Source organism: Palaemon carinicauda, chromosome 18 (genome assembly GCF_036898095.1).
Source record: "Palaemon carinicauda isolate YSFRI2023 chromosome 18, ASM3689809v2, whole genome shotgun sequence".
In the NCBI taxonomy this organism is placed as follows: domain Eukaryota; kingdom Metazoa; phylum Arthropoda; class Malacostraca; order Decapoda; family Palaemonidae; genus Palaemon; species Palaemon carinicauda.
Window position 1 is genome coordinate 109,524,804 of NC_090742.1, and position 144,151 is coordinate 109,668,954.

The window sequence follows — 144,151 nt, forward strand, 5'->3', positions numbered from 1 at the left end:
ACACGCGGGGCACCAAGGCCTGGATTCGATGCAACGACGAGCGCGCCAGACGGTGTACTGGCCTGGACTCGAGGGGGACCTGCAGTATCACCGATCCTCGTGTGAAGAATGCGACGTACACGCACCATCCCAGGCCGCGGAGGAACTCATCATCACGCCGCCCCCAGAGTACCCCTTCCAGATGACGGTAGCAGATATGTTCCAGCACGACGGACACTCGTATATGGCCTACGCAGACAGGCTCACAGGGTGGCTGGAGCTGGCCCACTTCCCCCACGGAACCTCATCCTCCCACATCAAGACTCAGCTACGTCGCTACTTCGCCAGATGGGGGGCCCCGGAGCAAATCTCCACGGACGGTGGCACCAATCTGGCAAGCGAGGAAATGGGGGAATTTTTCAGGTTATGGGGCGTGTCTGTGCGTCTATCATCCGCCCAGTACCCGCAGTCCAATGGCAGGGCAGAGGCCGCAGTCAAGATCGGGAAGCGGATAATAATGGCGAACACGGGCAGCAGCGGCACCCTCGACACGGACAAGTCCTCTATGGCTATCCTGCAGTACCTCAACACCCCCCTCCGCGGAATAAACAAGTCACCCGCCCAGATGGCAGCGGGCAGGCAGCTCTGAGATGGCGTACCTACGGCCCGCTGGCACCTCACGGTAGACAAACACTGGGGGGCAACCTTACGGCAAAGAGAACGTCAGATGGCTGACAGTGGTGCCGCCCTCACCGGGACCGGACCATCCAGAAAGCTCCCAGCCATCAAACCGGGATCCCAAGTGCGAGTGCAAAATCAGGCCACCAAGCTGTGGGACCGCACCGGTACCGTGACGGAAACGCTCCCATACCGACAATACCTAGTCAAACTAGATGGCAGCGGGCGCCTCTCCCTTCGTAACAGGAAGCACCTGCGTCTCACATCATCGGGGCCCCAGCCTGGACGGGCCACACCTGCTACGCATCCAGCCACGCCCACGCCCGAGCAGCTACCAGGCAGTCACCCTACGCCCAGCCCACATGCAGTACGGGAGCCACGCCCATCACGGTGCACTAGAAGGCCTGCGTGGATGGATGACTACATGTGATCATCGTACATTACAGCGGCACCTGCATATTCTTCCTTTTTTGTTATTGCCTTTGCTTTTCATATTATTCTATGAACATGTATTACTTGCACATTGTGGTTGCATTACTGACAGCTATGTACCAGTCTTTCTATTCTCGCACCTGCATATTTTTTTTTTATTGCCTTTGCTTTTCATATTATCCTATGAACATGTATTACCTGCACATTGTGTTTGCATTACTGACAGCTATGTACCTGTCTTTCTATTCTCACACATGCACCCAATTTAATCCATGTTTATCCATGCATTATTTTTTATCATTGCCTCTCCATGTATACCCATGTATTAATCTCCGGGGGGGGGGGGGGGGGGATGATGGAGTACCTGCAAGTAAGATATGTTTTCCCATGGCGGGCAGGCGCCAAGTGAGTGTGCCGGTTGCAGAGAGCAACCGAGTCAGTCTGTATCTGAGGGCTCATTAAACCACATGTCCCAACCATCGTGTGTCTCTTGTCCTGCCTTGACATCCAATAGTTTTTGTGTTGCAAAGGAATGTCAACTATTACTAGAGGTCAAGATATTTTTGATGTGATAACTGACTACCTTAGAGAAATGAATTTAACATGGAAATCTTGCGTAGGCATTTGCACTGATGGAGCCCCATGTATGACAGGCTGTATTAAAGGATTTGTATCTCTTGCAGAAAAAGAAAACCCAGATCTTATTCGTACTCATTGCTTTTTACACAGAGAAGTTCTTATTTCAAAAATATCACAAGAAGATTTAAAACTGGTGTTACACCAGCTAGTTGAAATGGTAAATTATATTAAAAGTAGGCCTTTGAAGTCAAGATTATTTGAACAACTATGCAAAGGAATGGACTCCCAGCATGTTAGATTACTAATGCATACCGAAGTTCGATGGCTATCGAAAGTTAAGGTATTAACTCGTGTTCATGAATTACACAAGGAATTAATCGTATTTTTCGACCAAGAGAAGCAGGGAAAATTCTGTGAGCATCTTCGTTGTGAACTTTGGATGTCTAAACTGGAATACCTAACAGAAATATTCAGTCAATTAAACAACACAAACAGTAGCATGCAAGGGAGAAATGAAAATATTCTGACCTCAACAGATAAGTTAGTTAATCTAAAAAAGAAAATTATTATTTGGAAAAATAGAGCAAGCTCAGGTAATTTTGATGTTTCCTTCAATGCGTACCACTTGCATTAAAGAAATGATCCCTATTGTTGTTTCTCATCTGACAGCGCTTGATGAAAACATCGACCACCATTTTCCATCACTGAGCACAGAGAAGTATGATTGGATTCGAAATCCTTTCATGAATATTCCCTCTAATATTGGATTACAGTTGTGTGAAGAAGAGGAACTGGCCACCATTTCTAGTGACAGAGATCTAAAAACAAAACATTCTACTGTACCTATTGACTCATTTTGGATATCTGTTCAAGAGGAATATCCCACATTATCTAAAAAAGCTTTATCACTTTTGTTGCAATTTTCTACATCTTATTTATGTGAACTTGGCTTCTCAACCCTAAATAACATCAAAACTAAGAAGCGAGAGAGACTACGCTCAACTGAAGAAGAAATGAGGGTCTGCTTATCACACATTCGACCAAATATTGAGGAAGTCGCCAAAAAACACCAGGCACAAGTTTCACACTAATCATCTTCACAATTTACTCTAAGAAAAACACTGAAATAAAGTAAGTTCATATTGAAAAGTGTTTTATTTCTTAAGTCTGTAGTTCCATCTCATATTTACAAGTATATATTCTCTTAATTTTTTCTCTTAAATTTTCCAAGTGTGCCGTGATATTATTATAAGATCCTAAGTGTGCCATTGGTAAAAAAAAAGGTTGAGAAACACTGATTTAGCCTAACCTTGTGTATTATAATTTTTTATTGTCAAAATGTATGTAAAAGTTTTGCATTATAATGTCAAATCTTTATCAGTTCATGCCTAACCATTGTGTTTGTGTTTGGTTACAAATGCTATAATTTCTTATATACATATAAACATATGATGGACAAACTCTATTGTAATGCTCTTGGATGATCGTTTTGCCTCCTTGTAATTAAATGCGCAAGTTTAATTATTTTTTCGATGTTTCATATATAAGCTGAAGACCCCTTCGGGTTAACCCAGCTTTCAGATATTATTATTATTTATAATCAATGTTTATTCATCACATAGGCCTGTATGTCTGCACAATTTAATACACAAATTAAAATAAATATAAATATACACTTAATTATATATAGGTATGAGCACCTTGACGAAATAGAGACCTAGGTAAATAGACTTTGTTAATATAGCCAATATGGGCGCTTTTAATTTTTGTTTTGAAAATCTGAGATGCCCCTTTGATGTTTAAAAATTGAGATGCCCCCTCCCCCACACACAACACACACTGAACTGACGATGATACTTGTGAAGTCACCCATGCGATCGGATATAGCATGTTTACACAGGAATAATGATACCTTTAGGGCCTAGCCGAGACTGACTTGATATGAAATGATCAGAACAAATACGTGCGTAGGGTAGTGAGGATTCACGTAGATCAGCCCGTGATATTCTGGTCAACCACAAGTCATGTCTGCACTTGGATAATTCTTCTGTATCTTTGTCCTGATTCTGAATAACTGCCGGTATGCGGTAGAAACTCTTGTCATCTCTTTGTCCCCGATTCCCACAGCCAGCAATAGGGCAAAAACTGGGCATTGTGTCAATGTGAATGTGATGAGATGGCTAAATATTCAACAGTTCAACCATAGCTATTCACTGAACGCATCTTTGTTTGTCCTCCAAGATGGCGAACCGGAAGTTTGATGACGTATAATGAAAGGACTCTATTCAAAGCATTTTCCTGAAAATATCCAACTATACAATAAACGGATTTTGAGCGAAGCGAAAAATCTATTTTTGGGTAAGATAGCCATGTCGTCCTGATGGAAGTTCCTTAAAGGCAGCTTCCTAGGGTATATTACAACTACAGCGATATTCCCAGAGAATTTACCTTCAGGTACCCAGAATTCTAACTCCTGGAGCGAGTATCCCTAAAAAAGACCTTAGGGATATCGTAAATATCAGTGGACGTATTCTTGACACGCCTCATAGCAATCTATACCCCGAATAGAGTTAACACTTCGTAGGGGTAAAATGGCAAGAAAACGAAAACGATAAGAAAGGGGGGAGCCGTTCATAAGGCATCCCTCCTCCCCGTTTCGAAAGCGTGCCCTGCGCCGCTCACGGCGCCATCTGTATTCCTTGTAGCGATACACGAGGTGCTACAGATACTGTATGTAGGGAGGGGTCCTACTATCCTTTTCACTCATATTTATTTTGAAAAGGAGCAGGGCGGGTCCATCAGGACGACATGGCTATCTTACCCAAAAATAGATTTTTCGCTTCGCTCAAAATCCGTTTTTTGGGCTCAAGCCATGTCGTCCTGATGGAAGTATACCAGAGCATTACTGTATCTGTGGATTCTCAATACGTGCCGTACTCCTCAAGAATGTTTCTTAGTCAACTCGACTGACAGACCTAAGATGTTACCGTTATACATCTTTTCACTAATCATAAGCCATGAGAGTGCTTCCTGCCCCCTACAGGGAGGAGTCCTACTAGACTCTAGAAACGAACGAAGAGTACATATACCTATGTATGAATCACTCGCTAGCCAGTACCATATAGTGGTCTCACTCTATATGAAGCGAAGTCTTACGGGACTACCGTATCAAAAGAAAAAGTCCCGACCAGCACCCTGGTCGAAGTAAAAATAGACAAAAGGTTATATCTGCGTAGGATTAAACTTGCTACTACCACCGTCCTCAGAAAGGGGTGGAGTCCTTATTGCTAAGGAAAGTATAAACCAGTATAATCCAGGCTTTGCATTAAGGAATAGGCTATTATAGATATCCCCGATTAATATACATAGGCTAAATGCTCAAAAAACAATATGAAATCAAAAATATAGGTGAAGGAGACGCAAGGTTCCCGAGAACAAGTTTATTGAGAAACAATAAATAGATATGGTCACCATAAATATGTACATATGCTAGGAGGATGACCAACAATTTTCACAAGTACTGTAGTGCATGGATGAATGATTATCTGAAAGAAAACATATGTGTCACTTACACATACCCCGGTATCAAACTTAACGTCCATGTTACTACTTTGCTGACAATAGCGTTGGCAAACGCTTGGCACCCTGTCTGTACTTATGTTACCATCACCATCACGTTGGAACAGTCACTGTGGGCTCTGAGAGCCTACACTACCAGTTATATCAACATATATAACTAACTATTCACCCAAGAATCCAAGTCCCAAATGATTCCGCTGTTCCTCGCAGAGTTAAACAGCAGGGTTAACGACGCAACCAACTGCTACCACAGACCTCTTTAGCTGCTCCACTTGCTTAGCATAGTGGCGAAAGAATACCCTGGAAGACTTCCAGCCAGTGTATGAACGAAGGTGTTCAAAATCCATAAAATTAAAGAAGTTTAAGGATGAAGCAACTTTCCTCGGATCATGACCTGCGGGTGAACTGTCAGGATCCGCTCTGCGAATAAAATATGTAATTTTCGCCCTAAGTTGATTTAAAGATAAATTCGAGCCCGATGTTTCTCCTCTGAATAGTTGGCCCCCATGGAAGTCTGAAGTTCTACGAAGATAGACCTTAAGGCATTCTACGGGACATAGAGATGCATCTTCTGTCAGAGGGCAGATTCTCCAGGGGCCCCACCTGTTGGTGGGCAACTCGTTCTTAGCGAGAAACGTAGGGTCCGGAAACAGGTTCAGTTCTCCCCCATCCAGGAACTGAACTCGGCCCTCCTCTCTCGAGAGGGCCACAATCTCACTAACTCTGGCCCCAGAAGCAAGGGCAAAAAGGAAGATCACTTTTTGAGTCAGGTCCTTCAACGCACATTCCTCATTATCTAGTAATGAGGCAAAATGAAGGACTTTGTCTAATGACCATGAAATAGGCTTTGGAGGAGCTGATGGTCTAAGCCTAGCACAGGCCTTTGGGATCTTATTAAACATTTCGTTAGCGAGGTCTACCTGGAAGGCATATAGAATGGGTCTTGTTAGAGCTGACTTACATGTAGAAATTGTGTTCGCCGCCAGCCCCTGTCCGTGGAGGTGAATGAAGAAGGATAGGCAGAACTCCGTAGAGATCTCGTGCGGGTTCTTATCTTTGACAAAGGCTACCCATTTCTTCCATGCAGATTCGTACTGCCTCCTAGTAGACTTACACTTGTATTCTTCCAGGAAGTCGATACTATCTTTCGAGATTCCGAACCGTTTCTTCACCGCTAGGGAGAGAAAATCATGAGCTGCAGGGTTCGGGTCTTCTGTAATGAAGCGAAGACAGTCGACTTCTGGACTTGCTGGGACAGAACTGGGTCCGGGAGCGGTAGGAACTTCAGTCGTAGTTCCAGAGCCAGAGGGAACCATACACTGTTCGGCCACTTGTGGGCCACTATTGCTGCTACTCCCTTGAAGGATCTCAGTTTGTTGAGGACCCTCAACATCAGATTGTGAGGGGGAAACAGGTAGATCCTGGACCATCTGTTCCAATCGAGGGACATCGCATCTATTGCTTCTGCCGCGGGGTCCACATATGGGGACACATATTTCGGCAGCTTCTTGTTGTCCTTCGTCGCGAAGAGGTCTATCTGCAGTTCTGGGACTTGACTCAAGATGAAAGAGAATGATCCTGCGTCTAGGGACCATTCTGTCTCTATCGGTGTTACCCTCTATCGGTCACATTCCGGACTCCTTGAAGGTGAACTGCTGACAGGTGCCACTTCTTCTTCTCCGCCAGTCGGAATATGGCTAACATCACCTGGTTGAGAGGTGGGGATCTCGATCCCCGCCGATTCAGACATTTCACAACCACCTCGCTGTCCAGTACCAACCTTACGTGGATCGAGTGACGTGGGGATACTTTCTTCAGGGTCAGAAGTACTGCCATAGCTTCTAGAAAGTTTATGTGAAAGGTCCCAAATAGCTTGGACCAGATTCCTTGCACTTTTTTCCGATGGGAGTGACCCCCCCACCCTACCTTTGAGGCGTCTGTGTGGATTGTCACTGACGGGGGGGGTGGCTGAAGAGGTAGAGACCTCTTTAGACGACTGGCTTGAGACCACGGTCTGAGAAGAGAACGTAGCCGAAGTGGGACCGGTCTCTTTACGTCCCTTCGCTCTTTCGATGCAAAGGTTCTCCATACTCCCGCTGCATCTTTTAGCTGTGCTCTTAGCACAGGGTCTGTTACTGATGCAAACTGAAGAGAGCCCAAAACCCTCTCTTGTTCGCGTCTTGATATCCTCTCGGAACCTAGAAGTCTCCTGACAGACCCTGCTATTTCCTTCCTCTTTGACATCGGGATGGAAAGACGGTGTGACACTAAATCCCAGTGAATTCCCAACCACTGGAACCTCTGAGCTGGAGAAAGACGAGACTTCTTTCTGTTGATCATGAAGCCTAGATATTCCAGGAACTGAATCACTTGTAGGGAAGCTTGCAAGCATTCTGCTCTGGATGCTGCCCACACCAACCAATCGTCCAGGTAGGCTACTACCTGGAACCCTTTTAGGCGTAACTGTTTGAGAGCTGCGCTCGCAAGCTTCGTAAAGATCCTTGGGGCTATGTTTAGTCCGAAGGGCATCGCCCTGAAAGCGTAAAGTTTTTGTTGTAGCTTGAATCCTAGGTAGGGGGAGAGACGACGACTTATTGGAACGTGCCAATATGCGTCTGACAAGTCGATGGAGACGGTATATGCCCTCTTGGGCAGTAAGGCCCTTATGTGTTGTAACGTTAGCATTTTGAACTTGTGGTTCACTATGAACTTGTTGAGTGGTGACAAGTCCAGAATGACTCTGAGTTTCCCCGAGTCTTTCTTGGGAACACAAAACAGCCTCCCTTGGAACTTGATGGACTTTACCCTCCTGATCACCTTTTTCTCCAACAGATCTTGGATGTACTCCTCCAAAACGGGGGTGGAGTGTTGGAAAAATTGAGGGCACAGGGGCGGAGTACTGTACCAACTCCAACCCAGTCCATTTTTGAGAAGGCTGTGGGCCCAGGGATCGAAGGTCCAGCGATCCCGGAAATACTGAAGTCTCCCACCTACCGGCGACACTTCACTTTGACTGTCCTGCAGTCTTGCCTCCCTGGCCGCGACCACCTCTGAATCCTCGTCCCCTAGAGGGGCGTCTTGATGACCCTCTAGCTGCTCCTCTGGGTCTTGCACGAAACGTGGTCGACTGTCCCTCGAACACGGGATTGAATGCAGGGGAAGCTGATGACATTGCTTGGGGAACCCATTGGAAGGTGGTCGGGGTCTGGGCTACCAGTTGTGGAACCGGAGGCAAAGCTGGCTGTTGCTGCTGTGGTCTTTGCTGTTTGAAGGACTTGGCTGGACGGGAGGAAAACCTTGACTTCTTCGCCTTTCCTTTCGGCTGAGGGCCCTCATCCGGAGAAGACTTCCTCTTAAGGGACAGGCCCCACTTCAGGAGAAGATTGCGGTTCTCAGTGGCAGCCTTGTCCACGATCTCTTTGACCACGTCCTTGGGAAAGAGATCCTTACCCCAGATGTTAGATGAAATTAGCCTCTTGGGTTCGTGCCTCACTGTGGCCGAGGCAAACACAAACTCCCTACAGGCTCTCCTTGCTTTCACAAAGCAATAGAGGTCCTTGGTTACTGTGGCCAGATGGATTTTGGCCATAACCATGAACATCTCTGGCATCTTGGGGTCGCTAGCCATCGTCTCCATGTTGGTCTGGAGAGACATCGAGGCTGCCAGGCGCTCCTTTGTGTCCAATTCCCTCCGAAGAAGGAATTCCGACAACTTGGGAAGGTTTTCGCCGAACTGCTGTCCTGCAATGTCGGCGTCTAACTTCCCAACCGAGAAAGTAAGGTGCACCTCCTTCCAGTCCTTGCTATCCATTGGCAATGCCAGCGATAGAGGTTTACATTCCTCCAAAGACGGGCACGGCTTGCCAGCTTCAACTGCCTTGATGACGGCCGCAAACCCCTTTTGCATAAAGGGGAAGGCCCTAGCTGGGGAGGATACAAAGGAGGGGTGTTTCTTGCTCAAGGCGGCAACCTTCGAGTTTGAGAACCCCCTCTCCTTTAAAGCAGCTGTCAAGGTGGCTTGAGCCTTGGAGTGATCTAGGATAATCACTTCCTTTGGTTCCGTCTCCTCCTTCGAAGCCGGCTCCTTCTTCAAACGGACATAGCAGTCCGGGTAGGCCCCTCTACTGGGCCAGAATTCCACCTCCTCAAGGGGAACTGAACCCAGTTTCTCCGACATGACGATCTTCCCAATCGTCATCGGCATGTGCTCGGCATATCTCCACGGGTTGGCATCCGAGCACAGAGGAAGGTCCTTAACGTTGAGCTTCTTTGGAGGTCCACGTGATGCTGTGATCTTCTGCATCTGGAGCTCCAAAGTAGCGGCCTTCTGATTATTCTCCCTCTGCATCTGTTGGATCATACCAACGATGGAAGAGAGAGCCTGTCCAAGCTCTGCTGGAAGAGCGGACGAGGTAGAGGGGATAGGTTCAGGGACCTGAACCGGCACGTCTGATGAAACGGGAACCTCTTCCTCCACAGCAATAGGATCTCGATCTTGCTCCTCGCCCTCTGCGAGGAGATCCTGCTCCGCACGATCAGACAAGTCGGACATCTTGTCGTCCAACTGGATGTCCTGCAAGGCGTCAGCGACATCCTCCTCCACTGGGATCTGGATCAGAGGGATCTCCGGCCGAGGCTGGGGAACAACAGCATCAGGGGAAGCCTTGGGGAAAAGGTATGCCCTCATCTTCTCGTTAGGAAGATAAGGTCCAGTGGTGTTTTTCTGAAAACCCCTTACCCATACACGAAGCCTCTCCCTCGCTGCATCTCTTGACTCCGCCGACCTAGGGGATTCAAAAGCCTCTGATAGCAGGTTAGTACATACAGCACATACCTGCGGATCCCAGTAACGATGTTCATCATTGGAGGCTGCACAAGCTGCGTGCCTCCTACACGAGGTATGTCCGCAAAAGTTCTTACTGCGGACATTGCAGAAGACACTATCACACTTCGGATGCTCCTCCTGTAAAAGAAGAAAAATTTCCATGAATATCAAGTGAATTTTAATTCACATGTAACAAATGAGTATTCAACAAAAGAATAAGGGAAAGACACCTACTTGTGAAACCCACACAAACACCTGTGGAAGCCCACCGGCCAAGTCACATAGTTAGTCTTTACTAGAATAACCAGAGAACGTATTTCCAAGGGAAATTAGGTGTAGCTCACACCTAAGGTAAAATAATACCATTCTGGCCAAGAATAAAAGAATTATCTTTTATCCTTGTAAGGCGACACCAGGTGATTATACCAGTAACACAAGTAAGATAGAAAAGACAGTGTTGTAACCTACTACATCATGAACTCCCTTGGTTGAATATACCACCAAGAGAGGACTGATACAGTACCTGAGGGTGGTGTGCCAGCCGGCTATTGCCGCTCAGCACCCCCCCCCCCTTGTTTTCGAAAGGTAGATCTCAAGTACACAACATCAGATCACCTTTATTGGGGAGAACTCCAGAACCCATGCCTGAACCGGCCGGCAGTGGTTGCCAGACCGTAGCCACCCGGTTTGCACTGAGTTGCCGGCCATCATATTTAGTGGCCGGCTGACTGGGCAGTGTCGCGGGCCGGCCGGCAGCAGTAAACAAACCCTGCCGGCTAGCCCCCACACACTAGGCAGCACTCGGCTGCCGGCCCCACTGTAGTGGCCGGCAGATGAGCAATAGACCGGCCGGCAAAGGTATACACCCAACGCCGACCGACAGCAAGAGAACTGGAGAACACCCCTCCCCACCGACGGCCGGCCTGTAGGCCGGCAGACGGCAAGGACAACACATACTAAGACAAAAGAATGAGTGCCGGGTTAAGAGACTATAAGTCTCTGAGCCCGGCACCCGAAAGAGTGCCGAAAGGAAGGGGAAGACACTAAGTCAAGCTTCCTAACCGCTGCCTACTGAATTTTCAGACGGCAGCGATAGAGGGACCAAGAAAGGACCGGGCAGCACTCACAGTAATGGTCTCTGCCGGTCGGCACACTATGCCGGCCGACAGGAGACCACGTCAGTTCCTCATCCCAACCTAGGCTAGGCAAGGATGCAGACGACTGACACAATGAACGGAAAAAGAGAAGGGAAGGACAGAGGGTCCTATCCAACCTTACCTTGGTTAAGGGTCATTCCAAACTAAGACAGTTCATCTCAGTTAGAGAAAGACCCGAGAGGGAGGCCGGCACCACTGGCTGCCTCCCACGAACCACGGCAAGGAAGGAATTGCCTTTCCAGAAAAGGGAACATATCCCGAGACCGGAACGGCAAGGACAGTCTGATGAGTCACCGAGTAAAGGGATCACTACTGGAACCCAACAAGGTGGACTAAGGGGGGAACCCTTAGTGCCCGAGTCAATCGGCAAGGGAGACTCTGCCCCATGCCAGACAAACCGGGCTCAGACTAAACACTGTTGTACTGTCACCCTCTGAACCAATACTGTTGGAACGGGAAGGTACAGTACTACCCCAGCATAGATATATTTGAAGATTAATTCAAATAAACCACTAGAGTTAAGCCTAAGGCTTAAACAGAGGGAAAGGGTTTGCCCCTTCCCCTAAGAGAAGGGAGCAAACGGGGAACAGATAATATTATAATGACCTAAGACAACCTAGCCTAGGCACTAAGAGAATCGATTACCTAATTCACCGAAACTCACATCAATACTATCTTGGAAGGTACTCGAAAAGGACTAATATGTATAACGTTGCCTAACGCTTAAAGCAATAATTTCACATTTGGAAGACTAATTATCATGCAGGAAGTACATAGGCCAACAACTAGCCTACGAAGACTAGTGTTGGTAGCCTGGTAATTTCACCAGGCACATTACTATCGCATCATAACAGAATTCCTAAATAAGCTAAGTAGCTAATATTTAAGCGCAAAGGGGGCTGGGAACGTCGCTCTTGCTAACAAATAAATCCTATTCTAGCGAGCGACAGCATCCATGATGCCTCCAGCAGGCAACGGCTCTTGTATCAAAGATAACTCTTTTAATAACTTTAATTTTAACCAAGAGCCTACATTTATACATAAAAGAAATAATACTCAACTTATCCGAGGCAGAAGAAGTTGGAGAAAGCATTATTAACGAGAAAATTCCAAGATTGGGTAGTAAACAGGGAAAATACACCGAGTCGTAGAGCTACGCAAAAAGGAATGCAGATGGCGCCGTGAGCGGCGCAGGGCACGCTTTCGAAACGGGGAGGAGGGATGCCTTATGAACGGCTCCCCCCTTTCTTATCGTTTTCGTTTTCTTGCCATTTTACCCCTACGAAGTGTTAACTCTATTCGGGGTATAGATTGCTATGAGGCGTGTCAAGAATACGTCCACTGATATTTACGATATCCCTAAGGTCTTTTTTAGGGATACTCGCTCCAGGAGTTAGAATTCTGGGTACCTGAAGGTAAATTCTCTGGGAATATCGCTGTAGTTGTAATATACCCTAGGAAGCTGCCTTTAAGGAACTTCCATCAGGACGACATGGCTTGAGCCCAAAAATGCTTTCCAGATAACTTCAATAGGAGCAAAATTTGTGAATGAGGGCTATTTATGCCCACACTCAAAATCCAGGAGCAAATATACCCTGTTAGTAAATATATATATATATATATATATATATATATATATATATATATATATATATATATATATATATATATATATACATATATATATACATATATATATATATATATATATATATATATATATATATATATACTGTATATATGTATGTATGTATATATATATGAAGCTGGTCTTCATGAGAGTAGAATATTTTATTCACGTATTTTATTTGTGTATTTAAGAGATGTATAGCCAGCTCATAAGGTGAGTTCCACTCACGTAGGATTAAATTACATAAGACTTTCGTCATCCTTAATGTTATGTATTATTGTAATAATGTACTGTATTACCTCAAGTGGTACGTGTATTGAGCGCAACATTGCATCATATTGCATTGATAAAACATGTTATACATCGTACATGACTGAAATAATGTATTTTGATATTAGGGTTCAAGGATTTATTGATTACCTCAAAGATAGGAGGTGATTCTTTCTACTTTTGTATTGCAGTAGGATTTAAGTCTTTTAAGAGCGATGCTCTTATGTTTGTTCTGATGTTTTGGTTTGTGAGATTGTTTACGAGACGCTCGACGCTCAGTTGGGAGTTGGTTGTCAGAAGCCCAGAGCCAAGAGTAATGTAGCCTCTTATTATACATTAAAGGGTTACGTATACACCTGCGTTTGATTCAACATATCAACAATGAAAAATTGACGACGCAGATGGGATATCCCTGGATAATTACTAATAATTATTCACTCATTTACAGGTGACTAATATGCTGAAATCACCAGACAATAGTCAACCAACCTAAAATTGGGGACGACCTGATGACGAATACACGCAGAGATCATAGAGAAGCAGAAGAAAAATTTATTGCAAGAGAAGCAGAAGAAAAAGCTCAATGAGGATTTCATATGCAGCCGACCAGAAGAATTTCATCAAACACAAGCAAACAAAACAAGAAAACAAAGTGAATTTTAAAGTTGGGTAGGATACAAAAAAGGTAGGAAGTTACAAAGTGACTTTAGAACAGTAGCCTAACCTAATCCAGGTTGTAAGGACAGTGAGACAAGCGTCACCAAGATCAACTGATACTTTATTCAAATGTGCGTGGGAGTATATTACAAGGTGCGGACGGAAAGGTAGGATGGCGCTGGCGCCAAATCAGATTGAATTGCCCGCCAAAATATATGTGTTTTCTTACACTTACAAATATACGAATTAGGAGTTAACAGAAACATGTAATGAAATACCTGTAATACATATGTCAAAATGTAGCTCTGATAGAGCAGAATACATATACATGGGAAATCTGATAGAGCAGAATACATATACATGGGAAACCATGGTGTGGCGAAAGGAGAATTCAAATAAATAAACAGTTTGTTGATTTTCTGGACGACGAAGGGAGCGGTGTCCTTACAAGTACTCCCCCCCCCCCAAGACATCGGGCGGCATAGAGGGCTGATGATCAATCTTCGTAACTTTTCGGGCGTCGGAGGGTTCCTCTCGTTTTTGAACGGAGGGGCGCGCCGGCGGTCGGCGTAAGGATCTCTTCCTCTTGTCGTCGTTTGATGATTTTTCTTTCGTTGGGCGCCTTGTTTTGAGGTGGAACTCTGGATCTGCCAGGTCCGGCAGAGGCGGTGTCTCTTCCTTCGAGAAACGCTGGTTTCACGCGGTCTATTGAGACCCAGTCCTCTTGGCCATGGACGTCGAGAAGGAAGGCTTTCGTTGTCTTCTTAATTACCCGGTATGGGCCTCGATAAGGTCTAGTTAGTGGTTGTCGATGAGCATCGACACGGACGAAAACGTACCCGCAGTCATCCAGGTTTTTTGGCTTGAAGTACTTGGTTCTGTCTAGGTAAGTTTTGAGACATGGCCTGAACTTCCTGGCGATGTCCCTTAGGTGATCCAGCTGCGTGTCGTCGGTTGATGAGGGAAAGAATTGGCCAGGAACTGCGAGCGCCTCCCCGTAAACCTTTTCGGCGGGCGAAAGTTCGCCGTCTGCGCGAGGGGCGGTTCCGAAGGCCGAGGAGTACCCAAGGAAGTCGTGATTTCCAGTCCTCGTCGGTCCAGCTCGCCATCAGGGATGGCTTGAGTGTGCGGTGAGTTCTTTCGACCATGCCGTTCGCCGCGGGGTTGTATGCCGTGGTGCTGTGGAGCGTCGTCCCCATCAGGTTTGCCAAAGCGAGCCATATTTCTGAGAGGAAAGCGGGGCCTCTGTCTGTCGTGATGTCGTCAGGAACGCCAAACCTGCTCACCCAGCTTGACAGGAGGGCTTCGGCGCATGCTTGAGTCGTAGCTTTGGTCATCGGCGATGCCTCCAACCACCTCGTGGAGCGATCGATGATCGTAAGCAGGTAGCGAGCAGATCCAGAAGGGGGCAATGGTCCCACGACGTCGATGTGTATGTGACCGAAACGTCTTTTTGGTTGGGGAAAATCGCCAACCCCCGATTCGGTGTGATGGCTGACTTTGCTTGACTGGCAGTGGATGCATGACTTCGCCCATTCCCGGGCGTCCTTTTTTATCCCTGGCCAGACGAACTTTTCAGACAGAAGGCGAGCGGTGGTGCGTCCTGATGGATGTGAAAGTCCATGGATGATATCGAATATTTTCCTTCTGCAGGAGGCTGGTATCCAGGGACGTGGTGTCGCAAAGAATAGTTACTCCTGCTGGTCCGAGGGGAATCGCACTTATCTTGAGCGCGGATGGCCCCGTCAGGTGATCCTGTGCTTCTCGGTCTGTGCGTTATTCGGTTGCGAGATTGGCGTAGTCGATTCCCAGGTGGATTGCGTCAATTTCAATCCTTGAAAGGGCGTCCGCGACTGGGTTTTTCTTTCCTGGGATGTAACGTATGGTGCACCCGAATTCGGCGATTGTTGCGAGATGACGTTGTTGTCGGGAGGACCATGCGTCTGTCGATTTCGTGAAAGCGTGTACGTGGGGTTGATGGTCCGTCGCGATTGTGAAGGGAGTGCCCTCTAAGATGTGCCTGAAGTGGCGGACGGCGAGGTAGACGGCGAGGAGTTCCCTATCGAAGGTGCTGTATCTTGTTTCGGCGGGTTTCAATTTCTTGCTGAAGAATGCCAGCGGTCGAGGAAAACCATCGACGAGTTGCTCCAGCACAGCCCCACAGGCGACGTTGCTGGCGTCGGTCGTTAGTCGCAGGGGTGCGTTGTCGTCGAAAGGAGCCAGGGTGGTGGCATTCGCGAGATTATCCTTCGTCTGGGCGAATGCCTGTTGCTGGGGCAAACTCCACTCGAGTTTTTTTGCTTTTCCTTTCAGGACGTTGTCGAGGGGTGACAGGGTTTGTGCGATGTTGGGGATGAAGGGCCTGTAGTAATTGACCATCCCCAGGAACTCCTGAAGTTGGTGGATGGTCGTAGGTATCGGGAACTTTCTGATGGCGTCGACCTTGGTTGTCATGGGTTTTGTCCCGCACGAGGATACGCGGTGACCAAGGAAATCCACTCCTTCCGCACCGAACGTGCATTTGTCGAAACGTAAGACCAGGCCGTTCTCCTGTAGGCGTTTGAGGATGGTGCAGACGTGCGTCCGGTGTTCCTCCTTGGTTTTCGAGAATATCAGGATGTCGTCGACGTAGCAGACGCAGAAAGGTAGGTCACCCAGAATGCTATCCATTAGTCGTTGGAAGGTCGCCCCGGCGTTGCGTAGACCGAAGGTTGAGTTTGCGAAGGTGTAGGATCCAAACGGCGTTACCATGGCAGTTTTTGGGATGTCTTCCAGAAATACGGGGACCTGGAAATAAGACTTGAGGAGGTCCATCTTGGTAAAATACTTCGCGCCGTGCAACGCGTTCGTTAGGTCCTGCATGTTGGGCAGCGGGTAGTGATAGGGCGTTGTGATGAGGTTGAGGCGCCTGTAGTTGCCGCAAGGTCTCCAGGACCCGTCCGGCTTTTTTACCATGTGTAGGGGCGATGCCTAGGGGCTCGATGCTTTCTTACAGATACCCATGCGTTCCATGTCCTCGTAGGCGCGTTTGGCATCCTTCAGTTTCTGGGGCGGGAGGCGGCGGAATTTGGCGTGAGTGGGAGGTCCTGTCGTTGTGATGTGGTGGTAGATCCCGTGCTTGGACGGGGAACCTGGCGAGTGTCGGAGCTCGGGCTAGAAAACCTCGGGAAATTTTCGTAGGAGGTCGGCGTAGTGGTGCGTCGTTACGGCGGATACGGACATTGTTGCATGGCCGTATTGTAGGGCGCGGGACTGGCAGGTTCCCGTGTCAATGAGACGTTTGTTAGCGACATCGACGAGGAGTCCGTGGTGGGCGAGGAAATCTGCACCGAGGAGGGGCGATTGACGTCAGCAATAGCGAAGGGCCAAGAATACGAACGGCCCATGATAGATATCTTGAGGGTCTTGATCCCATAGCACCGTATGGGAGATCCGTTGGCGGCCATGAGTGAGGGAGCGTTTTTGTTGGGACGACGGTCTAGGTCGGACTTGGAAGGTGGGAACGTTGACTGCATTGCGCCGGTGTCTACCATGAGTCTACGGTTGGAAATGGTATCGAGGATATAGAAACCATTCTTGTTTTGGTTAACTGCGGCTGCGATGCTGGCAGGTGGATGCTTCTGGCGCCATCTTCTAGGGAAACTGCATGGTGCTCTGCATTTCTTGGCGTCGCTGCCGAACTGTTGGAGGTAGAAGCACCATGCTGGGTTATTCCTAGGGTTCGGTCGTGTTGGTTGCGGCGGTTTCTTTCTTGATAGAACTTTGATCTCGTCGTCTTCAGGGGCCGTTGCCGAGGAGTCTATGGAAGAGAAGCTGCTGAAGGAGGAGAACGAAGGCAGTGTTGACGATGATGCTCCGAGGCGAGATGCTTTGGAGGCCTCTTGGAGCTTCTGAGCCTCCGACAGGAGTTCGTTCATCGGGAGCGTGTCGGCGTCTGTCAATTGGGCCCTTACGTCCTGTGGTAGGCGTCGAAGAAAGATCTCGCGAGATAAGCTAATCTCACGTCGTCGGCCGTTGCTGTCTGTTTCGGGGAGCATAAGCAGGCCGGATAACTCGTCCCACACCTTGACAGGAGGGGTGTCACCCATGGGCTTGCCGGCGAGGTCCAGGACTTTCTTTGCCCTTGCTGAGACGGAGAGGGAGTAGATACCGATGAGTTTCGTTCTCAGGTCGTCGTATGAAACTTGGCCGGCCTGGGCGTCGAGCCATGGGGAAATCTTGTCGAATACCTCTTCAGGTATGGAGGTGAGAACGATGTCAGCCTTGGCGCAGGAGTCGCTGAGTCTAGCGACGCGGAAGAGTACGTCTGCTCTCAGGAACCAGGAAGCGGTGTTGTGTTGAGAAAAGGGCGGCAGTTTGACTTTGGGCGTGGAGGTGAGGCCGTTGGGTGCGATGGGCGTGTTGCTTCCTGCATCGTGGCCAGACGACGAGGCGGCGAAGAGGTGGGAAGTTGATATGTCGGTTAAGCTCATCCTACTGCCTTACATGCACCGAAGTGTGGGAGAACCAAAGGCAGGCTCACGCCTAAGGTAACGGAGTATAGAGAAGGTAGCACGGCCGTAATAAGTCTGTTAATGGCAAAGCCAAAACCGCTGATGCTACTTTCAACTCCGGGGTCACCAGTTGTAAGGACAGTGAGACAAGCGTCACCAAGATCACTGATACTTTATTCAAATGTGCGTGGGAGTATATTACAAGGTGCGGACGGAAAGGTAGGATGGCGCTGGCGCCAAATCAGATTGAATTGCCCGCCAAAATATATGTGTTTTCTTACATTTACAAATATACGAATTATGAGTTAACAGAAACATGTAATGAAATAATACATATGTCAAAATGTAGCTCTGATAGAGCGGGATACATATACATGGGAAACCACGGTGTGGCGAAAGGAGAATTCAAATAAATAAACAGTTTGTTGATTTTCTGGACGACGAAGGGAGCGGTGTCCTTACAAGGTAAGAAGTCAAAACGGATTTTGAGCAAAGCGAAAAATCTATTTTTGGGTGATATGGCCATGTCGTTCTGATGGAAGGTTCCTTAGGCAGCTTTCTAAGGGATATTTGGCTACAGTGATACTCCCTGAGAATTGACCACAGGTCTTCAGAATTCTCACTCCTGGCGCGAGTATCCTTAAAATAACTCTTAAGGATATCGCATAATATCAGGGGACGTATTTTTTAATACGACACATGGCAATCTTCACCCTGAATAGAGTTTTCGCTCTGAGGGGGAAGAGTGGTTTTGTATCTTCATTGCAACTGATACACAGCGGAAGGAAATACAGATAGCCTTTGACGTGGACAATGACATCACTTATGTGGGCGGCGCTTAGGCGCTGCAAGCAGCCTCATCTTACATCTTACGTCTTCCTCCCAAAATATTACGAAGGTAATATTTTCTAAACTTATAAATGACAATATCAAAAGCAGATATGACAAACGAAATGCTATACTCTCTTGATGAAAATCATCAGACATGTATGGTAAATCATAATCGTAATAATTAATGGTAACATGAAGATGAGAGAGAGAGAGAGAGAGAGAGAGAGAGAGAGAGAGAGAGAGAGAGAGAGAGAGAGAGCATTAACATAACCTCAAGTGAAACAATAAGTACATCAGCATTGCAAGATGTGCACTTAAATTGAGTCGTGAATCTAACGCCAACCTAACTTAAAATCTCATACAAAATATAATTTTGTAAATATGAAATCAATGCACGTCTAAGTGCAGTAAAATAAAACAGAAGTTGCTTTCATATTATAAATGCAGAATCAAAGTAGAGATAATTATACATAATCGTTCATCCAGACCGGGGCCTCTCTCTTCCTTGGAGGTCGTACCTCTAGCGCTGATGTGTAAGATGTAAGATGAGGCTGCTTGCAGCGCCTAGGCGCCGCCCACATAAGAGCAGATGGTCTCTCGAAACTGCCCAACTAGAAACGCAACACAACGATTGATCTTGATCTCAAAGTACATCTCGTCCAATTTTCAGGGAGCAAGCAACTCCAGCTGCACAGTGAGACTAATGCGGACCCGGTACTATCGCAACTGAGGGGCCAGATCCTGAGAGGATGGCCCAAGACACAAAGAGAAGTCACGAGTCAGCTCCGGCCCTATTGGTCCTACCAAGATGAACTGAGTATCGAGAACGGCATCATTCTCAAAGGAGAGCGAGTGTTAATCCAAAGAAGCATGAGGGGTGAGATCTTACAGAAGATCCACAGTGGGCACCAAGGAAGCGAAAAATGCAAGCTTCATGCAAAAAGCTGTGTTTTTTTGGCCTGGCATCAATAATGATATTGGTGAACTCGTACTAGGATGTTCGACATGCCAGGAGAACCAGAAAAGTCAAGGATCAGAGACACTACAACCTCATGAGATCCCAACTCGTCCCTGGCAAGTCGTCGCTACGGACCTCTTCCACTTCAACAGTCAGGAATATATGCTCGTGGTTGACTATTATTCCAAGTTCCCCTTCGCGCGACGAATCCCCCTTGGGGAGTATTCCAGCTAGTCGATCGTGAATATCACCAAACAACTATTTGGCGAGCAAGGAGTACCAGAACGTGTTGTGAGTGATAATGGACTGCATTATAATTCTTACGCATATAAGTCGTTTGCTGCAGAGTGGGGATTCGAGCACGTAACGTCATCACCCCGCTACGCACAATCCAATGGTTTGCAGAACGTGTAGTTCAGTCCATGAAGTCGGCCAAGAAGAAGGTGCTAGCGAGTAAACGCGACATGGATAGGGCTCAGGCCTGTCTACGCTCAACACCAATCGACCAACGTCACTCCCAGTCCAAGTGCGCTGCTGTTTAACCGGAAGCTGGTAAGTAATCTCCCAGTCCATTGTCGTAACAAATACGAGCACACAGATAAGGTACAGGAGAGACTCCAGCAACAGCAGAACACACAAAAAGCATATTACGACTGATGCGCCAATGATCTCCCGCCACTCGGGCCTGGGCAAGAAGTTTGAGTACAGAACTAGGAGTCTGGAAAGTGGTCACCAGCGACTGTGAAACAAGTGTGCTCCAACCACGCTCATATATAGTGGAAACTGCGGAAGGCAAAACACTGCGACGCAACAGGAGACAACTCCGGGACACAGTCGGGACACAATTCTACACGGTGAGGAAACCCAGCACACAACCCACAGACGACGGCGCAACAAGACCACTTGTGCACGAAATAGGCTCCGGTCAGTCACAACCTTCATCCAACCCCATCGTCCCGCCGCCGGCAGAAGTCAGCAACAACACGCCGTCCAAGAACACAAGCAGAATGTCAATCCAAGCCCCGCCAGTCCAGCATAACCCAAGGACAGCACCTGCGCCGGTCGCCACACGATCCGGCAGGGCAGTAAGAAAACCACAGCGTTATAACCAGTAACATTTTAATCTTGATCATATTTAAATTCTATTTTAGAATTAACAGGTTAATGTGTTGATGTGAAATTGTGTAAAGCCATAGTAGAAGTAAAAAGAAAAAAAAAATATGTAGCCTATACATTGTGTATCTTTTGTCCGTGTGTGTGGAAATTCTTTCCACGCTTTATTTTAGACACCCCCGTTATTCCATTTTTTATTTTTTGTTTGTTATTTTCTGGGTTTTACGCATCTCTTTTTTTCTTTTGTTTCTTTTGTAACCTTCATTATTATACCCTTAAATATTCATTGCTGCTAACATGTCCATCATTCCCCTGTAATGCTTTATCTTTCATCACCTCATTCCTCTGTAGATGATTTTCTCTCATTTCGTGAGCTCACAGTACATTGCTCTGACAATGCAACCGACCGTTGACAATTTTTAAAGACAGCGCTTGGTTGCGTTCTGTTCCAAATGCTCTTGAAACTTTGGATGTTTAACCACAATTGGTTTGTATTTAAGTAACTCTTTAATTTACGTAACTCATTGATCTTAGCTTATTGCTATTTACATCTCAGTACCTATTTATGAGTCTGTTTAGCTAGGATTGTTTCCTGTGTTATTGAACATCACTAAACGCCACTTAATTTTTTTGTATGTATATTAATTTTTATAAACCAGACAGTAAGATCTCTTTATAATTACTTTCCCCTGGAGTTTCAAGAATGATCCTTGTGTTTATTAAAAGCACCCTTCAGCAAACCACGTACTCATGGAAATTTGAAGAAGATGCACCCTTCAGCAAACCACGTAATCATGGAAATTTGAAGAAGAAGACTCGACCGGCTCGAACCAGCTCAGCAGCGGGAGGCAGAAGTGTGTGAGCGCCCCACTTAAAAACCAGGAAGCGTGGAAGGCGGACGTAGGCATAGCCTCTTCATCTGAGACGTCGTTTTAACATAGGCGTTGGTTCAACTACCTGTTGGTCAACCATTTACTAACCAACAGTATGCCTTACATTGTGCCATTATTTAGAAGATAAACTTATGAAGACAAAACACGTCAGTGCAGAACTGAAGATGCACCGTGTTCTTAACAGTTTACAAGATGCCTCCACTACGTCTACAATCAACCCTCAAGAGCGTGAGTACTAATTAACGGTGCTCAACCTTGGCCAAGGAACTGTCCCCCCTTTTTTTTCTAGCCTTTATTTGATGATGTGCACATTTAGCTAGGAAGTCATGTTCACACTGTCTGGTTTAATCATTTGTGGCGTGTCCATTAACATAAGTTGTGTTCCCGTTCCCCTCTATCAAGTTTGAAATTTTATTGCCCGAGAGGAATGTGTTCAAAGTAGTGAGTAGAACTTTTGGTATTATTTCAGTCACCATTTTTACTTTCATTGGTTGATTAGTCATTTGATTATTGATTTACGATTTAATTGATTTGACTGTAAGGACAGTGAGACAAGCGTCACCAAGATCAACTGATACTTTATTCAAATGTGCACGGGAGTATATTACAAGGTGCGGACGGAAAGGTAGGATGGCGGTGGCGCCAAATCAGATTGAAGTGCCCGCCAAAATATATGTGCTTTCTTACACTTACAAATATACGAATTAGGAGTTAACAGAAACATGTAATGAAATGATACATATGTCAAAATGTAGCTCTGATGGAGCGGAATACATATACATGGGAAACCACGGTGTGGCAAAAGGAGAATTCAAATAAATAAATAGTTTGTTGATTTTCTGGACAACGAAGGGAGCGGTGTCCTTACAAGTACTCCCCCCCCCAAGACATTGGGCGGCGTAGAGGGCTGATGATCAATCTTCGTATCTTTTCGGGCGTCGGAGGGTTCCTCTTGTGTTTGATGATTTTTCTTTCGTTGGGCGCCTTGTTTTGAGGTGGAACTCTGGATCTGCCAGGTCCGACGGAGGCGGTGTCGCTTCCTTCGAGAAACGCTGGTTTCACGCGGTCTATTGAGACCCAGTCCTCTTGGCCATGGACGTCGAGAAGGAAGGCTTTCGTTGTCTTCTTAATTACCCGGTAGGGGCCTCGATAAGGTCTAGTTAGTGGTTGTCGATGAGCGTCGACACGGACGAAAACGTACCCGCAGTCATCCAGGTTTTTTGGCTTGAAGTGCTTGGTTCTGTCCTGGTAAGTTTTGAGACATGGCCTGAACTTCCTGGCGATGTCCCTTAGGTGATCCAGCTGCGTGTCGTCGGTTGATGAGGGAAAGAATTGGCCAGGAACTGTGAGCGCCTCCCCGTAAACCTTTTCGGCGGGCGAAGGTTCGCCGTCTGCGCGAGGGGCGGTGTGAAGGCCGAGGAGTACCCAAGGAAGTCGTGATTTCCAGTCCCCTTCGGTCCAGCTCGCCATCAGGGACGCCTTGAGGCCGTTTGCCGCAGGGGTTGTATGCCGTGGTGCTGTGGAGTGTCGTCCCCATCAGGTTCGCCAAAGCGAGCCATATTTCTGAGAGGAAAGCGGGGCCTCTGTCTGTCGTGATGTCGTCAGGAACGCCAAACCTGCTCACCCAGCTTGACAGGAGGGCTTCGGCGCATGCTTGAGTCGTAGCTTCGGTCATCGGCGATGCCTCCAACCACCTCGTGGAGCGATCGATGATCGTAAGCAGGTAGCGAGCAGATCCAGAAGGGGGCAATGGTCCCACGACGTCAATGTGTATGTGACCGAAACGTCTTTTTGGCTGGGGAAAATCTCCTACCCCCGATTCGGTGTGACGGCTGACTTTGCTTGACTGGCAGTTGATGCATGACTTCGTCCTTTTTTATCCCTGGCCAGACGAACTTTTCAGACAGAAGGCGAGCGGTGGTGCGTCCTGAGGGGTGTGAAAGTCCATGGATGATATCAAATATTTTCCTTCTGCAGGAGGCTGGTATCCAGGGACGTGGGCGGCCTGTGCTGGTGTCGCAAAGAATAGTTACTCCTGCTGGTCCGAGGGGAATCGCACTTATCTTGAGCACGGATGGCCCCGTCAGGTGATCCTGTGCTTCTCGGTCGGTGCGTTGTTCGGTTGCGAGATTGGCGTAGTCGATTCCCAGGTGGATTGCGTCAATTTCAATCCTTGAAAGGGCATCCGCAACTGGGTTTTTCTTTCCTGGGACGTAACGTATGGTGCACCCGAATTCGGCGATTGATGCGAGATGACGTTGTTGTCGGGAGGACCATGCGTCTGTCTATTTCGTGAAAGCGTGTACGAGGGGTTGATGGTCCGTCGCGATTGTGAAGGGAGTGCCCTCCAAGATGTGCCTGAAGTGGCGGACGGCGAGGTAGACGGCGAGGAGCTCCCTATCGAAGGTGCTGTATCTTGTTTCGGCGGGTTTCAATTTCTTGCTGAAGAATGCCAGCGGTCGAGGAGAACCATCGACGAGTTGCTCCAGCACAGCCCCACAGGTGACGCTGCTGGCGTCGGTCGTTAGTCGCAGGGGCGCGTTGTCGTCGAAATGAGCCAGGGTGGTGGCATTCACGAGAGCATCCTTTGTCCGGGCGAATGGCTGTTGCTGGGGCAAACCCCACTCGAGTTTTTTTTGCTTTTCCTTTCAGGACGTTGTCGAGGGGTGACAGGGTTTGTGCGATGTTGGGGATGAAGCGCCTGTAGTAATTGACCATCCCCAGGAACTCCTGAAGTTGGCGGATGGTCGTAGGTATTGGGAACTTTCTGATGGCGTCGACCTTGGTTGTCATGGGTTTTACCCCGCACGAGGATACGCGGTGACCAAGGAAATCCACTCCTTCCGCACCGAACGTGCATTTGTCGAAACTTACGACCAGGCCGTTCTCCTGTAGGCGTTTGAGGACGGTGCAGACGTGCCTCCGGTGTTCCTCCTTGGTTTTCGAGTATACAGTGGAACCTCTACATCCGAACGTATCTACATCCGAATTTTCCAACATCCGAAGTAAAATTCGAGCAAATTTTTGACTCTACACCCGAATTTTATTTCGACACACGAAGTAAGCAAATTTCGTCGTACCGGTTGTATCCGAATTTTTCGACACGCGAAGTACAATTTGAACACTTTTCTACTCTACACCCGAATTTTTTTTCGACACCCGAAGTAAACAATACTCGTACGCGTAGTCGGTGCTCATAGCGCCTGATGTGTTGTTATTTCCGCCGATAGAAGGCAGCACTTCGACCTCGGAGGGACCCTCAATTAGCGTGGCTTGGGACATTCCTCTGTTCTCTCGGCTTCGTGTGGTTGTGCCCTGTGCGTTCTGCTATTAACTGTGTTTTAATCGTGATTTTTTACGTTCATCCTTTTACGGTATTTTACGTAAATCATGGGTCCTAAAAGGCTTAGTTTCGCAAGTGGTAGTGGTAGTGGTAAGAAAAGGAATAAGGGAATGCTTTCTTTAGAAGTAAAGAAAGGAATTATTGAAAAACATGAGCGTGGCGTCTGTATGAGTGAACTTGCAATAGGTTCGGCGCAAATAAAAGAGGTGTTAGGAAAATATCAAGACGTGGTTGACTTCATCGACAAATACCATCCAAAGAAATTGCAGGTTTGTCGTGTAGTTGCGCAGTTTGATGATGTTTCCCTAACTTATTTTCGAAACATTCTGAAAAGCTGTACCAAGCAACTTTCTATCGATAGCTTCTTTAAAAAAACTACGAAGCGAACTCGTGATGAAGAGGAAGGAAGTGGTTCAAACAAAAGAGCAAAGAGTGAAGAGAAAAAAATTCAATCAATTTCAAGTGTAGAGAGTGAAAGTGATTAAAATTAATCATCAAAAAGAAAAAAAGAAAATGTAAAAAGAAATATAAAATATAAAAATAAAAAAAAATAAGCTAAGTTATGTAAAAGTTCACTTAGTGTAAGTTAGAATAAGTTACGGTAATGTACGCTTATCGTAGTTAACCTCTCTACCTCCTCGCCGCCCATCCGTCTCCTCTCTGCGTAGCAAGATCAACAACACCTGCGCTGGAGTTTCTAAGGTAAAGTGACGCTAAAAACCCGTTTCTTATTTATCATTTTTTGATAATTCTTCTTTTTTACATGTCTATTATCTAATTTAGTGTGCATTATTCTCATGGGAAATTATGTGTAGTAGTTTATTAAGAAGTTATCATAGGTTTTTGGGCTCAACCACGGATTAATCCTATTTCAGTGTATTCTTATGGGAAAATTCGTTTCGACATCCGAACATTTTCTACATCCGAAGTTGGTTGTGGAACGGATTAAATTCGTATGTAGAGGTACCACTGTATCAGGATGTCGTCGACGTAGCAGACGCAGAAAGGTAGGTCACCCAGAATGCTATCCATTAGTCGTTGGAAGGTCGCCCCGGCGTTGCGTAGACCAAAGGTTGAGTATGCGAAGGTGTAGGATCCAAACGGCAGTTTTCGGGATGTCTTCCGGAAATACGGGGACCTGGAAATAAGACTTGAGGAGGTCCATCTTGGTAAAATACTTCGCGCTGTGCAACGTGTTCGTTAGGTCCTGCATGTTGGGCAGCGGGTAGTGATCGGGCGTTGTGTTGAGGTTGAGGCGCCTGTAGTCGCCGCAAGGTCTCCAGGACCCGTCCGGCTTTTTTACCATGTGTAGGGGTGATGCCTAGGGGCTCGATGCTTTCTTACAGATACCCATGCGTTCCATGTCCTCGAAGGCGCGTTTGGCATCCTTCAGTTTCTGGGGCGGGAGGCGGCGGAATTTGGCGTGAGTGGAAGGTCTTGTCGTTGTGATGTGGTGGTAGATCCCGTGCTTGGACGGGGAACCTGGCGAGTGTCGGAGCTCGGGCTTGAAAACCTTGGGAAATTCTTGTAGGAGGTCGGCGTAGGGGTGCGTCGTTACGGCGGATACGGCGGATACGGACATTGTTGCAGGGCCGTGTTCTAGGGCGTGGGACTGGCAGGTTCCCGTGTCGATGAGACGTCTGTTAGCGACATCGACGAGGAGTCCGTGGTGGGCGAGGAAATCCGCACCGAGGAGGGGGCGATTGACGTCAGCGATAGCGAAGGGCCAAGAATACGAACGGCCCATGATAGATATCTTGAGGGTCTTGATCCCATAGCACCGTATGGGAGATCCGTTGGCGGCGATGAGTGAGGGAGCGTTTTTGTCGGGACGACGGTCTAGGTCGGACTTGGAAGGTGGGAACGTTGACTGCATTGCGCCGGTGTCTACCATGAGTCTACGGTTGGAAATGGTATCGAGGATATAGAAACCATTCTTGTTTTGGTTAACTGCGGCTGCGATGGTGGCAGGCGGATGCTTCTGGCATCATCTTCTAGGGAAACTGCATGGTGCTCTACATTTCTTGGCGTCGCTGCCGAACTGTTGGTGGTAGAAGCACCATGCTGGGTTAGTCCTAGGGTTCGGTCGCGTTGGTTGCGGTGGTTTCTTTCTTGATAGAATGTTGATCTCGTCGTCCTCAGGGGCCGTTGCCAAGGAGTGTATGGTAGAGCAGCTGCTGAAGGAGGAGAACGAAGGCGGTGTTGACGATGATGCTCCGAGGCGAGATGCTTTGGAGGCCTCGTGGAGCTTCTGAGCCTTCGACAGGAGTTCGTTCATCGGGAGCGTGTTGGCGTCTGTCAATTGGGCCCTTACGTCCTGTGGTAGGCGTCGAAGAAAGATCTCGCGAGATAAGCTAATCTCACGTCGTCGGCCGTTGCTGTCTGTTTCGGGGAGCATAAGCAGGCCGGTTAACTCGTCCCACGCCTCGCCAGGAGAGGTGTCACCCATGGGCTTGCCGGCGAGGTCCAGGACTTTCTGTGCCCTTGCTGAGACGGAGAGGGAGTAGATACCGATGAGTTTCGTTCTCAGGTCGTCGTATGAAACTTGGCCGGCCTGGGCGTCGAGCCATGGGGAAATCTTGTTTAATACCTCTTCAGGTATGGAGGTGAGAACGATGTCAGCCTTGGCGCAGGAGTCGCTGAGTCTAGCGACGCGGAAGAGTACGTCTGCTCTCAGGAACCAGGAAGCGGTGTTGTGTTGAGAAAAGGGCGGCAGTTTGACTTTGGGCGTGGAGGCGAGGCCATTGGGTGCGATGGGCGTGTTGCTTCCTGCATCGTGGCCAGACGAAGAGTCGGCGAAGAGGTGAGAAGTTGATATGTCGGTTAAGCTCATCCTACTGCCTTACATTCACCGAAGTGTGGGAGAACCAAAGGCAGGCTCATGCCTAAGGTAACGGAGTAGAGAGAAGGTAGCACGGCCGTAATAAGTCCGTTAATGGCAAAGCCAAAACCGCTGATGCTACTTTCAACTCCGGGGTCACCAGTTGTAAGGACAGTGAGACAAGCGTCACCAAGATCAACTGATACTTTATTCAAATGTGCGTGGGAGTATATTACAAGGTGCGGACGGAAAGGTAGGATGGCGCTGGCGCCAAATCAGATTGAAGTGCCCGCCAAAATATGTGTTTTCTTACACTTACAAATATACGAATTATGAGTTAACAGAAACATGTAATGAAATAATACATACGTCAAAATGTAGCTCTGATGGAGCGGAATACATATACATGGGAAACCACGGTGTGGCGAAAGGAGAATTCAAATAAATAAATAGTTTGTTGATTTTCTGGACGACGAAGGGAGCGGTGTCCTTACATGACCATTTTCTTGGCATTTTTCATTTTTCATATGCCATGCGGTCTTTATTTAAATTTCAATTAGGCAGTTTTGCTGTTTTTTCCTGTGTCAGTTAGGTGAAAATTCCTGTTGTACTTTATGGAAATAAATGCCATTTTTAGGTTAAAATTATTAACTGTTTTTAACTTGACCTTTACATTTTGAAATGACTAAATGAGTTATCACATTAGGTGAGATATGACTTAAGGGTAAGTTTATATTTACGTCAATCTAAAGCTATCGGTGTCAATCCTTTATTGTAATGTTCTACGGTATTACCTCCCGGTGGTCCTTATGACGTTTTGACTTTAACAGTACTGCTCCCCCTAACTCTTTGTGAAACTGTCGTTAACGTAACTGATTCAGTTCAACCACACTTGATTGGGATTTACTATTCTGCGCCCTGGAGTAGCGTCTGAACATCAAGGTGATATCGGAGCCGACAGTCCCGGTATAGAATAATCTTTGGACTTAAATGTGTGTAGGGAAAACAAACCGTCTTCGTTGCGGTTCTCTAGTTTGTCAAGTGTGAGAGTGTTGGCGCTCTATCCTTCAGGCTCGGGTCCGGAAATCAGAAACGGGGAGGCCTTTCCCGGAATTATTTCCCACAGTGTGTATATTATGATGATTCTATGTGTCATATGTTCAATGCTTAATATTTTGGGTAACAAGTGATGCACATGATGTGAAAAGTTTTATATATCTCATGTACTCGTGAGTAATGTCAGATTATGGTTTTGCAAATTCCCCTCAATTGTAGATGTATTGTCATAAACGTTAAAATTATTCTTTTCTATGCCTAATTTCAAACCATTCCAGGCAACTTAAACAATTTGTTATGTAAAATTAACTAAACTTATATTGGATTAAAGTCTATTTTTATTGAAAGGGGGATGTAACATGATGTAAGTAATCCTGTAAGAAAGTAGTTTGTGCTTGTTTTCCGCGAATACATGCACGTACACAAATCAAGCCAGTCTGAATAAAGTTCACAACTATAGTTTATTTTTTATAGCGGTGCATATTTGCACTGACTCACAGGGGGTGCCCTTTTAGCTCGAAAAGGTTCCTGATACCTGATTGGTCGGAAGTATTTTTGTCCGAACACCTTCATTGTTCTCAAATAATTACCAAGTAATGTGAATCAAAACTTATTTACTAACCTATATTTCTTCATCACATATATGTTTTGTCAATAAACAATATGAAAGAATAAATATATTATAAAGTATCGTCATGGTAAGTCTAAATTTAATAACCCAATCTGCCGAAGTCAACAACAGCAGCTTATGTTCGGATGCACGCTTTGTAATTTTGTAATTTTTCACATATTTTAACACAAATTGGGATAAATTACACTCAGCATAAGGTAAACATGTTATTATAAACTTTCTTTGAATACCAGAATTTACCAAAAACCTGGAACTAATAAAACCCCATATTTGTAAAAAACTTATGGGGAGGTAAAAGAACAGCCTGCAGCGGCCTGGCGGGAAAACAATCACTTCTGATTATCATAGACGCAGTTTTTTTTTTCCCGTAATATAGTTCGGCCTATCCCTTTCAGTTAAAATAGTCTTGCATTGTCTCTCTAATTAATATTTTGCTTAGTATTTTCCCACATTCCTGTTTCTCACCTAATATCTATCTATTTTCCCGGATATCCCTTCTTTCATATAGGCCTATGTGATATCCGCACTACGATTCCTTATGTTTTGTACCTTACGTCAGTAAGCATGTAAATAATAATAACAGCATAAATTTTATGTTGTGTAGCAAGTATAGCCTATTTTGTAAACCTGTTCAGTAGCTCACATTATATCAAATGAAATTAAGCATAGTATTTTTTTTTTCTATTCCCACCTCTACACTATTTTAATGAGACTAGCACGCACTTCCCTTCAGGGCAACACTCTCCACAGAGACTAAAAAATAAGGAATCGTAGTTCGGATATCACATAGGTCTATATGAAAGAAGGGATATCCGGGAAAATAGATAGATATTAAGTGAGAAACAGGAATGTAGGAAAATACTAAGTAAAATATTACGAAGGGAGACAATGCAAGACTATTTAAACTAAAAGGAATAGGCCGAACTATATTACGGAAAAAAAAAAACTGCGTCTATGACAGTCAGAAGGGACTGTTTTCCCGCTAGGCCGCTGCAGGCTGTTCTTTTACCTCCCCATAAGTTTTCACAAATATAGGGTTTTATTAATTCCTATGTTTTTGGTAAATTCTGGTATCAAAAAATGTTTATAATAACATGTTAAACTTATGCTGAGTGTAATTTATCCCAATTTGTGTTAAAATATGTGAAAAATTACAAAATTACAAAGCGTGCATCCGAACATAAGCTGCTGTCGTTGACTTCGGCGGATTGGGTTATTAAATGTAGACTTACCATGATGATACTTTATAATATATTTATTCTTTCACATTGTTTATTGACAAAACATATATGTGATGGAGAAATATAGGTTAGTAAATGAGTTTTGATTCACATTACTTGGTAATTATTTGAGAACAATGAAGGTGTTTGGACAAAAACACTTCCGACCAATCAGGTATCAGGAACCTTTCCGAGCTAAAAGGGCACCCCATGTGAGTCAGTGCAAATATGCACCGCTATAAAAAATAGACTATAGATAACTTCGTCATTCTTAGACTCCCGACAACAAAAACCATTACAAAGGAGTGAATACCAGGATAATTTGAAAAGAGAAAACGACATTATAATAGTATTGGATGTCAAGGCAGGATAAGAGACACACGATGGTTGGGACATGTGGTTTAATGAGCCCTCAGATACAGACTGACTCAGTTGCTCTCTGCAACCGGCACACTCACTTGGCGCCTGCCCGCCATGGGAAAACATATCTTACTTGCAGGTACTCCATCATCCCCCCCCCGAGATTAATACATGGGTATACATGGAGAGGCAATGATAAAAAATAATGCATGGATAAACATGGATTAAATTGGGTGCATGTGCGAGAATAGAAAGACAGGTACATAGCTGTCAGTAATGCAAACACAATGTGCAGGTAATACATGTTCATAGGATAATATGAAAAGCAAAGGCAATAAAAAAAAATATGCAGGTGCGAGAATAGAAAGACAGGTACACAGCTGTCAGTAATGCAACCACAATGTGCAGGTAATACATGTTCATAGAATAATATGAAAAGCAAAGGCAATAACAAAAAAGGAAGAATATGCAGGTGCCGCTGTAATGTACGATGATCACATGTAGTCATCCATCCACGCAGGCCTTCTAGTGCGCCGTGATGGGCGTGGCTCCCGTACTGCATGTGAGCTGGGCGTAGGGTGACTGCCTGGTAGCTGCTCGGGCGTGGGCGTGGCTGGATGCGTAGCAGGTGTGGCCCGTCCAGGCTGGGGCCCCGATGATGTGAGACGCAGGTGCTTCCTGTTACGAAGGGAGAGGCGCCCGCTGCCATCTAGTTTGACTAGGTATTGTCGGTATGGGAGCGTTTCCGTCACGGTACCGGTGCGGTCCCACAGCTTGGTGGCCTGATTTTGCACTCGCACTTGGTATCCCGGGTTGATGGCTGGGAGCTTTCTGGATGGTCCGGTCCCGGTGAGGGCGGCACCACTGTCAGCCATCTGACGTTCTCTTTGCCGTAAGGTTGCCCCCCAGTGTTTGTCTACCGTGAGGTGCCAGCGGGCCGTAGGTACGCCATCTCGGAGCTGCCTGCCCGCTGCCATCTGGGCGGGTGACTTGTTTATTCCGCGGAGGGGGGTGTTGAGGTACTGCAGGATAGCCATAGAGGACTTGTCCGTGTCGAGGGTGCCGCTGCTGCCCGTGTTCGCCATTATTATCCGCTTCCCGATCTTGACTGCGGCCTCTGCCCTGCCATTGGACTGCGGGTACTGGGCGGATGATAGACGCACAGACACGCCCCATAACCTGAAAAATTCCCCCATTTCCTCGCTTGCCAGATTGGTGCCACCGTCCGTGGAGATTTGCTCCGGGGCCCCCCATCTGGCGAAGTAGCGACGTAGCTGAGTCTTGATGTGGGAGGATGAGGTTCCGTGGGGGAAGTGGGCCAGCTCCAGCCACCCTGTGAGCCTGTCTGCGTAGGCCATATACGAGTGTCCGTCATGCTGGAACATATCTGCTACCGTCATCTGGAAGGGGTACTCTGGGGGCGGCGTGATGATGAGTTCCTCCGCGGCCTGGGATGGTGCGTGTACGTCGCATTCTTCACACGAGGATCGGTGATACTGAAGGTCCCCCTCGAGTCCAGGCCAGTACACCGTCTGGCGCGCTCGTCGTTGCATCGAATCCAGGCCTTGGTGCACCGCGTGTAGGTTGGATGCCACCTGCTGACGGAGAGGCTCCGGGATAACTAGGCGAACGTTGCCCTGTTGGAACGTGTATGTCACCAAGTCTTGGATAACGGCTAGCCTCTCCCTGACACTGTAGAAGGGCCGAAGGCACGCAACTTCCTGGGACTTCCTATCGGCCCAGTCCCCGGCCAGGACCCTGGCCATGAGCAGCTGGTACACGGGGTCGCTGACAGCGGCGTGCCTGACTCTCACCTCGTCCACGACACAGCTGTCGTGCTCTACTGCTGCCAAGACGGCGGCCGCCATGGTGTCGGTGAGGTCTTCGTCGAGGTCCATGTCGTAGGTGCTGGGATCGGCTTTCAGAGCGGGGTATCGGGACAAGAAGTCCGCCGCGCTGTTACGCTTCCCCGGCAGGTACTTGACCCTGAATCGGTACTGCAGAGTTCTCTCCTTCAGCCTGAAGAGGCGGGGGTTCGAGATTTCCGTGAGGGCCCGATCCCCCAGTAACTTGGTTAACGGGCGGTGGTCCGTAACAACGGTGAGATTGGGGCACCCCAGCAAGAACAGCCTCGCCTTCTGGAGACACCAGGCTACCGCGAGGGCCTCCCCCTCCACGGCAGCGTAGCCAGCTTTGGCGACAGTGAGATGGCGGCTGCCGCATAGTGCCAGGCGACAGTGAGATGGCGGCTGCCGCATAGTGCCAGGCGCCACCCACCCGTGCAGCAAAAGGGCGTATTGGCGGAGCTGCATGAGCAATACTGTTGAAGGATTACAAACCCTATGCCTTCTTTGCTCCAGTCGGTGATCGCTGCTGTGGGGCGGCTCCTGTCGTAGTAGGCCAGTCCGTCTTTTGCTAATTGGCAGATCGTGTCTTGGGCGTGATGAAATTTGGTGCGGAGTGCCTCGTCCCAGTACACTGCCTTCCCAGCTGGTTTTTTAAGGAGCTCCCTCAATGGATTCATGATGGGGGCTGTTGCGAGGAATGGCGCCACCTGGTTGAAAAATCCGTACCAAGCCCTTATGTCGGTGATAGAGGGCTGACGTGGCATCGGGAAGTTCTTGATGGCCGCCAAACGTTCCTCTGTTGGCTTGTAGGCCTCCCAGCCCAGGTTGAAGCCCACGAAGTCTACTTCCCTTCTTGCGAATTGGAATTTCTCCGGCTTGAGCGTGATACCCTTGGCTGCGCACGTTTCGAGGAAGTTGTAGGCATGCCAGAAGGCCCCTTCGATGCTGTCGTCGTAGAGTAAGGTGTCGTCTACGCACTTATATTTCCTCTGGATGTCCTGGATGGCGTCGAATGTCGTCGTAGCGAAATGTTGCAGGAGCCAGGCTTCCAACCTGGCCGCATGTTCCTCCTGGGGCGGCATGGGCACATGGCAGGTCGGGGTGGTACCTGGGCGGTCCGTCTGGCTGTGCCATCGAACAGGCTCACGTGTGCCACCGCGTGGGAGGGATGGGGGAACTCCTTGGGTACCAGCGTTAAATCCCTGCAAGCATCCAACGACAGGAAGAGGTGCTTTGCCGACTGCACGAAGTACACGTCCTGCTCCGTGGTGCGACCTTGCAGGGTGACGTGGCACACGGCAGATCCAAGGCACTTCAGGGGAAGGTTTGCCACATCCCGCAAGCCAGCCCGGGGTGTAAGAGAAGCTGGGCGGACTTGGATGTGCGATAGCAAGGAGGGCCCAGCCACACATACCTGTGCCCCAGTGTCCGCCACGGCAGTGACTGGCACTCGTACTCCTGTGTCGTTGTGGACGACTGTCACCTCCACTACTGGGTGGCGGGCGAGGTTGGCGCCCGCAACAAGCACAGCGCTAGACGTAGCACTAGACACATCTGTCGGGGATCCTGCCAATTTTGTCTGTGACTTTCTGCAGCATCTGTGGTAGTGGCCTTGCTTGTGGCACCCGTTGCATACGACGGATTTAGCGGGGCATGAAGCTCTACCAGAGGCATGGCGCCCACCGCAGTTCCCGCAGGGAGGGGGTGGGGGACCCCTACCTGTGCCAGCGACGGTTGCACTCGGATGATCTGCCTCGGGTGTCTCGCTGCCAGCTGCACAAGCAGATTCCCTCCAGTTGCACTGGCGCGCAGCGGCGTCGACGCGGGCCGCCTCGTAGGCACAGCACCTGGCCCTAAGGGCACTAACACTATTGATGTCATTGCTACACTGGTATACATGGCGACGCATAGCCTCGTCGCTTAGGCCCACCATTAACTTAGGTAATAACATGTATTCAGCCAGATTACACTGACACTGAGGGCACTGGAAATTACAATCGGTGGCCTTTTGAGAACACTTTAAAAAGTAATCACTGACACTTTCTCCTGGGCCTTGTACCGCATTAAAAAACTCCGACCATAACACAGCACGGTTTGTAGAACGCAACACAATATCGCGAATAAAATCCATGGCTTCCGTGGCGGTGAGGTTGCTCCATTCCTGTGAGGTGAATCTGGCATCCAGCGCCCGTTGTAGAGGGGGTGTGCAGTATAGCCTGATGTGGTGGACGACCTCGTGGGGCGGTAGTCTGCACAGTTCGATCCAGCATTCCATCGACCTCCTCCAGGACCTGAATGCGGCGGGCTTCAGCTCAATTTCGCACTTCTCCGGGGCTGCAGACGCGGGGACACGAGGTGCAGGGGTAGCATGTGTCGAAAGCCGGTCACGGAGAACGTTGATCATTTGCTGCTGTGCCGCCATGGCCTGCCTGGCTTCTTGCAGGGCAGGGACGAGTCCACGGGGGACGACGGGGCGTGCGGCCCTTGGGGTGGACTGCACTGAGCGGCGCTGGAAGGGCATGGTGAGGGTCACGTTGGTCCTTGAGAATCACTGCGCCATATTGGATGTCAAGGCAGGACAAGAGACACACGATGGTTGGGACATGTGGTTTAATGAGCCCTCAGATACAGACTGACTCGGTTGCTCTCTGCAACCGGCACACTCACTTGGCGCCTGCCCGCCATGGGAAAACATATCTTACTTGCAGGTACTCCATCAAATAGTAAATGAATGTAGTATACCCAAACACCTAAGGGAGTATTATGATGCTGTACTAAATGTCAAAAGAGTAATTAAACCCATGCCTGCGTCTGAAATGAATAAAGGTAAATTAGAAAAATGCCTAAAGTGCCCAAAGAAAGGTAAAGCAGCTAGGCCAGATGGACTAAAGCCAGACTATTACAAAGCTATGATGATAAGTGATATATGTAAGAATACACTAGTGAACTGCTTCAAAGAGAGATTAGCCTGTAAAGAAAAGCCCAAAAGCTGGAAAGAATCCAGAACAAAAATGTTGAAAAAGAAAAACAAGCCAACAGCAAAGGAATTGAGACCAATAGCACTCACAAATGTATCATATAAAATATACATGGCTTTTATCAAGGATGAAATAGAGGGACACCTAAAAAGTAATAATGCCATAAAGATAGTCAAGCGGAATTTACAGAGGGAGGAAGGATTGAGGATAATATATTCATCTTACAGAACATGGTCGAAGAAACTTTAAAAAATAAGAAAAATCTCATAGTTGCCTCTTTAGATTTCAAAAAGGCTTTCGATCCATAAAAGGGAAGCACTGATAGAAACATTGAAGCAATATAAAGTACATACTAGTATAATAAACTCTATAGCTGAAGTAAATGTGGGAAACTACTACGTTAGACATAGGGGAAAGAGTAGAACAAAAAATTGAGTGTAAGTAGTGGAATAAAGCAAGGCTGTACTGGCTCTACAACATTGTTCAAATTGATTACTTATCAGATTATAAAACAAGTAGAAAAGGAAGGTAATGATTTTAAAAATGATATTATTAAGCTATTAGTATTATTCTTATATATAATATGAAGGGGAAACCAGATAACATAGAGGGAATAAGAGTAGTAAGCAATATTAAATACCTAGGTATGAAGGTAGATGACAGTAGGAATATGTTCAAAACACAGAAAAGTGAAATTATAGTTAAGGCCCAAAAGCTAGCTAATCTTACATATTCAATCATAGAAAAAAGTTGCAATAAAATACTGATAGGGAAAACATACTGGAAAAGTGTAGCGCTACCTTCTATATTATATGGAACAAATGCAGAGAATTGAGAATGGAGGGTATAGAAGGATATTAGGGGGTGTAAAGAATACAGAAATTGTAGCCTTGGGAGGGGATGTAGGAGCATCTGGTATGAAAACAAGGGTAATGGATGGAAAGCTGAGGTACCTTAATATCATTTATAAGGGAGAGAAGGACTTACTAACAGTAATAGTCAATGATATGGAAGAAAAAGAGAGGAAGTGGTGGATGCATGTGAAGAAATATGCTGAAGAATGTGGGATGGTGATAAGAGAAGTTAAGCGATGTACGAAAGATGGCATAGAGAAGAGAACAAGAGAATGAGACACAAGCAAATGGAAGAGTGAAGTGGAATGCATGGAAAGTCTAATTCTGTATAAAAACTGGAAAAGTGAAATCAAGGAGGAGGAAGTATATGACAACACATTTTCGTCAATTTTATTATTCGGAGCAAGGAAAAACACATTGGGCTTGAATATAAAAAAAACAGATACCAAGATGGAAATATAAACTGTGTATTCTGTGATGTAGAAGAAAATGCTAACCACTTTATGCTATTTTGTCCACAGTATAGTGACATAAGAATAAAAGCAATTGAGCTCCAACAACCATACGAAGAAGATAGTGCACAAACAGTTGGAAAATTCATTTTTTGTGAAGAAAATGTTGAAAATAAGAAAAGTGTACTACAACAAATGTGGATGAAGAGAGAAAAACTAATGAAAATAAGGAACACACAAATTTCACAAAATTAAAAGAGATAGAGGCGCCGTTACAAAGGCGAAGCCTCAACGTGAATCTGATCTGACTTGAGAGCAACGAGGAATCCTGCCTTGATCCCTTTTCTCCTTATGTAATTAGAATTCGTGTTTGTATTTTCAATTGGGATTTGGGATAAAAATATCGTTCTGTGCAATCGTTTGAAAGCTACTAATATACCTAGTATACTCTCCAATACTATGTTTAATCCGGGCTGCTTAAGGCGTTCAATTTGTGTTGGCAGTAATGTGATAACACTCAGACTATTTGGATCGAGGCCCATAACCTTAGAAGATAGAATGTTCAAGTTGCTACCATGTTATAAACGTAGTTATAATCACCAGATAAGAACAGTGAAGTGGTTTTCAACAACTCATGTCTTACCCACCGATAAATCCAAAGCAAGAGGGGACCGGAACCCTTTTGGCACTCCAAAGTCCACCAAGTCCACTCTGTATTATATAGCAGCTCTAGGCGTAGCCACATTAGGCTTAAGCTATGCAGCAGTACCGCTCTACAGGATATTTTGCCAGGTATGATTAATGTCTTTAAAAATTATGAGAGAATTGGGTAAATATATTATACCTTAATTTCTAGCCAAATACATGAACCATATATTTTTCGGTAAAGTTTTACTGTATTACAGATTCTGATTTCGACCAGAAAATATATGTTTTCCTGTATTAAATAACGTGACTTGACCGAATTTGACCTTCATTTCAACCGCAAACCAACAGTTCAAACAATTTGACTAACTTTAGGTAGCCAACCTGGTTGCTGTTATTACAGATAAAATGAAGGTGAAAACCTGTTAAATCATGTTATTTTCTACAGGAAAACATATATTTTCTGTTAAAATCTTTAAATATAATGTCTTTTATTATACATATTTTGTTAAAATGCTTAAATATAATGACTTGTTCAAATTCCGTGTCATTTCACTCACGCATGTACTGAAAACGGTAACATTAGCAACGTTACCAATGATACACAGCATTACCAACGTTACGGTGGCACTGCTAATGTTAGCAATGCTACGGTAATATTATCATGTGTATTTTAAAGAATTTTTCTATATACCCTTTACACAATATATAAAAAAGTACATAAAGGGTACAGAACCTAACAAACCCACCTAACCTAACCTAGAAGTTCCCAGGTCACAAACCCAATATAATGCCCTTTGTTATATATATCATGTTAATTCATATCACTTCACTCACGTTACGATAACGTTAGTACTGTTACGATAACATATCTAATGGTTCTTATTCTACCATTAGCTCGCTTCGCTCGCATGAAAATAAAACATTAAGCTCGTATGTTCTGGCAAGCGGTAATGTTGAGCTGCGCACGCTAACATTAGCAATGTTAAATATAATGGTTCTTGTTCCTCGCTTACGTTCACAGGAAAATAAAACATCAACCTCGTATGCACTGGCAAGCGGTAATGCTGAGTTCTGCACTCTAACAAAATATAGTAAAACTAACACATTAAAGTTAAAGAAATTAATGACTTACTTTTATGACCGTGACAACCTAACTTGTGGGTCACGGGGGTGAAGTCTGTGGCATCTTAACTGCTTTGCCTTAGTTTAGTAATGCACTTGGAACACTGTAAAAGTTGGTATATTACATTATGAGATTTAAGAAAATTACCAACCTTGGAATTCATCAAAATACTTTCAAGTATGGATTACTGAAGTCGTTACAATTTTTTAAAACTTTGATCGTAAAATAGGCAAAACGACGTCACTTGAATTAACAAAGACCTGACTTGGGCAAAGGTTTCCACAGAAAAGGGTTTGTTGGAAGGTGGGGCTAGGGAAATATTAACCCCCCTGTGCAAACTTCAGATACGTATGGGTTCGTGATTGGATAACGGAAAAGCAACGGAGTGTAGAGAGTAAACATGAATGAACCAGAATGGGAAACTTGTCCAGAGCAAGTATTTATGTGAAATCTGGGAGTGACAAGGTAAAAACAAAATGTATAAAAGTGAAATAGAAAGATAAAATGGAGTGTATGATAAATAATATTTGATGGGTACATAAAATGAGGTGATTTTATAAGGTATCAGATAATAAAACGAGTAATACTGGGGTCAAACGTAATATGTATACGAGGGTATTACATAACTGATCAAGTAATAGACTTGACAGAGTTGTTAGAGAAGAGGAATAGTTACATTTCATGACTAGAGAAGAAGAAATCCTATTGGTGGAGTCTCTGTGCAGGGAGGCGGGGTTTTTGCGCAGAAGGTCGAAACCTGCTATGTACAAACGAACGAACGGGAGCGACTACAACTGGCAAGTAGAATGAGAAAAATTAAATGAAAAACACTGTCAATGTTAGCATGTTATGCTAACATTTGATCTACATCACACGTTGGCAGTACTGGTTACCGTATTTTTTCATGAAATATAGCCTTTGCAATAGCGCTTCCAAAGTTTATCCAGTTATACTGTTTTGTCTTTTCCTCCGTATATTATACATCCAAGAAGGTAATTTTTAGAGAAGAAGAGGCTTTTTTTACGTTTATATATCGTTTCCCCAGTATGTTTGCCCCACCCAAAAACCCCGAGTTCCCACTGGGGCTCCCCCATTATCGTAGGATATACTGTAGATATATATATATATTTCTAAAACTATTCATTTGCGACGGGAATGAGTGTCATTTTCGAAGAGAGCTTAATTTTTTCCTAGGTTACATTGCCCTGTAATACAGTAAAATAATACTTATTTTTCCTACTCGCTATCTTGTGTTTTATGCATTTCTGACAGTGATTATTGGGGCCAAACACACGCTCACAAGTTTTTGGGGTGTATGTATGATAGCGGCCACCTGTATGCATTATTATGGCTAACAGAATACGACAATGTAACGGGGGTTGCAGGAAAGCATCATCCCCCCCCATAGGTAAGTAGGTAAGGAAATGGCTTGTAGGTTAGGTTAGGCGGGAAAGTATAATTGTTCCGTAACCGAAATACAAACCACGCTATTTAATATGGGTATTACTTTCGGCGTAGCTGAAATGACGAGCCATTAGAATTTTAATGAGGGTTTACTACCCCCTCGCTAGTTAGCGAGGGGGTAGGGAGGGGTAGCTAGCTACCCCTCCCCCCCTCACACACCTGTGACCAGCTCACTTTGCTTTTGGCTCGGGTGATTAACAGACGTGTCTGCTCCCACCCCCGCTTATTGACAGCCTTTGATCTTGTTTTGCTTTTTCTTTTCAGTGTGCTTGGAAGTTGGCCTCTACTATGCGGAAGTGTCCTGGATTACCTGACCGCCCTTGTGGTACATATATGTCGGCGGTCGAAACGGACCCTCACACCTTATGTCCTTTTTGCAGGGGCCAACGGTGTGACAGAGATAAAGTGTGTAGTGAGAGTAGGGAGTGGTGTACCTCCCAGTGGGAGAGGTTTTCCCGGCGCCGGAAGAAGTCCAAACGGGATATTTCTCCTTCAAGAGTTTCCTTGAAGAAGGAAATTTCCAAGGACTCTTCTTCTGTAGCCCGAACCTCCTCCAAAGCTCCCACTCAATCGGTCTCTCCCGAGAGACCGTCGAGTGGTAGCGTAGGTCATACTTATGTTGATCGACCTCGGGGTTCGGGAGAGGGAGTTGCCTCCCATATCGAGGCAGCTCCTCCTCCTCCCCCGGGGGAGGATATTTCTGATAACAATGTTGCTAATGATGATTTGTTACAGCTTTGGGGTTCCTTGGGGCTTAAGGGTTTGCCCTCCAAGGAAGCCGTGTTTGACATAATCAGGTTGGGGGCTGCTGTCAAACAGTTGCCGGCGGTAGCAGAGGTTGATCCTCTGTCTATTGTCGACGTTGTTGTGGCAGGGCCTTCCGACGAGTTAGGTTAAACCCCTGCTTTGGTCCCTGATGCAGCTGAAGGCTTAGTTCCCCCCTCCGAACATCCTTCGAGGGAGGAGCTAAGTCCAACGGTCTCTCCTGCAGGTGATTCTCCCCCTCGGGGGAGTTCACTGACAGAGACTCTTCTTTTGAGGACTGATGATGGTCTGTCTGCCGCCCCCAGAGGACGTATCAGACGGAAGGCGCCTTCTCCTCACAAGAGAGTTAGGAGGCGCCTCTTCGGTTCTTCACCTTCGCAGTCCCCCGCAGAGGATCCTCCCAGCCGTGCACCGACCGTTGCAGTTGCATCCCTGGACCTCCTTGCTGATCGTTCATGATCTTCTTCGCCTGCCAGACCTTCGGACCTGCCATCTCCGTTCCTGGCTGCTGACGCACTGTGGGCGCCCACGCACTCCGTTATCCAACGGGCTTCGGTCCCTTCGGGGCAAAAGGGGCTTTCTCACATTGTGAGTAAGTCCCTCAAGTGCCAGGTATCCCCTGCGCGCCAATGTTCTCCTGCGCGCAAGCGCTTGCCTGCTGTGAAGTCTTCTCACTGTAGACCTTCACCTTCAGAGACAACGCCCCAGCGACCTCCTGCAGCTGAGACTACGCGCCAGCGCTCTCCTGTTCGCCAGCGCACAACTGCGCGCCCACGATTTCCTGCGCGCCCTAATCTGGATGCGCGCCACGCGCGCCCACGATCTCCTGCTCGCCAGCGTTTGCCTGCGTGCCAACGTTCGTCTGCACGCCCACGATCTCCGGATCTGGGCGCAGGAGGGAAGAACCTTGCTTCTCCTTCCCTTCAGCGATCTCCTACGCGCCGTCGGACCTCGCCTGCTCGTCAGCCATTGCCTACTGCGCGAACCAGGGAAGATCCTATTGCGTGAGTGCCAGCGCGATTCCCATAGGGAAGCACAACGCGAGCCACTGCGCGAGCCTACAGGAACGAGAGCTGCCAGGTCATCATCCTCACGTCCCCCCCCCAAGCGCAGACCAGCACGCTCGCAGGAGGGAGGGAAGTGTCCAGATAGGTCCAGGAACCAACCTTCTTCTTCTTCCCTTTCTTTTCAGGCAGGCCCAGTTGTCGTTTCTACTCCGAAGGATCACCCGATCCCCCTCCCTCCAAAGGGAGTCTGACAGCACAGCTGTCAGTAAGCAGCCATGGTTCGGGTCCCTCATCAGAGCTGTCGTGCAGGTTGTCAAAGTGTCAAACCTGCCTTCGCTGAGATGGGCCTCAAATCAATGGCGGCTCTGACCCCACTGAAGAGGAAGAGAGGAGTAGAAGTCTTGGTAACTTCTCCAAGGGTCAAGCTGGCTCCTCGGACATCCTTGAGGAAGGCTTCCTCCCCCCCTCAGACTTTCTCTCCCTCTTCTGTGGACGAGGATTTTCTGTCCTCAGGGGAATCTTCCAAGGTGAGGCGTTCTCCCATCGCACCAATGGGAGAAACCCCGCCTCGTGCAGGAGAATCGTCCCGGTTTGAGGCGGGGAAGAGCCCTCAGACGTCGTTGTTGGAGTCCTGTATTCCTCCCAGGAGGGAACCTAAGGACTCCAAGACAGTACCCAAGTCATCCTCAAGAATTCGCCCGGAGCCAACAAGACCCGCAGAGAACGTCCACGTGTCCCCCCAAGAAGAGCCTTTGGGGACGGGAGACTTTGCTGCCAGTTCCCCAGGAGGGGAGCCACAGGAGTCAGAGCATGCCTTCTGGCAGTTTCTGACCCTGATGAGGCATTCGCCTCTGCGCCCCGCGCCGACAGTCCCCTCACAGGATTCCACGCGTCGCCCTCTTGCTCTCCAGCGATCACCAGCTCGCCAGCGATCACAGACGCATCAACATTCGCCTGCTCGTCAGCGATCTCCTGCGCGTCAACGGTCACCTGAACATCGGCGATCTCCAGGCCGCCCGCGTGACCTATCGCCTGCGCGCAAGCGTTCTCCAACGCGCCGTCGCCCAGAGGATCTGGAGGGACATGGGTCGCCTTCTGTTAGCTCGCCCTCGCGCGGTCATTCACCTACGCGGTCTACGCGCTATTGCTCGCCAGCGCGCCATCGCTCGCCTACGCGCCAGCGTTCACCAGCGCACCACCGATCGCCTGCTCGCAATCGCTCTCCCACGCGCTACAGGTCTCCTGAACAACGTCGTCAGCGGTCATCGGAGCGTTCTCGTTCGCCCACCCGTCAACGCGCTCCCTCGCCGACGCGCCAACGCATTCGTTCACCAGCTCGCCCACGCGCTCGTTCGCCTGTACGCCCTCGCGCCCACTCACCGGCGCGCCGGTGCGACCACCGTTCGCGTCGCATTTCGCAGCCCGTGACAGCAGCAGGAACGCGTGTCGCCAGACTGCAATCAGGATCGCCTCCACCAAAGCGCAGGACTCTTGTGCAGGATAGGGAAGACACTTCAGAGAGGTCAGTGCAACTTTCTTCCCCTTTTCCTTTTCAGGCAAGTCCAGTGGTGTCCACTCCGAAGGATCGCCCGATCCCCTTCCCTCCAGCGGGAATTTCGGACTCTGTGTCCGTGGAGCGGCAGACTTGGTTTGGTCCTCTGATGCGGGCGTTAGTGAAGGCTATGAAGCCGGCACTCGCCGATCAAGGACACAAGCCAACGGCTACCTCGCCCCCGCTGAAGTGAAGGAGAGGAGTGGACGTCGTTGTGACTTCCCCCAGGGAGAAGTTGGTTCCTAAGAGGTCTGTCAGGAAGGCCCGATCCCCTTCGCAGGCGTTTTCTCCTTCTCCCGTGGACGAGGCTAGGCCGTCCTCGGGTGAGTCCAGTGAGGTGATAGTCTCCCCCTCGGCACTAAGGGGGGAGCCTTCTCCTCATGGAGGAGAATCGTCTCGCGCGGAAGGTGCTCTCCGAACCTCTTTGTTGGGATCCTGTATCCCTCTCAGGAGGGAACCCAAGGACTCCAAGACAATCCCGAAGTCGTCTTCAAGGATTCGCCAGGAACCCGCTGCTCCCCGGGAGAACGTTCACGCTTCGCCCCAGGAAGAGATTCCGGGGACGGGAGACTTAGCTGCCAGTCCGCAAGGAGGAGACCAGCAGGAGTCTGAGCATGCCTTCTGGCAGGTCCTGAGCCTGATGAGGCAACTCAACGGGTTCATGGACCCCGTAATCGTCCCCCGAGAAGGCAAGGACACGGTCCTGGACCAGGTGTTCGATGTTCAGAAGCCCCCTAAGACCAGTGCGGCTCTGCCCTGGTCTCGGAGGTTGAAGAGTGCCAGAGCCAGGGCCAATGCCCAACTTGCGACTCTTGCTTCCTCCAGTCGTTCCTCTGCCGGGAACAAACTCATCCCACCTCCTCGTCTCCAGCAGAGGAGGTATTTTGAGATCTTGGGTGAGTCTAGTCTCGCTCTTCCTCTCCATCATTCCGTAGAAGAGCTGGCTAAGGGAGTTCCTCTCGAGAAGCTCTCCGCCCGGCAGGTGACGTTCTCGGCGTCGGAGATCCTGAGCCATGAGAAGGTCGCGAAGTGCGCCATGCAGGCCACTTCGTGGCTGGATATATGGCTAGGGACTCTGGGCATCCTATTGCGCTCCGAGGACTTGTCTAAGGAGACCAATAGGAAGGCCCTGGAGACCTTCTTACTCTCGGGCACCCGCTCCATCGAGTTCCTGGCACACCAGGTCACCACCCTGTGGGCCAACTCGGTATTGAAGCGGCGCGATGCGGTGACCGAGAAGTTCCACCCGAAGGTCCCTGCCGTGGATGTCTGTAGGCTGAGACATGCTTCCCTCCTTGGGGAGGATCTGTTGGAGCCACAGGATATGGAACGAACAGCTGAGAGATGGAGGAAATCTAGCCAGGACTCCCTCCTCCATAGGGCCCTTACAGCTCGGCCCTATAAGCCTCCAGCTCCGCCGCAACAGCAGCAGCAGCCTCGCAAGGCACCGAAGCAGGCACCGGCAGCTAAGAAAGTGGTGTCTAAGCCCCAGCCCTTTCCAGCCAAGGTCAAGAGGGGCGGTAAGTCCTCCAGGGGAGGCAAGGCTCCTAGAGGGAGCGGCCGCGGCCGCAAACACTAGGAGTGGCAATCCCCCCGCGTGTCCACCTGTGGGGGGATGCCTTCGACGTTGCGTGCACAGGTGGCAGCAACACGGGGCCGATGCTTGGACGGTTTCTGTGATCGACCAAGGCTATCGCGTCCCATTCATAACATCTCAACCTCCCCTGACAGCGAATCCAGTGTCGTTGAGCTCCTATGCCAGACTTCATGTGCACACTGGATCTAAAGGACGCGTACTTCCAGATCCCAATCCATCCGTCTTCCAGGAAGTACTTGAGATTCTGCCTAGACGACAAGATCTACCAGTTCAAGGGGCTGTGTTTCGGTCTCTCCACAGCACCTCAGGTGTTCACCAGAGTGTTCACCCTGATTTCATCTTGGGCGCACAGGAACGGCATCCGTCTCCTTCGTTATCTGGACGACTGGCTGATCCTAGCAGACTCGTAGTCGACCCTTCTTCGGCACCGAGACAGGCTTCTGGGTCTTTTCCAGGATCTGGGGATCGTGGTAAACCTTGAGAAGTCCTCTCTGCAGCCGTCCCAACGACTGGTTTATCTAGGTATGTTGATAGACACCAATCTCCACAAAGCCTTTCCATCAGACGACAGGATAGCAAGGCTTAGGAGGGTGGCGGAACCCTTCCTCAGGCGAGAAGAGCTTCCCGCCCAATCGTGGTTGCGTCTCTTAGGTCACCTGTCCTCCCTGGCTCGTCTGGTTCCAAACGGCCGCCTCAGGATGAGATCCCTGCAGTGGCGGCTCAAGTCCCGGTGGAATCAAGGGTCCGATTCCCCAGACATACAGGTCCCAATAGGATCTTTGGAACGGACGGACCTGCGGTGGTGGCTGGTCGACGAGAACCTGCGAAAGGGAGTGAGTCTTCTCGTCCTCCCCCCGGAATTGACACTGTTTTCGGACGCGTCAAAAGAAGGGTAGGGGGCGCACGTTCTGAACCAGAGGACCTCAGGCCTTTGGTCAGAATCAATAAAGTGCCTGCACATCAACCTGCTAGAGTTGAAGGCCGTCTTTCTGGCTCTTCAACAGTTCCAACGGACCCTGCCGGGTCACTCCATGGTGGTGATGAGGGACAGCACCACGGTAGTGGCTTATATCAACAAGCAGGTAGGCACTTTTTCGCAGCAGCTATCCCATCTTGCAGTAGATTCTGAGGTGGACCGAAGTCCACTCGATAATACTATCAGCTCGCTTCATTCCTGGCAAGAGGAATGTGCTCGCCGACAGTCTGAGCAGGGCTTCGCAGATAGTGAGTACCGAGTGGTCTTTGGATCCTCAGATAGCCAACAAAGTCTTGACTTTGTGGGTTTCCCAGACCGTGGACCTGTTCGCGACAGCGTTGAATTTCAAGCTGCCTCTGTACTGCTCCCCAGTCCCGGACACCAAGGCTCTCTGGCAAGATGCTATCCAGCAACGGTGGGACAACATCGACGTGTACGCCTTCCCACCGTTCTGTCTGATGAGAAGGGTGCTCAACAGGACCAGACTATCGGTCAACTGTTCGATGACTCTGGTAGCTCCGCTATGGCATCACGCGGAATGGTTCCCGGACCTTCTGCAGCTCCTGACAGAGCTCCCGAGAGAACTTCCTCCACGACGCGAGCTTCTCAGACAACCCCACTCCAACATCCCTCACAAGGCCATGGCCTCGCTTCGGCTTCACGCCTGGAGACTGTCCAGCGTCTCCTCACGGAGAGAGGCTTTTCGCAACAGGTTGCGGAGAGAATGTCTCGGCACCTGCGGGAGTCTACCAGGCGAAGTGGAGAGTCTCTTGTGGTTGGTGTCGTGGGAGGGGTATCTCTCCACTCGATGCCACTATTCCAGCAATAGCGGAGTTCCTCGTATATCTGCGGGAGGAAATGCGCCTTTCTGTCTCGGCAGTGAAAGGCTATCACTCAGCCTTAAGCTTGGCTTTCAGGCTGAAAGGCGTGGACATTTCTTCCTCGCTAGAACTCTCTCTACTCATACGGAGCTATGAGCTTAACTGCCCCCAGTCGGAAGTGAGACCTCCTCCTTGGAACGTGGTTCGGGTCCTCAGGGCTCTTAAGGGACCTCCCTTCGAACCATTACGCCAGGCCTCTGATTGCCACCTATCTTGGAAGACGGCTTTCCTGCTCGCTTTGGCTTCGGCCAAGCGAGTTAGTTAACTTCATGGTCTCTCGTACGACATCGCCCATTCAAGGGGATGGGGGGAGGTAACGTTCAGGTTCGTCCCTGAGTTTGTTGCCAAGACTCAGAATCCTGGAGTGCCGGATCCATGATTCGACTCTTTCAGGATCGCGAGTCTCCGTTCTGTAACAAGCGACCCAGACCAGCTGCTACTATGTCCAGTGAGGTGTCTGAGGTATTACTTGAAGAGAACAGCTACAGTCCGTCCTCAAGTGCGAGCATTGTTTGTAAGCACAGGCAGGACGAAGAGGAGGGTCACCAGGAACACCATCTCGGCTTGGATTCGAAGGGTTATCCACCACGCCTTGAATCCAGACCCTCCTCCGTCATGTCGCCCGAGGGCACACGACGTCAGGGGCGTTGCTACGTCCCTGGCCTTCAAGAGAAACTTCTCTGTGACGCAGGTGCTTCAAGCTGGGGTCTGGAAGCGTCAGACGACCTTCACAGCCCACTACCTGCAGGACGTGACCCACAGGAGCCTCGATACGTTTTCTATCGGCCCTGTGGTGGCTGCACAACAGCTGGTCTAACCTGAGGCTCCTTTATGGACAAGTAGCAGTAGGTTGAGGGCGTTGTTACCTGGTTTTAGTCTGCGTGAATGAAAGAGTATGTCTGACCCTTACTTCTTTCTTCATTCTCCCCTCTCTTGGGAAGCAGCATCCTGGGCTTCGCATAGCTGACCTCGACCTCTGCAGGTAACCCATGCTTCCTTGTGCTCCTAGTATTAAGCTTAATACTGTCGCGTCCCCAATACCCTGACGAGGTGGTATTGGGAACGTCCTATCCTAGATTCCTATTTAAAGGTCTCAAGGTCAACTTCATAGGACGAGTCACACTTTCCTCCACACACAACTTATGTAGGCCACTCGTTCCTAGCGAAGCAAGGAACTTGAGAGGTGCAGGGGCTCCTCCTCTCAAGTGCTACTCACTGGGAGGCGGAGTCCCCGGGCAAAGCCAAAGTCAGTAAGGCTGGGGACTTTCCACCCTTCCTAAGGGGTAAGTCACCCAATGTAAATAGCGTGGTTTGTATTTCGGTTACGGAACAAATGACAAATTCGGAGATAATTTGTATTTTTCCTAACCATACAAACCTTAGCTATTTACACATATTTGCCCGCCAGCCCTGGCCCCCAAGTCAAGTCCTACCTCTAAGTGAAGTGAAGCAAATCACCGGTGGGTGGGGGGGAGGGGTAGCAAGCTATCCCTTCCCCTACCCCCGCTAACTAGCGCGGGGTAGTTAACCCTCGTTAAAAACTATTGTCTCGTCATTTCAGCTACGCCGAAAGGTAAACCCAATGTAAATAGCTAAGGTTTTTATGGTTAGGAAAAATACAAATTATCTCCGAATTTGTCATGTTACCTCAGCTCCCTTACAGGACAAGTAGCAGTCGGTTGAAGGAAGTTGTTACCCTCTTTTATTCTGGGATGAATGGACAGAATGATTTGCCCTTTCTTCCTTCATCTTCCCCTATCTTGGGGCCCAGTATCTGGAGAACTCTGCAAGCTGGCCTATCTCTAACTGTAGGTAATAACCCATTTCCCTTGTGTAGCCTGAAATATGTTATATGTTTTGTTATGTCCCCTTTCTTCCTGCGAGGGGGAGTCGCACAATGTCTAAGTTTAGAAAGAGGAGTGTTACTCATTCCAATTTTCTTACCTGGTCAAGTCACAGTGCTAAGTTTCCACACATTCACCACTATTGCCTTGGTCGTCAACTTTAGGGTTTTATACCGAGAGTTTGCAAGGTGACACAATACTCCTCTAACGCTTGCACAAGCTTAAGAGTCTTACCCGAGGTCAAGTTCCCAGCAAGTGGGGTTTTAGACTTCCACTCAACTAAGGGTGAGTCTCCACAGTAAAGAGCTAATGGTTTATATTTGTGTAGGAACAAAAGATAAATTTGGAAGTAATTTGTATTTTTCCTTACCATACTAACCTGAGCTCTATACTCATACTTGTTCTGCCATCTCCTATCCCCTTAGAAAGTACTGCCTGCAATCAAAAGTGGATAAATAGACTAGTGTGTGAGCAGGGTGGTTGGTCTATCCCCTGCTAATCTCCGCTACCTATCAGCAGGTTGTATACCTTGTATAAAAAGTTTATGGGCAGTTTCCGGCTTTGTCAGAACAGCATATCCATAGTAAAGAATTAAGGTTTGTACAGTTAGGAAAAATACAAATTACCTTAAGATTTGTCATTTTGAAATGCCTGAATTAAATTTGATTGTAGAGTAATTTTTGTTTTTATCTTAATTAGGCTAAATACAGAATTCATTAGTATGGTGAAAGCATTGCTTTTATAACTCAAATCTTTATAGAATGTATTGCAGATTAATTTTTCAGGCATATAGCTATGGTGGTACAACTCAGAAAGGTCATGATAGCGAGAAAGTTGAATCAATGCAGAAGGTAGAAGATAGAGTTATTACGGTACGCTTCAATGCAGACACTGCAGCCTCCATGACTTGGAATTTTAAGCCTCAGCAATCTGAAATTAAGGTAGTTATATCTTCGTAAAAAGTGAAGTTTTTTAGCACTAGTCTGTCTTGCTTTTATTGATTTTTTTTTTTCAGTTTGGAGCTTAAATGTGGCATTTGAAATTGATAAAAATATTATATGGGTCCAGCATACTGTCACGTTTCGTAAGGACCAAATATGCTCAGTATTATTAAAAAACTTTACCTTAACATAATTTATGTAGCTCTAAATCTCCAAACCCACCCAAAAATACAGTATACAATTTATCTAGCCATAAATCTCCAAACCAACTAAAAAATTTAACCACATTGACAACCCAGCTGCCTCCTATTTTCTCCCCCCAGTTGGCAACACTTCTGACTGAACCCGCTCTCCACCCCCTGAGAAAATCAGTTGTTTACTAGCGCTCGTGTTGTAAACATCATGGTCGCTCTGTTAAGTTTCCAATCTTTTTAGCCCAGAAAGAGCTTTTATTCTTCAGTGTTTGATGGCTAGTTTAACAGCCAATCAGCATTTTTAATGTTTTTGGTAATATCAACGATCGGCATCTTCATTAATTTTGGTGATTTTTGTGTAACCCAGATTTGGATTTTCTCTTCATCATAGAGTCTCAGGAGAATTCTGCCATCCCTCCTTCGAATCCAGCCAGGAGCTGTTTTTCATTTGGTTTCAGGATGAATTACAGGGAATGTTACCCTCATGACAATTGTATTAGTTGTAGCAGTAAGGTATAGGATTTGATTATCAATTGTGATTTGTGTAAGTCATGGTCTTATAGTAAAATGGCTACTTACGTGAAACATATGAAGTCTTTGCAGCACAAGAGGGCTCAAAAGGAATAGGAAGTCAAATGTTAAGTCCTTAGTGAGTAATGATTTTTCAATATTAATCTTACCCGATAATCATGTAGCTGTCAACTCTGTTGCCCGACAGAAATCTACGGTCGGGATACGCCAGCGATCGCTATACAGGTGGGGGTGTACACAACAGCGCCATCTGTGGTCAGGTACTCCAGTACTTCTTGTCAACACCACCTCAATTTTTCCTCTGTCGTGCCACCGGCTAGACCTACATGGATACGCTGTTGATTCTGGAGTTATTGTTCACGATTTGGTGATGTATTTGCTCTAGAGTTTAGCCTTCGCTATTCAGGAAGCTTTATCATTAGCTTAGCAAGTTTTTGGAATTAATTTGATTTAATTTTTTATTTAATTTTGGTGACGAAGAGAGTATGAACTCTCTTTCACTTTTAAATGGCCGACCCTTCCCTTAGACGGAAGTGTTGGTGTCGAAGAGAGTATAGACTCTCTTTCTTAATTTTGCTTAACAAAGTTATAGATTTATTTTATATCTCTCCGCCTTTTATAGGCCTCTTCGATTAACTTCCTTTTATTATAAACTTATTAAAATTAATTTTTATGTTTGTTTATATGCGACCTTTCCTAATAGTAGGCGGTCTTTTCTTGGAACCGAAGTTAATTAACATTGAGCCCGTCATTTCCTTTTTACCTGTTAACATATTATGCTATTTTAATGTTTTTGAAAGAATTTCTTTGATAGTCTCGTACTGTTTTCAAAGTTGAACTAACGTTTTGTTTTGTCTCTGCAGTTGTTGACGTTCAGAACGTTCAACTTGCGCTCTATCGTTACGATAGAGAGAGAGTATTCACGGTTTCACGTTGCAGTAAGAGTAAACCGATTCTAGCGTTTTGTTCATTCTTTCTTAGCTTAAATGGTTTTAATTCTAATAAAGGAACTTTTTATTTGGGAAATCTTTCAGTTGTTTTCCTTTAACAATAATATGTTTTAACGATATATATAATTGGGCTCATCTCTCAGGTTCTAAGTCAAGAGAGAGAGAGAGAGAGATAGAGACGGAGGGAGAGAGAGGAGGATAAACGTTTCGTTCAAGCGGGTAACGTTGTTATCGTTTTTGCTCTTCTCCCTAGTCTCTTTAGGGGAAGAAGGTAAACGTTTCTAGAGTTTTATTCTTGTTCCCAGGCTTTATGCGGTGAGAGATTTTAAACGTAGTTTATTTGATCTAGTGTTTAGTCTCTTTTCCAGCCACTGAATTATTTATCTTTCATTATGTTTTTCTGTTACATTGTAATACTGTTTTCGCAATTACTAACTTTTAATGAAGGATAGAATTGCGTGTTTCAGGTACAAACCACTTAAAGTTTCGAGTTCAGTGAAATAAGTGCAAACAGAAAATCAAAAGTGATAAAGTGATAAGCGCAAAGTGTTACAGTGTTGCGTTCGAGGGTTCGTCTGTTCGTGCCAGTTGTTCGCCTAGTCTGGGACCTCTTACAAGCTCCCAAGCCCAGGGGAGAAGTAACGTCGAAGGACTTATGGGTTCATCAGGCCTTGATCGACGAACAGACGTTTCCCTCCGTGGTTTCGGGTGTAACCAACTCATGTAGCCGACGTGATCACCCCACCCACACAAAGACGAGAGAGCCCATTTATTCCTCGTCTGCGGAAGAGGTTTCTCGCAGAAACCATGGACCAAATCTTGCAGCTTTTAAGTGCAAGTCGGTCCCTTCCGCGCAAGTCCAACTCCTAGGTGTAGCCATTAGCACTGGGTCAGTTCGGACTTGCTGCAGTACGACAACTGCACACCTCCCAGAGAGGCAAGGTGGTACCGCAACAGGCAGTAACTCCGTCTGTTGCCGCACCAGCTGTTTTAGACCCTCAGTCTCAACAGACAGTAGCTCCGTTTGTTGTTGTCTTTCATAGACCCTAGTGGTCCATGCTGCAGACTATACAGTCTCAGCTTGCTCCTTCATACAGGAGTATCATGCTGGAAGGTTGACAATGTAGCCTGTTAACCTACAACCCGCCGAGGTTGTGCGCTCAGCAGATACTGCGGCTGCCTGCTCCCACCCTCCACCTGTGAGAGCTCCACCTCCGATGCGCAGTCCACCCTGCCAGACGCATGTTCTTGCTGCGCCTCCTGCTTTCATGCGTGAGTTGCCGCATCGGGAGTTGCCGGGTTCCAGCACTATGAGGCAACCTCCTCAACCCATGAGGCAGGAGCCTCATGCTATGCGGCAACCTCCTCTACCCATGAGGAAGGAGCCTCATGCTATGAGGAGCCTCATGCTATGCGGCATCCTCCTCAACCCATGAGGCAGGAGCCTCATGCTATGCGGCAACCTCCTCTACCCATGAGGCAGGAGCCTCATGCTATGCGACATCCTCCTCAAACCATGAGGCAGGAGCCTCATGCTATGCGGCATCCTCCTCAACCCATGTGGCAGGAGCCTCATGCTATGAGGAGCCTCATGCTATGCGGCATCCTCCTCAACCCATGAGGCAGGAGCCTCATGCTATGAGGAGCCTCATGCTTTGCGGCATCCTCCTCAATCCATGAGGCAGGAGCCTCATGCTATGCGGCAACCTCCTCTACCCATGAGGCAGGAGCCTCATGCTATGCGGCATCCTCCTCAACCCATGAGGCAGGAGCCTCATGCTATGCGGCATCCTCCTCAACCCCTGAGGCAGGAGCCTCATGCTATGAGGAGCCTCATGCTATGTGGCATCCTCCTCAAACCATGAGGCAGGAGCCTCATGCTATGCGGCAACCTCCTCAACCCATGAGGCAGGAGCCTCATACTATGCGGCATCCTCCTCAACACATGCGGCATGAGCCTCATCCCTTGCAGCATGAGCCTCATCCCATGCAGCATGAGCCTCATACCATGCAGCATGAGCCTCATCCCATGCAGCATGAGCCTCATCCCATGCAGCATAAGCCACACGCCATGCAACATGCTCTGCATACCGTACAGCATGCTCTACATACAGCATGCTCTGCATACAGCATGCTCTGCATACCTTACCGCATGCTCCTCAGTCACACATCTTTGGTTGTTGCCAACTCACAAGACTGTCAAGCAGTTTCATAACGTTGCCTTCTGGTCTGCTGCTTTTGCACCAGTGAAACCCTTACTGAGAGAACTTAGCTTTTCTCGGATATGGTTCCTGTAGATGAGAAAGTGCTATTCTCCCTCCTTCTGATATTCCCTTTAGGACTCTGTCATTTGGAGAGGAGCCTTTAGCTGCTTAGCCTCCTATGGACTTTTATTTAAGCATAACATGCTTCCAGGGAGGGTAATGGTTCCGCTTCAGTCGCTAACCCCGTCTGTTACCACACCTGCTCCCATAGACCTTGAGCTTTGTTGCAAGACATGCAGTCCAAGCTTAGTCCTTGTTAGAGGATTTTTTGTTTACGGAGTCAGTGTGTCACTGGAAAGACGTTCAACAACCAGCAGAAGTGACTTGTTGTGACGCAGTGCGGCAACCTCAGCAACCCGATAAGGAGTTGTCTGTACGACCCAGACAGTCTAGACAGTTTCGGGTTGTCGCTGTACTTCCTCGCTTCCCCATGGTTGACAGTTCACAGACTGTGCAGCAGTACCATGATCTTGTGTCCGACTCCGTCAGACGACTGGCTTTTAAGAGCTCCCACAAGTCGTCGCTGTCTGGAGATTCTCAGATGGACTATGGATCTGACCAAGGAACTGGGCCTCCTGGTCAATTTTGAGGAGTCCCAGCTCGTCCCATCCCAGACCATTGTCTACCTGGGTATGGAGCTTCAGAGTCGAGCTTTTCGGGCTTTTCCGTCGGCCCCAAGGATCTACCAAGCCCTAGAATGCATCCAGAGCATGCTGAGAAGGAACCGATGCTCAGTCAGGTAGTGGATGAGTCTAACAGGGACACTTTCATCGCTGGCCCTGTTCATCGAGTTAGGGAGACGCCACCTCCGCCTCCTTCAGTATCATCTAGCTGCTCACTGGATAAAGGACATGACGCTAGAGACGGTCTCAGTTCCTGTTTCCGAAGAGAGGAGGTCTACTCTCACGTGGTGAAAGAACAGCTTTCTTCTCAAGGAAGTCTACCTTTGGCTGTTCAGAAACCCGACCGCCGTCTCTTCTCGGACGCATCAGACACGGGCTGGGGTGCGACTTTGGACGGACAGGAATGCTCGGGAACATGGAATCAGGAGCAAAGGACACTTCACATCAATTGCAAGGAGCTGTTGGCGGTTCATCTGGCCTTGATAAACTTCAAGTCCCTCCAGCTTAACAAGGTGGTGGAGGTGGACTCTGACAACACCACAGCCTTGGCTTACATCTCCAAGCAGGGAGGGACTCATTCGTGGAAGTTGTTCTAGATCGCAAGGGACCTCCTCATCTGGTCAAAAGATCGAAAGCTCACGCTGGTAACGAGGTTCATTCAGGGCGATATGAATGTCATGGCAGATCGCCTCAGCCGGAAGGGTCAGGTCATCCCCACAGAGTGGACCCTTCACAAGAATGTTTGCAGCAGACTTTGGGCCCTGTGGGGTCAGCCAACCATAGATCTGTTCGCTACCTCGATAACCTAGAGGCTCCCGTTGTATTGTTCTCCGATTCCAGACCCAGCAGCAGTTCACGTGGATGCTTTTCTGCTGGATTGGTCCCATCTCGACCTGTATGCATTCCCGCCGTTCAAGATTGTCAACAGGGTACTTCAGAAGTTCGCCTCTCGCAAAGGGACACGGCTGACGTTGGTTGGCTCCGCTCTGGCCCGCGAGAGAATGGTTCATAGAGGTACTGCAATGGCTGGTCGACATTCCCAGGACTCTTCCTCTAGGAGTGGACCTTCTACGTCTACCTCACGTAAAGAAGGTACACCCAAACCTCCACGCTCTTCGTCTGACTGCCTTCAGACTTTCGAAAGACTCTCAAGAGCTAGGGGCTTTTCGAAGGAGGCAGCCAGAGCGATTGCCAGAGCAAGGAGGACATCCACTCTCAGAGTCTATCAGTCTTAAGGGGAAGTCTTCCGAAGCTGGTACAAGGCCAATGCAGTTTCCTCAACCAGTACCTCTGTAACCCAGATTGCTGACTTCCTGTTACATCTAAGGAACGTAAGATCCCTTTCAGCTCCTACGATCAAGGGTTACAGAAGTATGTTGGCAGCGGTTTTCCGCCACAGAGGCTTGGATCTTTCCACCAACAAAGATCTACAGGACCTCCTTAGGTCTTTTGAGACCTCAAAGGAACGTCGGTTGTCCACTCCAGGCTGGAATCTAGACGTGGTCCTAAGGTTCCTTATGTCATCAAGATTTGAACCTCTCCAATCAGCCTCTTTTAAGGACCTCACATTAAAAACTCTTTTCCTCGTGTGCTTGACAACAGCTAAAAGAGTAAGTGAAATCCACGCCTTCAGCAGGAACATAGTTTTCACATCTGAAACGGCTACATGTTCCTTGCAGCTCGGTTTTTTGCTAAAACGAGCTTCCTTCACGTCCTTGGCCTAAGTCGTTCGAGATCCCAAGCCTGTCCAACTTGGTGGGGAACGAACTGGAGAGAGTACTTTGCCCAGTTAGAGCTCTTAGGTACTATCTAAAAAGGTCATAACCTTTACGAGGACAATCAGAAGCCTTATGGTGTGCTATCAAGAAGCCTTCTCTTCCAAGGTCTAAGAACTCAGTTTCTTACTAATTCAGGCTCCTGATTAGGGAAGCACATTCTCATCTGAAGGAAGAAGACCTTGCTTTGCTGAAGGTAAGGACACATGAAGTGAGAGCTGTGGCTACTTCAGTGGCCTTCAAACAGAACCGTTCTCTGCAGAGTGTTATGGATGCAACCTATTGGAGAAGCAAGTCAGTGTTCGCATCATTCTATCTCAAAGATGTCCAGTCTCTTTACGAGAACTGCTACACCCTGGGACCATTCGTAGCAACGAATGCAGTAGTAAGCGGGGGCTCAGCCACTACATTCCCATAATCCCATAACCTTTTAACCTTTCTCTTGAATACTTTTTATGGGTTGTACGGTCGGCTAAGAAGCCTTCCACATCCTTGTTGATTTGGCGGGTGGTCAATTCTTTCTTGAGAAGCGCCGAGGTTAAAGGTTGTGATGAGGTCCTTTAGTATGGGTTGCAGCCCTTTATACTTCAGCACCTAAGAGTCGTTCAGCATCCTAAGAGGACCGCTACGCTCAGTAAGGAAGACGTACTTAATAAAGGCAGAGTAATGGTTCAAGTCGTCTTCCTTACCAGGTACTTATTTATTTTATGTTATTTTTGAATAACTAATAAAATAAAATACGGGATACTTAGCTTCTTTGTTAACATGTATGCTGGTCTCCACCCACCACCCTGGGTGTGAATCAGCTACATGATTATCGGGTAAGATTAATATTGAAAAATGTTATTTTCATTAGTAAAATAAATTTTTGAATATACTTACCCGATAATCATGATTTAATTGACCCACCCTTCCTCCCCATAGAGAACCAGTGGACCGAGGAAAAAATTGAGGTGGTGTTGACAAGAAGTACTGGAGTACCTGACCACAGATGGCGCTGTTGTGTACACCCCCACCTGTATAGCGATCGCTGGCGTATCCCGACCGTAGATTTCTGTCGGGCAACAGAGTTGACAGCTACATGATTATCGGGTAAGTATATTCAAAAATTTATTTTACTAATGAAAATAACATTTTCCTGATATGTGTACTCTGAGTTCTGGTTCTTCTGCTTCCAGATTAGGTGATTCTGATTCAGTGGTCTTTGTTGTCCCTGCCCTTTCACAACAGCCTGTAGAGTTTGCAGAATTTGAATCCAGACTTGTTTCACTTGCAGCTAGCTGGGGTCAGAAGATAGAATCTTTGCAATGTAATTTAGACAGGAGACATTTCAGTCAAGTTTTACAATATGGCAGAAAATCTTGAGATTACATGTGCTAGGAGGTCTAATAACCTCATGGATTCTCTTGCAGCTCCGTGTCAGGCAGGCTACTTGTCAACTATACCCAGGGTAATGGTGCGCCAGATCCCCCGGATTGTGAACCCCAATATGGTGTAGGACTTGGGGGGTAACAGGACTGGGCATTTGCCTCATGTTAATTTGCCCATTGAGTCCTCTCTTGATTCTGTAACAGTAACAGAACACTAGGCCAAAGTCATGTAGGCATCATGGCTCAGCTAGAAGTGTTGGGAATGGGTCGGTCAATGACGACAATGGTTATACAATTAGCTTTCGGTATTCGCTGGTTCTGTCTTTACGGTTCAGAGATCCATATTATATTTAGATAAAGTTTCGAGTATTTGCGATTAGGACAGCTGTGTGCAGCCTGATGTTTTTGTATCTGTGCACCCATCTTCTGCTCCGTTTCCCAACCTGCCAAACACAGTAATTAAAAATAGGCAAATATACATGATAACTTTATAGCTAACACTTGTAAACTATTTGATGATAAACCCATTGCTTAGAAATTTTGATAATAAAAAGGATTAAAAGAGGTTCATACCTCTTTTGATATGTAATATAAAATCTGATGAAAAATATAATTGTTCCTTTACTTAAATTAGAATAGATAACAGCGAAGCTGGAACATGGTAGCTACAATTATAACGAAGTGTAACTAATGAAAGGTATTTACCTATCAGTAGCAGGGAGGTGACCGCCCCCCTACCAACTCACTGACAGTTTGCTCGGATCTCTTAAATTGCTTAGATGTTCTTGATGGTTGAAATTTTCGGCATAATGGATTTTTTTTCTTTCTTTTCCAGTGTGTTTATGAATTGTTTGAAGGCTTCTGGTGATTGTTCAGTGGCTTCTCAAATGTAAGAAGTGTGTTTTCCTCCGTGTTCCTTTCCCCCGAGATGCTAAAGCCTTGATGAGGAGGGGGGCCATAGGGATTAGCAACTGGGTTCTGATGAATGGTGAGAACTGCTTTCCCACTGGACCTTGGTGCCCAATTGTTGGTCCAACTAAATTGTTAAGCACTTTTTCGCTTTCTTATGATTACTTCTTTTATTCTCCCATCCCTCTTGGGCATGAACTTGTTGGCTTGTTTGATTATAGTTCAACTGTTTCTGTGGATTTGGCACAGTTAGGGATGGATGGCATGCCATCTCAACCTGTATAAATTTTGATGCCATCACCCTCTTGCAGACCCCATTGGGAACAGACTATGTCTGTTAAGAGTCGGGCTCCAGTGATCCAGTTTTAAATCACCCATATTTTGCGTGTAATTGGCGACGCCAGGCATTGGAGTCGTCGGTGGGAGGGCTAACTACCCCCACTGACCAGTGTACGCCCACCTAAAGAGAGGCAGCCCCTCTCTGTGAGAGGACTGGTCCCCGCTGAAGCCTCTTCTCGTGTTGGGCCACATGGGATAGGAGGATTGACAACCTCTGATAAGAGGTGGATAACCCGACTTGCTTCTTCTATATAAACCAACCCCTCTATTGACGACCTGGAAAATACAACCATGGACCTCGGTACAGACAGCTCCAACTCAGGTTCTAATATTGTAACATTAGCACCTTATTCACATTTTGTAAAGAATGATTATTAGAAAGCACTGGAGAAGAAGAAAGGGAGAGAGAAATGATGACAGTACAGAAAATATAGAAAAGTAGATGTATTACCTGGTCACTATGAAGTAGTGAATTATGAATTTTTTTTTACTTTGAAATTCGAAAATGGAAGACATAAGCATGTGAGTGTTTTTAAAGCTAATATGGAAATAGTTAATATGTATAGAGGGAAACCAAAAACTCTTCCCTAGGGAAATGGAAGTCTTTTGATAAAGACACTATCCCTGATACAAAGCAAAAGATTAAAATCACTTTCAACATTGGATGGTCATAGTGTTAAATACGTTTCGCACCCCACTTTCAAACAGAGTAGGGGTGTGATATACGCTCCAGAATTGCTAGACAGAGGAAAAAGAAATTGAGGATGAACAGAAAAGTCAATAGTAAAAGTAATCAGAATGCGAAAGAGAGTTAGAGAACAACGCATTCCTCTTGCTACTTTGGTTGTAACATTTAATCTGTATAGACCACCTAATGTTATTAAGGCTGGTTGGCTATCTTTGAAGGTGAAACCATACATCCCTTCACCATTGGGATGTTATCATTGCCAAATGTATGGCCATTTAAGCCAGAAGTGCAAGGGAAAACTGAATAAGCCAGCTGATTGCCCCAACTGTGGAAAAACAAAATACTCATGGAGCATGCACATAAAATCCAAGTTGTATACATTGAGAGGAAGCACATCCAGCTACATCTAAAAGCTGTATTAAGTTTATTTTTAGAAAAGAAATTCAGGCCATTAGGACCATGGAAAGGGTTACTTTTAAAGAGACTCGTAAAAGAGCTCTTCAAAAGCAGATAAGGCCAGGCCAACCTTCTTCAATGGTTTTGAAAAAAACTTGCCAGAGCACACTGATGAAAATAATATACTCACCTCTAACATAAAGAGAGATATGAAAGTACAACAGTTACAGAGGATGAAAGTCCCACTGAAAATTTATATCTAGAAAGTGTAGAAAATCAAAACAGATACTTAAAGAGCTGAAAAATATTCAAAAGCCATCTACAGTTAACTCCCCATTAACACGAGGGTTATGTTCCTAGAGAGGTCGTGTTAACGGAAATCGTGTTAACAGAACATAATTTCTCCATAAGAAATGATGGTAATAGGGGCTGTTATGTTCCTGGATGTTGGGAAAGTCTGTTTATTTTGGGATTTTGTTATTATGAAACTCAAACAAACACATTATTGATGTATTTGAAGGTCACAGAAACAATGAAAACACATTCTTACGCTACTTGTATTTATTTTATAGTAAAATAAGTTATTACCCATGTACATTCACACACTATGACGCATCTCTCTCTCTCTCTCTCTCTCTCTCTCTCTCTCTCTCTCTCTCTCTCTCTCTCTCTCTCTCTCTCTCTCTCTCTCTCTCTGTATTTGCTAGGAATTTTATATCATTAAGTACATTTTTTAAGTTAAAAAACATACTAAACAAAACTATTGTAAGTACAAACGCACAATGCTATGACGTATGCATATCAAACACATTAGCGATTTATTTTTCTTTCATTTCGGTAAATAAATAACAAATCGCAACATATTTTTCCTTTTAGTAGAATGATTATTTATTTGAAATTAATATTATATCAATAAGTACATATTTAAGTTAAAAATCACAATGAACAGTACTGCGTGGTATGAACAAATGCACAATGCTACAACATATGCATATCATACGCATTAGCGATTTATTTTTCTTTCATTTCGGTAATGAAATGAAAGATTGTATCATATTTTTCCTTTCGTTTTAATAATTATTTATTTATAATTAATTTTATATCAATAAGTACATATTCAAGTTAAAAAGACAATGAATAGTACTTTCTGTTATGTACGGACGCAAAATGCTACTGAACATATCAAATACATTTTTGGGCTAAGCCATGTCGTCCTGATGGAAGGTTCCTTTAGGTAGCTTTCTAAGGGATATTCGGGTACAGTGATACTCCCAGAGAATTAACCACAGGTTTCCAGAATTCTAACTCCTGGCGCGAGTATCCTTAATATAACTTTTAAGGATATCGCATAATATCAGGGGACGTATTTCTTGATACGACACATGGCAATCTTCACCCCGAATAGATTTTACACTTTGAGGAGGAAGAGTGGCGAAATTGAAGGGGAGCTGTTATCAAGGTTACCCGGTGGATCCCCTCCCAGTACTACTACGGCGTATTATCCTTTTAACGTAGCCATTTAAGCACGGTGTTCTCCCATGTTCCTCTCGGTGTTGTTACTTATTTGAAGGAATATTACCATGCAATCTTCAGCATCATCCTCTGGAAAGTTGAGTTTTCAATATTAAACTTACCCGATAATCATGTAGCTGTCAACTCTGTTGCCCGACAGAATTCTACGGAAGGGATACGCCAGCGATCGCTATACAAGAGGGGGGTGTACTCACAAGCGCCACCTGTGGCCAGGTACTTCAGTACTTCTTGTTGACACCACTTCAATTTTTCCTCTGTCGTGCTTCCGGCAAGACGTTCATGGATACGCTTATAATTTTGGAGTCTTGTTCACGGTTTTTGGTGAAGTATTGCTCTAAGATTTCAGCTTTCGCTATTCAGGAAGTTCTATTATTAGCTTAGCTAGCTTTTGGAATTAATTTGATTAATTATGGTGACGAAGAGAGTATGAACTCTCTTTCACCTTTAAATGGCCGACCCTTCCCTTAGACGGAAGTGTTGGTGTCTAAGAGAGTATAGACTCTCTTTCTTAATTTTGCTTAACAAAAGTTATAGATTTATTTTATATCTCTCCGCCTTTTATAGGCCTCTTCGATTAACTTCCTTTTATTATGAAATTATTAAAATTAATTTTTATATTTGTTTATATTCGACCTTTCCTAATAGTAGGCGGTCTTTTCTTGTACCGAAGTTAATTAACATTGAGCCCGTCATTTCGGTTTTACCTGTTAACATATTATGCTATTTTAATGTTTTTGAAAGAATTTCTTTGATAGTCTCGTACTGTTTCAAAGTTGAACTAACGTTTTGTTTTGTCTCTGCAGTTGTTGACGTTCAGAACGTTCAACTTGCGCTCTATCGTTACGATAGAGAGAGAATTTTCACGGTGTCACGTTGCAGTAAGAGTAAACCGTTTATAACGTTTTGTTCATTCTTTCTTAGCTTAATGGTTTTAATTCTAATAAAGGAATTTTTTTTGGGGGGAAATCTTTCAGTTTTTTTCCTTTAACAATAATATGTTTTAACGAGTATATATGATTGGGCTCTTCTCTCAGGTTCTAAGTCTAGAGAGAGAGAGAGAGAGAGATAGAGACGGAGGGAGAGAGAGCTGGATAAACGTTTCGTTCAAGCGAGTAACGTTGTTATCGTTTTTGCTCTTCTCCCTAGTCTCTTTAGGGGAAGAAGGTAAACGTTTCTAGAGTTTATTCTTGTTCTCAAGCTTTATGCGGTGAGAGATTTTAAACGTAGTTTATTTGATCTAGTGTTTAGTCTCTTTCCAGCCACTGAATTATTTATCTTTCATTAGATTTTTCTGTTACATTGTAATTCTGTTTTCGCAATTACTAACTTTTAAAGAAGGATAGAATTGCGTGTTTCAGGTACAAACCACTTAAAGTTTCGAGTTCAGTGAAATAAGTGCAAACAGAAATTCAAAAGTGATAAGTGATTAGCGCAAAGTGTGTCAGTGTTGTGCGTGAGGGTACTTCTTGCGTGCCAGTCGTCCTCCCAGTCCGGGACCTCTTGCAAGCTCCCAAGCCCAGGGGAGAAGCAATGTCGAAGGGCAAAAGGGTTCGGCAGGCCTCGATCGGCGCACAGAAGTATCCTCGGTGGTTGCGGGCGTGTCTTACAGAGACCGTCACTCCCACCCGCAGACGATTGAGCCCTTATTTTACTCGTCTGCAGAAGAAATTTCGGGGAGATAACGCTGGACTCAGGTCTCAAGACCTCTTAAACGTAAAGTCCAGACCTCTAGAGTTCAACAACCCGGATGCAGTCATTGGGTTAGCTCTGACTCTCCGCAGTCATCAGGTGACTGCACACCTCCTAAGAGAGGTAAGGTGATGCCGCAACAGACCTCATCTTCTGTTAAGGCTTTGCCTCAGCAGACCTTAGCGTCTGCCGACCCCAAGATGACTTTGCTGCAGTCCATGCAGTCACAGCTTGCGGTCTTATTGCGTGAGTGTCAGGCTGAGAAGGTTACACCTCCTCCTGCGATCGCTCCGCCTCACCGCAGTCCAGTCTGCCAGGCGTACGATGTTGAGGTTCCTCAGGATACCTTACCGCGTACTGAGTTGCCAGTTACCAGCGGTGTGCAGCAACCTCCGCCTTCCTTAAGGCAACCTCAGCAATGGGAGCAGGAATCTTATGCCTTACTTCCTCCGCTTCCGCTTGCGGTTCCACCAGCGAGGCAACAATCTCTTGAGGTACGACAATGAGGCAGCCACCTCAGCACTCGCTGCAGCTTAGGCTAGCACCTCAGGAACCTCAACTCGCGAGACAAGAACTGCGTTCTGCGCAGCCGCTACCTCATCTCTCGCAGCTCACACCTCAGGAACCTTAACTCGTTCCTCAGGAACCTGCTACTGCGCATCCGCAACCCTTACAGCAAGCGCAACTCTTGAGGCAGCAACCTCATGCTATGAGTCAGCCACCTCAACGCATGCATCTGCCACTTTCTCCTCTACTTGAGCCTCTTCCCATTCAACTTGGAAATAACAAATGACAATAATAACACCTCATTACTTTCATAACTTGCATTTGTAATCATATACATGTATGCCTACACAAACATTATGATAATGGAGGTTATTTGTATTACTTATATAAAAATATATATGTATTCCTTGCAATATATTTTTAACAATATCGCAAAATATGGCAAAAATATCTTCAAAACAAAAATGAATCATGAGTTATGAATGTAAGGTAAATATTATGTTGATATTAAAACCCCATGCAAGCATGCATGAAGTAATGCAGTGTTGCCAACAGGGCGAGTTTCCCTTTCCTGAGGTGAAGTAGATTATAGTACATTTAGTGTAGCTTAATTCTACGATTATCATGCCGGCTATCAAATTCATCAACAAAACAGTCTAAATCAATTCCCTCGGCACGTGCACTTTCAATGGACGGTAATGCGATATTACTCACTCTAGCACTGGTCATGGAATTTCTGAGAAATGTTACACGCCATGCAACACGCTCTGCTTACCTTACAGCATGCTCTACATACAGCATGCTCTGCATACAGCATGCTCTGCATACAGCATGCTCTGCATACAACATGCTCTGCATACAGCATGCTCTGCTTTCAGCATGCTCTGCATACAACATGCTCTACATACAGCATGCTCTGCATACAGCATGCTCTGCATACAACATGCTCTGCATACAGCATGCTCTGCATTCAGCATGCTCTGCATACTACATGCTCTGCATACAGCATGCTCTGCATTCAGCATGCTCTGCATACAACATGCTCTACATACAGCATGCTCTGCATACAACATGCTCTGCATACCTTACCGCATGCTTCTCAGTCACACATCTTTGGTTGTTGCCAACTCACTAGACTGTCAAGCAGTTTCATAACGTTGCCTTCTAGTCTGCTGCTTTTGCACCATTGAAACCCTCACTGAGAGAACTTAGCTTTTCTCGGATATGGTCCCTGTAGATGAGAAAGTGCTTTTCTCCCTCCTTCTGATATTCCCTTGAGGACTCTATCATTTGGAGAGGAGCCTTTAGCTGCGTAGCCTCCTATGGACTTTTATTTAAGCATAACATGCTTCCAGGGAAGGTAATGGTTCCACTTCAGTCACTAACCCCGTCTGTTACCACACCTGCTCCCATAGACCTTGAGCTGTGTTGCAAGACATGCAGTCCAAGCTTAGTCCTTGTTAAAGGATTTTTTGTTTACGGAGTCAGTGTGTCACTGGGAAGACGTTCAACAACCAGCAGAAGTGACTTGTTGTGACGCAGTGCGGCAACCTCAGCAACCCGATAAGGAGTTGTCTGTACGACCCAGACAGTCTAGACAGCTTCGGGTTGTCACTGTACTTCCTCGCTTCCCCATGGTTGACAGTTCACAGACTGTGCAGCAGTACCATGATCTTGTGTCCGGCTCCGTCAGACGACTGGCTTTTAAGAGCTCCCACAAGTCGTCGCTGTCTGGAGATTCTCAGATGGACTATGGATCTGACCAAGGAACTGGGCCTCCTGGTCAATTTTGAGGAGTCTCAGCTCATCCCATCCCAGACCATTGTCTCCCTGGGTATGGATCTTCAGAGTCGAGCTTTTCGGGCTTTTCCGTCGGCCCCAAGGATCTTCCAAGCCCTAGAATGCATCCAGAGCATGCTGAGAAGGAACCGATGCTCAGTCAGGTAGTGGATGAGTCTAACAGGGACACTTTCATCGCTGGCCCTGTTCATCGTGTTAGGGAGACTCCACCTCCCCCCCCTTCAGTATCATCTAGCTGCTCACTGGATAAAGGACATGACGCTAGAGACGGTCTCAGTTCCTGTTTCCGAAGAGAGGAGGTCTTCTCTCGCGTGGTGTAAGAACAGCTTTCTTCTCAAGGAAGTCTACCTTTGGCTGTTCAGAAACCCGACCGCCGTCTCCTCTCGGACACATCAGACACGGGCTGGGGTGCGACTTTGGACGGACAGGAATGCTCGGGAACATGGAATCAGGAGCAAAGGACACTTCACATCAATTGCAAGGAGTTGTTGGCGGTTCTTCTGGCCTTGATAAACTTCAAGTCCCTCCAGCTTAACAAAGTGGTGGAGGTGGACTCTGACAACACCACAGCCCTGGCTTACATCTTCAAGCAGGGAGGGACTCTTTCGTGAAGTTGTTCTAGATCGCAAGGGACCTCCTCATCTGGTCTAAAGATCGAAAGCTCACGCTGGTAACGAGGTTCATTCAGGGCGGTATGAATGTCATGGCAGATCACCTCAGCCGGAAGGGTCAGGTCATCCCCACAGAGTGGACCCTTCACAAGAATGTTTGCAGCAGACTTTGGGCCCTGTGGGGTCAGCCAACCATAGATCTGTTCGCTACCTCGATAACCTAGAGACTCCTGTTGTATTGTTCTCCGATTCCAGACCCAGCAGCAGTTCACGTGGATGCTTTTCTGCTGGATTGGTTCCATCTCGACCTGTATGCATTCCCGCCATTCAAGATTGTCAACAGGGTACTTCAGAAGTTCTCCTCTCGCAAAGGGACACGGCTGATGTTGGTTGGCTCCGCTCTGGCCCGCGAGAGAATGGTTCTTAGAGGTACTGCAATGGCTGGTCGACATTCCCAGGACTCTTCCTCTAGGAGTGAACCTTCTACGTCTACCTCACGTAAAGAAGGTACACCCAAACCTCCACGCTCTTCGTCTGACTGCCTTCAGACTTTCGAAAGACTCTCAAGAGCTAGGGGCTTTTCGAAGGAGGCAGCCAGAGCGATTGCCAAAGCAAGGAGAACATCCACTCTCAGAATCTATCAGTCTCAAGGGGAAGTCTTCCGTAGCTGGTACAAGACCAATGCAGTTTCCTCAACCAGTACCACTGTAACCCAGATTGCTGACTTCCTGTTATATCTAAGGAAAGTAAGATCCCTTTCAGCTCCTACGATCAAGGGTTACAGAAGTATGTTGGCAGCGGTTTTCCGCCACAGAGGCTTGGATCTTTCCACCAACAAAGATCTACGGGACCTCCCTAGGTCTTTTGAGACCTCAAAGGAACGTCGGTTGTCCACTCCAGGCTGGAATCTAGACGTGGTCCTAAGGTTCCTTATGTCATCAAGATTTGAACCTCTCCAATCAGCCTCTTTTTAGGACCTCACATTAAAAACTCTTTTCCTCGTGTGCTTGACAACAGCTAAAAGAGTAAGTGAGATCCACGCCTTCAGCAGGATCATTGTTTTCACATCTGAAACGGCTACATGTTCCTTGCAGCTCGGTTTTTACTAAACGAGCTTCCTTCACGTCCTTGGCCTAAGTCGTTCGATCCCAAGCCTGTCCAACTTGGTGGGGAATGAACTGGAGAGAGTACTTTGCCCAGTTAGAGCTCTTAGGTACTATCTAAAAAGGTCTTAACCTTTACGAGGACAATCAGAATGGTGTGCTATCAAGAAACCTTCTTTTCCAAGTTCTAAGAACTCAGTTTCTTACTATTCAGGCTTCTGATTAGGGAAGCACATTCTCATCTGAAGGAAGAAGACCTTGCTTTGCTGAAGGTAAGGACACATGAAGTGGGAGCTGTGGCTACTTCAGTGGCCTTCAAACAGAGCCATTCTCTGCAGAGTGTTATGGATGCAACCTATTGGAGAAGCAAGTCAGTGTTCGCATCATTCTATCTCAAAGATGTCCAGTCTCTTTACGAGTACTGCTACACCCTGGGACCATTCGTAGCAACGAATGCATTAGTAGGCGAGGGCTCAGCCACTACATTCCCATAATCCCATAACCTTTTAACCTTTCTCTTGAATACTTTTTATGGGTTGTACGGTCGGCTAAGAAGCCTTCCACATCCTTGTTGATTTGGCGGGTGGTCAATTTTTTCTTGAGAAGCGCCGAGGTTAAAGGTTGTGATGAGGTCCTTTAGTATGGGTTGCAGCCCTTGATACTTCAGCACCTTAGAGTTGTTCAGCCTCCTAAGAGGAACGCTGCGCTCAGTAAGGAAGACGAACTTATTTAAGGCAGAGTAATGGCTCAAGTCGACTTCCTTACCAGGTACTTGTAATTTCATTGTTATTTTGAATAACTGATAATATGAAATACGGGATACTTAACTTCTTGATATACATGTACACTGGTTTTCACCCACCTCCCTGGGTGTGAATCAGCTACATGATTATCGGGTAAGTTTAATATTGAAAAATGTTATTTTCATTAGTAAAATAAATTTTTGAATATACTTACCCGATAATCATGATTTAATTGACCCACCCTTCCTCCCCATAGAACCAGTGGACCGAGGAAAAATTGAAGTGGTGTCAACAAGAAGTACTGCAGTACCTGGCCACAGGTGGCGCTTGTGAGTACACCCCCCTCTTGTATAGCGATCGCTGGCGTATTCCTTCCGTAGAATTCTGTCGGGCAACAGAGTTGACAGCTACATGATTATCGGGTAAGTATATTCAAAAATTTATTTTACTAATGAAAATAACATTATTCAATCTTTCCTGTGTATAATTTTTGGCTCCCTTCTCACAGTTGAATTAACATAATTTAGGTGTGTTAAGCGGAGCAATGCCATCACCGTAGGCGGCCATTTTAGGACCGCTGTCGTACGTCATAAATGCTTTATTTAGTTAGTAGTACGACGTTCCTGGTATTTAGCTATAAAGAAATTCTAGCTAGTTAGGCAAAATTATACTAGTGAAGATAAGATTTACACATGTAATATTTCCTCTTTCGAATAAACATTTCTATTGTACTGTATACGATAGGGCCTCGGTGGCACTAGCGTAGCCGAGATCCCGACTCGAGTTAGGCTAGCCTAACGCGTTTTAGTATACTTTAGTTACGTTACCCCCCCGTTTAACCTCTAGTATTGTTTTATTAATTCGGTCGGAGATATAGATATCTCCTAGAATTACTAGCATAATTCGATACTCTTCTCTTTTAGAGAAATGAGAATAAACCCTTCCTGTCATCCCCATTGAGTAGTGTGCTCCGGCTTGATTGGGATAGTGTTTTCTGTCGATCTTCTTTGCCGGTGAGTAGCCCGGCTTTGGAAATACGACAGTAACTCAGGGTATTCTGTCTTGATGCCGTCAGCGCTACCGGTGGGAGAATAGTCATCCCTCTGCCGGTTACACCGTTGTCGACGTAGGAAGTTTGGCTTCCCTAATCCACAACCAAAAGTGGGTAGCATAATTGCCGCCACCTTTTTCCCTTGTGGACTAGAAGACATGTCTTACTGTATATCCGGCAATGTCTCAGGCTAGGGAGTCTTTATTCCTCTGCCGCCCAAGACGGCGCCGGTATAGGAAACTGTTTCCTTGATTTACAGCCGAAAGTAGGAGGCACACCTGCCACCACCTTTCTCTGTAAAATATAAGACCCTTTCCCTTCCCCTTCTGTCCTTTAGTGACGGCTTAGCTGTCACGATTCCTGTGGCCGGTATTGTACAATCACCCCGCTTGTCGGGCTGACTGAGTTACCGGCCGGGCTCCTACAAAGGCGGTTAGGTTGCTGCTTCGACCATCTCCCTAATGGAAGCAAAGCTCCGGGAAAGGTTGAACCGGCCCTGACAGCTGCCGGTGGGAAACCCATTACACTTTGAGTATTCTTCAGTCCTCCCTTGGACTGCCATCCACAAACCCTGTAACCGGCAATATAGTCGGCAACAGAAATTGTGGCTGGATGTAAGCTAGAATCAATGCATTCCTCCCCTTCCATTTGAATCCTCATTCTGGAAAGAAGGCAGTAGAGACAGTAGTCCCTACAACCCTAATTATATTACTAAACTATAATAATACGGTAGTCCTTCTCTCCATTCTTTCTCTCTCTCTATCGGCTAGTGCTGCCAGGTACTAGCCTAGCCCGGTAGCATACCGACAAAACTACAGTATAAGACAATACAGTAGCCAGTATTCCTGCAGTATAACAATACAGCAGTTAGAAAACTACAGTATATAATGATACAGTAGTATGAAATTTCCAACATACTCCGTGTATCCTCTCACGGTCCATTGTTGAGACCGATTAGAAAATGTTGAGGTGAAGTATTCCTTCAACATTCTGATGTATTCTAGATCATCGGAACACCAATGATTACCCTTCAGTATTAATATTCTACAAGTGGTTGAGTTAGAGTTAGTATCCACTGACTCCGGCTCTACGTACGAGAGTTATTCCACTCTGTATTTTCCCTAATAAGGAAATGAAAAATATTATTGTAGGAGGTCACAGCAATTGCCTGGAGGGGAAACACAGATATGTGTCTTTCCTATTTCCTTTCTAGCTTATTATCCTAAGCTATGATAATAATAGTAATGTATACTATTTTATGCATGTGAAAATTTATCAGTGAGATAAATTACCCCATACTTATTTCACTCTTTCTTTCCTTACTGGAGGAGGTCAAGGTGAAGTGTGCAGTCCTGTTCTGCAACTACAAAAGTAGGGACTTTTGTGGCCACAAGATGTGCAGGTCTCATGCCCCCTGCTCCATCGCAACTGAAACCATGAGGTATTGGGATCTGAAGGGTTGCACCGTCTGCTCGGCCTTGATGACCGACGGATTCGGTGCAGACATCCCTGAGACGACGTAGTCAAGGGATACAGCGAGGGAAACGCTTCGAAAGTTGGTAAGAGGGTTCCAAAAGAACTCTCCGGGACCTTACATGCTCAACGAAGCTATGAGATGCCTTCTGTTCCTTAAGGCCCAATCCGACGCGGTTGCAAGGTCAAGCCTCCCTTCATCCAGCTGACGATAGAGGTTGACATCAGTAAGGCTCTTGAAGGCATGGACATCCATCAAGAACGGATGTCAGAGGTGTCCTCAGACACCGAAAAGGATATTCTGCAAGAAAATTCTGAAGAAGAGGTGGCCTAGCCACCCACGGAGGAAGAAGGATCCGTATCAACGATAACGAAAGACAATCAGTTTTCTGTGACGGCATATCAACCTGTGTCGTCAACTTCTTCAGCCCCAACTCCTCGTTTGGACCCGCTGATAACCTAGGGTGAGGCGCTCCTATAGCAGCTTCAATAAATGATGGAATCGTTCCAAAAGGAACAACAAGAGATGAGGAGGGAAGTTAGAGAAACGAAACGCTCTGGCGTTCTCAGAGGCTCTCACTAGCCCATCAAAGTCTCTGACTTACCTCAATGCTCGGAAACCAACCGCTGGAGGTATGCGGAGTATATGCCCATGATGAATGGGAAACTGTACATCTCCGAGAAGATGGGGGCCAAACCCCTCGAAGATCTCCAATTCTGCCCTAACATTTCAGCTTACCCAGAATGTTACGTGAGATTGCGGGATGAACCAGCATCTCGTGAGGAGACGGAACCTAAGGAGGTCATGATCTTTTAACATGACAAGGCGCAGGCTCTTTTGACAAGTACCCTAAAGAAAGCCGGCTATACCAACTCAAAGGTTTCAGCTTTGAGCAAGAGGCATCCTACCTTCCTTGCTCCTTCCTCCAGAGCTTTCCCCTTTTCAGCCAAAGCTCTCAACTGTGTGCTGAAAGCAGTTGACGCGGGCAAACCATGCCCTACGCTAGAGGAGTGCAGACCATTGTCTCTAGCTCTGCCTACCTGCGAGAAGGAATGGAACGAGGTTCATCTAACCTTCTCAATCTCAAAATTGGATCCAGAGATAGCAGGACAACAGTTCAACGAGAACCTTCCAAAGTTGTCGGAACATCTTCTGAGAAGGGAACAAGAGACAAAAGAGAGATTACCTGCCTCTTTGTCTCTCCAGAACTGTATGGAGATGTGTGCAGGCCTTTCAAATACCCCAGATATGTACATGGTCCTAGCCAAGACTGACTCACATGACTACCCTTGTTATGGACATGTACGCTTTTGTAAAGGCCAGGAGGGCCTGTAGAGAGCATGTGTTTGCCTACTCAACGGTCAAACACGAGCACAGGAAGTTGATCACTTCATGCATCTGGGGCAAGGACCTCTTCCCTAAAGAAGTGGTCCAGGAGGTCTTTGCTGAAGCTGCCACGGAAAATAGGAACAATCTCCAGGAGTGGGGCATGTCTTCCAAGAGGAAATCATTCTCTGATGCTGGTCCCCAACCCAAGAACAGGAAGACAAAGAAACCACGTGTCTCACAGACCTGCACAACATCCAACTGTCACCATGACCACAGTGCCCCAAATGGTTGCCCAGCCGCAAACCACCTTCCAAATGGTGCCCCAGCAGCTGGTAGCTCAGTCGCCGGTTTTTAATCCAGGCTTCGAGAGGCTCACCACTACCTTTCGCCCTAGAAGCAGAGGCTCTAGAAGAGGCTCCCCAAGAAACCCCTCAAGGGGTAGAGGAGGATGTGGTCAGGGTAGCAAACCCTCTGGAACATCTCAGCAATGAGACGCTCCAGGTAGGAGGAACTCTTCCACTTTCGGGATCGTTGGACCATCGATCCCTGGGCCCACAGCCTAATCAAGATTGGACTCGGGTGGAAATGGAACAAAACTCCACCCCCTTTTCCTCAATTCTTCCAACACTCCACCCCCTTATTGGAAGAATATACCTTAGAGCTCTTGAGCAAAAAGGTAAAAAAAGGTAATAAGAAAAACGAAGTCCATCAAATTCTAGGGAAGGCTGTTTTGTGTTCCCAAGAAGTCATTCTAGACTTGTCTCCACTCAACAAGTTCATCGAAAACAAGTTCCGGATGCTAACCCTACAACACGTAAGGACCCTGTTATCAAAAGGGGCGTACACAATCTCAATAGACCTGGCAGATGCTTATTGGTACCTACCAGTCAGCCGCCCCCTCTCCTCCTACCTAGGATTCAGGCTACAGAAGACAAGTTATGTCTTCACAGCCATGCCCTTTGGAATAAACATAGCCCCAAGGATATTCACAAAACTCGCGGACACAGTCGTCCAACAGCTACGCTTAGAAGGCATTCAGGTAGCGGCATACCTGGACGACTGTTTAGTGTGGACAGCATCCAAGACAGCTTGTCTGCAGGCAGCCACAAAGATGATTCAGTTACTGGATCATCTGGGCTTCAAGATCAACTACAAGGAGTCTCGCCTCTCTCCAGCTCAAGAGTTTCAATGGTTAGGAATCCATTGGAACTTGCAGTCACACCGCCTCTCCATTCCACCGAAGAAGAAGGGAGAGATTGCGGGATCGGTCAGGAGACTACTGAAATTCAACAAGATTTCAAGACGCCAACAGGAAAGAGTACTGGGGTCTTTCCAGTTTGCAGCAGTGACAGACCCAGTGCTAAAAGCACAACTAAAGGATGCGTCAGGAGTCTGGAGAAGATACGCATCAAACGCTCGAAGAGATCAACAGAGATTGACACCGACCCTACTGCGATCGCTTCTAAGGCCGTGGTCAAAGGTCAAGAGCCTGACAAGGACAATTCCCTTACAACCACCTCAACCTTCAGTGGTCATCCACACAGATGTCTGACTGGAAGGATGGGGAGGCCATTCCCATCAAAGGAAAGTGCAAGGGAACTGGTCGCACCAGTTTAAGACTTTTCACATCAACATTCTGGAAGCTATGGCAGTCTTCCTAACGTTGAAGAAACTATCCCCTCACAGATCAGCCCACATCAGGCTGGTCTTGGACAGCGAAGTAATTGTGAAATGTCTGAACCGACAAGGCTCGAGATCACCTTACATTAATCACGTGATGTTAGCCATCTTTCGCTTGGCAAGGAAGAAATGATGGCACTTATTAGCAGTTCACCTGCAAGGGTTCCGCAATGTGATGGCGGACGCTCTATCCAGGCAAAAGCCGATAGAGACAGAATGGTCCCTGAACGCAGACTCATTCTCCTTCATCTTGGAAAAAGTCCCGGAATTGAAGATTGACCTCTTCGCAACGAGTGACAACAAGAAACCCTCGATATGTGGCCCCTTACGAGGACCCTCGGGCAGAAGTGACGGACACCATGTCCCTCGATTGGAAGAGATGGAATCATATCTATCTGTTCCCACCAACAAATCTCCTGCTGAAGGTCCTCAACAAGCTGAGATCCTTCAGGGGAACAGCAGCAGTAGTGGCCCACAAATGGCCCAGGAGCAATTGGTTCCCTCTAGTTATAGAACTGAAACTGAAGCTGCTTCCTCTACCGAATCCAGTACTATCCCAGCTGGTTCAGAAGTCGATTGTTTACGCTTCATCATTGAGAACCCAAAACCTACATCTCGTGATTTTCTCGCCTTAGCAGCCAAGAAAAGGTTGGGAATCTCAAAAGACAACCTCGACTTTATAGAAGAATAAAAGTCAAAGTCAACCAGAAGACATTACGAATCGTCTTGGAAGAAGTGGGTTTCCTTTGTGAAAACCAAGAGACTGGCAGAAATCTCAATAGACTTCTGCCTTTCCTTCTTCATCTACCTTCATGAACAAGGCCTGGCTTCCACCACAATAACTACATGTAAGCCAGCTTTGACTAGACCTCTTCTTTACGCCTTCCAGGTGGACCTGTCAAACAAAATCTTCAATGAGATTCCGAAAGCATGCGCTAGACTCAAACCAGCAACCCCTCCAAAGCCCATATCATGGTCCTTGGACAAAGTCCTACACTATGCTTTGAATTTGAACACCGAAGATTGCACCCTAAAGGATCTAACACAGAAAGTGATATTCTTGTTCGCTATAGCCTCAGGGGCTAGAGTTAGTGAAATAGTGGCTCTATCTAGAAACAAAGGCCATATTCAGTTCACAGAAGAGGGAGAACTGAATCTTTTCCCCGATCCTACCTTTCTCGCCAAAAACGAGCTGCCTACCAAAGGGTGGGGTCCTTGGAGAATCTGTCCTCTGAAGGAAGATGTCTCTCTATGTCCAGTAGAGTGTCTTAAGGTCTATCTTCGAATAACTTCAGACTTCAAGGAGGGACAGCTCTTCCTAGGCAAAACTTCAGGATCAAACTTATCCCTAAAACAACTGAGGGCAAAACTCACCTACTTCATTCGCAGAGGAGATCCTGACAGTACACCCGCAGGTCAGGATCCTAGAAAAGTTGCTTCCTTGTTGAACTTCTTTCAACATATGGACTTTGATAGACTCCGCTCATATACATAAACATTACGCGAAGCAAGTGCATGAAATAAAACACTTTGTGGTGGCGGCAGTTTATTGGGTGAGCAGGTATTAGCACCTTCGAGTGTAATACCTTTTAATGAAAATCACTATGGTGATTTTTGGATTGATCTATATAGGTGTAGAATCTAACCAATAACTCCAGTGCCGTGTGAACATTTGTACACAGTGTTGAAACATATCCAACATCTAAGTGAAATCAATCAAGTAATTTCACAATAGTGAGTGGCATTTACGAATGAACTAACATATATGTATTTTCTTCCCTTACATGTTAAAAATATATATACCCAGAGATGTAGATATGTTACAAAGATTCTTTTTGGGCTCAAGCCATGTCGTCCTGATGGAAGGTTCCTAATAATAGTTTCCTAAGGGATATATGTACTTCAGTGATATTCCCAGTGAATTTACCTTTAGGTCCAAAATTCTAACTCCTGGCGCGAATATCCTTAAAATTACTCTCAAGGATATCGCATAATATCAGGGGACGTATTCTTGACACGCCACAGCAATCTTCACCCCGAATAGCGCTTACGCTTCGAGGGGGAAAGTGGCAAAATAGAAGGGGAGCCGTATCAAGGTTACTTCCCATACTACTATTGAGTATCAAGATGGCGGACATTCCTAATTTTGTAGCGAATTCGCACGGTGGTGTTCCCTGTTGATCTAACTTTTTCGATAGATTTTCAAGGATTATTATGCAATATCCAGCTTTTTTCGCCCCTGGAAAGTTGAGTATTGATTCTTTACAATGTGTGTATTTTAGCTCCAGTTTCACAGTGAAATTTGAGTAATTTATTGTGATTAGGAGCTAGGCCTGTTACCGGAGGCGCCATGGGCGCTGTCGTTCGTTAGGCATGTGTTATTAAGTTAGTAGAACAACATTCCTGGTTGAAATAGCATTAATTAATTGATTATGAATCTATTTAGGCAATTTATACTTGTAAAGATATTTATGATATCCATAATTTTCCTTTTTCTATGTCGATCGTATAAGTCAGAGTTTCGGTGATTTAGGTAACCGAGATCTCGTCTTGCCTAGGTAACCTAGCCTAGGTGATATAGTATACTTTCAGACATTTCCCCGGTTACCCTCGTGTATTGTTTTATCAATTCAGGCGGAGATAGATATCTCCTAGAATTATTATATAAACCGATACTCGTCTCCAGTGGAGATTTAAGGGTAATCCCTCCTTCCCTCTGAGTGTAGCCTTTGGCCACAACCCTAGTAGGTCGTGCCTCGAGTTTTCATTCAGGCATGACTAGCCTAGGGTTCTCTGTCCCTTCCCTTAGCCGCAAATAGCAGGTTTTGGGATTCGGTCAGAACCTCAGAGTATTTAGTCTTGTGCCGGCAGCCGGCTGGCAGGGTGAATAGTCATTCCCCAGCTGGCTAGGCTGCCGGCATAGGAGGCTAGCCCTCCCTAGGCCGCACTTGAAGTGGTTGTATGATGCCACCACCTTCTCCCTGCGGTCTAGAAGACTAGTCCTGTGCTCGCAGACCCTAGGCTGAAGAATAGCATTCTTCTGCTGCCTAGGATGGCGCCGGCACTGGAACTCTGTTTCTCCTTTGTTGAGAGGAGGTGGCAGTGCCGCCGTCCCCTTAACTGTATTGGCAGACCCTAGGTTGGAGAATAGAGATTCTCCTGCCGCCTAGGATGGCGCCGATACTGAAACAGAGTTTTTTAAGGATGTGTAGGACCGGCAACCTTGCCGGCTAGTGATGGCCTAGGCATCGTATCTCTTTGGGCCGTCGTCCTGCAATCTCACCGTTTGCCGGTGGGTTGTGGGGCCAGCCGGGCTCCTACCAACTGCTGGCGGCTATGCTGGCTGTTGGCGGCCACGACGACTACTGGCGGCCATGTTTACTACAACTGCCGGCGGCTATGCAGGCTGCTGGCAGCCATATCATCTGCCGGCGGCCATGACGATTGTCGGCGGCTGGCGGCTGCTGGCAGCCATGATTGCTGTTGGTGGGAAGTCTCTTCTGTCACCAAGGTTCTTCAGTCCTCCCTTGGACTGCCAGCCACACGTGCTATTGCCGGGTATACCGGCGGCCTGACCGGCACAGACCGGTGCTGACTCAGCCGGCAGTATGCCGAAGGTACCAGTGCTGCCGAGTGCTAGCCTGCCGCCTATGTGCCGGCCGGACCTTGCCGGCAATGGTACTGGTGGCTGGATGGAAGCCTGAATAATACATTCTCCCCTTCCATTTGAACCTTCTTACTGGAGAAAGGCAGTAAATTAGATATTTACATCCTTAATTATTGTATACATACACAGTAATAAGGCAGCCTTCACTCCATGCTGTCTCTCTCTCTTTTAGCTAGCATGCTGGCCGGGCTGTGCTGGCAGGGACTAGCTATGCCGGCTATATGCCGGCTGAATTACAGTATATGTTTATACAAGTAGTCAGTATATTTGCAGTATAGGATATACTGCAGATAGAAAACTATTGTACAGTATATATTATACTAGTAGTTATCTTCCAATATATCTTGGGTATCCTTGCCCAGGTGTTTGCTGAGACCAATCCTATATTGAAAGAATAGAATTTCTTCAATATTCTGATTAGAAATCAGTTTACGTTTTACCTTACAATATTAAATAAATTGAAGGGCCGGTGGTAGTACACTTCTATCCTTAAAAGGTTAGAACCCTTATCCTTGAGTTTCCCTGATCAGGAAACTCTATGATTTTAATATTGGAAGGGAAGGCCACAGCAAATGGGCTGGGTAGGATACACAAATATATGTCTTTTATATTTCCTAGTCCAGTCGGCGTCATGCCGGCTGGACCGTGCCATCAGATGCTAGCCATAATGGCAGCACACTGGCTGAACTACAATATATAATTATACAGTAGTTGGTATTTTGCAATATAGTATATACTGCAAACAGAAAACTATAGTATGATTATACAGTAGTTAATTTCTAACATATCTTGGGTACCCTTGTGCGGGCTTCTGCTGAGACCGTTCCTATATTGAAAGAATAGAATTCCTTCAATACTCTGATTAGAAATCAGTCATCCTTACCCCACAGTGTTAAATAATAAAAAGGGGCAGTGGCATTGTACACTTTTTCTACCCCTAGGGGTTAGAACCCTTTTGTTATAGTTAATACTGAGGGGAGGTAACAGCATTTGCTTGCAAGGAATACACAAGTATGTGTCTCCCACTATCCCTTTCTAGCTTACTATCCTAAGCTATTTTAGTTAAAAGATAACTCTTACATATTGCTTATCAGTGATATAATCAATTGTATACGCATTCTGCTTTCCTTTCTTTCCAGGAGGAACCCCAGATGACATGTGTTGCAGTTTTCTGCAATATTAAGAGTTAAGTACTTTTACGGTCGTAATACATCCAGGTTTCATGCCCCCTGCAATATTATTTCCGAATCCCTGCATTATTGGAATCCCCAAGTTTGCAATATATGTCGGACCCTAATGTCCGAAGGTTTCGATAATCCCAAGTCAATGGAGTCTAGGGATGCAGCTCGTAAGAAACTACGCAATTGGGTAAGAGGGTTCCAGAAAATCTCTCCGGGACCATACCTACCTAATGATAGGATGCGTAGCTTACTATTCCCAAAAGCAAGTAGGGAAATAGTGGTGCCCAGGCACGATTCACACCTCCCTGCGTCCAGATAGCCCCTGGGACGGAGGGCAGGAAGCCCCCACGGGAAGAGGTGGACAATGTCGTGTTGGAATTGCTTCCGTCTGTGCCGGCTCTAGAGCCGTTAACCTCGACATCTTCACCTTCTACCCCTCTCTTAGACATTATGGACCAGTTACTGGCCCATATGAAGGGTCTAATGGAAAACTTTCGCAAACAAGGCGAAAAGAAGGAAGCAAAATTCAAGATAGAGCTCTGTGAAGCTCCACTTGTCGCTCCGCAAGGGTCATACAAGCGACCCAGAGACCAAGACCTTCCGACATGCTCTAAAACCAATCCCTGGAGGTATGCGGAGCTTATGCTGATTTTAGACGGCAAACTCTACATCTCGGAGAAGATGGGTGTTGTTCCTTTAGACGAAATCCAGTTTTGGCTAAGCTTTAACGCTTTCCCTAATTGCTTCATTCGACTGAAGCATGATCCAACGTCAGGAAAAGAAATGGAACCGAAGGAGGTCATGATTCTCGACCATGATAATTCACAGGCTATCTTGTCAAGTAGCCTGAGAAAGGCGGGTTACTCGGTGTCGAAAGTGTTCACACTAACTAACAGACACCCTACCTTTCTTGCTCATGCTTCAATATCATTCCCCTTTACGTGGAAGGCATTTAAATCTGTTGCCAAGGCAGTGGAGGCAGGCAAACCATGTCCGGCACTTGAAGAGTGCAAGCCTCTGTCACCTGCCTTTCCCATGAAGGAGAAGGATTGGAAGGAAGTCCAGTTAACCTTTTCAGTAGGGAAACTAGACGTGGATGTCGCTGGACGACAGTTTAGCGAGAATCTCCCTAAACTTTCTGGTTTCCTTTGTGCAAGGAACAAGAGACAAAGGAGAGACTTGCAGCCTCCCTATCCCTACAGAACTGCATAGAGTTGTGTTCAGCCCATCAAAGTACCCCAGACATGCTCATGGTCTTGGCCAAAATGCATATGGCCACCTTAGTAAAAGACCTTTATGCAGGCTAGGAGAGCCTGTAGGGAGTTTGTGTTCGCTGCCACAACAGTGAAACATGAAACCAGGGAGCATATCTTCCAACTCTGGGGTAGAGACCTCTTTCCAAACGAGGTAGTCAGAGAGGTGATTAAGAAAGCCACCACGGAGAATATGGGACTTCTCCAGAGGTGGGGCATCTTTTCAAAGAGAAAGTCTTACACGGATGTGGGTCCCCAACCTAAAAGGAAGACGGAAAAGTCTAGAAATTTTCCTCGGGCTGTTCAACAACATCCCACAGTTTCGATGACCAGAGTGCCAAAGGCAGGCGGTCGAAGAGGTAAACCTTCTGATCAGTCGAAGCAAAGAGACGCTTCTGGTAGGAGGGAGGTTCCTTCAGGATCGCTGGACCTTCGATCCTTGGGTCCAAGGCCTAATCAAGATGGGACTAGGATAGAAAGTAGACATGCCTCCACCATCATTTCTTCAACTCTTCTTACACTCCAACCCCGTCTTGGAAGAGTATACCTTAGAGCTCTGGAGCATACAGGTGGTAAGGAAAGTATAGTCCATCGAATTCCAGGGAAGGCTGTTTGGTATTCACAAAAAGGACTCAAGAAAACTCAGAGTCATTCTGGACATGTTGCCACTCAACAAGTTCATATAAAACAGCAAGTTCAGAATGTTAATCCTCCTGAACATAAGGACCCTATTTCAAAAAGGGGTGTTCACAGTCTTGTCAGACCTGAAAGATGCCTATTGGCAGCTTCCAGTCAGTCGCCCCCTCTCCTCCTACCTAGGATTCAAGTTATAGAGGATAACGTATGTCCTAGGAAAGATACTTGTCGGACTAAACACAGTCCTAAATATCTTCACGGAATTGGCGGACACAGTCACGCAAAAGCCAAGCCTAGAAATGGTTCAGGTAACAAAGTACCTGGACGAAAGGCTGGTGTTGGCAGCACCAGAAGTGGCTGGTCTATGAGCATTCAAGGAAGTGATCTGGTTCCTGGAACATCGGGGATGCAAGATCAGCTTCAAGAAGTCTCGATTCTCTCCAGCTCAAAGGCTTCAATGGTTAAAAAACCATCAAAACCTGTGGTCACACCGGCTCTCCTTCACCTTAGGGATGTAAAAGGAGATCGCAGGGTCGGTCAAGAGACTATGGTAATCAGTCAGGATTCCAAGGCGCTAACAGGGAAGAGTTCTGAACTCTCTCCAGTTCGCAATAGTGACAGACTCCGTGCTAAGAGCACAGCTTGCGTTAAGAGTCTGGAAGAGATACGCATCAAACACTCGAAGAGATCTAAAAGGACCAATATCGGTCTTTCCTTAATCGCTTCCCAAACAATGGTGAGAAGAATTTCTCACTGTTACACCTTGCTAAAAGCCTTATGGCTAGTCTTTCAGTTTCCCTGAAAGTATACACACATATATACATATACCAAGGTACTTCCCCCAATTTTGTGGGGTAGCCAACATTAAACAAATGAAAAAAAGAGGAACTTTCCTCTCTACGTTCCACCCAGCCTGACATGGGACTCAACTGAGTTCGGCTGGTACTGCTAGGGTGCCACAGCCCACCCTCCCCCAATATCCACCACAGATGAAGCTTCATAACGCTGAATCCCCTACTGCTGCTACCTCCGCGGTCATCCAAGGCGACTGGAGGAAGCAGCAGGGCCTACCGGAATTGCGTCACAATCGCTTGCCATTCATTCCTATTTCTAGCACACGCTCTCTTGCCTCTCTCACATCTATCCTCCTATCACCCAGAGCTGTCTTCACTCCATCCATTCACCCAAACCTTGGCCTTCCTCTTGTACTTCTCCCATCAACTCTTGCATTCATCACCTTCTTTAGCAGACAGTCATTTTCCATTCTCTCAACATCGCCAAACCACCTCAACTCATTCATATCCACTCTAGCTGCTAACTCATTCCTTACACCCATTCTCACCCTCACTACTCCCTATAAATATCTCAAAGTTTGTATTGTTAGGAAAAATACAAATTATGACCAAATTTGTAATTTTTTCTTCTCGATGTTAATCGGGCCAGCTCTGTAAGAGTTGAGGTTGGCTCATTGGGCTAGATAATTTCCTCCTTTCAATAATAAAATCATTCATAATATGTAAGTATGGACTATTCTTTTTGGTGGTGGTTGTTGATAACTTGGCCCTTGTGGGTCATGAATTTACCTTTTTAAATATTAAACTTAGCCGGTGAATATATAATAGCTGAATATATAATAGCTGCAACTCTGCGGCTCGACAGACAACATACTCAAAAAACTCGCGAGCGATCGCTATGCAGGTTGCGGGTGTGCCCACCAGCGCCAACTGTCGGCCAGATACCACTCTTGTATGTAAACAAAACCTTCAATTCTTCTCTGTCGACGTTGACGACAAGACGTACTTATACTCGCTGTAGAACCTGGAGTTTTCCCATCATATTTGGTGAAGTACGTACTTTATTTTGGTTTGAGCTTTCGCAGTACAGGTGTTTTTCCTCAACATAAACTCTTGAACTCTTTATTGAATCGGATTATTTGTTGATGACTTGGATTGTTTTTGGAATTTTCTTTGACTAATTCAAAATGGCTGACCCTTCTCAAGTACCTAGATTTCGAAAGTGTAATGCTAGGGACTGTAATAGGCGTCTTCCAAAGGCTTCTCTCGACCCTCATACTGTTTGTTCCAATTGTCGGGGTAAAACCTGTCAATTGGGAGATCGGTGTGAGGAATGCGTGGGCCTTTCGGAATTCGATTTTATCGAATATGATAAGTATACACGCAGACTAGAGAGAGATAGGGTAAGGAGAAGTTCATCTAGGTCCGTAGATTTTTCCTCTCCACATGCCCCTGAACCTAATCCTTCCCCTGTAGTGGTTGTTCCTAACCCCCCTTCTAGCACTCAGGAACCGTCCAAGACATGTTACGTGCTATTCATGCCTTGGGGGAGAGAGTTGAAGCGTTAGCAAGTGACCGTAATCAACTCATGGCTGACGTGAAGGAGCTTAAGTGCCACAGTGCCACGGCGGAAAGTGGGAAAGTGATTAGTGCGCAAAGTGTTGTGAACAGTGTTGCGACCGAGGGTTCGTCTGTTCGTGCCTGTCGTTCACCTAGTCCGGGACCTCTTGCAAGCTCCCAAGCCCAGGGGAGAAGCAATGTCGTACGACTTATGGGTTCGAGAGGCCTTGATCAGCGAACAGACGTTCCCTCTATGGTATCAGGCGTATCTCGTCAAGATCGCCCCTACCATAAGACGAGAGAGCCCATTTTTACCTTGTCTTCCGAAGGCGTTTCACGCAAGAAACCATGGAGCAAGGTTTCTAGGCCTTTGAAACGCAAGTCAGTCCCTTCAGGACAGGTCCAACGTCCCGGATGTAGTCATTGGGACAGTTCGGACCCGTTGCTGTCATCGGATGACTGCTCGCCGCCTAAGCAAGGCAAAGTTGTGCCGTCTCAGACGCTAACCCCGTCTGTTACCGCACCCGTTACCGTAGACCCTAAATGGGTTATACTGCAGGACATGCAGTCTAAGCTTGCGTCCCTTATGGAAGATTACAACGCAGAGAAGGTTTCCGTTGAACCTAGCCGTTTATCTCATGGAGATCCTGGCCGTCAGCCACCCAAGCGTTCTGTTGTGCGTCCTGTTGACGTTGGTGTAGCCAGCTCACGTCAACCAGTTGGGGTTGTACCACCCCCGATGCGGTCTCGTGGGGATTTTCAGCCGCATGTGGACGTTAAGCAACTCACTGATGCGCCTGGTGACGTTCAGGACGTTCGCCAACCATCAGAGTTGACTTGTTTTGACGCGGTGCGTCAACCTCCGCAACCTAGAGTTGTTTTGACTGCACAACCCAGGCGGTCTAAGCAGTCTCGGGTGGACGCTGTGCGTCCTCACGCACCTGTTGTTGTTGTTGACAGTTCCCAGACTGTTCAGCAGTTTCAGGACGCTGCGTCCTGCTCCGCCACTTATGCACCAGTGCGGGCGGACGCTGCGTGTCAAGCATTGCCTACCCCTTTGCTTGTTTCTCATCAGTTATCAGATGAGGAACTTTCGGATGAGGACGTTGCTGACCCTCAGCCTGAGGATCATCCTTCAGATATTGATGAGCCTAGAGCAGTTCCGCCATCTATGGACTCTAAAAAAGTCATGCTCATTTTTAAAGAGTTGTTCCCTGAACACTTTGTCTCTGTGGCTCCTCGTTCGCTGCCGTCTGAGTTTGTTTTAGGCGTACCTGCTGCCATGCCAGCCTTTACAAAACTCGTTCTCTCTCGCTCATCCAAGAGAGCTTTACGGCTGTTAGGCGATTGGTTGGAAACCAAGAGGAGTTTAGGGAAGACGGCCTTTGCCTTCCCCCCAACTAAACTCTCGTCTAGATCGAGCGTCTGGTATGCCACGGGAGAAGTTCTCGGCTTGGGAGTTCCTGCCTCTGCCCAGGGCGACTTCTCAAGTCTTGTAGACTCTCCCCGCCGCCTAGCCATGAGACGCTCGAAGATTAGTTGGTCTTCCTCAGACCTGGACCATCTACTTAAGGGCATCTTTAGGGCTTTTGAAGTTTTTAACTTCCTTGACTGGTGTTTGGGAGCCTTGAGTAGGAAAATCTCATCAGCCGATAGAGATGTCTCCTTACTCATTATGTCCTGCATGGATAAGGCCATCCGCGATGGATCCAACGAGCTCTCCGCCTCGTTTACGTCAGGAGTCCTAAAGAAACGAGAGTCTCTGTGCTCTTTTCTGTCAGCAGGAGTGACGCCCTGTCAACGATCTGAGCTACTCTTTGCCCCTTTGTCTAAGTTCTTGTTTCCTGAACTTTTAGTTAAGGAAATATCGTTGTCTCTTGTGCAGAAGGACACCCATGACTTGGTTGCGTCCTCGGCTCGCAAAGGGACCCCTTCGTCTGCCTTGTCTGCTAGACCTAGGATAGACACTCCAGCGTCCAGGTTTATTCCGCCCTTTCGTGGCAGAGCCCCCAGCAGGGGAAGTACTCGTGCCGAAGGGAAGAGAGGAAAGAGGAAAGGAGCCAAGTCCTCGCGAGGCAGAGTCTGACTGCCCGCAGCTTCAGACAGCAGTAGGTGCCAGACTCAAGAACTTCTGGCAAGCCTGGGAGAAGAGAGGCGCAGATCAACAGTCTGTGAGGTTGCTCAGAGAGGGGTACAAAATCCCATTTGTACGCAAACCTCCTCTAGCGACGTCTCCCATTGATCTCTCTCCCAGGTACCGAGAGGAAGCAAAGAGACAAGCCCTGAAACTAGAAGTGTCTCTTTTGCTAGAGAAGGGAGCGGTGGTCAAAGTCTCGGACCTTCAATCACCGGGGTTTTACAACCGTCTCTTCCTAGTACCGAAGAAGACAGGAGGTTGGAGACCGGTGCTAGACGTCAGTGCTCTGAATGTCTTTGTCACAAAGACAAAGTTCACCATGGAGACCACGAAGTCAGTCTTAGCAGCGGTCAGAAAGGGAGACTGGATGGTCTCTCTCGACCTAAGAGACGCTTACTTCCACATCCCCATTCACTCAGATTCCCAACCTTTTCTGAGATTTGTGTTCGACAATGTGGTGTACCAGTTTCGGGCCCTGTGCTTTGGCCTAAGTCCTGCTCCTCTCGTGTTTACGAGGCTTATGAGGAATGTGGCAAAATTCCTACATTTATCGGGTATCCGAGCCTCCCTTTATTTGGACGACTGGCTTCTCAGAGCCTCGTCCAGTCATCGCTGTCTGAAGGATCTCAATTGGACTTTAGATCTGACCAAGGAATTGGGACTTCTGGTCAACTTGGAAAAGTCCCAGCTGATCCCATCCCAAACTATTCTGTATTTAGGGATGGAGATTCGCAGTCCAGTTTTTCGGGCTTTTCCGTCGGCCCCCAGAATAGATCAAGCCCTGCTCGTAATCCAAAAGATGTTGAAGAGAGAATGTTGCTCAGTCAGGAATTGGATGAGTCTAGTAGGAACTCTATCATCCCTGGAGCAGTTTGTCTCGCTAGGAAGGCTACACCTCCGACCTCTACAATTCCATCTAGCTTTTCACTGGAAAAAGGACAAGACGCTAGAGGCGGTCTCGATCCCGATTTCCGAAACAGTAAAGACTTGCCTGAATTGGTGGAAAGACAATATCAGTCTACGAGAGGGACTTCCCCTAGCAGTTCAGAAACCAAACCACGTTCTCTTCTCAGACGCATCGGATTTGGGTTGGGGTGCGACACTGGACGGTCGGGAATGCTCAGGTCTGTGGACCTCAAGTCAGAGGAGCATGCATATCAACGGCAAGGAGCTTTTGGCAGTTCACCTGGCCTTGATAAGCTTCGAGAGTCTCCTTCGAGACAAAGTGGTGGAGGTCAACTCGGACAACACCACAGCCTTGGCGTACATTTCCAAACAAGGAGGTACCCAATCCCTGACACTGTACGAGATCGCAAGGGACCTGCTCATCTGGTCAAGAGATCGAGGCATCTCCCTAGTAACGAGGTTTATCCAGGGCGACTTGAACGTTCTAGCAGATTGTCTCAGTCGGAAAGGTCAGGTAATTCCAACCGAATGGACCCTCCACAAGGATGTGTGCAAGAGTCTTTGGGCGACTTGGGGTCAACCCACCATAGACCTCTTTGCAACCTCGATGACCAAGAGGCTTCCAATCTATTGCTCTCCAGTCCCAGACCCAGCAGCAATACATATAGATGCCTTTCTCCTAGATTGGTCTCACCTAGCCCCTATACGCATTCCCACCATTCAAGATTGTCAACAAGGTACTGCAGAAGTTCGCCTCTCACGAAGGGACAAGGTTGACGTTAGTTGCTCCCCTCTGGCCCGCGAGAGAATGGTTCACCGAGGTACTTCGATGGCTGGTAGACTTTCCAAGAAGTCTTCCTCTAAGAGTAGACCTATTACGTCAGCCACACGTAAAGAAGGTACACCAAAGCCTCCACGCTCTTCGTCTGACTGCCTTCAGACTATCAAAAGACTCTCGAGAGCTAGAGGCTTTTCGAAGGAGGCAGCCAGTGCGATTGCAAGAGCGAGGAGAGCTTCTACCATTAGAGTTTACCAATCGAAGTGGGAAATCTTCCGAGACTGGTGCAAGTCAGTATCTGTATCCTCGTCCAGTACCTCTGTAGCCCAAATCGCTGATTTTCTCTTATACCTGAGAAGAGTTCGCTCCCTTTCGGCTCCCACGATCAAGGGCTACAGGAGCATGTTGGCTTCGGTCTTCCGGCATAGAGGCTTAGATCTTTCCAACAATAAAGATCTACAAGATCTCCTTAAGTCTTTTGAGACCTCTAAGGAACGTCGTTTGGCTACACCTGGATGGAATTTAGACGTGGTCCTAAGATTCCTCATGTCAGACAGGTTCGAGCCTTTACATTCAGCCTCCCTGAAGGATCTCACTCTTAAGACTCTTTTCCTGGTGTGCTTGGCCTCAGCTAAAAGAGTCAGTGAGCTTCATGCCTTCAGCAAGAACATCGGTTTTTCGACAGAAAAAGCCTCTTGTTCTCTTCAACTTGGTTTCCTAGCCAAGAATGAACTGCCTTCTCGTCCTTGGCCTAAATCTTTTGATATTCCTAGCTTATCAAAGATCGTAGGCAACGAGTTAGAGAGAGTATTATGCCCCGTTAGAGCTCTTAAGTTCTATTTAGCTCGTACTAAGCCTTTAAGAGGTAAATCTGAAGCGTTATGGTGTTCGGTTAAGAAACCATCCTTACCTATGTCAAAGAATGCTTTGTCATATTTTATCAGATTGTTAATACGAGAAGCTCATTCACACTTGAGTGAGGAAGACCGATCTTTGCTTAAGGTTAAGACGCACGAGATTAGAGCTATAGAAACTTCCGTGGCCTTTAAGCAATATAGATCTCTGCAAAGTATCATGGACGCGACCTTTTGGAGAAGCAAGTCAGTGTTCGCGTCATTTTACTTGAAAGATGTCCAGACTCTTTACGAGGACTGCTACACACTGGGTCCATTCGTAGCAGCGAGTGCAGTAGTGGGTGAGGGCTCAACCACTACACTTCCCTAATTCCATATCCTTTTAATCTGTCTCTTGAAATGTTTTTAATATTGTTTTTATGGGTTGTTCGGAAGGCTAAGAAGCCTTTCGCATCCTGGTTGATTTGGCGGGTGGTCAAAGTCATTTCTTGAGAGCGCCCAGATTAGGGGTTTGATGAGGTCCTGTTGTATGGGATGCAGCCCTTGATACTTCAGCTCCTGGGAGTCTGTCAGCATCCTAAGAGGATCGCTGGGCTCCGTGAGGAAGACAGACTTACAAGGCAGAGTAATCGTCTAAGTCAACTTCCTTACCAGGTACCTATTTATTTTGGTTTTGTTATATTGATAACTGTCAAAATGAAAAAACTCTTAGCTTATACACTGTAAACATATTAACTCTGGCCTCTACCCACCTCCTTGGGTGTGAATCAGCTATTATATATTCACCGGCTAAGTTTAATATTTAAAAATGATATTTTAATTATAAAATAAATTTTTGAATATACTTACCCGGTGAATATATAAATTAAATGACCCTCCCTTCCTCCCCAATTGAGACGCAGCGGGACGAGAAGAATTGAAGGTTTTGTTTACATACAAGAGTCGTATCTGGCCGACAGTTGGCGCTGGTGGGCACACCCGCAACCTGCATAGCGATCGCTCGCGAGTTTTTTGAGTATGTTGTCTGTCGAGCCGCAGAGTTGCAGCTATTATATATTCAGCTATTATATATTCACCGGGTAAGTATATTCAAAAATTTATTTTATAATTAAAATATCATTTTGATGCTGTGGTACAAGTCCTTAGGAGGTTTGATGAAGGAGAAAACTATTTTTGGGGAGTTGCTGTGTGGTCCATAAGTTCCTCTCGCCTCCCTAAACTTGTTAAAGGAGGCAGTATATAACTGAGGCATATTCATATGGAAAAAAATATGGCTTTTGATGGTGGTCAAATGCTCAGGTGGCTTTGTTGGTCTTCCTTGAGAATAGTAATTATTCTCTGGCAAATGTGTTATCCGCTATAATAACACATTGGAGGTGCTGTGAAAGGTTTCAGATAATCTTATACACTAGCCCTAGGACAGAGAAGGAAATGCAAATTAATTTCAGACAAGTATTGAAATTATAATTCTATTTTGAAAGTTATATTTTTCGAAAGAAGTACAGTATGCACATATCATTTTAATGGAAATAATATAAAGAAATGAAAGTAATGTAATAGTAATAAAAAAAGAAAATAAACAGGTAATGAAATAGAAAAGAAAAACAAATGGAATACAAACAGAAAAATAAATTTATTACTTAATCACCAATACTCCAACCAACTTTTCTATTATCAGCAGTAAGTAAGAACATACTTCCAATCAAAAGAAAATCATAGTAATGAAAATGTGTGAACACATTTAAATTAACAAATAAATAAGAGTACAAGAAAATAATTAGGTACTCCCTGGTAGATCACAATGTTAAAGAAAATTAAGTCATGAAAGAGGGTTGTAATAAAGGGGAAGTTAAAAGATGACAATAAAAGAGAAAATGATTACACATTGAAAGAGAGAGATTGGCTGTCCGCATTGGGCTTTCTACTGACTTGAGAGCTAGTATATTATTATTATTATTATTATTATTATTATTATTATCATCTTCATCATCATTATTATTATTATTATTATCATCTTCATCATCATTATTATTACTAGCTAAGCCACAGCCCTAGTGGGAAAAGCAGGATGCTAAAAGCCCAAAGGCCCCAACAAGGAAAAACAGCCCTGTGAGGAAAGGAAATCTCTCTCTCTCTCTCTCTCTCTCTCTCTCTCTCTAGAAATGTATTATTTGAATGTTTTAACTTTGATATGTTATAAAGTCATAATTTTCAAGTAATCTAATATTTTACAATTATGAAACATTTATATTATTTTCCTTTCAATAGGTACTGCCAGGAGAAACTGCTTTAGCTTTCTACACAGCATGCAATCCTACTGAACGACCAGTGATTGGAGTTTCTACATATAATGTTATTCCATTTGATGCCGGGCAGTATTTCAATAAGATTCAGTGTTTTTGCTTTGAAGAGCAACTCCTCAACCCACATGAAGTAGTAAGTTAAGATTTTATAAAAGCATGTGCAAACTTAAAATGATCTTTTCATAAAACATCTTTTTGTCCTTAGGGAAATAATTGCAATTACATCTCAGATATCAAAAGGATATGATTTTACCTGCTTGAAGAAGTTAGGTGAGCTACTACTGATATTTGTTCTTCTGTAAATGCAGTTGGAATTCTTACAAAATCACTGACCCTATAATTTTTTTTTTATTTGAGAAGTAATTTTTAAGAAATTGAGACTTATTCAAACATCCATTAATATTAAATTTTTAAATATTTAACTTAGCCGGTGAATATATAATAGCTGCAACTCTGCGGCTCGACAGAAAACACACTCAAAAAACTCGCGAGCGATCGCTATGAAGGTTGCGGGTGTGCCCACCAGCGCCAACTGTCGGCCAGATACCACTCTTGCATGTAAACAAAACCTTCAATTCTTCTCTGTCGACGTTGACAAGACGTATCAATACTCGCTGTAGAACCTGGAGTTTTCTCAACATATTTGGTGAAGTACTTCATTTTGGTTTGAGCTTTCGCAGTGCAGGTGTTTTATCTTCATCTTAAATCTTGAACTCGTTTTTGGATAGATTTAATTTTTGATGACAAGAGAGAGAGTATGGACTTTCTTTGACTTTTAAATGGCCGACCCTTCCCTTAGACGGAAGTGTGTTTTAGGCTTTTAGCAATTATCTTATCACGTTATAAATTAATTATAGATTTTCCTCTATATATTTTATATCTCAACCGCCTTTATTAGGCCTCTTCGATTAGCTTTCCATTTATAATAAACATCAAAATAAATTTTAATGATTTATTTATATGCGACCTTTCCTGAGAGTAGGCGGTCCTAACGTGGAAACCGAAGTTAAACAACGTTGAGCCCTTTTCAATCGTAAATAACTTTTACAGAGCTAATGATTTAAAACTTATTAAATGAAATATTTTTAGTAAATATTTTATGATAGTTTTTTTCTTTGAATAGTCTTCGTACTGTTTCAAAGATGAACTAACGTTTAGTTTATTTATGCTACGCAGTTTGCGCTCTATCGTTACGATAGAGAGAGAGAGTATCACGGTTTCACTTTGCAGAAAGAGTAAATCGATTCTGACGTTTTGTTCTTTTTTCTTTCAAAGCTTAAATGTTTTAAAGACTATTTTAAAGGAACTTTTAATTGAAAAACCTTTCAGTTTTTTTCCTTTGGTCAAATAACCTGTTTATTGACGAAAGGTAAGTGGGCTCTTCTCTTCGATGCGAAATCAAGAGAGAGAGAGAGAGAGAGAGATAGAGACGGAGAGAGAGAGAGGAGAGAGAACGTTCCGATCTTTATCTCGTCCCAAGCGAGTAACGTTGTTCTCGAGTTACTCTCGTCCCTAGTCTCTGTACGGGGAGAAAGGATAAAACGTTTTTAGTTTTTATTCTCGTCCCAAGGCTCTGTACGGTGAGAGATTGAAAACGTAGTTTTGAATGAACTAGTGTTTAGTCTCTTCCCCAGCCACTGATTTTTTTATCTTAAAATATGTTTACTGTTTTTTGCTGGTATTAATGTGCTTACATTATACGACTGATTTCGCAATTACAACCTTTTGATGAGGGTAGAATTGCATGCTTCAGGTAGAAATCAGTTTTATTCATACCTAATGTGAATTGTTAAAAAATTCGATTTCAGTGAAATAAGTGCAAAACAGAAAATCGTAGTGATAAAGTGATATTGCGCAAAGTGTTATCAGTGTTGCGACCGAGGGTTCGTCTGTTCGTGCCTGTCGTTCGCCTAGTCCGGGACCTCTTGCAAGCTCCCAAGCCCAGGGGAGAAGTAATGTCGTACGACTTATGGGTTCGAGAGGCCTTGATCAGCGAACAGACGTTCCCTCTATGGTATCAGGTGTATCTTACCAAGATCACCCCTACCATAAGGCGAGAGAGACGATTTTCTCCTCGTCATCCGAAGGCTTTTCGCATAAGAAACCGTGGAACAAGGTTTCGAGGCCCTTTAAGCGAAAGTCAGTCCTTTCAGGACAGGTCCAGCGTCCTGGTTTTAACTATTAGGACAGCTCTGACCCTATGCAGTCATCGGAAGACTGCTCGCCGCCTAACAAAAGCGTAACACAGACTCCGAGAGTCTTTTTGTAGGCAAGGTTTTGCGGTCACAGACGTTACCCTCGTCTCTTACCGCAACCATTCCCGTTGATCCTAAATGGGTTGTACGGCAAGACATGCAGAATAAGCTTGCCTCCCTTATGGAAGACTATTCTGCCGATAAGTCCGTTGAGCCTAGCCGTTTATCTCATCGAGATCCTGGCCTTCAGCCACCCTAACGTTCCTTTGTGCGTCCTGTTGACGTTGGCGTAGCCAAGTCACGTCTGTCAGGTTGTTTAGAACCACACTCGATGCGGTCTCGTGTGGATTTTCAGCCACATTTGGACGTTAGGCCACTTGCTGATGCTCCTGTTGACGTACAGGACATTCGCCAACAATCGGAGTTGACTTGTTTTGACGCTGAGCGTCAACCTCCGCATTCTAGAGTTGTTTTGACTGCTCAGTCTAGGCGGTCAAAGCAGTCTCGAGTGGACGCTGTGCGTCCTCACGCACCTGTTGTTGTTGACAGTTCACAGACTGTCAAGCAGTTACATGACGTTGCGTCCTGGTCCGCTACTAATGCACCAGTGCGTGTGGACTCTGCTTGTAAAGCATTGCCACCACGGTAGGTCTCTCCCTTGCTTGAGACTCGGCTATTATCGGACAAGGTTCCTTCAGATGAGGAAGTTGCTGTTCCCCCTCCTACTGATATTCCCTTGAGGACTCTGTCAGACGGAGAGGAGCCTAAGCTGCTTAACCCTCTATGGACTTTAAATAAATCATGCTGATTTTTAAGGATCTTTGTCCGGATCTTTTTGTAACTGCTGCTCCTCGTTCGCCTAAACGTCAGAGCTTACACTAGGCCTAGCTACTTCGAAGCCGTTGTTTTATAAGCTAGTGCTCTCTCGCTCTTCTAAGAGAGCTTTACGTTTGCTAGGCGACTGGTTTATCACCAGGAGGAGTTTGGGGGAGACAGCCTTTGCTTTCCCTTCTTTTAAACTGGCTTATAGAGCGAGAGTCTGATATGACTCGAGAGAAGTTCTCGGCTTGGGAGTTCCTGCCTCTGCCCAGATAGACTTCTCAAACCTCATAGACTCTCCCTGGCGCCTGGCCATGAGACGCTCCAAGATTTTACAGGTCGTCTTCACAGCTATTTTCGAGCCTTTGAAGTTTTGCTGTACAATTATGTCATGCATAAACAAGGCTTTCAGAGATGGCTCCAATGATCTGACAGCCACGTTCTCTGCAGGAACAAGTCCCTCAGGGATGGCTCCAATGATTTGGCAGCCATGTTCACTGCAGGAGTACGTAAGAGGCAAGTGCGCTCAATGTGTTCATTGTCAAGACAAACTTCACGATGAAGTCTACCAGGCTGTCTTGACAGCATTTATGGAAGGCGACTGGATGGTCTCTCTCGACCTTCAGGAGGCATACTTCCACATTCCTATACACCCGGATTCCCAACCGTTTCTGAGGTTTGTTTACAGGAATGTGGGGTACCAGTTTCGAGCCCTGTGCTTTGGCCTCAGTCCTGCGCCTCTCGTGTTTACGAGGCTCATGAGGAATGTGGCAAAATCCCTCCATCTATCTGGGATCCGAGCCTCCCTGTACTTGGACGACTGGCTTCTCAGAGCATCGTCCAGTCTTCGCTGTCTGCAGGATCTACATTGGACGTTGAGTCTGGCCAGGGAGTTGGGACTTTTGGTCAACCTAAAAGTCCCAACTGATCCCATCCCAGATTATTCTATATTTGGGGATGGAGATTCGCAGTCAAGCCCTGCTCGAAGTCCAACTAATGCTGAAACGAAACGTTTATTCAGTCAGGAGTTGGAACAGTCTCGTAGGGACTCTCTCATCCCTGGAGCAGTTTGTCTCACTAGGGAGACTACACCTTCTGCCTCTCCGGTTCCATCTAGCCTCTCACTGGAACTAGGACAAGACATTAGAGACGGTATCATTCCCAGTCTCCGAACCAGTAAAGGCATGCCTGAAATGGTGGGACAGCAATATCAGTCTGAGAGAAGGACTATCCCTAGCAGTCAAGAACCCAAACCACGTGTTGTCCTCAGACGCGTCGGATTTGGGTTGGGGTGCGACCCTGGACGGTCGGGAATGCTCGGGTCTGTGGACCTCAAGTCAGAAGAGCATGCACATCAACGGCAAGGAGCTATTAGCAGTCCACTTGGCCTTGATGATATTAGAAAGCTTCTTCGAAACTTAGTGGTAGAGGCAACTCAGACAACACCACAACTTTGGCGTACATCTCCAAGCAAGGAGGCACACACTCCTTCACGCTGCTCGAGATCGCAAGGGACCTTCTCTTATGGTCAAGAATTCGAGGCATCTCCCTGTTGACGAGATTCATCCAGGGGGACTTGAACGTCTTGGCAGACTGTCTCAGTCGGAGGGGTCAGGTGATACCCACGGAATGGACCCTCCACAAGGACGTGGGCAAGAGTCTTTGGGCTACTTGGGGTCAACCCACCATAGACCTCTTTGCCTCCTCGTTGACCAAAAGGTTACCAATCTATTGCTCTCCAGTCCTAGATACAGAAGCAATCTACATAGACGCGTTTCTACTGGATTGGTCTTTTCTGGACTTATATGCATTCCCACCATTCAAGATAGTCAACAAGGTACTGCAGAAGTTCGCCTCTCACGAAGGGACAAGGTTGACGTTGGTTGCTACCCTCTGGCCCGCGAGAGAGTAGTGCACCGAGGTACTTCAATGGCTGGTAGACTTTCCAAGAAGTCTTCCTCTAACGGTAGATCTGTTACGTCAGCCCCACGTAAAGAATGTCCATCAAAGCCTCCCCGCTCTTCGTCTGACTTCCTTCAGACTATCGAAAGACTCTCAAGAGCTAGAGGCTTTTTGAAGGAGGCAGCCAGTGCGATTGCAAGAGCTAGGAGAGCTTCTACCATTAGAGTATACCAGTCGAAGTGGGAAGTCTTTCGAGACTGGTGCAAGTCAGCATCTGTGTCCTCGTCCAGTACCTCTGTAGCCCAAATCGCAGATTTTCTTTTACATCTGAGAAAGGTTCACTCCCTTTCAGCTCCCACGATTAAGGGCTACAGGAGCATGTTGGCTTCGGTCTTTCGACATAGAGGCTTAGATCTTTCCAACAATAAAGATCTCCAAGATCTCCGTAAGTCTTTCGAGACCTCTAAGGAACGTCGTTTGGCAACTCCTGGATGGAACTTAGACGTGGTCCTAAGGTTCCTCATGTCAGACAGGTTTGAGCCATTACATTCAGCCTCCCTGAAGGATCTCACCCTCAAGACACTTTTCCTAGTGTGCTTGGCTTTGGCTAAAAGGGTCAGTGAACTTCATGCCTTCAGTAAGAACATCGGCTTTTCTACAGAAAAAAGCCACTTGTTCACTTCAACTTGGTTTCCTGGCCAAAAATGAACTGCCTTCTCGTCCTTGGCCTAAATCTTTTGATATTCCTTGCTTATCAGAGATCGTAGGCAACGAACTGGAAAGAGTATTATGTCCTGTTAGAGCTCTTAAGTTCGATTTAGCTCGTACTAAGTCATTACGAGGGAAATCTGAGGCATTATGGTGCTCAGTTAAGAAACCTTCATTGCCTATGTCAAAGAATGCTTTGTCATATTTTATCATATTTTTTTTATACGAGAAGCTCATTCTCACTTGAATGAGAAAGACCGATGTTTGCTTAAGGTTAAGACGCACGAAGTTAGAGATATAGCAACCTCCGTGGCCTTCAAGCAAAATAAATCTCTGCAAAGTATTATGGACGCGACTTTTTGGAGAAGCAAGTCAGTGTTCGCGTCATTTTACTTAAAAGATGTCCAGACTCTTTACGAGGACTGCTACACACTGGGTCCATTCGTTGCAGCGAGTGCAGTAGTGGGTGAGGGTTCTACCACTACACTTCCCTAATTCCAATATCCTTTTAATCTGTCTCTTGAAATGTTTTTAATATTGTTTTATGGGTTGTTCAGAAGGCTAAGAAGCCTTTCGCATCCTGGTTGATTTGGCGGGTGGTCAAAGTCATTTCTTGAGAGCGCCCAGATTAGGGGTTTGATGAGGTCCTGTTGTATGGGTTGCAACCCTTTATACTTCAGCTCCTGGGAGTCTTTTAGCATCCTAAGAGGATCGCTGGGCTCCGTGAGGAAGACAGACTTACAAGGCAGAGTAATCGTCTAAGTCAACTTCCTTACCAGGTACCTATATATTTTGGTTTTGTTATATTGATAACTGTCAAAATGAAAAAACTCTTAGCTTATACGCTGTAAACTTAATTAACTCTGGTCTCTACCCACCGCCTTGGGTGTGAATCAGCTATTATATATTCACCGGCTAAGTTAAATATTTAAAAATGATATTTTAATTATAAAATAAATTTTTGAATATACTTACCCGGTGAATATATAAATTAAATGACCCTCCCTTCCTCCCCAATAGAGACGCAGCGGGACGAGAAGAATTGAAGGTTTTGTTTACATGCAAGAGTGGTATCTGGCCGACAGTTGGCGCTGGTCAAAGTCATTTCTTGAGAGCGCCCAGATTAGGGGTTTGATGAGGTCCTGTTGTATGGGTTGCAACCCTTGATACTTCAGCTCCTGGGAGTCTTTCAGCATCCTAAGAGGATCGCTGGGCTCCGTGAGGAAGAGAGACTTACAAGGCAGAGTAATCGTGTAAGTCAACTTCCTTACCAGGTACCTATATATTTTGGTTTTGTTATATTGATAACTGTCAAAATGAAAAAACTCTTAGCTTATACGCTGTAAACTTAATTAACTCTGGTCTCTACCCACCGCCTTGGGTGTGAATCAGCTATTATATATTCACCGGCTAAGTTAAATATTTAAAAATGATATTTTAATTATAAAATAAATTTTTGAATATACTTACCCGGTGAATATATAAATTAAATGACCCTCCCTTCCTCCCCAATAGAGACGCAGCGGGACGAGAAGAATTGAAGGTTTTGTTTACATGCAAGAGTGGTATCTGGCCGACAGTTGGCGCTGGTCAAAGTCATTTCTTGAGAGCGCCCAGATTAGGGGTTTGATGAGGTCCTGTTGTATGGGTTGCAACCCTTGATACTTCAGCTCCTGGGAGTCTTTCAGCATCCTAAGAGGATCGCTGGGCTCCGTGAGGAAGAGAGACTTACAAGGCAGAGTAATCGTGTAAGTCAACTTCCTTACCAGGTACCTATATATTTTGGTTTTGTTATATTGATAACTGTCAAAATGAAAAAACTCTTAGCTTATACGCTGTAAACTTAATTAACTCTGGTCTCTACCCACCGCCTTGGTTGTGAATCAGCTATTATATATTCACCGGCTAAGTTAAATATTTAAAAATGATATTTTAATTATAAAATAAATTTTTGAATATACTTACCCGGTGAATATATAAATTAAATGACCCTCCCTTCCTCCCCAATAGAGACGCAGCGGGACGAGAAGAATTGAAGGTTTTGTTTACATGCAAGAGTGGTATCTGGCCGACAGTTGGCGCTGGTGGGCACACCCGCAACCTTCATAGCGATCGCTCGCGAGTTTTTTGAGTGTGTTTTCTGTCGAGCCGCAGAGTTGCAGCTATTATATATTCACCGGGTAAGTATATTCAAAAATTTATTTTATAATTAAAATATCATTTTTTCTTGCAATTTAGTTTGCAAAGCCAAACTCTTTCATATTAGAAGATATTGGTTCCATTGTATTATAGTAGTCTACCTAAAACTCTACTTCAAGTAGAAATGTCTTTCCATATAACCTAGTGTCCAACAAGAGGGTAGATATGTGTCCTCTCTGGGTCTTTTACCATTTTTTTTTTTCTGCTGGCCCAGGGGAAATTCTTTTGAGAAATGTTACTATTATTATTACTAGCCAAGCTCCAACCATAGTTGGAAAAGCAAGATGCTATAAGCCCAAGGGCTCCAACAGGGAAAAAATAATTCAGCGAGGAAAGGAAATAAGGAAAGGAATAAACGAATTGAGAAAACATTAACAATAAAATATTTAAAAAGCAGTAACATCAAAACATATACTGTATGTCATATTTAAACTATAAAAAGACTCGTGTCAGCCTGTTCAACATTTATATATATCATTTTAAAGTAATATTTGTGAATGAAAGAATATGTAGGGGTGATTTGGTGATGAAGGCTTTATAAGAGAAATTCTTGATAAAGCTTAATGAATTTCAGGGTCCCAGTGCTTCAGTTTTGACCCAAAGTCATACATACTGTATAGGGTAATTTAGTTTAGTAATTTGATCCTCATTACCTATGCTTCTTGCCTTTCTCAAATTTTTCCCCATCACCTGTCACCTGGGATATTAAGAACATGCCTGGATAGGGAGTTTGGGATTTAGACAAAGTTGATACCTCCAAGAGTTTCCCTCTATATTTTTTTTTCTTCTCTTACTTCAGATTTATTGGTAGATATATTTGGAGGGCATAAAGCTAAATTTTTACTCAGGTAACCAAGTAACTTAGATTTCACTAATCCAATATCCTTTTGTAAATTTTGTAAATTGGAATGGCCAGATGAGCGTCAATGCCAATAGATTAAGTTTTTTGTTTGATACTGATTATGTAACATTTTGATATATTTCGGATGTTTATAATTAAACACCACTAAAGTAATGATTTAATTTATCAGTGACAAATTGCATTTTCTAATTATAATTCTGATATTTTATTCTTTTCAGGTACACATGCCTGTGTTTTTTTATATTGATCCCGAGTTTGTAGATGATCCTAAAATGGAAAATGTTAATCAATTAACACTTTCTTATACCTTTTTTGAAGCTCGAGAGGGTGTTCCAATCCCTATTCCAAATTTTACAACGAAGTAAGACATATAGGCTAGTACTGTGAATAATGTAGTGTACAGTAAATGTTCTTTTTATTGAATTTGTTTTAATTGAATCCTGAAAAATATTTCAGTATGCTGTAACTTTCATTGCAAAATTTGGTAATTTTTCAAAAGCATATACTGTACTGTATTTAGATTTTTATTCTTTGTATTTCTGTAGTTAAAAAATGACAAATTCAGAGGTAATTTGTATTTTTCCTAACAATACAAACCTTAGCTATTTAATAGGGGTATTGCTTTTGGCAAAGCTGGAAGGATGAGTTTTTAAAATCTAGAGAGGGTTAACTACCCATCCCGCTAGTTAGCGGTGGGTAGGGGGTAGATTGCTACCCTTCCCACTCACACCTGTGATTGAGCTCACTTTGCTTGGAAGTAGGACTTCAAGGGGGACAGGATTGGCGGCCGAGTATGTTTAAATAGCTAAGGTTTGTATCGATACGAAAAATACAAATTATCTCCAAATTTGTCATTTGTTCCGTAACAAGAATACAAACCAACGCTATTTGATAGGGGTACCTTACCCATTAGGAGGGTTGATGTCCCTGCCAATCTGGCTTTTTGGCCTTACCCGCGGTACTCCCTGTTGTGCAGAGATTATAGCGACAAAATGGAGACCCTAACACCTCGCTAAACCTGCTAAGCATGGTCTGTGGCCTACGCAAGCTGTGTTTGGTGAGAAACTAGCAATAGGACTGTCAAAGTAAAAGTTGAGACCGAGACATTCCCAATACCACCTTGCCAGGGTATGGAGGCGCGACAGTATTAGGACAATACTAGGATACACAAGGGAGCAATGGTTTACCTGCAGAGATTTGAGGTCATCTTGTGCAGAGGGCCTAGGATGCTGATTTCCCCAAGAGAGGGGAGGATGAAGAAAGGGAAAGAGCCAGACTTTCCCTTTCATTCACTCAGACTAAAATCTGGGTAACCAATGCCCTCAACCTTCTGCTACTTGTCCATTAAGGAGCTTGAGGTACTAAACCAGCTGTTGTGCATCCATCACAGGACCGGTAGAAAACGTATCGAGGTTCCCGTGTCTCACGCCTTGCTGGTAGTGGGCAATGAACGTAGTTTGGTGTTTTCACACGGCCACTTTTAATACCTGTGTCACAGCGTAGTTCTTCATAAAGGCCAGACATGTAGCTATACCTCTGACATCATAGGCTCTTGGATGACGTGCTAAAGGAGGATTGGGATTCAGAGCAAGGTCAATGACCCTATGAACCCATGCAGAGATTGTGTTTTCCGTGATCATCCTCTTGTTTCTGCCCATGCTGACAATCGGTGAGGGAGGCCTAGGCCGAGCTGCTGCTGATCTCTTGAGGTAGCGCCTCAACTGCTTACTGGGCATATTAACAGATGATTGGGTCGACAATTACAGGACGGAGACACATTATCTGGAAGAAGTCGAATCTAGGATCCAACCAGGATTCTGAGTCTAGGCAGCACACTCAGGGACAAAGCTGAAGCTTACCTCTACCCATCCTCTTGAATGGGCAACATCAAATGAAAGACCATGAAGTTCGCTAACTGATTTGGCTGAGGCCAAGGTGAGTAGGAACACCGTCTTCCAGGTTAGAAGGCAAATTGTTGCCTGTCATAATGGTTCGTACGGGAATCCTTCTAGAGACCAAAGAACTTGAACCACGTGGTATGGGGGAGATCTCACTTCTGACTGAGGACAGGTAAGTTCATAACTCTGTATGAGGATGGAAGTTCTAAAGATGAGGAAATGCTCATTCCTTTCAGTTTAAAGGAGAGACTCAAGGTTGAGCGATAGCCTTTATCAGTTGAAACCGAAAGATGCATTTCCTCCCTCAATACACAAGAAATTCTGGTATTGCTGGAATAGTGGTATTGAATGGATTGAGACCCCTTCCACGGCACCAATCACAGAAGGCGTTCCACTTCACCTGGTAGAATAAAGTTGAGGACTCCCCTTTTGCGACTTGTTGCGAAAAAAAACCTCTCAGAGAGAAGATGCTGGATAGTCTCCAGTCGTGAAGGTGTAGTGAAGCTACTGCCTTGTGGAAAAGTTGATATGTGGTTGTCTGATTTGATTGAGATGTGGAGGAAATTCTCTTAGGGGCTCCGTCAGCAGCAGCAGGTCCGGGAACCATTCCGCGTGATGCCATAGCAGAGCTATGAGGGTCATTGAAAGATTATCGATGTTCTGGTCTTGTCGAGTACTCTTCTCATCCGATTAGAATGGTGGGAATGCATACACATCGGTGTTGTCCCACCGTTGTTGGAATGCATCTTGCCAGAGAGCCTTGAGATCTGGGACTGGGGAGCAGTCCAACGGGAGCCTATAGTTCAGGGCCGTTGTAAACAGGTCCACAGTCGGCGAACCCCACAAGTCTAGACTTTGTTGGATAGTATATGATCCAAAGACCATTCAGAACCCACTATCTGCTCTGCTCTATTCAGATTGTTGGCGAGCGCATTCCTCTTGCCAGGAATGAAGCCAGCTGTTAGTGAGACCGAGTGGACTTCTGTCTATCTCATCTCAGTATCTCTACTGCTAGATGGGATAGGAGTTGTGAAAAAAGTACTTCTTTGCTCCTTGATATTAGCTACTACCATGGTGTTGTCGCTCATTACCAACACTGAGTGATCCGCCAGGAAGTAGTGGGATTCTTGAAGGTCCAGAAACACGGCATTTATCTCCAATAGATTAATATGAAGGTACTATTCGGACTCTGCCAAAGATCTGAGATCGTGTGGTTCCGCACGCGGGACCCCCACCTTTCTTTTGATGCATCTGAGAACAGCATCAAATCAGGAGGAGGGACGAGAAGATCGACACCCTTCAGCAGATTCTCGTCTGTCAGTCATCATTTGAGATGGAATCCTGAGGCGACCAATGGGAACTAGACGGGCCATGGATGATAGATGTCCAAGGAGAGACAGCCCCTTCTGGGCTGGGAGATCTTCTCGTTTGAGGAAAGGCCTTGCGACATTCCTCAGCCTTGCTATCCTGTCTGATGGGAAGGCTTTATGATGTTTGGTGTCTAATACCATACCCAGGTATACCAGTCTTTGAGTGGAAAGCAGGGAAGACTTCTCGAGATTACCATGATCCCCAGATCTGGGCAAAGTCTCAGAAGTTTGTCTCGGTGCTGAAGAAGGGTTGCCACCGAGTCTGCTAGGATTAGCCAGTTGTCCAGGTAATGAAGGAGACAAATGCCAAACCTGCGAGCCCAAGATGACACAGGGCATACACTTGTGAAGACCTGACGTGCTGTGGAAAGGCCGAAACGCAGCACCTTGAATTGGTATGACTTGTTGTCGATGTTGAAACTCAGATACTGCCTTAAGACAGATGGATTGGGATCTGGAAGCATGTGTCCTTTAGATCCAGTGTACACATGAAGTCCTGTGGACTTATCACTTGACTGACCGAGTCTGCCGTCCCCACACTGAACGAAGTCTGTATGACAAACTTGTACAGAGCTGAAAGATCAGTGACTGGTCTCCAGCCTCCAGATGCCTTTTCCTCAAGAAAGATAACTGAAGATGCCTAGGGAACCGTCGAGGACTAACTGGATAGGGCCTTTCTCCAACCAGGTCTGGACTTCAGCCCGAAGGGCCAGCCCCGTTGCTGATCCCTTTGCAAAGGAGCTCATAAACACTGAATTCTTGATCAGTGGAGGGAGAGGTGAAAAGAACGGGACACGATACCATGAATGAATCACAGAGATTGTCCAAGGTTTGGCCTCAGATTACATCCACCTGGTCCAGCAGTTTTGTAAGCATCTCCCTACTGGTGGACAAGCAGGGAGATGACCTCTCTTAGTGTTTACGGTTCCTACCGCCACCTCTCTGAAGTTTCCTCCATGATTGGACTTGTTGATTTTCCCATCCTTGACAGGAAAGAGCTTCTAAGGCACCTTTTGTTTGCAAAATCTCTACCGTTTCAATAGTATGGCTGGTCTTGGAAGGGCTGGAGGTCTGTAGGGCCGAGCTGTAAAGGCCCTAAGAAGGAGGGAATCCGAGTTGTACTTCCTTCACCTCTCCGCAGCCTGCTCGACGTCCCTTGGCTTGAAGAGGAAGAACCCCTCCATGGAGGAGTTTCGGAGTCTAGCGATCCCCGGAGACGGAGGCGATGGTCGGTAACCAGAGGAGACAGGATGGACAGTTTTTCCGAAGAAAAAAACTGAGGAGGCTAAGAGGTGAAAGGACTCTTGCCGCTGACCAACGATGTACGAGCGTGGGATCAGCAATCTGATCAATAGCAAGCCTCCGAAGAGGAGTCTCTATGTGAGACCCTTTACTAGGAAGGGAAACACTCGTCAGAAAGACGTGCCATGGGCTTTTCTCACCCCCCGAAGGATGTTATGTTCGTCAGGGGAAGGAGCACAGACCTCGGTGGCGGAAGATGGAGAAGCAGCAGTTGCAGGAGGAGCTGGCTGGGCAGCAGACGAGCACTTCGAAACCACAACGTTGACAGCCTAGAAAGGGTCGACATCCGACATAGATATGTCAACGAGGGATACCACAAAAAACGCGGGGTCGATAAATAACGCCGAGCAAGAAGTAGGACAACTCTCGAGGCAGCGATTCACGAACCGCTGGACATTTCAGAATGGTGTTAGCCCACAGGGTCACTACCTGGTGGGCCAGAAAGTCAATGGAGCGGGTGCCACAGAGAAGGAAGGTCTCCAAAGCCTTCCTGGTACAACAATGAACGATTGTTAACCACCTTACCTTCCTAGCGGCCACAACCACAGCCTTTGGTGGCTGCAGTTGGAGATCCTCTTTGCATGAGGATGTGACGGCCGTTGACACGGAGAGCGTCGGGAAACCTGCTCAAAACGCAATGGTGATTGCCAACGTGAAGACTGATGACTCGATGATTGATGAGAGGGAGAGTCTTTCTGTGTTGACAAGCGATACCACAATGACGCTGGATCGATCGTTACCACTGCACGAGAGGCAGGTCAATGTGTCGACTATCCTCGAGTAGGCAACTATCGTGTAGCTAAGCGTGAAGGCTGACCGATGAGAGATAATTCACGTTGAAGTGAATCACGAACAGGTGGGCGAACGAACACAGCGAGGACTTCTTCCACCAACCCGACGTCGAACAGCAACCGAAGGATCAGCAAGCTGACCGTCAGCAGGTCTCCGAAGAGAAGTGTCTATGAGAGCCCCTTCACTAGAAAAGGGACCCTCCAAGGAGAGACAAGAGAGGATGAAGGGAAGTTTTCCTTCGGAAGGGAGAAACAGAGCCCAACATCTGGGGGGAAAACTTTCCCTCGGAAGAGAAAGAAAACCAACCTCTGGAGGCGAATCTCCAGGCAGCGCTCTTTGCTTCCAATCAACAAACCATGTTCAAGTCCAAGGTTTGCATCGAGTATTACCAGAGAAAACTTAGCCGGAGCTAGTTCCTCGAGGTTAGTGTGATGATCAAGAGCTGCCGCAGGCGCAGGGGAACAGGAAAGTGATGGCACATTGACAGCAGATTACCCCGGAAAAGAAGAACGGCATCACTAACTGAGGAAAAAGTAAAACAAATCAAGTAACAAAACTCCCTTGGGAGGAGCACCTAGTCCGCGGACGGGAAAGGTGTCCACAAAGATAACAGGCAAAAAATAAGGACTGCGCACTCCCTTCCCCGACCAACATGGATGGGAGAAGGAGAGCAGCTGTGTAAAGCTCTAGAAAAACAGAATTACCATTAATTAATTCAGCTGAGAAAAAAAAAATATTTGAGAGAACCACAACCCTAAGGCAAGTGACCCCTTGCTGGTCCATATTAGTTCCAGTAAGATCATCCGCCATGCATCGAGAGTAGAAGTTAAAGAGACATCTTGTCTATAGCAATAATACTTAGTTTTGTCCTGGAATTGAACTGTGATATCTGACCTTAAATTCCTTTTGAACAAGAATTATATCTAAATTTAAAAGGAGCCGTGTTACAAAAGAAGAGAGAGAGAGAGAGAGAGAGAGAGAGAGAGAGATGTGTTGGTGGGTCTGGCTGATACAACTAGTTGTCAAACTAAATGTAAAGCGAGACAATTATTGTTTCTTAAGTAAAATAACTGTAGCTTATATATTCGTCTTAAGGATTGTATGCATTTGTATTCAAATGAATGACATATGTGTATTCATACAGTACAGTATGTATATACCGAGGTATAACAAAGAATTCATTTTTTCGTATTAGTGAAATAATGATTGTGAGAATGTTGAATTATCAACTGATATATATTTTTTGTCAACTAACGATTAACTTTCCAACACATATCACCTGAAACTCTCGTTTCCTAAATATACTTTTTTAATGCAAGTATTTTGCACAAATTACACAGTTTCCACTATATAAAAAATCAACACTATTACATTCAAAACTTTAAAAATGTGAAATTAATGTAATAATTTCTTACCAGATTAAATCAGTGTGTGTGATTAAAAGTTCTGCAATTTTTTTAACAAAACATTGAGCACATTAAAATGATACGACCCTCTATTTCAATCACAGGAACAAAAAGTCCAAAGAAAGTAGATATCGACATATGATTTGGATTATAAAATCTAGGCCTACGGCTACAGGCATTGGTAATATCCTCATTCATTTTTACAGTAACTATTACAATTAAAGGTGATTACAGTGTTCCCTAACTGGAACTCAAACTACACAGCTACAGTTATACACCATCCTATTGTTAATTGAAAAGTTAAAGCCACACCTGGAAACAATCTCATTTAATAACCTTTCATTAAGGGAATTACCACCACAAGCTAAGAAGAGTATTTTGGGAAATGCCTTTTCATAAAAATTTTTCCCCAATAAAAGACCCTTACAGAAATTCTATGGTTTACTATCAATCATGGTAACCTACAGCACCTATAATATATTCGAATCTCCAGTATTTTGATTAATACAACAATAGCGAGAACATAATAGAACCAGTAAAACCTTGTAAAGTTTGTACCTTCTTACCCATTAAAGCCTTCATTGTTTGCATGATCACAAGTTAAAAGACAAGACTTATAATTCCTTCATCCTCTCTCTGTATCTGGGACAGATATGAATCATCTTCTACAGTCTACACAGTCAGGGACATCACTAGACGGTCCCTAAAAGTTCCCCAGATCAGAATTACTTTCTCCAGGTAGTCTCCAACAAAAATTGAGCCTATAGCCTACTGAAATACTATACTATGTACTCCTGTATCTTCTATGATTATAATATATTCTGTATTTAATTTCAATTATGGTATTTGTGAAATCACAAACAGTAAAATTTAGTTTTTTTAATATTAAATTCATGTTCTGATTTCAGTTTGTGCTCCGAAATCAAATTATAATTGAAAGGGATGCCATACCAATGGAAAATGAATAAAACCCATTGAAGTCATTCACAGTAATTATAAATCTTATTGAAGACGGAATAATCATCTATAAGTGTTTTGCAATTACTAGAAGGATAAGAATTCCCAATCTTAATGTCGGGAATTTCGAACTGATCATTCGAAAGTCCCGCCATTTAACTCCACAAACGTTACGTTAAATTGAGGGAAGGCTGGAAGATCTCGCGGGCGTTGAGACGAATGACTATGGTCTAATACGCGACGGTATTAGGGCCTAAAACTTAACCACCTGGTAGGAAAGGAGCAGGTGTTAAAGAAATTGAGTATTTGTAATTTATGAATCACGAATGTAACGTCATTTTACTATACCACGATGAAAATGTCTTATGTATATGTTTAGAGCCAAGGACTCCCTAAGCTGGTGGATTACGGCAAATTATGGCCTTCAGCCGAATCATTAAACTCCCCCTTGTATTCAAAGTAAGACTTTAACAGTTTCTCAGTCTTGTGGCAGATAAAGAAGCTTTAACCAACCCCTTATAAATTAAGAAGGTAAGAATTCCCTCCCCTCTGCCAAGGACACTTTAGTCAGCGCGGGAAATCGGAGTTTTCATCGGAGCTGCAGGAGCTCCGATCGTCCTCTTTGCCTAATATCCCCAGAATAAGTAATTTGTCTATATTGTTACGCCTCTGCTCCTTGTATAACCAGGTCGGTTTCCCCATAGTTTTTTTTTGTAAGTGTGATGTGAGTTTTGTATCTGTATATATTTCGGTGATCCTTGTGATTGGAGATCAGATTCATTCACTAAATTACGATAAAAAGCCTTGGTATGTGGTCTACCAAGGTATTTTGTTGAAATTGGGTGTATTTTGTTCTCCTTTTAAGTCCGATGTGGACTTAGTGTTCCACGAGCACGTGTAATTGTTTCAAGTGAGATATTTCATTTATTAAGCAGTGTAAATGTTTTAATATGTTATTCCCTTTTCAAACAACTATTTTTGTAATAAAATTGTAAAGTGTAGCCGTACTTTGTTTGATTCCTGGACGGTTTTGGGAGACTTACCTCTTCAAGGTCTTGTTATCCGCCCTTAACATTGGGCTTAGAACTAATCATATAATTGTCGAAGTGAAAATCACGACACTTAACGTCCCTAAAAACCTCTAAAAATTCCCAAATTTGAGGACAAATTCCTAAAAGTTGCACCCCCCCCTCCCCGTTAAAGAAGATTTTCATCCAATCAGAGACTTCCACCATAATCTGCTTTCTTTAGCCTTTACATCAGCTAGAATTATAGTATTTTGCTAAGGATACATTTCAAAATTCTTCCGATAGATTGATTTGATTATAATAGGAGTTCAGAAGATATTCGTATGAATATAATTTAATATATAATGGACATAACAGTATACGAGGGAAATTTATAGACATGTTACCCCTGGAACAGTGGGCTTAAGAAAATGAAAACGGTACAACTTTTGATTTAGAGAAATTATTATTTATAGTAGTTGTCATGGGTGACAGTAGTTGTCATGGGTGACTTAAATGCTAGAGTGGGCGCTGGAGAGGTAGAAGGTGTCATTGGGAAGTATGGCGTACCAGGTGAAAATGAGAGTGGTGAGAGACTGGTAAATATGTGTGTTGAACAAGAGATGGTAATAAGTGCTAGCTTTTTTAAAAAGAAAGATAAAAATAAGTATACATGGGTAAGAGTGGCAAATGGAAGAGTAGTAGAAAGGGCATTAATGGATTATGTGTTGATAACTAAAAGAATGTTTGGAAGACTGAAAGACGTGCACGTGTTTAGGGGTATGGCTAACGGTATGTCTGATCAGTTTTTGGTGGAAGGAAAATTAGTTGTAGCAAAAGAGTGGGGGAATAGAGTAGGTGGATGTAAAAGGGAGCTAGTGAGGGTTGAAGAGCTAATAAAACCGGGGGTAAAAAGTAAATATCAGGAAAGGTTGAAAATGGCATATGACGAGGTGAGAGTAAGAGAAACTGGTAATTTAGAGGAGGAGTGGAAGTTAGCAAAAGAAAATTTTGTTGGGATTGCAAGTGATGTATGTGGCAAGAAGGTTGTTGGAGGCAGCATGAGGAAAGGCAGTGAATGGTGGAATGAAGGAGTGAAGGTAAAAGTGGAAGAGAAAAAGAGGGCTTTTGAAGAATGGCTGCAGAGTAATAGTATAGAGAAGTATGAAAAATATAGAGAGAAAAAGGTGGAAGTAAAGCGCAAGGTACGTGAGGCAAAGAGGGCAGCTGACCTGAGGTGGGGTCAGGGACTGGGTCAGTCATATGAAGAGAATAAAAAGAAGTGAAGAGAGTAAGGAAGGCCGGCGCAAGAATTGAAGAGACAGTGAAAGATGGAAATGGAAGGTTGTTAAAAGGAGAGGAGGCAAGGAAAAGGTGGGCGGAATATTTTGAAAGTTTGCTGAATGTTGAGGATAATAGGGAGGCAGATATAATTGCTGTTCCAGGTGTTGAGGTGCCAGTGATGGGAGATGAGAATGAGAGAGAGATTACAATAGAGGAAGTGAGGAGAGCACTAGATGAAACGAGAGTAGGAAAAGCATCTGGTATGGATGGTGTGAAAGCTGAGATGTTGAAGGAAGGGGGTGTGACTGTACTTGAATGGTTGGTGAGATTGTTTAATGTGTGTTTTGTGTTGTCAATGGTACCAGTAGATTGGGTCTGTGCATGTATTGTACAACTATATAAGGGTAAGGGAGATGTGCATGAGTGTTGTAATTTAAGAGGTATTAGTTTGTTGAGTGTAGTTGGAAAAGTGTATGGTAGAGTACTGATTAATAGGATTAAGGATAAAACAGAGAATGCAATCTTGGAAGTACAGGGTGGTTTTAGAAGAGGTAGGGGTTGTATGAATCAGATTTTTACAGTTAGGCAGATATGCGAGAAATATTTAGCAAAAGGTAAGGAGGTGTATGTTGCATTTATGGATCTGGAGAAAGCATATGATAGAGTTGATAGGGAAGCAATGTGGAATGTGATGAGGTTATATGGAGTTGGTGGAAGGTTGTTGCAAGCAGTGAAAAGTTTCTACAAAGGTAGTAAAGCATGTGTTAGAATAGGAAATGAAGTGAGCAATTGGTTTCCGGTGAGAGTGGGGCTGAGACAGGGATGTGTGATGTCGCCGTGGTTGTTTAACTTGTATGTTGATGGAGTGGTGAGAGAGGTGAATGCTCGAGTGCTTGGACGAGGATTAAAACTGGTAGGCGAGAATGATCATGAATGGGAGGTAAATCAGTTGTTGTTTGCGGATGATACTGTACTGGTAGCAGACACAGAAGAGAAGCTTGACCGACTAGTGACAGAATTTGGAAGGGTGTGTGAGAGAAGGAAGTTGAGAGTTAATGTGGGTAAGAGTAAGGTTATGAGATGTACGAGAAGGGAAGGTGGTGCAAGGTTGAATGTCATGTTGAATGGAGAGTTACTTGAGGAGGTGGATCAGTTTAAGTACTTGGGGTCTGTTGTTGCAGCAAATGGTGGAGTGGAAGCAGATGTACGTCAGAGAGTCAATGAAGGTTGCAAAGTGTTGGGGGCAGTTAAGGGAGTAGTAAAAAATAGAGGGTTGGGCATGAATGTAAAGAGAGTTCTATATGAGAAAGTGATTGTACCAACTGTGATGTATGGATCAGAGTTGTGGGGAATGAAAGTGATGGAGAGACAGAAATTGAATGTGTTTGAGATGAAGTGTCTGAGGAGTATGGCTGGTGTATCTCGAGTAGATAGGGTTAGGAACGAAGTGGTGAGGGTGAGAACGGGTGTAAGAAATGAGTTAGCGGCTAGAGTGGATATGAATGTGTTGAGGTGGTTTGGACATGTTGAGAGAATGGAAAATGGCTGTCTGCTAAAGAAGGTGATGAATGCAAGAGTTGATGGGAGAAGTACAAGAGGAAGGCCAAGGTTTGGGTGGATGGATGGTGTGAAGAAAGCTCTGGGTGATAGGAGGATAGATGTGAGAGAGGCAAGAGAGCGTGCTAGAAATAGGAATGAATGGCGAGCGATTGTGACGCAGTTCCGGTAGGCCCTGCTGCTTCCTCCGGTGCCTTAGATGACCGCGGAGGTAGCAGCAGTAGGGGACTCAGCAGTATGAAGCTTCATCTGTGGTGGAAATGTGGGAGGTTGGGCTGTGGCACCCTAGCAGTACCAGCTGAACTCGGCTGAGTCCCTGGTTAGGCTGGAGGAACGTAGAGAGTAGAGGTCCCCTTTTTTGTTTTGTTCTTGTTGATGTCGGCTACCCCCCAAAATTGGGGGAAGTGCCTTTGGTATATGGATGGATGGATTATTTATAGGTAACTATAATATATTTAACCTCCACGAAAAACTTTTTATTTTTTTTAGTATAGTCATCTTATCAAATTTATGAGTTAATGCCTTTCGGAATATTATCTTCCAAAATTTATATGACTTTGATATACAATAATACTTTAGTAAGATTTATTTGAAAACAATAAAAATATCCCCATCAAATGAAAGTAGATGGTAATTTAAAATCTAGGATTTATAGCTTGGCTATTGACTCCATATGTATAAGATAGCTATTTGTATTTCAATTATAGTGGGATTTAAAATATCATTATTTTAGCATAGGCCGACTATGCTATCATACTTTTTATCCCATTGACTTGGAAGTATTATGTTTGTTTAACTCTGTTTCCACATTTTTATTTTTATTCTAAATGAAGGGAGATGCTATGTATTTACCCTTCTAATAGTTTTTACGAGTTAAAAAAACAGTTGAACAATGTAACTATATCTTTTGAGATGTGTTTTTGTCAAGTTCACACTTACGGTGAATTGAGGAGTTTTGAAATGAAGGCATTAAGTTTGGTTGAAGGTACCTGATGCATTTTACATGAACAACACCAAATGGAATTGGGAATACATAACATTGTACATTAAAAGCAACTGCTTAATGTCATGTTTGAATTAGTTTAAAGATCTAAAAGTTACGTACTTATTCAGGTGGAACGTTTAGGTGTAGTTCTACTGTATACTTCTGAAAATAGACTGCTATTTGAAAATTATTATCACTAGCTAAGTTACAGCCATAGTTATATTCTTTTTTTAGTTTTTATAGTTTTATTTATGAAAGATGTATTTTAATGTTGTTACTGTTTGTTCTTAAAATATTTTACATTAATTGTTAGTTACTTCTCTCGCTATTTGTTTATTTTTTTGTTTCCTTTCCTCACTGAGCTATTTTTCCTTGTTGGAACCCTTCGGCTTATAGAATGCTGCTTTTCCAACTAGGGTTTTAGCATACTGTAATAATAATAATAATAATAATGATAATAATAATAATAATAATAATAATAATAATAATAATAATAATAATAATAATAATAATAGGTTAACACCAAGGATGCAGTAATAGTAATGAAGACAAGGTTGAATATGATAGACTTAATAATAAAAAAGGGGCATCCAAATGCATTGCAGACTTTCCTAACTTTGGTATTTTCTCGACATTCAAAATGAATTCCAAGAACAAATGACATTCATTGGAATAGAGAAGCTGACCTAAGAGCAGAGGTAAAGTACTGGAAATTAAACATACCCCCAAAAGACTCAAAATTTCAAACTCCTCACGAATATCAGTTGATAAATATCAGTATGATTAAAAATGTGAATAATTTAGGAAGGTTGACGGCTCTACTTTGCATTGAACAAGAAAACACTATTTGTTGATGAATCCACTTACCGTTATACCAGAAATTGTGTGTGAACCATAGCAGACATCAGCATTGAACGATGGTTTGAAGGTACTGTTCTTTAAAGGTCGCTCATGAATGGCAGAGGCAAGGGACAGTGACAATGCCCTGGAGACTGACCTTATATACATATGTTCAGCGCCCAAGCCCCCTCTCCACCCAAGTTAGGACAGGGGATGGCCAGACAATGGCTGCTGATAACACAGCAGGTATGCCTATATACTCCGCTCAAACCCCCTATCCTTAGCTCACAAGGATGCTGAGATTGTAGAAACTACAAGAAACTATCGAGGTTGAGTGGGTCTCAAATCCCAGTCCAGCAGATTGTCAGGCAGGGTTGCTTTCAATAGGTAAGATAGAAGTAAATACCCAATGATGTGGAAAACTGCTATCCTTTACTGTATGTAAGATGATATAGTTTAAATCAAATAGCCTGGCTAACAAATACAAATACTTACACTACAAGAGGATGGTACTGTAACACCAAAACATTTTATGGTGTCTTTTTGCAACCTGCTCCAGGTTTCATTTGCACAAGAATTGCCTATCATAAGGTTAGCCAAGGCACCAGCCACCCATTGAGATACTACCATTACAGAGTTTTTGGGCCCTTTGACTGGCTGGATAGTACTACACTGGATCCCTTACTGGTTACTACTCATTTTCCACTGCCTACACATGCAGTGAATATTATGGTCTTCTCTTTATACATTTTCCTCTTCACTCATACACCTGAAAATAGCAAGATAACCAAAAATTCTGTTGACTGGCCAGACAGTATTACATTGGATTCCCTTCTGGTTATGGCTCAATTTTCCTTTGCCTACACATACACCAAATATAGTGGACTATTCTTTACACATTCTCCTCTTTCCTCATACACCTGACAACACTGAGATTATCAAACACTTCTTCACTTAAGGGGATAACTACTGCACTGCAATTGGTCAGTAGCTACTTACCACTTGGCAAGGGCAGAAGAGAGACTAGCTATGGTAAGCAGCTCTTCTAGGAAAATGATAGTATAAAGTTAAACTATTGTTCTCTAGTCTTGGGTAGCGTCTTAGCCTCTGTACCATGGTCTTCCACTTGAGTTAAAATTCTCTTGCTTCAATATGAACAGATCATATTTAGTCAAACTTTTAAACTCACAACCAGTGTAATCTTATAGGCCCTACGTGTATCTTGGTTTTATACTGTATTTTATATCCTATTTATATTACCTAGAAACTTGTTTTAAATTTTCTTCCTAAGTATATTCCAGTATTAAACTATATTACATTTTAAGTTTATTGTAAATCAAGTCGCTATGTTGTATAAGCACAAAATGTAGATTTGATAATAAAACATTAATCATTATTTTTGGGCTCAGGCCATGTCGTCCTGATGGAAGTTCCTTCAAAGGTAGCTTCCTAGGTATATTTGACTACAGTGATATATCCCAGAGAATTTACCAAAGGTATCCAGAATTCTAACTCCTTTTTTACGAAGGGATATCGCGTAATATCAGAGGACGTATTCTTGACACGTCTCATGGCTATCTACACCCCCAATAAAGCTTTCACTACGAGGGGAAAGAGAGGCAAGAATAATGTGAGTCGTTCCAGAGACATCGCTCTCAACGAGTCACTACTGCTCTGCAAATAGTGCGCCTGTCCGCCACCGTCATTCTTTCGCTTGTAGCTTCGATAGACCGGTGTTTTTCCCAGTTCTCTCGCGCTATTTTGAAGTTTTTTGGACGCTATGATGTCTTCCCCAGCTTCTGGAAAGTTGAGTAATATCTTTATCTTGTGTAAATGTAAGCTCTTGCCAGTTTTTCTTTTCGATTGAGATCGTAATTAACGTAACAAGAGCTGTTGCCAGCCGGATGGCGTCAGTGAAGCGTTCGTTCTTCTGTTCATTTAATTAGCCAGAACGACCCTTTCCCAGAATTTATACGCTTTAATAACTTTAGCTATTTAGATATTTAGCTAGGGATTCTTATATTATGTCTTTGTTGTCGTGAATTTGGCTATTCTGAACGAGCCTCATGAGTGCTAGGCTTCCTAGCCTAGGCACCCTCACACTTCATGCATGATATAACCTTCCTGGTAAAGTTGTATTGAAGCACAGGCAATATTTTACACTTGTATGATACTGTATTACTTAATTATGCTTTCCTCTTCCAAGATAGTATACAGAGAGTTTCGGTGATCGATTCTCAATGTTCCTAGGCTACAAGCCTAGGGGCTTTAGTATACTTTCATACATGTCCCCATTGCTCTTGTATTGCCTTTTAAGGGGAGACTGACCCCTCGTATACCTTTTAAGTCGATACCAATCTCCTAGGAGATTTAAGAGCAATCCCCTTCCCTCTGATTAGCCTAGGCTATTCTCAGTTTTCTTTGCTGTGAACAGAGTTCTGGCAAAGTTTTACTGAGATGTTCTGTTTTCTTTCTCCTAACCACTGAGTCGGTTTTGAGTTTAGGACGGGACATCAGAGTATCAGTCTGTGTTAGGCATCTCCCTGTCTTTGTGAAATGAATTCCCAGGTCAGGTTAAGCTGCTCTTTCAGGAGGCTAGACCTCCCTAGGCCATACTTGGGAGTTTAGTATGACAATTCCCCCTTCCCTGGCCTAGCAGACAGTCCTGTGCTGGTAGACCCTAGACCGAAGAAAGGATTTCTTCATTGCCTAGGGTCTCTGGTACGAGATTCTGCTCTCCTGCGAGTCGGGGTCCTACGGACACCCTCTCCCTTGACTAACCCAACCTGGGGAAATGACTTCCCCTACCTGAGGTTACTTTCCGAGACCAGAATCCTTTAGGTTGGGTAGTGCCTTCGGACATTACCTTACCTATAGGACACCTACCCCCCTCTCTGCTATCCCTTTCGTGTTGAATGATCCAACACCCTCCTGGCCGTCGTTCTACATTGACCCTAGGGTTCTTGTAGGACTGGCCTGAGGCTCACCGTCTGCCGCCGGTTAGGCCGGCTGCTGGCGGGTATCCTCATATTCTTTAGTGTGTTCATCGGTCCTCCCTTGGACCGCCTTCCATTATCCCTCATGACTGGGATATGGTTGGGTGGAAGCCTGAATTTAATTCCCCCTTCCACTTGAACCCTCCTTCTGGATACAGGTCGGCAAGACTGAACCCTTGCCCTCCTCCATCCTTTCTTTCTCTCGTACTTTCATACTGGGCCAAAGACACTGGATATTCGGGTACCGACTGCCGGCCGGCAGGCGGCCACCCATTCCTGGTCTTTTGCCGCCGACTGCCTTGGGTCCCCTTGATGGAAGGATCCTCGGCTGCCGGCCGACAGATACATGAGACCGCCGGCGGCCGGCAGAGCCACCGCCGCCGGTAGAGCCACCGCCGCCGGCAGAGACCGCTGGCAGATACTGCTGCCAGCCAGCAGTGCCGCTGCCGCTGGCAGATACTGCTGCCGGCCGGCAGTGCCGCTGCCGCTGGCAGCCGGCGGGGCTGTTGTCGGCCGGCAGCCGGCAGAGCCGTTGCCGGCGGCCTATCACTCAATGTTATGAAGACAATACTTTCCTTCAATAGCCATGCCTGCCCGGCAGACGCCGGCAGGTGCCGGCAGGCCTGACAAGTCTGACAACTTGTTGCCAAACAGTCAGTGCTGTAGCCCAAAGTTTTTCCAACCTACAAGGTGTTTCATGGGCAGCCTATTGTGAGACCATCACATATAAGAGAGCAATTCTCTCTTCCTTTAATGGTTATGATCCATTATTGTTCTTAATCCCCATTATTGAAACATGTTATTTTTATTAATAAAATAAATTTTTGAATATACTTACCCGATAATCATGTAGCTGTCAACTCCGTTGCCCGACAGAATTCTATGGAGGGATACGCCAGCTATCACAATACTAGAAGGGGGTGTACTTACCAGCGCCACCTGTGGCCAGGTACTCAATCATTTGTTGTTGACACCTCCTCAATTATTCCTCGGTCCACTGGTTCTCTCTGGGGAGGAAAGGGAGGGTCGATTAAATCATGATTATCGGGTAAGTATATTCAAAAATTTATTTTATTAATAAAAATAACATTTTTCAATATTAAACTTACCCGATAATCATGTAGCTGATTCACACCCAGGGAGGTGGGTGAAAACCAGTGTACATGATTAAAGGATAGCTAAGTATCCCAAAATTTCATATAACAGTTATCTCAAATAACAATGAAATAATAAGTACCTGGTAAGGAAGTCGAATAGAACCGTTACTCTGCCTTTTATTTAAAGTTCGTCTTCCTTACTGAGCGCAGCGTTCCTCTTGGAGGCTGAATCAACCCAAAGGTGCCAAAGTACAAGGGGTTGCAACCCTACTAAAGGACCTCTACCAAACCTTTAACCCAGGCGCTTCTCAAGAATGAATAGACCACCCGCCAAATCCAAGGATGCGGAAGGCTTCTTAGCCTACCGTAACAACCATAAAAACAACAATAAAAGTATTCAAGAGAAAGGTTAAAAAGGTTATGGGATTATGGGAATGTAGTGGCTGAGCCCTCACCTACTACTGCACTCGCTGCTACGAATGGTCCCAGGGTGTAGCAGTTCTCGTAAAGAGACTGGACATCTTTCAGATAAAATGATGCAAACACTGACTTGCTCCTCCAATAGGTTGCATCCATAATGCTCTGCAGAGAACGGTTTTTATTAAAGGCCAACGAAGTAGCTACAGCTCTTACTTCGTGGGTCCTTACCTTCAGCAATGCAAGGTCTTCCTCCTTTAAGTGAGAATGTGCTTCTCTGATCAGAAGCCTTATATAGTACGAAAGCCCATTCTTGGACATGGGTCTCGAGGGTTTCTTGATGGCACACCATAAGGCTTCTGACTGTCCTCGAATAGGTTTAGACCTCTTCAGATAATATTTGAGAGCTCTGACAGGGCAAAGAACTCTCTCTAGTTCGTTACCTACCATGTTGGAGAGGCTAGGTATTTCGAACGATCTAGGCCAAGGACGTGAAGGAAGCTCGTTCTTTGCTAGGAATCCAAGCTGAAAAGAACATGTAGCTGATTCGGTTGTGAAACCAATGTTCTTGCTGAAGGCATGAACCTCACTGACTCTCTTAGCTGTTGCAAGGCAAACGAGAAAAGCAGTCTTGAGGGTAAGATCCTTGAAGGAAGCTGACTGGAGAGGTTCGAACCTAGATGTCATAAGGAACCTTAAGACTACGTCCAGATTCCAGCCTGGAGTGGAAAGACGACGTTCTTTAGACGTCTCAAAAGACTTGAGAATGTCTTGAAGGTCCTTGTTGGAAGACAGGTCCAAACCCCTGTGGCGGAGGACTGAGGCCAACATGCTCCTATACCCTTTAATCGTAGATGTTGAAAGGGATCTCTCATTCCTAAGATGAAGAAGGAAGTCAGCTATTTGGATCACAGAGGTATTGGTAGAGGATATTGAATTGGCTCTACACCAGCTTCGGAAGACCTCCCACTTAGACTGGTAGACTCTACGAGTGGAAATTCTTCTAGCTCTGGCAATCGCACTGGCTGCCTCCTTCGAAAAGCCTCTAGCTCTAGCGAATCTTTCGACAGTCTGAAGGCAGTCAGTCGAAGAGCGTGGAGGTTTGGGTGCAACCTGTCTACGTGTGGTTGACGTAGAAGGTCCACTCTTAGAGGTAGAGTCCTGGGGAAGTCGACTAGCCATTGACGTACCTCTGTGTACCATTCTCTTGCAGGCCAAAGGGGAGCAACCAGCGTCAGCCGTGTCCCTTCGTGCGAGACGAATTTCTGCAGAACTTTGTTTATAATCTTGAACGGAGGGAATGCGTACAGGTCGAGATGGGACCAGTTCAGAAGAAAAGCATCTACATGAACCGCTGCAGGGTCTGGAACAGGGGAACAATAAAGCGGAAGTCTCTTGGTGATGGAGGTGGCAAACAGGTCTATGGTAGGTTGACCCCACAACGTCCAAAGTCTGTTGCACACACTCTTGTGGAGGGTCCATTCCGTGGGAATGACCTGATTCCTTCTGCTGAGGCGATCCGCTGAAACATTCATATCGCCCTGGATGAACCTCGTGACCAGTGTGAGGTTTAGACCTCTTGACCAAATGAGGAGGTCCCTTGCGATCTCGTAAAGGCTCCTCGAATGGGTCCCTCCTTGCTTGGAGATGTAAGCCAAGGCTGTGGTGTTGTCTGAATTCACCTCCACCACTTTGCCTAGCAGGAGGGACTTGAAGTTCAACAGGGCAAGATGGACTGCTAACAGTTCCTTGCAGTTGATGTGGAGTAATCCTTGTTCCTTGTTCCATACTCCTGAGCATTCCCGTCCGTCCAAGGTCGCACCCCAGCCCGAGTCCGATGCATCCGAGAAGAGATGAAGATGGGGGGTCTGGATGGCCAATGATAGACCCTCCTTGAGAAGAAGATTGTGCTTCCACCACCGGAGAGTGGTCTTCATCTCTTGGTTGATAGGGATAGAGACTGCTTCTAGAGTCGAGCCCTTGTCCCAATGAGCTGCAAGATGGAATTGAAGAGGGCGGAGGTGGAGTCTCCCTAGCTCGACAAACAGGGCCAGAGATGAGAGGGTCCCTGTGAGACTCATCCACTGTCTCACTGAGCAATTGCTCCTCTTCAGCATGCTCATGATGCACTGTAGGGCTTGGTTTATCCTGGGGGCCGATGGAAAAGCCCGAAAATCCCGACTCTGAATCTCCATTCCCAGGTACACAATGGATTGGGAGGGAATGAGTTGAGATTTCTCTATATTGACTAATAGACCTAGGTCTCTGATTAGATCTAAAGTCCAAGAGAGGTTCTCCAGACAACGACGACTCGTGGAGGCTCTCAACAGCCAGTCGTCTAGGTAGAGGGAGGCTCTGATGTTCGATAAGTGCAGGAATTTCGCTACATTCCTCATCAGATGAGTAAAGACCATAGGAGCTGTGCTTAGGCCAAAACACAGGGCTTGGAACTGATAGACAACCTTTCCGAAAACGAATCTCAGGAAAGGTTGGGAGTCTGGATGAATGGGAACGTGAAAGTATGCATCTTTCAAGTCCAACGAGACCATCCAGTCCTCCTGTCTGACCGCTGCTAAGACCGACTTGGTCGTCTCCATTGTGAACGTCTGCTTGGTGACATACTCGTTGAGAGAGCTGACGTCCAGCACCGGTCTCCAACCTCCTGTCTTTTTGGCCACAAGAAAGAGACGGTTGTAGAAGCCCGGGGATTGATGGTCCCGGACTATAACCACTGCCTTCTTCTGCACAAGTAGCGACACCTCCTGTTGCAATGCTAGCCTCTTGTCCTCTTCTTTGTAGTTGGGAGAGAGGTTGATGGGCGATGTGGTCAGAGGCGGTTTGAGGCAGAATGGAATCCTGTAACCGTACCTCAGCCAACTGACAGACTGTGCGTCTGCACCTCTCTTCTCCCAGGCTTGCCAGAAGATCTTGAGCCTGGCTCCTACTGTTGTCTGGAGAATCTGAGAGTCAGTGCTTTCCCTTAGATGTCCTGGGTCCTTTCTTAGACTTGCCCCTGTGAGAGTCTGGACGGGAGCTTCCTCGGCTGGGGGCTCTACCACGAAAGGGCGGTATGAACCTAGTGGCCGGGGTATCAGCCACTGGAGAGCGATAAGTCTTGGGGACAGAGGTGGTAACCTTAGACTTACGAGCCGATGAAGCTACAAGATCGTGCGTGTCCTTCTGTATCAGGGCAGCCGACAAGTCCTTAACTAGCTCCTCGGGAAAGAGGAACTTTGAGAGTGGAGCAAAAAGGAGCTGTGACCGCTGGCACGGTGTAATGCTGGCTGAGAGGAAGGTACACAGTTGTTCCCTTTTCTTCAACACCCCTGATACAAATAACGACGCTAGCTCACCCGATCCATCCCTGATAGCCTTATCCATGCAGGACATAATTAACATGGCAGAGTCTTTGTCCGCAGGAGATGTTTTCTTGCTGAGGGCTCCCAGGCACCAGTCGAGAAAGTTGAACATTTCGAAAGCTCTGAACAACCCTTTCAGAAGATGATCCAGGTCTGAGAAGGTCCAACAAACCTTCGAGCGTCTCATCGCAGTCCTCCTAGGCGAGTCCACCAGACTTGAGAAGTCAGCCTGGGCAGAGGCAGGAACTCCCAAGCCTGGTGCTTCCCCTGTGGCATACCAAACGCAACCTTTTGATGCGAGCTTCGTTGGAGGGAACATGAAGGAAGTCTTGCCCAGGTGTTGTTTAGACTGAAGCCACTCCCCTAAGATCCTTAAGGCCCTCTTGGAGGATCTAGCTAGGACAAGCTTAGTATAGCTCGACTTAGCTTGTTGCACGCCTAGCGAAAACTCAGATGGAGGAGAGCGGGGAACAGCAGAGACGAAGTGGTCAGGGTAAAGCTCCCTGAGTAGAGCCAAGACCTTTCTAAAATCAACAGACAATGGAGAAAGCTTAGACTCCTCCACGTCTGATGAGGGATCAAGATGTGCCTCCTCATCATCCGACACTTCATCAGCAGAAGGTAGCGAAGCAAAAGGACCAGAATGCTGAACCGCAGAGTCAGAACGGGTAGGAACAACAACAGAGGTTTCCTCAACTTGAGGGAAAACCTGAGGTTCAGACTGCATAGGCTGAACAACAGTCAGAGCAGAAGGCAGGTGCAGGGGTGAAGGAGGTTGACTCCTAGCAAGAGTTGCACCCAAGGATTGCACCAGCTGAGCGGAGGACGGAGGCGGAGTAGTCCGTTCCTGTTCCTGAGAGATGAGTGGAGCATGAGAAGGTTGAGGCTGCGCAGAACAAGGTAAAGTTCTAGCAAGCTGAGGCTCCTGAGGCGCAAGTGCATGGTGAAGATGAGCTTGCCTAGATGAGGGTTGAACTCGGTGCAGCGCTGGTTGAGCAGACAGACTCACGGAGGGGAGAGGTTGTTGTACCCCAACCGAGAGTTGCACCACTGGTGGAGCAGCAAGGGGAGGAGGAGGAAGAGTGTAACTCTCCTGATCCCAAAGCAAGGGTTGCCTTAAAGAAGGCTGAGGCTGAACAACACTGTGAACAGCAAGCTCCGAAAGTGGTTCAACATTGTACGCCTGGCAGATGGTGCTGCGACCAGGCGGAGCAGGTGCAGGCTGGGCGAGCACAGGCGGAGCAGGTGCAGGCTGGGCGAGCACAGGTGCAGCGAGAACAGGTGGAGGGAGTGCAGGAGGTGCAACACTCTCAGCCCGACACTCACGCATCAAGTCCGAAAGCTGAACTTGCATGGACTGAAGCAGGGTCCACTTGGGGTCGGCAGAAACGATAACAGACTGAGGTAAAGTCACAGTCGGGGTCTGTATAGGCAGAACCTTACTCCTCTTGGGCGGAGTACAGTCGACCGATGACAGAGGCGAGTCGGAGCTGAGCCAATGACTGCAACCTGGCTGAGCACTCGCTGACTGAACTCTACGTTTAAGCGGTCTCGAGACCTGAGACCAACGTTTCTTCCCTGCATGAAGATCAGCGGACGAGAAGACGGGCTCAATCGTCTGCAGGTGGGAGTGACGGTCTAAGGAAGACACGCCCGCAACCACCGAGGATAATTCTGTGCGCCTAACAAGGCCTGTCGAACCCTTAAGCCCTTCGACATTGCTTCTCCCCTGGGCATGGGAGCTTGCAAGAGGTCCCGGACTGGGAGGACGACTGGCTCGCACAGAAAAATCCTCACGCACCACACTGGCACCACTAGCACTTGGCACTGCACAGACACTAGCACTCGTCACAGCACTGGCACTATTTCCACCCACTGCACTCTTGACCTTCAGTTCTTTAACCTCGGCCATCAGAGACTTATGGTCACTTACCACTGATTCTACTTTATCTCCTAAAGCCTGAATAGCACGCAAAACAGTTGACATATCAGGCGGAGGGCACACAGTAGGTTCGGGGGTAGCCACTACAGGGGTAGGAAAAGGTAGGGGATCATGAGGTGAGGAAAACATAGAAGAGTGAGAAGAACTTCTCCTAGCTCTAGTTCTCTCTAACTTGGATGAATATTTTAAAAGACGTACAAAATCCAATTCCGAAAGTCCGGCGCACTCCTCACACCGATTTTCTAATAGACAGGGCCTGTCCCTACAGTCAGAACAAGCGGTGTGAGGATCTACCGAGACCTTCGGAATACGCCTATTGCAAGACCTACATCGTCTATGGGAGGGAGCTTGCGAAACGTCAGACATCTTGTTTCAAAGAGTATCAAAGGGTGATCCAAAAACAAGCAAAAATTCATTAACCGTTAATCAGAGTTTATATAAAAGCTAACTAGCTAATATAAAAAGGATTCCAGTATGCGACAGCCGTTAATCTAAGAGAATACTTCACCAAATATCCATGAATAAACTCGAAGACCATGAGCGTATCCCAGAACGTCTAGCCGGAAGCACGACAGAGGAATAATTGAGGAGGTGTCAACAACAAATGATTGAGTACCTGGCCACAGGTGGCGCTGGTAAGTACACCCCCTTCTAGTATTGTGATAGCTGGCGTATCCCTCCATAGAATTCTGTCGGGCAACGGAGTTGACAGCTACATGATTATCGGGTAAGTTTAATATTGAAAATGGAAGATTGTGTTAAGATACAGTGAGCCCTCGCTACTTCGCGGTTGGACTTTCGCGGATTCACCACTTCGCGGATTTTTTTCATAACGCATGTATATACACATATCGTGGATTTTCCGGAAATTTCGAAAATACCGCGATATATGAAGACCCCAAATACGTACAGTACTGTATTTCGTTAATTCCATTAATACTGTAATTAGTAATATTTGCTCTTACTGATGGTTCATTGCATTACATATGACATATAATTCAGTACAGAAAGAAATAAAACACGAAAAGAGAATGTGATCATACGATAATTCAGTATACAGTACGTAGTAAGATTAAATCGAACATGAAACGCAAATCAGATGCAGTCATACCGTATTTGAATGGTGTAAGGCTGCTGATGGCTACTACTACAAATGTAATGGATGTGCATCTTTTCCATGAATCTTTTGTATGTATACGTACGTAGTACTGCATCCAATAATATTCTTTGTTGCAAAAATCACATCTCGAATAAGCGTAAATATCCTACAACAAAACAAGCGTAAAATAGCGTACGTAAAGCTGTATACGTAGTACCTTGTATTTGAATTGGTAACTACTATGTAGCATGTAAGACAAACTGTGATTGGTTCAAGTGCTGATAGATGACGAATCAGAACCCAAGTTTTGAAATCTAGCCTATGATTGGTGTTTTGACCGCTTCTCCAACCCGCAGCATCTTTTCGCGGCCACTTTGTTCGCTGCTCTCTCGCCGGGTAGATGCTGCTACGTTATTGTGAACTTTAATCTGTGCTGTGCGTGACTGTTTTAAGTTGAACTTTTTGTTGAACTTTCTGTTTAACCCCTACTGTACAATGGCTCCCAAGCGTTCTGCTTCTGCTAAGGCTGGTAGTGAGCCTAAACGCCACCGAAAGATGATGACGATTGCTGAGAAGGTGACGCTTCTCGATATGTTAAAAGAAGGCAGAAGTTACGCGGCCGCAGCCCGCCATTTTGGAGTAAACGAATCCACCGTTCGCTACATCAAGAAGGACGAGGTGAACATTAGAAAGACGGCTGCCATCACCTTTAGCAGATCAGCGAAGCGAGTCGTTACCACTCGTAATAAAACGATCGTACGTATGGAAGGTGCTTTAGCAGTCTGGATTGCCGACTGCCGGAAGAACAACATAGCCTTGGATACGAACACCATCCGAACCAAGGCTTTGGGCTTGTATGAGAATTTTGCGGCAAAGGAACCTTAAGACGACGATGGCGACCATGCTGAAGAAGATGATGATGTAGATGAACCTCAACCAGGGACATCCACTGATTCCCAGCCTCAGAAACAACGTTTTTCCGCCAGCAAAGGATGGTTCGCGAAGTTTCAGAAATGCTTCGCCCTGAAAAGCGTTTCCCTGCATGGTGAGGCTGCTTCCGCTGACACTGCCGCTGCTGAAACTTACGCGAACGAGACGTTCAAGAACATTATCGCTGAAGGTGGATACAAGCCGGAACAAGTGTTTAATATGGATGAGACCGACTTGTTTTGGAAGAGAATGCCGTCGCGAACTTTCCTGTTCAAAGAAGGCGGCAAAGCCTCTGGCTTTAAAGCATTCAAAGATCGTGTTACCCTCGTGATGTGTGGCAATGCTGCTGGATTTTTGCTAAAGCCAGGGCTTATTTACAAGTCGAAAAATCCTCGTGCTTTGAAAAATAAAAATAAGAATCTCCTTCCCGTGTACTGGATGCATAATCAAAACGCATGGATTACGAAGATGCTGACCTCCAACTGGTTCCACCAGTGTTTTATCCCGCAAGTCAGCAAATATCTCGTAGAGAAGGGCTTGCCATTTAAGATCCTTCTCCTTATGGATAACGCTGGTGGACACGCAACTGATCTGTCGCATGAGGGCATTCAGGTTGAGTTCCTGCCACCCAACACCACGTCAATAATTCAACCGATGGACCAGGGGGTTATCAGGGCGTTCAAGGCCCTCTACACGAAGAATACCTTGGCGGACCTCGTTGCGTGTGTGGATGCTGCCCAAGAAGATGAAGATGAAAATTTCAATTTGAGGGCGTACTGGCGGAAGTACACAATAGCCACGTGCCTGCAGAACATCCAGAAGGCACTGCAAGAAATGAAACCTGCTACTGTCAATGCGAGCTGGAAGAAGTTGTGGCCCCAGATTGTTTACGATGACGAGGGATTTACACCGTCTGAGATTCAACACTGCAATATGCAAATCTGTGCAGTTGGCTGCGATAATTGGAGGTGACGGGTTTGGCGACATGACGACTGAAGACGTCGACGAGTTGTTGGACTGCCATTCCCAGCCGCTAACTGGCGCAGACCTAGAAGACCTGACGAAATCGGCCAGTGAAGAAGACAGCGAAACACAGGAAGAGACCCAAGAAAATGTCGAAGAAACGGGCTTAACATTAGAATGGCTTGCAAAGTTCTGCAACCATGAGAAGGAGGTGAAAGAAATGTCGCAAGAGTGGGACGAGGATATGGTTCGGTCTATGCAATTCTGCAACAAGATTGATGACATCATGAATCCCTACAGGATGCTCTTCGAGCGAAAAAAGAAGCAGCGGCAGCAACTTCCGATCACAATGTTCTTCCAGCCTCGCAAAAAAGAGCCAGTTCCTCCTGCTACTACGCCTTCGGAAGAAATTAAAGAAGTGTCCCAGGAAGAAGTTGAAGAGGTGTCCCAGGAAAAGACACCTCCGTCTGAAGAGACGTAAAATACTATCATTGGCTGCACAGTAGAAGACATCATCAGCTTCATCATCATCATTTCTACTGTGCAGCAAATTCATCGCCATCATCATTCAAGTTTTTCTTCAACTTCTTTCGTGGTGAGTACAGTAACAATCTTTATTTTTTTTTATACATGTTTTACTTTAATATTCTAACATTTTAATATTTGTGCCTGTTTTAGTTTAGTATGCATTAAGTTAAAGGGAAGGTTTTAAAAGTCTGAATATACATGTTATAACCTATCATATTTTCTCTCTCTCTCTCTCTCTCTCGTAAATTGTTTTCCTGCTTTGCTACGTATGTACTGTATGATTTTATATAGATACGGTAAATAATATTTGCAATAACATATTTTCTAAAAGCTTTTACTGTAATATCATTATTTATCACTTTCATCATGCGCGTTAAATGCCTTCGTTTGTTTATTACGATCGAAGATGGAGCGTACTTTATGACGCCGCCGTTTCAGGCGGCGTCATAAAGAAAAACATTTCATTTGGAAGTCCTAAGAAAAATTAAGTAAAACATTGGTAATAACAAAATCAACATACTGTATAATCAATATAATCGATGCAAAAACTAACCTATACACAGATGTGTAAATGCGTTTGTTTCTTCATTATGATCAGAGATAAACATAAACAAAACATTGGTTGCCATTTTTTATCGTGCTTTTTAGCGTGTTTAGGAAACGCGTGATATAAAATCGCCTTTAATATTTGTGCCTGTTTTAGTTTAGGGTACTGTAGTACATGCATTAAGTGTTCTGTACATTAAAGGGTAGTTTATTAACAGTACTACGTACAAGAGAAGGTTTTAAAAGTCTGAATATACATGTTAAATAAATACGTAAATATAGTGTCACTACGCGGATTTTCACCTATCGCGGTCGGGTCTGGAAGCTATCTACCGCGATAAACGAGGGCTCACTGTACACTTATATCATAGGATATAATCTTCCCCTAAAGATTCTTAAGAATTCTGCTTTCAATATTGGAGGAGGTCATAGCAATTGGCTGGACAGGAAACACATGTAGGTGTCTTTCCTACTTATAGCTTACCCTATCCAAGCTAATATAACATATTATGTCCAAGCTAATATAACATATTATGTATGTTGAAATTTGAGAATTTCACCGAATACTAATAGACTTTTCCTTTCTTTACAGGAGGAGCATCCCGAGTGCGGGAATAGTTTTTGCCAGGTCCGCAGTAAGAACTTCTGCGGCCACGACATGTGCAGGGTCCATGCTCGCTGCGCTGTCACCAAGGGGGCTCTCAAGTATTGGGACCCGCAGGTATGTACCGTTTGTACCAACCTAGTAAAAGAGGATTTTGATGACCAAAAGTCCACTGAGTCAAGGGACGCAGCAAGGGAGAAGCTGCGTAAATGGGTCAGGGGTTTCCAGAAGAATACTTCTGGCCCATACCTTCCTAACGAAAGGATGAGGGCATGTCTTTTCCCTAGGGCATCTTCGGATGCGGTTATTCCCCAGGCTCAACCTGAGTTTCCCCTTGTCCAGATTCCGGTAGAATCTGAAGTTTCGGATGCCTTGGAGAACATCTAACTTGAGGACAACATGTCAGTTGTCTCAGAGGAGACTGAGAACAATCTCCTAGTGGAGGAGTTGGATCAGGCGGATGAAGTCCCACCTGAACCACAAACTGAGAAAGCCGATACGATTTCGGTGTCATCGGCCACAGGGAATGAGCCAGTGCCTTCTACTTCCTCCACTGCGCCCCAACTGGATTCACTTACGAGTACTTTGCACTCGTTGCTGTCCATGGTGCAAGACATGCAACAGAAATCGACTGAGAAGGAGGCTTCTTTTCGGACCGAGATACAGCAACTGGTTGCGGCCCGTTTGGCTCCGAAGAAGCTAAACGGCAATGGCAAGCATCCCAGATAAACTGGACATGTACATGGTCTTCGCCAAAGCCCATCTGACGACGGTGACTAAAGACCTGTACAACTTTATTAAAGCCAGAAGGGCTTGCAGAGAGTTCGTGTTCGCCTCGGCTGTGGTGAGGCACGAACCCAGGAAGCTGATAGCTTCCAACATCTGGGGAAAGGACCTCTTCCCAAGTGAAGTGGTCAAAGAGGTCGTGGACAAAGCCGCCACTGAAAACAGGAACCTCCTTTCCAAGTGGGGCTTGTCCGCCAAAAGGAAATCTTCAGCTGACGAGGGTCCCCAGCCGAAGAATAGATCAAAACGACCTAGAGTGCCCTCTCGGCCTAAGCAACAACAGCAGCTTCCCGTGGCCACGGTGCCTCAGACAGTAGCACAACCACCCACCACCTTTCAACTGGTGCCCCAAACACTGGCGACTGTTTTCACCCCAGCCTTTGAAAGGCAATCGGCTTCTTTTAAGCCAAAGTCTCGAGGATCCTTTCGAGGTTCCTCTAGACGCCCCTTCAGAGGAAGAGGCTACAAGGGTGGACGTGGCCAAGGAGGTAAATCCTCCAACCAGCACTCAAAGTGAGATGCTGCCAGTAGGAGGGAGACTTCTCCATTTTCAGGATCGGTGGACCTTCGATCCTTGGGCCCACAGCCTGATCATGATGGGACTAGGGTGGAGTTGGAACCCGACTCCACCAAGCTTTCCTTATTTCTTCCAACCTTCAACCCCGGTTTTGGAAGAATATGTTCAAGAATTACTGGATAAGAAAGTAATATGGAAAGCAAAGTCCATCAAGTTTCAAGGAAGGCTATTCTGTGTTCCGAAAAAGGATTCAGAAAAGCTGTCATTCTGGACTTATCTCCACTCAACAAGTTCATTGTGAACTACAAGTTCAGAATGCTGACGCTTCAGCACATAAGGACCCTTCTGCCAAAAAGGGCATACACAGTCTCCATAGACATGACGGATGCGTACTGGCATGTACCAATCAACCGTCAGGTTTCCCCCTACTTAGGGTTCAAGCTCCAAGAAAGATGATATGTCTTCAGAGCCATGCCCTTCGGTTTGAACATCGCACCGAGAATATTTACAAAGCTTGCGAGCGCAGTTACTCGACTACTACGCCTCAAGGGTGTTCAGGTAATGGCTTACCTGGACGACTGGCTGGTGTGGGCAGCATCCAAGGAGGAATGCGTGCAAGCCTCCATAAAGGTGATCCAGTTCCTAGAGTATCTAGGGTTCAAGATAAACTTGAAAAAGTCTCGGCTGTCTCCAGCTCAAAAGTTCCAGTGGCTGGGAGTTCACTGGGACTTACAGTCACATTGCTTCTCGTTGCCGATGGCAAAGAGAAAGGAGATAGCAGGGGCCGTCAAAAATCTTCTTCAATCCCGAAGAATATCAAGAAGACAACAGGAGGGAGTGTTGGGGTCTCTCCAGTTTGCCTCTTTGACGGACCCACTTTTGAGAGTACGACTAAAAGATGCATCAGGGATCTGGAGAAAATTCGCTTACAACGATCGGAGAGATCTACTAAGACCACTACCAAGTCGTCTACGATCAATTCTCAAGCCATGGTCGGAAGTGAAGAGCTTAAGAGGAAAAGTACCCTTGCAACCACCCCCTCCTGCAGTCACCGTCCACACGGATGCCTCAAAGGAAGGATGGGGGGGTTATTCTCATCATCGAAAGGTACAGGGAACTTGGTTCCCCCTCTTCAAGTCCTTCCACATCAATTACCTGGAAGCCATAGCAGTGTTTCTTTCCCAGAAGAAACTGAAACTTCGCCGCTCTATCCACATTCGTCTGGTTCTAGACAGCGAAGTGGTTATGAGATGGGTTCGAGATCGTCTCAGCTAAATCATGTGATACTAGCAATCTTTCATCTGTCCAAGAAGATGAAATGGCACTTATCAGCAATCCACCTTCAAGGATTCCACAATGTGACAGTGGACGCTCTATCCAGGTTCAGCCCGATAGAGTCCGAATGGTCCCTAGATGCAGGATCATTCTCGTTCATATTGAACAAAGTCCCAGGATTGCAAGTAGATCTCTTCGCAACGAGCGACAACAAGAAGTTGGCCCAGTACGTAGCCCCGTATGAGGATCCCCTAGCGGAAGCTACGGACGCAATGTCCCCGGATTGAAACAGGTGGTCCAGGATTTACTTGTTCCCACCAACCAACCTTCTGTTGGAAGCACTCGACAAACTGAGATCCTTTCGGGGATGGGCAGCGATAGTGGCCCACAAGTGGCCAGGCAGTGTATGGTTTCCATTGATAACAGAACTACGCCTGAAGCTAATACTGTTGCCGGAACCAGTTCTGACTCAGCTAGTACAGAAATCGACGTCTACGCTTCATCAGAGAAAACCCAGAACCTTCATCTCATGATTTTCTCACCCTAGCGGTCAAGAAAAGGTTCGGGATTTCGGCAGACAGTATTAACTTCTTAGAAGAGTAGAGGTCAAAGTCAACGAGAAGACAATACGAATCTTCCTGGAAGAAATGGGTGGCCTTTGTTAAGGCGAAGAAACCTCAAGAGATTTCTACGGATTTCTGCTTGTCCTTCTTCGTCCTTCTTCATGGACAAGGACTAGCGGCTAATACGATTACGACATGCAAATCTGCCTTGGCTAGACCGATTCTTTATGCCTTCCAAGTGGACTTTTCTAATGAAATCTTCAATAAGATTCCGAAACCCTGTGCTAAACTTCGACCTGCAGCCCCTCCCAGGGCTATTTCATGGTCCTTGGATAAGGTGCTTCATCTGGCTTCGACCTTGAACAATGAAGATTGCTCGCTAAAAAGACTTGACTCAGAAAGTGGTATTTTTATTTGCACTAGCCTCAGGAGCCAGAGTTAGTGAAATATGGCCCTCTCGAGGGATGACGGCCACATACAGTCTACACCAAATGGTGAACTAAATCTCTTTCCGGATCCGACGTCTCTCGCCAAGAATGAGCTACCCACTAAGAGATGGGGCCCCTGGAGAATCTGCCCTCTGAAGGAAGAAGCATCTCTCTGTCCAGTGGAATGCTTAAAGGTCTATCTTCGTAGAACTTCAGACTTTAGGGAAGGCCAACCTTTTAGGGGAGAGACTTCTGGTTCGACATTATCTTTGAAACAGATAAGGGCGAAAATCACTTACTTTATTCGCAGAGCGGATCCTAATAGTACACCCGCAGGTCATGATTCAAGAAAGGTTGCCTCGTCTCTCAATTTTTTCCAAACTATGTCGTTTGATAATCTGCGTGCTTATACTGGTTGGAAGTCCTCCAGAGTATTTTTCAAGCACTATGCGAGGCAACTGCAAGAAATAAAACTTCATGTGGTGGCTGCAGGCTGTGTAATAAAGCCTGTAGTTTGATTACTGCGAAGGACAGTCCACTAATTGGGACTGTTAGTGAAGGGTGTACATGACAGACTTCGGTATATCATGATATCGAGTGTCGATATGGACATTATATACTGTCTTACTCAGTTAAGTGAACTTAAGCATAATATTTGACATGTGTGCCAGCATATTTATGCGTGATGTTTTTAGTAATAACATTTATTGAAATTTCTTATTTCATAGAGTGGCAATGTTTCTCTGGTAGATGAAACCTATTTATTTTGTTATTACCATTTTGCTTTTTATGTCTATGTATAGCATAAAATATATGATTTAATCATAACTTCTGTGTTTCTTGTTAATAAACTATGGAAGGAATCTTTGCGTCTACCTCGCCGTAAGATTATTTGATTATATTCAGAGCATCCTTGATCCTCTTGAGATCTTGAGGGACAAGATCCCTTGTTATGCAAACAGATAAGTTTGGTTGTACTATGTTTGTTACTGTATTATGATTCCTACGTGAACATAAACTTGGGAGGTACAGTACTCTATTCAGTACCTGATACAAACTACTCTTTACGTATATATAACACAATATACTTCTGTTTGCTAAATTGTTCCTTGAACTCACAATCCTCGGGTTTTTTTTCCTAGAGTCTATACAGACTTTCCCTGTAGGGGGCAGGAAGAACTGGCACATGACGTGCTCAGTTGATTGATGTATTGCGGTAACATCAAGTGTCTTTGGTCTTTATGTCCAATTAGGAAATAGTCAACTCGAGATAACGGCACAATTAAATCCACAGATACATTAATGCTCTGGTAAACTTCCATCAGCACGACATGGCCTAAGCCCAAAAAACGGATTTTGAGCGTAGTGAAAAATCTATTTTTGGGTGAAAGAGCCATGTCGTCCTGATGGACCCACCCTCCTTTGGTTAAAGGGTGTTTATCGCTCCCTATGGCACTGTATCTGTAATAAATACTTTAAAAGCTACGGAAGAATGGTTGGTGGCGCCGCATAGCGGCGGAAGCCCGAACTATTTTACAGTACATTAGGAGAGTCGAGTGTTTACCTCTCTAAGACTCTCCTATTTTTCTTGCCACATTCCCTCTCGTAATGAAAGGCTATTTGGGGTGTAAATAGCTATGATACGTGTCAAGATACGTCCTTACGCAATATCCCTTGGAGAGATTTAAGGGATACTCGCTCCAGGAGTTAGAATTCTGGGTACCTTCGATAAATTCTCTGGGATATATCACTTTAGTCACATATAACTTAGGAAGCTACCAACGAAGGAACTTCCATCAGCACGACATGGCCTAAGCCCAAAAATTTAAGGTATTGTGACCAAACTACGATTAAACTAATAACAGAAGATGGTTATTTTTATATGTATTTATTCAAATTCTTAATTCCATGTTAGGAAAAGCACAGCCTTAAGAATTATTCTTGGTTAATTTAACGAAACGCCACATCAGTGAATTTTTCAATCTCCAGTTTTAGGCTTTCCCATTAACTTCGTGATATTTTTTTCACATTTCATTCAATGGTGTAATTTAGCAATTAGACAAAATAATTATAACAAAAGCAAATGCTATCTGCAACTAAAATCTATTTAGAGTTTGAAGAAAAGTTTGATAATGTTTCCCAGGTGCTAACTAATCTCTGGTGACCGGTGTGGTAACGTCTGAGAGGACTGGTGAAGGCCAGACCGGGGTTTGAGTCCCGCTAAAACTCGTAAGTTCCTTTGGTTGCTGCAATCTCCCCATCCTTGTGAATAAGGATGCTGGTTTGGGGGAGCCTTTAGGTCTATCAGCAGCCATTACCTGGCCCTTCTTGGTCCTAGCTTGTGTGGAGAAGGGGCTTAGGTGCTGATCATGTGTGTATATGGTCAGTCTCCAGGGCAATGTCCTGCTTGCTACGGCAATGTCACTGTCCCTTGCCTCTGCGATTCATGAGCGCTCTTTAAAACTCTTCAAAAATTAAAGATGTTATAAAAAAAAACAGATACTAATGAAATAATCTTTAAACACTCAGTGACAAACAGTGTTGAGACCTAGATTCGGCACTCTCGTTTGCAGATGGCAAACATCGATTTCCTCCCTGGATCTGAACATCAGTGGATCGGTGTTTTACATTAAAGGATAATGTGCCGTCTGAAGGTAGAAGATGATGCAACATCTATTCGTTCATATTAATGTGCCTAAAGTAAAATATTTTTGTTCTTTCCTTTCAACACTGCCCAATTTTGTTCTTATTGTTAACCGTATGTTACGCAGTAAGCAGCTTCCTTCAGTTAACCCAGTAATAATAATAATAATAATAATAATAATAATAATAATAATAATAATAATAATAATAATAATTAATAGTTTATTATTAAATCTACATTTTGTGCTTATACAACATAGCGACTTGATTTACAATAAACTTGAAATATGATATAGTTTAATACTGGAATATAATTAGGAAGACAATTTAAAACAAGTTTCTAGGTAATATAAATAGGATATAACATACAGTAAAAAAACCAAGATGCACGTAGGGCCTCTAATATTACACTGGTTGTGAGTTTAAAAGTTTGACTAAATATTGTCCGTTCCTATTGAAGCAAGAGAATTTTAACCCAAGACAGTGGAAGATCATGGTACAGAGGCTACGATGCCACCCAAGACTAGAGAACAATAGTTTAACTTTATACTATCATTCTCCTAGAAGAGCTGCTTACCATAGCTAGTCTCTCTTCTGCCCTTACCAAGTGGCAAGTAGCTACTGACCAATTGCAGTGCAGTAGTTATCCCCTTAAGTGAAGAAGAATTGTTTGATAATCTCAGTGTTGTCAGGTGTATGAGGAAAGAGGAGAATGTGTAAAGAATAGTCCATAATATTTGGTGTATGTGTAGGCAAAGGAAAATTGAGCCATAACCAGAAGGGAATCCGAAGTAATACTGTCTGGCCAGTCAAAGGACTCAATAACTCTCCGACGGTAGTTTTTCAATGGGTGGCTGGCGCCTTGGCCAAGCTACCATCAACAAATGTGAAGAAGAATCTTTGGTTATCTTGCTATTTTCAGGTGTATGAGTGAAGAGGAGAATGTATAAAGACCCTCGTTAAAATCTAATGGCTCGCCATTTCAGCTACGCCGAAAGTAATACCCAATGTAAATAGCGTGGTTTGTATTTCGGTTACGGAACAACTAAATTGTAATCCAAAGGAGTCTGTCCTCCCTCAGGGGTGCTGTAAACGTCATCACTTTCCTGACGTTTATTTTTCCCTCAATAGATGGCGGTAGTGTCGCCCAAACCCGACCGGGGTTCGGGAATGCCAGTTACTTTCAATCGTGTTCATTTTTAATACGGCTATAAATAGTTCAATACACCGAAATAACACCAGTAAATAAAGTCACTATATTCAAACTCTATTCATGGGTTACTCACTACATTTTGAGGTGTAGCCTTCCTATAGAACACTGGAAAAACTACTCAAAACAGTGAGCGGTCCAAAAGTCGTCTGAACACAAACACGACACTCTTCTTCACCACTCAGAAATGGTATAACAGTTAAAACATCTTAACAAGGACCTCGAATTAAGACAACAGAAGAACTGGGCCTTCATAACTACCCTTAGAAAAGTCAAAATACTTTCATTGCAGATTATTGTAGATCAATTAAAGTAAGATATTTCCTTACATAGAAAATAGCTTAATGTCAAGTATCAAACTATTTATAAACACTTCCATTTCCCACGGCCACAAAATTGACAAATATCTAAACTAGTTATAGATGAAATGTAGTACACATATAAAAAGTTTATAGTCACGCCTTCGATTCAAGTTTCTTATTCCACGAAATATTAAAGACAGTATTGACGCTTTATGCAATCATTTGGATCACTAATAACTAGTTTTGTTTCATCAAAATGAAATTGCCCTCGGAAATTTCTACAGGAAACTATTCATCATTTATTAATTGAGAACAAAATTATGTTATTACCTTTACATTAAACTGAACAAGACCTCTTAATTTAAGATTAAAAACCATTTAAAAAAACATAACAAGTAGGTCAGTCTTCTCAACGAAGAGCTAATATGTTGAAAACTACTTTTGCCTGACTGGTCGAAAAACAGACTAAGTACCAACACACCCCACCACAAATTGCAGTTATTGTTTATTTATTAAGCAATGAACTGAGTAAGCCTGTCTACTAGTGAATTATAAAAAAAATGATTGATGATAGCTTAGTACAAATTACGTTGTATCAATCAAGGCCCTCCTAGAGTCTTTCCTCATATATATCAGAATTACACAAGAAATTCATCCTAACTTCTTACTATTCTGCAACAAACATATGAAAACTGAAGGCAAATATCTCGAAGCAAATAAAGAGGAAATAAATACTAAACCTAAATCATAGTCCGGTTTCAAAACGAAAGCATTTGATAATAAACATGAATTGTGTGTTATACAAAATACCTTGAAATATGTATACGGTAAACTGACTTTGTAGGGCCAGGAAAACAGACCGTAAAGTACATGTAAAGTGAAAATAAAGTAAAGTATGGACTCAACTATATGACAGGCTATTCACAGTAGCTGGTTAAACAGCTTTTTGCATTTCTTTAGAGGCCACGATTAATAACATTTGTAACAACAACAACAACAACAACAACAACAACAACAACAACAATAATAATGATAATAATAATAAGTTGCTCATGCTTTTGTTTCTAGGTGATATATCACCTAGAAACAAAAGTATGATTTAAAAAAGGCCTACTTTTCAATTCGGTTCTTAAATACAGTAATTTAGATTAGTTTTTTTTTTTTTTGCCACATTGTCAAATGTGAACAGTTAAATAATTAAATTTTCTAAGTCAAGTTAGATCCAAATCATGATTTTCATAGCATCTCCACTCATTTTAACATGGTTAAAAAACAGAAGTGATCCTTTGTAACCACTACAAGTCAAAATATTTATGCTGATGATTATTACAGAGTTAAAAGTCACGCCGTCGATTCAAATAGCCTAAGCCACAAAGTATTAAAGACAGGATCAATATTTCATGCAATCATGGGATTACTAATAACCATTTTTTCATAAATTGATATTGTCGCAAATAAAGCTAATCATCATTTAGTAACAAAATTAATTAATAAAAAACCAGTTCAAATTTTTACCTAGATACTAAAGGAAGATTTAGTATTAATTACTAAATAAGGCTTCCCATTTTCAGATTAAAAACTGATTTTTGGAAAATTCACTGACAACGAGTAAGTCCGTCCTTGCAGAAAACCAGTTCTGTCTGGTTGGTCGAAAAAACAGGCAAGGAACCCCTGCCCCCTTACAGTAGGATTTTAGTTATTACTAATGAGGTAATTATACGTCTGCTAATGGAATATGAGAAAAAAATATGAGAGTTGCATACAAAATAAATCGTTTCTTTAAAGGTTTTCCAAAGAATATTTTATAATTTAAATAAAAAGCCGTGTTTCTACTTGTGTTTTTATCACAGTTTTATGTCAATGTTTTGGCGGTATAAAGTCCCTTGAGGTCAAAATTAAGCTTCCGAATTTTTAACATTTAAATGGATTAGAGAGAGAGAGAGAGAGAGAGAGAGAGAGAGAGAGAGAGAGAGAGAGAGAGAGAGAGAGAGAGAGAGAGAGAGAGAGAGAGAGAGAGAATGTATTGGTGGGTCTGGCTGAAACAGCTAGTTGTAAAACTAAATGTAAAGCGAGACAATTATTGTTTCTTAAGTAAAATAACTGTAGCTTATATATTTGTCTTAAGGATTGTATGCATTTGTATTCAAATGAATGCCATAGGCTATGTGTATTCATACAGTATGTATATACCGAGGTGTAACAAAGAGAGTGTGAGAATGTTGAATTGTCAACTGATATATATTTTTTGTCAACTAACGATTAACTTTCCAACACATATCACCTGAAACTCTCGTTTCCTAAATATACTTTTGTAATGCAAATGATTTGCACAAATTACACAGTTTCCACTATATAAAATATCAACACCATTACATTCAAAACTTTAAAAATGTGAAATGAATGTTATGATATCTTACCAGATTAAATCTGTATGTGTGATTAAAAAGTTCTGCCATTTTTTTTAAACAAAACATTGAGCACATTAAAATGATACGACCCTCTATTTCAATCACGGGAACAAAAAATCCAAAGAAAGTAAATATCGACATATGATTTGGATTATAAAATCTAGGCCTACGGCTACAGGCATTGGTAATATCCCCATTCATTTTTACAGTAACTATTACAATTAAAGGTGATTACAGTGTTCCCTAACTGGAACTCAAACTACACAGCTACAGTTATACACCATCCTATTGTTAATTGAAAAGTTAAAGCCACACCTGGAAACAATCTCATTTAATAACCTTTCTTTAAGGGAATTACCACCACAAGCTAAGAAGAGTATTTTGGGAAATGTCTTTTCATAAAAATTCTTCCCCAATAAAAGACCCTTACAGAAATTCTATGGTTTACTATCAATCATGGTAACCTACAGCACCTATAATATATTCGAATCTCCAGTATTTTGAGTAATACAACAATAGCGAGAACATAATAGAAACAGTAAAACCCTGTAAAGTTTGTACCTTCTTACCCATTAAAGCCTTCATTGTTTGCATGATCACAAGTTAAAAGACAAGACTTATAATTCCTTCATACTCTCTCTGTGTCCGGGACAGATATATCTTCTACAATCTACACAGCCAGGGACATCACTAGATGGTCCCTGGAAGTTCCCCAGATCAGAATTACTTTCTCCAGGTAGTCTCCAACAAAAAAATGAACCTATAGCCTACTGAAATACTGTACTATGTACTCCTGTATCTTCTATGATTATATATTCTGTATTTAACTTTAATTATGGTATTTGTGAAATCACAAACAGTAGAATTTAGTTTTTTTTTTAATATTGAACTCATATTCTGATTTCAGTTTGTGCTCTGAAAGATATATCAATCAAATTATAATTGTGATGAATGCCATACCAATGGAAAAACGAATAAAACCCATTTAAGTCATTCACAGTAATTATAAATCTTATTGAAGACGGAATAATAATCCATAAGTGTTTTACAATTACTAGAAGGATAAGAATTCCCAATCTTAATGTCCCTAAAAACCTCTAAAAATTCCCAAATTTGAGGACAAATTCCTAAAATTTGGGCCCCACCCCCTACCCGTTAAAGAAGTTTTTCATCCAATCAGAGACTTCCACCATAATCTGCTTTCTATAGCCTTTACATCAGCTAGAATTATAGTATTTTGCTTAGGATACATTTTAACATTCTTCCGATAGATTAATTTGATTATAATAATGTTTATTAGACAAAAAAATATTTACATACAAAATATTTACAAAAAAGACTTAGTCCAAGCCCATGAGGAGCAGAGCTCTTCGGGCAATAATGCAACTAAAATAATATAATCCATTAAGAAAAATTTATCAAAGTAAATATTGATATAGATAATCTAAATGTACACATACATATACATAAATATACATACACACATATATATATATATATATATATATATATATATATATATATATATATATATATATATATATATACATATGTGTGTGTGTGTGTGTGTGTGTGTGTGTGTGTGTATATACACACATATACACACAGATGCATGTAAATGAGATTCTTAGCCTAAAAACAAATGGAAATGTATATTCATATAATAAAGAAGGGTGGAATAATAAACAGCGCAAATTTTGAATTTAAATCTTAGTAAGGTTGAAATGCTAGAATTATAAATGTATGCAAACAATAAATAATATAAGAACTAAGAACATTATAATGTGCATTAATGGTTAGGTCATGAAGAAATATCTACCAATAAAACTTAGTACGCAGATAATAATAGATTAGCATATGATTTTCTAAAAGATCGAATGCTATGCAATGCATTTAGATAAGCAGGCAGAGTATTCCATTGTTCAACTCCCTGGTAGAGATAAAACTGTTCACATTTCTTTACACGTACGAAGGGAAAAGTTAAGGGTAATTTTGTATATTATTACATCGTGTGACTACGCACAAGAAATATATGATTTCCTATAGCAAATAACGAGATTTAACCGATTTTGATGACCATTTCAATCGCAAACAAACAGATCAACCAATTCGGTTAGTTATAAGTTGACGAATTGGTTAATGTTATTACGGATGAAATGAATGAGAAAACCAGTTAAATCACGATATCTACTATAGGAAATCATATATTTCCTGTACGAAATCACACAATGAAATACAATACAAATGAACCATATAAATATTAACACTGTGGACATATATACCGAGTTAAAATATATAAACAACAGATGTCGGGGACGATAACATTAGCAACGTTACCAATGGTTGACAGAACTACCAACGATGACGAATGGTACACAGTGTTACCAACGGCACGATGTCATTACTAGAGGTAGAAATAAATTTTTCCATACGTAAACTAAATAATACTTCCATAAAACTATTACACAATAAATAAAGAGTACCAAAAGGCCACAGAACCTAACAAACCCACCTAACCTTGCCTAGAAGTACCCCGGTCACAAAACACATATAATAAGAATGGGGGAATGACTTACCTTGATACACAGTACTACCAACGGAGACGAATAGTACACAGAACTACCAACGACACGATGGCATTACTAGAGCTAGAACTGCTAAATATCTCCTCAGAATATTCAATAATTTCTCCATATAAAAAGTACAGAAAGGCCACAGAACCTAACAAACCCACCTAACCTTGCCTAGAAGTACCCCGGTCACAAAACACGAATAATGACTATTGAGGAATGACTTACTTTTATGAAGGAAACGTCGAAACTTGCTGGACTCGGAAGGAAGAGACAAAAGCGCACGACACTAGGGGCAGTTTAAACGTTGAGGAATAACATTGTGAGATTTAAGAAAATGGTCAACATAACCTGAATTATCAACAAAATCACCATGGAATTGAGCCACTGCTTTTAGATACGGAATGCTGCAACCGGTACAAGTTTCTATAATATGTTCCATCTCAAAATACGGGAAAAAAAACGCACTAGTAACGAAGGACGAGTAACTAGGTCAAAGGTTAAAACGGGAAAGGCAGGGGAACAATGGGTCGGAAAACAGCGCATACAGAGATAAAGGAAGGGGGGGGGGGGTAGGGAGATATCAGAATAGGCCTAGAGTGATGATTGGTTAAGGGAAAAACAACGAACAAAAGAGAAAACATGAATGAACTAAATACGGAAACTAGACGAAAGAAAAGTTTTATAAGACACAGAGGAGAGAAAAGGAACTAACCAACAAAAATAAATACAAACAATATAGGAAGATAAAATGGAATGAACGTTAAATAATAGTGAATGGGAATATAAAATGAGGAGATCATACCGAGAATTAACTGGATAAAAAAACTAGTCCAGGGTAAGTATTTATGTGAAACCGGGAAGGGATAAAGAAATAACCCAACAAATAAAACCAATATAGGAAGGTAAAATGGAATGAATGATAAATAATATTGAATGGGAATAAAAAATGAGAAAATAACACTAATAAAAAGAGTAAAAGGGGGAGTGGAAACTCCTGCGCAGGGGGCGGGGGGATATATGCGCAGATCGGAAACTGATGAAACGAACGTATGTACAAATGGGAAAGGAAATAACAAAACAAATAAACCCAATATAGGAAGGTAAAATGGAATGTATGATAAATTATATTGAATGGGAATATGAAATGAGAAAATAATACGGTAATAAAAAGAGTAATAATGGAGAGAAACGAAGGACGGATGGTGGGGCGAACGAACAAACGAACAAATGGGTGCTAATGTTAGCATGAAACGCTAACATTTGATCTACATCAGGTATGGAATGCTAACATTTAATCTACATCAGGCGTTGGCAGCACTGGTTACTGTATTACTACAAGAAATAACCTTTGAAACGGCTCCTCCCAAATATATCCAGGTATGCTGATTTGTCTTTTCCTACGGTTATAATAAATACCAGAAAGAAATGTATAGAGAAGAAAAGGACTGAATTACGGTTATATATCGATTCCCCAGTATGTTTTCCCCACCCAAAACCCCGAGTTCCCACTGGGGGTCCCCCATTATCGGCGGATATAGATGTATATATATTTCTGTAACTATTCATTTGCGACGGGAACGAGTGTTATTTTCGAAGGGAGCGTAATTTTTCCTATAAGAAAAAGTAGTTGGAATACTAGGATACATTGAGATGTAATAATATACAATGAAACCGTTTAGGCAGCGAAAGAGTTTGAAACATCAAGCTCATTAAGGAGAGTGTGTAGGTGTCCTCCAACTTCAGAATCGAGAGAGACCGGAATAGAGGTGATGTATGAGTTAAATAATCACTCAAAGTGATTATTCTCACCAGTTTTTTTTTTTTTTTTTTTTTTTTTGCATAACAATTAGCGGTTGCAGGACGTTTCTACTGCAAATACCCCACGTTGTAATGCAGTAATTTAGATGAGATATTATAATAAGAGTTCAGAAGATATTCGTATGAATATAATTTAATATTTAATGGACATAACAGTAAACGAGGGAAATATATAGGCAGGTTACCCCTGGACCAGCTGGCTTAAAAAAAGAAAACGATACAACTTTTGATTTAGAGAAAACCTTATTTAAAGGTAACTATAACATATTTAACCTCCACCACAAAAAACTTTTTTTTTTTCTTACAATTTTTTTTTAGTAGAGTCATTTTATCAAATTTATGAGTTAATGCCTTTCGGAATATTATCTTACAAAACTTACGTAACTTTAACATACAATAATACTTTAGTAAGATTTACTTGAAAATAATAAAAATATCCCCATCAAATGAAAGTAGATGGTACTTTAAAATCTAGGATTTATAGCTTGGCTATTGACTCCATATATATAAAACAGCTATTTGTATTTCAATTGTAGTGGGATTTAAAATATCATTATTTTAGCGTAGGCCTACTATGCTATCATACTTTTTATCCCATTGACTTGGAAGTATTATGTTTGTTTAACTCTGTTTAAACATTTTTATTTTTATTGTAAATGAAGGGAGATGCTATGTAATTACCCTTCTAATAGTTTTAACTAGTTAAAAAAACAGTTGAACAATGTAACTATATCTTTTGTGATGTGTTTGTTGTCAAGTTCACACTCACGGTGAATTGGGGAGTTTTGAAATGAAGTCATTAAGTTTGGTTGAAGGTGCCTGATGCATTTTACTTGAACACCAAATGGAATTGGGAATACATAACATTGTACATTAAAAGCAACTGCTTAATGTCATGTTTGAATTAGTTTAAAGATCTAAAAGTTACGTACTTATTCAGGTGGAACGTTTAGGTGTAGGTCTACTGTATACTTCTGAAAATAGACTGCTATTTGAATATTGTTATCACTAGCTAAGCTGCAGCCATAGTTATATATTTCTTTTTTTTTAGTTTTTATAGTTTATATATGAAAGATCTATTTTAATGTTGTTACTGTTTGTTCTTAAAATATTTTACATTAATTGTTAGTTACTTCTCTCGTTATTTGTTTATTTTCTTGTTTCCTTTCCTCACTGAGCTATTTTTCCTTGTTGGAACCCTTCGGCTTATAGAATGCTGCTTTTCCAATTAGGGTTTTAGCATAATAATAATAATAATAATAATAATAATAATAATAATAATAATAATAATAATAATAATAATAATAATAATAATAGGTTAACACCAAGGATGCAGTAATAGTAATGAAGACAAGGTTGAATATGATAGACTTAATAATAAAAAAGGGGCATCCAAATGCATTGCAGACTTTCCTAACTTTGGTATTTTCTTGACATTCAAAATGATTTCCAAGAACAAATGACATTCATTGGAATAGAGAAGCTGACCTAAGAGCAGAGGTAAAGTACTGGAAATTAAACATACCCCCAAAAGACTCAAAATTTCAAACTCCTCACGAATATCAGTAGATAAATATCAGTATGATTAAAAATGTAAATAATTTAGGAAGATTGACGGCTCTACCTTGCATTGAACAAGAAAACACTATTTGTTGATGAATCCACTTACCGTTATACCAAAAATTGTGTGTGAACCATAGCAGACATCAGCATTGAACGATGGTTTGAAGGTACTGTTCTTTAAAGGTTGCTCGTGAATGGCAGAGGCAAGGGACAGTGGCAATGGCCTGGAGACTGACCTTATATACATATGTTCAGCGCCCAAGACCCCTCTCCACCCAAGTTAGGACAGGGGAGGGCCAGACAATGGCTGCTGATAACACAGCAGGTATACCTATATACTCCGCTCAAACCCCCTAGCCTTAGCTCACAAGGATGCTGAGATTTTAGAAACTACAAGAAACTATCGAGGTTGAGTGGGTCTCAAATCCCAGTCCAGCAGATTGTCAGGCAGGGTTGCTTTCAATAGGTAAGATAGAAGAAAATACCCAATGATGTGGAAAACTGCTTTTCTTTACTGTATGTAAGATGATGTAGTTTAAATCAAATAGCCTGGCTAACAAATACAAATACTTACACTACAAGAGGATGGTACTGTAACACCAGAACATTTTATGGTGTCTGTTTGCAACCTGCTCCAGGTTTCGTTTGCACAAGAATTGCCTACCATAAGGTAGTAGGTTAGCCAAGGCACCAGCCACCCATTGAGATACTACCATTACAAAGTTATTGGGCCCTTTGACTGGCTGGATAGTACTACACTGGATCCCTTTCTGGTTACTACTCATTTTCCATTGCCTACACATGCAGTGAATATTATGGCCTTCTCTTTATACATTCTCCTCTTCACTCATACACCTGAAAATAGCAAGATAACCAAAAATTCTTCTTCACATTTGTTGATGGTAAGTTGGCCAAGGCGCCAGCCACCCATTGAAAAACTACCGTTAGAGAGTTATTGAGTCCTTTGACTGGCCAGACAGTATTACATTGGATTCCCCTCTGGTTATGGCTCAATTTTCCTTTGCCTACACATACACCAAATATTGTGGACTATTCTTTACACATTCTCCTCTTTCCTCATACACCTGACAACACTGAGATTATCAAACAATTCTTCTTCACTTAAGGGGATAACTACTGCACTGCAATTGGTCAGTAGCTACTTACCACTTGGTAAGGGTAGAAGAGAGACTTTAGCTATGGTAAGCAGCTCTTCTAGGAGAATGATACTACAAAGTTAAACTATTGTTCTCTAGTCTTGGGTAGCGTTGTAGCCTCTGTACCGTGGTCTTCCACTGTCTTGGGTTAAAATTCTCTTGCTTCAATATGAGCAGATAATATTTAGTCAAACTTTTAAACTCACAACCAGTGTAATCTTATAGGCCCTACGTGCATCTTGGTTTTTTACTGTATTTTATATCCTATTTATATTACCTAGA

At 44.7% G+C, this 144,151-nt stretch overlaps 3 protein-coding genes across 4 annotated transcripts; all 3 read left to right on the forward strand.

The window, feature by feature from the left end:
- The first annotated feature begins 1,621 nt into the window (after positions 1 to 1,621).
- LOC137657480 (zinc finger BED domain-containing protein 5-like) lies at positions 1,622 to 2,302 on the forward strand. The gene has a single exon (XM_068391820.1). It carries the CDS (start codon positions 1,622 to 1,624, stop codon positions 2,300 to 2,302), a length of 681 nt encoding a protein of 226 aa, XP_068247921.1.
- Positions 2,303 to 2,306: 4 nt separating this feature from the next.
- On the forward strand, positions 2,307 to 2,759 carry LOC137657481 (protein FAM200A-like). Its single transcript, XM_068391821.1, has one exon. It carries the CDS (start codon positions 2,307 to 2,309, stop codon positions 2,757 to 2,759), a length of 453 nt encoding a protein of 150 aa, XP_068247922.1.
- A 35,187-nt stretch (positions 2,760 to 37,946) lies between these two features.
- Cox11 (Cytochrome c oxidase copper chaperone COX11) lies at positions 37,947 to 99,166 on the forward strand. 2 transcript variants are annotated; one of them, XM_068391498.1, is made up of 4 exons: positions 37,951 to 38,428; positions 50,279 to 50,434; positions 90,028 to 90,195; positions 98,966 to 99,166. In XM_068391498.1, exons 1-4 carry the CDS (start codon positions 38,096 to 38,098, stop codon positions 99,110 to 99,112), a joined length of 804 nt encoding a protein of 267 aa, XP_068247599.1. In that variant the 5' UTR covers positions 37,951 to 38,095; the 3' UTR covers positions 99,113 to 99,166. The 2 variants fall into 2 exon arrangements, with proteins under 2 accessions (XP_068247600.1, XP_068247599.1); XM_068391499.1 differs by lacking the exon at positions 50,279 to 50,434 and having other exon boundaries at positions 37,947 to 38,428.
- Positions 99,167 to 144,151: the final 44,985 nt, after the last annotated feature.

Excerpts from the sequence above, each read along its gene's own strand:
- LOC137657480 (XM_068391820.1), top strand. The coding sequence starts at position 1,622 with ATGTCAACTATTACTAGAGGTCAAGATATTTTTGATGTGATAACTGAC.
- LOC137657481 (XM_068391821.1), top strand. The coding sequence starts at position 2,307 with ATGATCCCTATTGTTGTTTCTCATCTGACAGCGCTTGATGAAAACATC.
- Cox11 (XM_068391498.1), top strand. The coding sequence starts at position 38,096 with ATGTTTAATCCGGGCTGCTTAAGGCGTTCAATTTGTGTTGGCAGTAAT. Across the intron at positions 38,429-50,278 it reads TCTACAGGATATTTTGCCAG|GCATATAGCTATGGTGGTAC; the intron begins GTATGATTAATG and ends TTAATTTTTCAG. Across the intron at positions 90,196-98,965 it reads TCCTCAACCCACATGAAGTA|GTACACATGCCTGTGTTTTT; the intron begins GTAAGTTAAGAT and ends TATTCTTTTCAG.